The sequence below is a fragment of the Dreissena polymorpha genome, chromosome 2, assembly GCF_020536995.1.
Source record: "Dreissena polymorpha isolate Duluth1 chromosome 2, UMN_Dpol_1.0, whole genome shotgun sequence".
NCBI lineage: Eukaryota > Metazoa > Mollusca > Bivalvia > Myida > Dreissenidae > Dreissena > Dreissena polymorpha.
The window spans coordinates 93,669,659-93,813,837 of NC_068356.1; the positions used below are offsets into that span (position 1 = coordinate 93,669,659).

The following is a 144,179-nucleotide window of genomic DNA, read 5'->3' on the forward strand; positions in this document are numbered from 1 at the left end:
AACAAGCACACAACAGGTCAGGGGATTGACGCATATTCAGACGCAATATTTCATCAAATCTATAAATAGTCACTTAAAAAATGGCAAGGTTTGTGTTAAAGAAATAACTGAAAGCTTTAATCGTAAATATTTACCAGAAAGAGATTGATAAAAACGGAATAAACGGGATTATCGGATAATAAATAGAAACTTGAAAAATAGTAAGTATACAGTAATAGAGTCGGGTTGAAACGGATGTATTGGGGAATCGTTCGAGTCGGGATTTTACTATCTGTGCGGAAAAGTTTTTAAACAATTAAAAATATTTTTAAATGACTGGGGGAATTTTTTGAAGAGTCATAGCGCACCAAATGACGTCTTTTGACGCTGTTTTTCTTTGATTTATAACGCACCACAGAACGTTATTGACACGTAAAATTAAAAAAAAAATCAACGTATGGAGGGGACACCCCTCCGGAACCCATCCCCGATCGGCCCCGTGGCGCCTGAAAAAAATCCTGGGGAAGGCACTGACATTGACCTAGTGACTTTAAACATAACACAAACATTTGACGAAACAATGACACAAATCATTTATTACTATACATCTTAGCATTACTTCAAATATAATCAAAATTATTTGCCCATGCCACGTTATATTCAATCCATGCCTTTTCAGGTAACTGAGTTCATCTTGGTAACTGTTTTCTTATAGGTGACACTTCTGGATCTCAGTGGTTGGTTTTCGGCTTAATTGGAATCACTACATGTACCTCTGGGCTCAATACATGGATCTGAAAAACGGTGTATGATAAAATTATATTTTATTATGCTTAAATAAATAATAGTTGATCCAGGTAACTTACAGAGATGACACTTGTATTTACTAAGCCATTATAGAACTTTGGTATCAAAGGGACTTGTTTTATATTTTCTTAAAGTTTGGAAAGTATACCATCGAATGTTTTCTATGTTGGTGTTTGTTTAGTTTCAACATTTGCTGTTTGCTGTTTTCAAACGTATTTCAGTCACATCATGGTGGTCAGCTTAGCAACTTGCGCATCTCTTTGGGACCTGCTTTGGATAGCTGATTTACCGGTACTAAGTGCACACACTGCTCTACTTAAATGAGTAAATTTCAGAGATTGGGCAGATTGACTGAGATTTTATTACCAATCCACCCTTAAATTCTGTGACTGGGTTGGGGATGGAACCCTCTATCCTCATAATTGTATCAATTGTTTTAATAACTGAGCTTCCCGGCCAGGTGTTTTTAGTGATTGAAGCATGAAAATCAAAGCTCTGAAGTAAAACTATGAGAAGGGTTTTGTTAGATAAAAAGTTTACTACCACATGGATACGAACCAGGGACCTTCATTTAAAAAATGTTATGGTGACACTTTTTCCACAGCGTCACAGAACTTTGTAACAAAAAGGCTAAATCAATATTTCTACTTCAAGACCAGGGACACCTTTACCCCATGGCCATTTGTAAGGTACAGGGAGAAAGATTGTCCTGACTGATGAATGTGCCTTAATCAATCAGTATTCATGGTTTAATTTATAAATACCAAACTGAAAGAATAATAAACCGCAGTGAATACATTATACATAAAAATAACATAGATATGCATTTTCATTACCAAATCTGGACAAATGAATGTTGGTTCTGATACAAGAAAAATTGTTAGCATATCCTACAGTATTGTTACAATTTCTAATTAATTGATATTACCATTTAAACAATTAATCGTCCTCGTCTTCTGGAACGAACATTTCTGTTTCCTCCAAGAATGCAGCAAGCCTCTTGGCTGCGTGCTGTCCCGTGAAGACACCGATAAATATGCAGATCGATACTTTGGGTATGCTTAACGACTTTCTCATAGGAGCGGCAGGAATGGGACCGGGTATGGAGGTTGTAACTGATGACATAGATCGTAACTGCTGAAGCAAAACGGGTGCATTTCCATTTCCTCTGCTTCTAATTTGCATTTTATGAAGCGATCTCGCGAATGTTGACAATTTGCTCGCCATTATTAATTACAGACTACTTCCGGTTGCTATTCATGGCTACACTACACTACAATCAATTTAAAAAAAAAAATCACGTAAAGAAAGTTGATTAATTCTCTCTGTATCTGTATCTGTTCGAATACGTAGAAGGATGGTATGTTTCTACGGGGGAGAAATCTTCAGAAGTTATCTGGGAGGGCTTGCTTAAAGCCCTCGACTGTCTGCATGCGCACCACACTATCGTCCAGGTGGTTCCTAAACACAAGTGTTTCCACGAAAAGTTTTTGTACTGGTTTGTTTGAGCACTTTGAACTTTGAATGCACGAGATTTATTTGTAGTATGTCGGTCTTAAATGTTCGACGATGTGAAGTCGGAGTAAGTCCGAGTAAGTTTTTATTTGACAGTTCTTCGTTGAGGTTTAGATGTCAGGTATACATCTGGGCCCAATGCCGGCACCATACCCCCTGCGATCTTGTAGAGCATCACCAAATGATTGTAGACGCGCCGGTCTTGAAGAGAATTCAGTTTTAAAGAAGTGAGCATATTTGTAACACATCCTTCTTCTTTGGATTTGTAGTTATTCATTATAAAACGAGCACCAAGACGTTAAACTTTTTCGACTTTGTCAATATCCTTTTTAAGAAAGGGGTCCCATATGATTGAACCGTATTCAAGTTGAGATCGAACCAATGCGATAAAATCTGTTTTACGAGATTCTAGGGGACAGTGTTTTAAGTTCCGTCTAAGAAACCCGAGCGTGGAGTTCGCCTTTTTGCAAATGTGTGTTATATGATTCGACCAAGTTAAGTCATTTGATATGAGTAACCCGAGGTATGGATTAGAGTCTACATGTTTTAATATTGTTTTATCCAACTCGTAGAAGTACGAACTTTTACTTTTAACACTTAGAATGTAACACTTTTTTGCATTAAATTTCATACCCCAGGTTGATGCCCAAACTTCTAGTGAAGCTAAATCTTCTTGTAATTTTACATGATCAGATATAAGTTACGTATTTGACGGTATAATAAACAATCATTCGCAAAAAGTCTAACTTGAGATTTTACACTGAGTGGCAAGTCGTTGATATGACATAAATACAAAAACGGACCTAGTACAGTCCCCTGTGGGACGCCCGAATCAACGTGTATGCTTCTAGAGAGCTCACCTTCAACAACAACTTTCATAGATATCTGTCAAAATACCATTTGAGTTTATTTGAAGATGAGGTATCGTCGGAAAAGGTTGAGAATTTAGGTGTTCTTGTACAGAAGTACCATTGTCTATTGTAAACACAGACTGATATTGTGTCAATAAGATTTCTGCTTTTTCGTTGGCATCAGATAATAAGTTACCTTTCATTTTTAACGGTGCCACTCCGATGTCAGAGTTATGCTTGTCCATACCGTCCTGTATAATTTTATTTACATGATCCTATTCTGCTCTTCGGAGGTTTCTTTTGCATTCTTTTTGGTATTGTTCCAAGATCCTGTTTTCTTTGCTTGTTTATAAAGACGAGCTTTCCTTTTCAAAGATTTTTTTAATGTTTCTATTCAGACACGGTATGTTCTTTTGAGATTATGTATATTCGATGGTACATGATTTTCTACACTGTTTTTAATATCATTTTAAAATATAAACCACAATTCTTCAATAATAGTATCACCATTAACTTTGTCAATAATATTTTCTGAAATACACTGGCAATCTTCCTTGATGGCATTCCAATCGGCTTTATTGTATTTAATTTTTTTTCCTGGGTTTAGAGTTAATAAAATGCGGTTCAAATTAATTCAAATTAAAACAATAATTCGACAAGTGTTTTGATGTGCTGTCACTATTCTTTTGAAGTCATAAAAACATAACAAACAAATATCTTTAGTGGCATCGCATTTTACATGCATTTCGTTCAATGCACACTGATCTAAACGATAACAAGACTGTTTAGTACTTAACTTTCTAAAATCTAAATTTTACAAAAAGGTAGGTAAACCCGGGGGGGGGGATTACAACCTATATACGGGTATATAGGGGTGTGCCGATTTTATGGGGTGTGTTTTTCCACTAAAATTATAGATATAGGTATGGTATTGTGCATCTAAGTATAGATGTGGGTATTGAAATTAGAAAATTGCTTGTACATAAATGCATATAGATTCGTAAGTATCAGTATCAAAATGGGTATGATAAATTTCATTCTTGTTTATAAATGGATATCAAAATGTAAATTTCAGAAGCGAGAAAGATGCAGAAACTTGACTGTATCTGTTTGTACAATTTTGACGGACGGGATTGTATGCATATTTGCATTTCCTGTCGAAGAATTCAGTTTGCTGGTTGACGGTAAGACGGTCTCACTATTAGGCTGTACAGATCGCTCAGGTCCAGTTTATCAAAATTCTTGTATTGAAATGGTATCGTAATGGTATTGTATACAAATGGGTCTGCTTTTTCAAAAATCTTGTATATAAATGGGTCTACTTTATCAGAGTTCCGGTATAAAAATGGGTCACAATTCGGAAGTCTCAGTGGGACACCCCTACCCTAAAATTTGGGAAGTAAATCTCCGGGGAGGAAAAATTCTTGCGAATTTCGGTATGATATTAGTGTTAATCGAACAATGGCATATTATAAATTGGATTAGATAAAATGCTATATATTGGTTTATTTCTTGATATGAATAAGTATAATAATAATAATTGCTATTTATTGCACCCAAACCATAAATACAAAGTATGCAATTATATTAACACTTCACTAACGATTTTTTCTACACACTTTAATTAGGAACATTAACAGTTGTACAATCAAAATCCTAGTCTATTATTCTTAACAACGAAAACTTCGAAATAAATTGTTTTAGAAAATAAATAAGAATACGTCTATTTGTTGGATGAACTTTAATGGTCTCTATCAAAAATGATCAAGATCTGAAAAGATAGGAAATAGCAATAGTAGTATAAAACCCTCTATCTCCCCCCAAGTCTTTGGGTAATTATGAGAATTAAAAAACAAAAGACTGATCTAATGATACAAATGCCTTGTACTGTCTTAAGTAATAGATCAATTAAAGTGAATGAAAAAAACAAAAACACTAGTCAAATAGTCCTTAAAGTATTTCTTCACACTAAAAGTAACATTGTGGAAGAAAAAGTCATGGTGAAGGATCATATTCCATGTCATAGTCTTTTTGCCATGAAGGAACACGTCTCAATCGGGTTGAACGTCTAGGGGTATGGAGTACGTCAGGGGCAGCAACATGTTTTTCGACAGCTGGTGGTGGTGTAGGATTATCACTGGCAGTTGGTGACTGGTAGTTCGACTGATTTGGGGATCCATAAGCCAACTGACGTCTGTTTGCCGGGATTGTTGCAGATTTTGGTGTATCACGTGTAGCGACAGGTGTCTGTGCAAGTTCATCTAGATCTGGTGTTCTCGGAATAGCTGGTGTAACATGATCAGGTGGGTTATTAGGGCCCAAAGGTAGAGATGTGTCCTTTAGTTGGGTTGGTGGAGATCTGTTGAGTCCGATGTCCCAATCAATGGTCAGCCTGGACAGTGGTGCATGGACTGGGATGTATTGACGTAGAAATTTACGGTTACGCAGTGTGGCACGTCTGGAGCCTTCAACTCTAACAACATATTGATCATATTGGCGTACCTCTATGACAACGCCGGTTTTATCCCATTTCCGGGGGTAGTTGCTAATTTTGTTTTGAAGCCGAATATGGTCACCGACTGCAAGTGGTGGGAGACGTTTTGTGTGCTCTGTTAGCTTCTCTGCACTTTGCATGTGTCTATTCCGGAGAGCTTCCTCTCTTGCCATTGCCGTGGAACGCCATGTCTCGTGCGGTTTGTACTTGCCATGTGGGATAGGTATGAAGTCCCTTATGTGTCTGCCGAATATACACATAATGTGTCTGCCGAATATACACATAGCTGGGGAGAGTTTTGTATCCCTATCAGGTGTGTTGCGATATTGCAGCATTGCACGTTGGAATTTGTCAGTGTCAATGTCCCCTGATGCACTGGTATTGTCCATTAGAAGGCGTTTGACAGTCTTCACACCAATCTCGGCCCGACAATTGCTATGGGGAAATGCGACAGATGACAAACGATGATGAACACCCCAATCTTTCAGGAATTGTCTCGTAATGGTAACAATGAATTGGGGACCACCATCAGAAGCAAGCTCATCTGGAATCCCATATGTAACAAAGATTCGTCTGAGGCAAGTGATGAGCCCGGTAGCACCTGGATGTGATCTCTCGACAATGGACCAGTTAGAGTACCGATCGACAACTACTAGATAATTATGTCCCTGGTAGGTAAAGTAGTCAGCGCAAAGGCACTGAAATGGATATTCTGGGACAATCGGTGGGATTGGCGGAGGACTCGGGTTTGACGGGGCATTTCGAGTGCAGTGATTGCAACCAGAGCGAAGAGCGGTAATGTCAGGTGTTATGCCGGGCCAAAATACTGATGATTCTGCTCTAGCTATCATTGATGTTACTCCTTGATGTGCAGCATGAAGTGCGTCAAGGGCTTCATTTCTGAGTAATGGAGGGATCACAATTCAGTCCTTATACAGGATAACACCATATGTAACAGAGAGGTCATCTCTAAACTGAAAGAAATCCCTCAGTGCATCAGGCATTTGTGTGCGTGATTCAGGCATACCGTTCTCTATCAGGTCAGCTAGAACAATCATATCGTCGTCGCTCGCTGTCATGATACGAACCCTCTCCCAAGTAACTGACTGTATACTGAGTGCGCCCAAGGTAGATATGGCTGTTGATACACTTTCCTCTTCACCAGTATATGCATGAGTGTCGTTCGTTCTGAGGACAGACAAAAGGGATGGTCTAGATGATGTGCGCGACAAATCGGCATTGACAGTGGCTACGTCGTCAGATAGGATCAGTTGAACAGGTTCGTTGACAGGATGGCGTGATAGACAATCCGTTGCACGATTCTTCACTCCTGGGATGTGAATAATACGGAATCTGTATCGCAGTTTCTTTTCCTTCAGATTTCGTAGGCGTGTATTAGAGATGTCCTCAAGGGCCCTGTCACTAAATATCTTAATTAGAGGTTTATGGTCCACTGCTATGATGAGGTCTGGACAACCAAGTACAAAATACCTCGCGTTCTCTAGTGCATCTGCCACTGCTAGTGCCTCACCTTCTATGGGGGCATATCTTGACTCGGCCGCGTGGGTGAATCTGCTTCCCACAAGAGTGATCTTCCAGCCCATGGGACAGCAGAACGGCTTGATATCTGTCCATGAGCAGTGCTTCTGTAGTAGCCAAAAGTCAATACCCGTTTTGGACCAGTCTGTAGCTAAACAGGTAGTTTTGGCGGGGTCGAATATCGTGACGCCTTTCTCTATCTGGTCCGCAATCACCCGTTTGGATTCCTCAAAGAGCTCGTTCAACTCTTCAGTCCACTCAAAGTGGGTATCTGGTTTGAGTAAGTCTCTAAACGGTCGCATACGGTCAGCCATGCTAAAGGCATACGAAACTTGGTTCACTAGGCCGAACCATGACCGCACATCGGTTAAATTCTTTGGGCAAGGAAACTGAAGGATTGCCATCATGTACCGTTGACTAGGGCGGACATCATTTGAAGAAATTTCAAAGCCGGCAAATTCCACTGTATCAGCACCAAAAACAAACTTCTCTGGATTAAGTATGATGCCGTTTCTTCCGCAAACATCAAGCCAATGGACTGTTCTAAGGAATCTGCCCACAGCAATACGTCGTCAACACATTTGGTCTTATTGGGGATTTCCGCAACAATCTCATCATAACGTCTTGTGTAACCATCACCTGAAGCAATATAGCCTTGTGGTGCAGTCGTGTAGCGGTATCTGCCCCAAGGAGTTATGAATGTGGTCAAATGACGGTCTTCTTCACATATTGGTACACTATGGTACCCATTCCAAGCATCCAAAACGGTCTTCTTTTTGCCAGCTGGAACTGAGCAGGCCTGTAGGAATGGGGAAGGGGTATGGTGGGTCTCACGGGTTGCATGGATATTGAGCGCTTGAAGATCCACAGTACGCCTCGGTTTTTCAGTCTTCTTCGCACAGACGACCATCCTATGGCACCATGTAACAGGGTTTCCAATAGGAACTTTCTCAATAACACCTAATTGCACATCCTGGTCAAGTCCTTCCTTCACAGCATCCCTCCAGTGCAGTGGTACTGGCACTGGGGTATGATGAGCAACAGGTTAAGCATCTGGATCGATCATTAGTTTCATAGGCGGACAGTTCATAAGCGGTAGAGTTTGGTGTTCACATGTATTAAATGTGCTTGATCGATAGTATTCGAGCAGATAGTCCTGCAACATCTCACGAGATCCCTCGGATATTGGGAATGGTAATGTACGGGGCGGTGGAGGAGGAAGTTGTCGAGATGGACAACCACATGGAGCCGCACTATGGTCACGAACATCGGCTGTGCAATGTTGGAATGCAGACTGTACCTGTGGAAAACTATGTGGTATGATTCCAAGGTAAATACACGCCTCCCTACTTAGGAATAACTTGTCCGACGAATCTGTTACATACGTCATTTGCCGGGTTGTAACAGGAAGTCCAGTGGAATCGGTGCTGGAGATGCGAAGCAAGATTGCACCCAGGATCTTGATACCTTCATTATTGGCAGTGTGCATTCGCATAGTAACTGGTAGTAGATCTGATTCTCGTAAACCGAGGCGATGGATAACTTTAAGGCCTGCTAAACAGCTCTGACAACCAGTATCAGCCATGGCAGGGACGGAGGCTGGGGTGGAACGTGCATACATGTCGTCGAGATCAAGTTCAGTATAGTCTTCCAACACAGTGTGAACATTCACATTTATAAATGGCTGTGGCATGGAACTTCGGCGGACCCAAGTGTCTGATAGAATGTCGTACACATGATGCTCGAGAGGTACACTATAATTGCTCACTGTGCACACTTCACTATCGAGGCTTGTGTCCAAACAGTATGGATTGTCAAATAATGTACACAAGGAGTCGAACAGTGCATTCTCATGATCAGTTCCCCTGGATTGACGGGCTCGTGGTGGGCGGTGGGGCCTGTCCTTGCTGCGACACCTGGATTCTGTATGGTGATCACGCTTACATTGTTCGCAATTGTGGCCAAATGCTGGGCATTGAGTACGGCGAATATGTGCTTTACTTTGCTTCCGTGTCCTCGTTTACCACAATATGAGCAAACCTCTAAGTCAGACTGTCCCGATATTTTCTGTGTTTTCTTGTAGGTGCTGGCAACATTGACCGACTCTCGATCTAACAGGCGAGAGGCAGAGCGTTTGCCTGCTTCCTTAGCCTCCACAAACTGAAAAATGTCCTCAAGGCTCATGTCCTGGTTTTTATCACCGAGGAGATCAATTTGGATTTCAGGATCTGCGCGTCCTCTGCTTAACACATCGCGCATAATGGCTTCTGTATAACTAATGTCAATATCACACCCAGGGCATTTGATTAAATACTTGCAAATGTTTGCCTGACCCTGCAACCTAGCGCCGAAACCTCGCACAGTCTCGTCCCGATCTTGGCGCATATTATGTAGCGTGACGCGTGCCACCATCGTATTTTCCTCGCGGACGGCCAGTTTACGAATTACAGCAAGTACCTGAGCCTCTGTTTTATCGGTGAGGCTTCCACTGGCTCTTGTGATGTCCTTACGTAGAGGTTCGTCACAACACTCAAGGAGTTGTATAACTTTGTCTCTACCGGTAACCTTTGTAGCATTGACATAGTCTTTCCAACGGCTTTGAAAATATGACCAATCCTCACATGTACCTGCGGCGGAGATGGTTGGTCGTCTTACGCATTCAATTTTTGCAACAGCTACATGGACAGCTGGTGGTGCAGCAGGATGTGCTGCGCTGTGTGCTGTTATGAGTGCTACTACGATCAGTGGGTCGACATCCGGAGTCTTGTATTCACAACCTGGGAATGGACACTGTACCTCTGGCATGGTTTTAGTATCTTGATCATAAATAAGAATACGTCTATTTGTTGGATGAACTTTAATGGTCTCTATCAACAATGATCAAGATCTGAAAAGATAGGAAATAGCAATAGTAGTATAAAACCCTCTATAAATCATTTTGATAAACAAGTTCACTAATATTACTTTCGTGGCCACAACAGTACAATATACTGTTTTAATTATTTATAAGGAGCAGTAGCGCGAAGTCAGTTATTCTAATTTTGAAAAACAATCAAGTCAATCATCCCGGTCAATCATCTTTCCTATAGCTCAAACCACTGAATCTTATTTTACGAATATTTTAGTGAAATGTGTTTTTTTAAATGGCTGATGTATGTTGACACGAGATTTGTCCTGTTGTGAAACAAAATATATGTTGTAAACAAACAAATACAAACATAAACCATTGTAAACAAAAAACTGATGCACGATTGTTTCAAATTTGCAAAGAATATCTGATAACTGTTCACGTGTTTTTCTCGTGCAAATACCAGAGTACAGTATTAGGTACAGACGAGACGGGATTTTAAACACTCGGAAGCAAAATGGCTGCCTGCAGTTTTTTCGATGAGGACGAGATATGTATTCCAACATCGTCGGGTGGATTTAAGTATGGTTTGGTCGTTGAGACATCCGACGATCTGAGCAGCGACGAGGAAGATGAATTTGACGACAGTATTGTCCGCCAAGGACAGGTTAAGGTGGCCTGGCACCCAAAAGGCGAAGAAACGGTTGTTGACGAGTCGAAGGTGAGAAACCACTAACTTTTAGTTACAGACTACAACTCTGAGCTCTCTTAAGGTTAATGTAGAGGCTTCATTTTGAAAAATGTGGGATCCCTAGCATTGAACTCAAATTTGACTAAAGGAAGAGTGCCACATTGATAATGTATACATATATGCTTTAATGGATGTTTTTCCTTCAAACTGCTACCAATTTTGTACATCAACGTATCATAACATCCACAAAATCAATCAAAATACAAAGCGATTTTAACACTAAAATATACATTATTTTCAAAATCTGAATAATGTTTATTCCACGTATTTCGGCGGAAAATTATATAACTAGTGAATAATATCGACATTGACGAGGGCAAGTTACGCTTAAATAGTAAAATAAGTTTGCATATCTAGAAATATCAAAACTCGAACACATGTCATTTCATCACCATGGGGGCAGCCATTTTTAAATTAATAAAATAGAAACATGCTAAAAACTCACTCATCGCCTAATTGACATTCCAAACGGTTGACGATGACAAATGCATTGGATTGTAATCTTTCCGTTGATGTTTGCAAACTGCACGATCAGACCTCATAAACACTCAAAAGAATAACTATGTAAGAAGCATTTCACCAATGTTTACAATCGTTGTCGAATCACATGTACTTTATTATTGCGCATAAAATAGTATGCTTACAGACTGACAGAAAGATCGATACGTTACTCCGTTCAATTCATCACGGTATACTATTCTATTGATAATATATAATAATACATCACTTTAACAATCTAAAAGTAGAAATAATTCTTTTAAACGGAGTTTTTAATAACGAAAGTGAAAACAACGGAAGTTGGATGGATATTCTGTGAGATGCACTTCGGCTCCAGAAAAACAATACAAATTAACTAAAAAAGACGTGTGGGGGACAATTTTCAGCTGGAAAATATTTGAAATAGGGTAAGTGATGATATCTCTACGTGGTCACTTCTGTTATTTAGTGCGATCTCTTGCTGATTAATGTTAATAGTTGTTTTACTGGTTGGCACCCAACTGTCAAAATAAGTATGTACTATCTCAGGTATGTGTATACACATACCTGGTTTTCTCACCACTGCACGTGGTTTCGACCGATTTGTTTTGCACGTTTTTCTACGGATCACAGCGATGGCCACGCTTTCAAATGGTTAGAAGAAATCGAAATATAAAATCGATCGTTTTGCCAATTTCTTTATATTCCTTTACAATTTTATATGTTGTCTGCAATCTATTTCAATTTGAGATGGTTTAAAATTTGCAATTTGGTTGAGAGGTAAATAACAAAATTGTTGAGTCTTTTAAATAGAATTGTGACTCTTATTATCCACCATACCTGGATTTTTAAAAAGTAGTTACGTTTAAGTTATTTTTAGAACTATGTTTAGGATATTTGTCCAAAAAAGGCAGTTGAATAAAAACTCATTTGTTGTTTTATGACAATAATTTTCTGTTGAAATCTTGACCTTGTATATGTATATAGCTTTGTTTTTATTCAACTTAAGGTAGTGCATATCCTTCCTAACTTTAGATTGAGATTTTGTAAATTAGTGTAAAAAAGTATTGGTTTTAAACCAAAATAAGAATAAAGCACACAAATATTGAATGTCAAAAATGCGTTTATGTTATTCTATCCGTCTTTAGCTTTAAAATGATATATAGTTTGACCATATTGTACCACATTCAATGAAGAAAACCCAAAGCGAAATTTTAATGAATTTTATTCCCCCCATGAACCTTAAGCAAAGTCGGAAGGGCAATGTGTATTGGCAGAATTTTGAATCGTTTCATACGTAACTTTATTTTAGGTTTAGCAAGTCAGAAAATTTTGTTATCTGGTTTGTATTTTCTAGACGAAATACACTACGCAACCCGTGATTTTTGCATACATCTCGCATCACCACTATCAATGCAACTAAACAGATCGCGGTGATTCTGAGCGACAAGAAAATTTGGGTGATGTATCAGCGATTCCACAAACTGTCGCACTATGTATCTCGCTGGAAGGCATTCAGCGCGAATCGCTGCGAACCGCCCTGAGTCACCTTTTTTCGCGATTTGCGTTGACGGTTACACATACATGTACATTGTAAATAACCGTAATAATAAATATTCTGCCCATTGGGAATCAGCAAAAAATGACTTCGCAAACTGGAAATCTGAAATTTGAAATGCGGCAATCCTGTACAAAGATGGCGACTATCACAGCTTCATTGCTTTATCCGTCTGTTTAACCGCTTTTAATTGCTTAGAGGTTAAATGACCATTGACCTTGGACAGCTAATTGGTGTTAATCTGTTGTGTAATGTCAATAAAGGAGTGAAAAACTCGCGAGTCAGTGTTTATTACATGTATTCCCTATTAGAGCAGTACATGTAAGAAAAATAAATGAAATAATCCAGACGATTTATTTACATGCTAACGCAGTGTAACTTTTAACAGATATTCACTTTCATTTTTACCCGTCTTCAAAAAGTCCCCCGGAAGCACGCTTTTTACATGACTGCGTATGACGCAATAAACATTTTTTGTACATGATCGTATTGCATTCAAACTAAATTTAAGTTTGCTGGTCCAATGAAAGCTGTACTCTTTTCACTTGTGAATGAAGTGTTTATGAAATTCTTAAACATATTTATCGTCATAAATGTTTAAGATTATTTTTTCATAAGTGATGTTGTAATTTTATTGGATTATCGGATAAATGTGAACATTAGAAAAGCGGTATGTATAAAGTTATCGATACGATTCCATTTATATGCATGAATTGGCGAATCACCCATGTCACAGATATCCACTGTGATCACAGCCAATCGCCTCAATCACCACAATTGCGACGGCCGAGTGATGAATCTCTGTGATTTTCCACTAAAAAATCAAACTGTCCACCGTGACTCCGCAAATAAGGTAAAAAACACGAGTCGCGTAGTGTATGCTTTTATGTTGGGGTCTTCAATCTAATTCATTAAAAGAAGTTAAACTTCCAACACTAGCACACAGAAGACTTCAAGGGCATATGAATCAGACATTTAAGCCGGTGAAGGGTCTTGACGATTGCCCTGTTGGAATATTTTTTACTACTGCAACGTTCATCAGAAAGGACATTCTTTGAAACTTAAAACCAAGACGGGCACTTTTATTTACACTGAACCAATTCTCCTACAGAGTAATAAATGTATGGAACAGTTTACCCTAATATGTTGTGGATGCGAAAGCCTGAATAGTTTCAAAGAACGCTTGGATAAAAACTGGATTGGCAAGAAAATATGTACTGATCAAAAATGCGCTGTTAAGTATCTTATAACAGTAAACTATTCTAAAAACACACTTATTCGTCACCACATCATACTATATAAAATACACGGGACCAACCCAATGTCACAAAGCTGTTATGTACAAAGTCCGCATGACAGAGGGTTTAAAAATGGCTTTGTCATTACATATGAGCCAGAAAACCATGGGATGGTTTTTTAACCAGGTTTTCCGAAGGAAAAAACTGGTTATTAGATTGGCGAATGCGGGCGGGCTGGCTGGCTGGCTGGCTGGCTGGCTGGCTGGCTGGCGGGCGGGCGGAACAAGCTTGTTCGGGCCATAACTATGTCGTTCATTGTCAGATTTTAAAATCATTTGGCACATTTGTTCACCATCATTGGACGGTGTGTCGCGTGAAATAATTACGTCGATATCTCCAAGGTCAAGGTCACACTTTGAGTTCAAAGGTAAAAAATGGCCATAAATGAGCTTGTCCTGGCCATAACTATGTCATTCATTGTGAGATTTTAAAATCATTTGGCACATTTGTTCACCATCATGGGACGGTGTGTCGCACGAGAGAATCACGTCAATATCTCCAATGTCAAGGTCGCCACGACTAAAAATAGATTTTTTTAAAAAACAAACTTACAAAGGGGGTTAATTTTGTTTGTTCATTTCAAAAGTTCAGTTTGAGTTTTCTCCCTTTATCAGATTTTTTTTTCACAATGAAAACCTGGTTTTGTGACAATTTTGTCCCTTGTATAAATGATAGATTTTAAAAGCAAAACATAAGAAAATGAATCTTGGGGTTTTGCCATTTTGATGAATGTTAACAGAAAGACACCTTTTCAGGACCCAAACAGTGTTAGTTATATTTTATGCTGTCTGTTCAGTGAAGCAGATGCAGTCTGACAAATCTTTTTATAACCAGTGCTATGTTAAAAACGTGTGTTGTATTGGTTTCTGTAAATGACTAAGCAACTTCTATAGTTTCTAGCATTTTGCCCAATTTTGTTAAGCGGCCTTGGCATACTTATTTTGTGAAAAAATTGAGTTGCAAACGGTTCAAAGTTGCAAAAAAATCTAGAAAAGTGGCAGTGGTTTTAAATTTTTAAAAGTCTGGTCGAAATTGTAAAAATATAGTGTTGAACTGTTAAAAATTGAGAAAATTTGACTCACAGTCTTCTTTAAATAGCGTACACGAGGCACACAGTTTTCAAATATGTGAAAAACGGCCGTTCTCTCAGTTGGAACAAAAGCCCTGAGTGACTTCTTCAAAATGTCATGTTACCCTTTTTTCCAACGTCTTACTTACCTTTTATATTTAGGGTTTAATCGTTTGCTATTTTTTTGTTTTCCTGATATAAACTGTGATTTATGCTTTATTTGAATGTTTATACAACTTCAATGCATTTGATTTAAAATATGATGCAAAAGTTAAAAAAAACTCGGATTTCATACATGTTAAGCGTAAATTTTGGCTTTGCTTGGTTTCAGATTATTTTAGTTGATCGCTCGCTGATGCCAGGCGATGTTGTACGCCGTCTTATCAGTGGCAAGGAAAGCCAGAGAGGTTTCGTGCAGAATTGTGGTATTAAATGCCATCTGCAGATACAGGGTACTGACCAGTTTATCTATAATATAGACGCCAAGGACCTACAGCCACAAGAGGTAACTGCTTGTTTCCCAGCTTTAAGGTAGCGCACCTGTAATGATTTCCCGCGATTTCTTCGAAGATTGAAGAGCCTTTTTACCTGTTTACTTATGTCATGGATATCTAATTTAAGAAGGTACTATAAATGTGAAGTTGTCATGGCCGAGTGGTTAAGGCTATAGACTTTAAATCTTTTGGGATCTTCCCGCGCAGGTTAGAATCCTGTCGGCAACACATACTTTTTGCTACGCGTTTTATTTCTTTTCTAACGCACATTCATATACAGGGGTGCAAATAAACTGGACAAAAGCCGAGCGTGAGGGTGGTTTACTGTCTGCAAAACTAAGTTTTCTGTCTTCATAGCTAGTATGGCTATGAAACTTTGAAAATGTCATAGCCAGAGGAAAGTTTTCATAGCCAGAATAGTTAAATTTACAGTGACATTATCATGAAAGGATGACAACAGTCGTTATATATAGATTGCAGGGGGGGGGGGGGGGGGGGGTGTAAGATTGTGAAAAAATCAGTATTCTAGGTTTCAAACTTTTATTCCATCACATCTGACTCTGAGAGTTATTTACAATATTTTGCAATGTTATTTTCATTATTAATCATATGAATGATAAACACTGTTACTGTTATTTCGTTATTTCAAAGCTATTAATAAAGACATTAACCATTTTACTTAATTTATAAAACCCCTCGCACTTTTATTTCATTTATCGGCGTAGATTGCAAGTTCAGTTTACCAAAAGTATTACAACATTTGAAATACGCAAGCCAGACTTTACACTCTATATAACATCTAAGGGAGATCACTGATGATAACTAAGGGAAGTAACCAAGCGTTGTCACTGTAAGAATTTACACCTGAAATGCGTAAATTGATTATTAATTGGTTTATTTGCTTGATTTTTTTCATCGCAATTCAGGCAATCTATTCAATTTTTCTTTCGCCAGAGCCGAGATTTCATCGCATTGGCGATCAGGCGATGGGTTAATTTTGCAGACTGGGTTTTAAAAAAATCAGTATATTTTTTTAAAAAGCATGGAAAGCCTACCTAAAAATGTTTATGTATATATTTCAGTGAAATGATGCTGATTAAGAAAAATAATACATTAGATTATATTTGGAAAGGTGCCCATTGCGGGGTGCACTACCTTCAGATTGAAGCTAAGAGGAGCTTATGCTCGTTTAACTACTTATTTGGGGAGAATTTCTATAATAATAAGTTTACGTGATAACCTCAAAAAGGATTACATCACACACATTGTAAACTGTTTGTAACATTGGTATTCAGGTATGCATCGGAATGTAGATCTTCCATGGCTCAAATTTTAAAATTTCTTTGACAAATACCAAAGAAAATTATGCAGAAACTTCCATTATTGTCTTCTAGCTGTTATGGGGTCATGTTACAAATTGCAAAAAGTTTACCTAAATCAAGTCTTAACTAGAAATGGCGCGGCAGAGGCCGACGCGTATCCCCACGCCGAATGTTTGACCTAGGTGTGCCCCAGGGTTGGTAATGGGGCCATGCATAGCTGAGATTGACCGTATTGTCATAAGAGAAGTTCATCATCAATTAGAAGTGAATTGGTGTAGAAATGAAGAAGTTATAGTAAAAGGCAATTTTGGGTGGGTGTGACATATGTGGGCAGGGCGCCCCAGGGTTGGTAATGGGGCCATGCATAGTTGAGATTGACCGTATTGTCATAAGAGAGGTTCAGTATCAATTTGAAGTGAATCGGTGTAGAAATGAAGAAATTATAGTAAAAGGCAATTTTGGGTGGGTGTGGTCTATGTGGGCGGGGCGCCCCAGGGTTGGTAATGGGGCCATGCATAGTTGAGATTGACTGTATTGTCATAAGAGAAGTTCAATATCAATTTGAAGTGAATCGGTGTAGAAATGAAGAAATTATAGTAAAGGCAATTTTGGGTGGGTGTGGTCTATGTGGGCGGGGCCCCAGGGTTGGTTATGGGAACATGCATAGTTGAGATTGACCCTAATGTCATAAGAGAAGTTCAGTATCAATTTGAAGTGAATCCGTGTAGAAATGAAAAAATTATAGTAAATGGAATTTTTTGGTGGGTGTGGCCTATGTGGGCGGGCGCCCCAGGGTTGGGATTGGGGCCATGCATAGTTGAGATTGACCCTAATGTCATAACAAAAGTTCAGTATCAATTTGAAGTGAATCCGTGTAGAAATGAAAAAATTATAGTAAATGGAAATTTTTGGTAGGTGTGGCCTATGTGGGTGGGGCGCCCCAGGGTTGGGAATGGGGCCATGCATGGTTGAGATTGACTGTATTGTCATAGGTGAGGTCCAGTATCAATTTGAAGTGAATCGGTGTAGAAATAAAGAAGTAAATGTAAAATAACCTAAAAAAATGAGTGATAATTTCTGACGCGGCCCCACCCCAACCCCTATAACTTTTGACCCAGGGGTCAGATCAAAATTCCAAATAGTGCACCGTCGCACATATGCTCATAGCTACCATGTGTGTAAATTTCAAGGTTCTAGTGCTTTTAGTGTAGGAGGAGATAGTGGCCAGGACGGACGGACAGACGGACGGACAGACGGACGGACGGCGGAGATCACCACAATATCCCCACCTTTTTTTCAAAAAGCGTGGGGATAAATACCAGGGCCCTCAATCCATTTTAGGGGAAACTGGTCGCTACCCATAGCAGGGGGAATTTTCGCGGCATTTCCCTTTTTGGGGGATTTTTAACTTACTCTCGAATTATTACATTTGTACATGTTTGCACTATATTCTTTGCTTATTTCATAATTTAGTATGTTTGACAAGATTAAATTAAAAATAGAATTGAGATAAAATAATCATGAGACATCTATCTATAAAAAAAATAAAAAAAATAGGGGGAATTTTTCCCCCAAAAAGGGGAAAAAAGTATACTTTTCAGGGGGGGAATGCGGCCGAATTTCGGCCGTGGATTGGACAGATTGAGGGCCCTGAATACCCAAATGATTGCTAGACTTTTTAATGTTAAGTTATAGAGATACTTTGTTTAGAAATAAAGGATGTTTAAGCAGTAATTTTAATCACACTGTTATGTTTTTGTTTAGAATTTACTGGTTTATGCTTAAAGGGGCCTTTTCACAGATTTTTGCATGTATTGAAGCTTTTATATTGATAAATATAAACATTGAATCTAAAAACTCCAGTAAAAAAATTAAGAATAAAATTAAAAAAAGAAAAAAAAAGTAACCCTCATCAGAGCTTGAACCACTGACCCCTGGAGTCCTGGAGGTAAATGTCTACCACTTAGACCATTCGGCCATCCGTGCTCGTACAATGAAGGATGTATTTAATACTTTATATGAGCAATCCTCGTAGTTTCACAAAATATAACAACAACAACAGAACTCTCCAAATTATTCAATTGTTTCACGTTGCAAAGCTTTATAATTTTCAGGTTTTTAAATTGTCAAAAGATGCATATAATGGCTATTTTTAGAGCATGGTAAATGTTCAGTGTTACTGTTTCCTCACAAATACCATAACTAAAACGAAAATTTGAGAATCTGAAACAATTTTATTTATTTTTTGTCAATTTACCAAAAGGTAAATACCAAGAGTTTGAAATTCATACATACAAAAAATCAAAATTTTGTTCAAACTAAAAGTACATTTACACTAAATATTCTGTGTCATGCATATAGGTCATATTTCCAAAATGATGAGAAAAAGCCCTGCAAACACCATGTATTTATTCATTATGAAAATGTCTATGTTACACTTACAGGCATTTGATGGTCAGTGCCGGGTCACTCTGGACACATGGGTGGGGGATGTTACCTACACAACGGAGCTGGTCACTGTCAAGTTCCCTTGTGGTGCAAGGTATCATAAAGCCATAGCTGTGTTTAAAAACTTTATAGCCCTTGTCTTAGAATATTTTTTTAATTATCATAAATGAAACCAGTAGATAAATCATAACTTAGAATGTTATGGATGTTTTAAGGAATTTATACTTTCATAGTAGAACATTGAACAATTTAGAGAATTTCTTATTTAATTAGTAACACATTATGTTTTAAGATCATAAATAATTACCTGTTATCTCTAGCTAATCCCTTTCCAGGGAGTTAATTATCCGGAAAACTATAAGCGCTGGGAATCATCCACCTCTAATAAAGAAAACCAAGTCAGGTTAAACATAGTACAATGTAACCTAACCGGAAAACAAGAACAACAACTTATCTTTCCTTTCCGGATAACCAGGAGTGCACGCCTATTTTGGCTCAGGACTTTTTCGTCTTTTAATCGTGTTTATTGTCAGAGTTTGAGATATAAATTTTATTTATCTTTTCTGTATATTATTCGGTTTACTTTTTTATACTTCATTGCAGTTTTTGTTATAATTCTGCTTTTGATGGTTATCTTTGTTTATAGTGCTCATGTACATGAGCACGTGCACCACGAGGTTTTCGTTCCATTTCCTTCTATAGGTAATCCACGAGGACTTCGTGCCTTTTTCCTCAATAAATAATTGAGGGCAATAGTACAGCGTTTGTTTATTTACATTGTGGTTTAAATTTAACAATTGTCTTTGTCTGTTGTAGGCTCTTTCTGTTTCTTTTGTTTTCAGAAATGACCTTACAAAAGAGAGGTTCGTGTGGTCACATCAAGGCAAGGTGGGATTCTCACGACACTTGCCTGGCATGTACCGGTTGTACTCTACTTAAAAAAATGTGCGGTGTGCGAATTATGGTCTTACGACATATGGACAAAAGCTGGTCGCTGTCGCACTTCGATCAGCCGCAAACGCCACGAACCTCTAACGGACGTTGATGATCCGGTGACTTAACTGGTCACAGATGACCAGCTGACATTTCAGTCACCGGATACCGGGCACGATGGTGGTGTTGTCTGTCAGTCATCATCTGACCGTATGACTCCCACCATACATACCGGCGACATTGATCGTGGACCTACGGATCGATCAAGGTCTGACCAAATGGCAGCAGCCATTCTACGGTCTTTGGCCGGTGAAATAACCGGTCATGATATGACTGGCCGGTCACCGGTCTGGTCATGATATGACCGGCCGGTCACCGGTCTGGTCCGGTCATGATATGACTGGCCAGTCACTAGTCCGGTCCGGTCATATGACCGGCCGGTCACCGGTCCGGTCATTCATGACCGGTCCGGTCCAGTCACCTTCACCAGTCCGGTCCGGTCTGGTCCGGTCCGGTCACCGGTCAACAGTCAGAGGAAGGCATCGATCTTCATCATCGGATTACTCTTCTTCCAACTCGTCATCGACGAATGAATCTTCGTCATCAAGGAGTAGAAATCGGACACGCTCATCTTCGTCGAGCGATTCTCATCGCAGCTACGCGCGTAAGCGATCACGTCGTTGTTCACGGAGACGCTATTCCAGAAGATACCGGTCTCATCGCAGCCGATCTACATCTCGACATTGCAGCCGATCCAGATGGCGACATCGCAGAAAACGAGCACGTCGACAAACCTCACGTAGACATCGTATCTACCATTCCGATAGGCGATCACCGTCTTATTCCTTTATGGAATCACATGTTTCCTCACCACATGTGTCGGCTCCCATGTTAACAGCCACATGTGTTGGAACTTCAGGAGCGCAGCTAACAACTACTGCTACATTATCAGCACCACAGGTGTCTTCGACCGTATCTAGTCGTGTACCCCCTAATGCTACTCATTCGAATCCTGATGTTCTATGGGTACAGAATGCGTCTGGTCATTTCTCTACACACCTCTGTTCCTGTAGAGAGTGAAGCTGAATCAGATGCGGACATTGATATGGATAAATTTTTGGCTTCCAGTAATCAAATTTACGAGCTGATATTCCAGACTCTGGGTGAAGAGTGGTGTCCACGACCTGTGGGGACTTTCTTCTAATTGGACGATCTCGATCACTGAACAACTCGTTCGTACGTTTGATCCCACCATGGTTACTAAGGCGCGTTCCCGCTTGGATACACGCCTTCCAATTGGTACTACTGTCTTATCTGTTTTTCAATCGTTGGAATCAGTGAATAAAACGATTCCTAAACGAGGAGATATGTGGAAAGTACCGAAGGATTTTGCGGAGTCTAAACTTCAGGAACGTAACTACAAACCACCAGTACCCGATCTGACTTCCGGTTTAGATTGTTCTAAATTACCATTGCAGGATCCAGACATTTATAAGCTGTTGCTTACGATGCCTAGTTCATCTACTTCAGTGTCTGTCCCTTTTTCCATGATAGAACATTGGGAAAGTAGAGAGCGAAGATCGTTAGGTCTATCCAACCAGGTAGACTTAATGCTAGCAACCTTGTTACACTTGGTTTGTGATTGGTCTGATTCTGTTCCGGAAGAACTTCGGGATTTATTGATCCACCTATCACGAACAGCATTATCCCTTTCACATAATACTGCTTCTTCAATGTCTGAGATGTTAAGGATTCGTAGAAATCTTATTCTTTCATCTTTACCTAAAGATTTTCTCTTAGAACCAGGTATGAACTCGCTCAGAACGGCTCCTCTCACCTCAGGTTTCCTTTTTGGTGGAAGGATACAAGAAGCAATCACAGCTGACAAGGATAACCAACTTCATGCTTCTTTAGCTAGAAACAATTCTGGACAACACCAAGGAGCCTTTAAGCAGCCTTCTTTTAGGCCACCAGCAGTTCCAGCACCCAAGAAGGCTAAGAGAAACAATCTTTTCTCTGAAAGACCTGCTGTTAATCCACGGTCGGGTCCTAACAGGCCTTCTTCCTATAACAGACCTTCTTTTTCTAAGAAGTTTTCTGGTAGAGATTCTGGGAAAAAGAACAAACCCAAGCCGGATCAGAGGAATTTCAAACCTTCTGCTTGCAAGGGCGTACCGCCTCCTTATCAGCCCTAGGCCCCTACCCTTTCTACCTCCACAACCTCCGATGCCGGAAATACCAGTCGGGGCCAGACTTTTTCATTTTTCAAACCGATGGATTCAAATTACTTCAGACGCATGGGTTCATTCTCTGGTGACAAAAGGCCTTTACTTTCTCGCGTTCCGATAGAACTGGTATCTCAGCATCCACATATTCAACAGTCCATTCTTGGGCTCTTGGAAAAACAGGCGGATTCTACAGTCGTCTTTTTCTTGTTCAAAAGAAAAATGGTTCCTGGAGACCAGTAATAGATTTAAAAGTGTTAAACATGTACCTTTTCAAACCAACTTTCAAAATGGAGACTCCTTCCTTCATACAGAACTCCATAAAACCCCTGCACTGTGGGGTATCTTTGGATCTGGAAGATGCGTACTTCCATGTTCTTATACATCCCAACTTCCGGAGTTACCTTCGATTCGCCTTTCATGGCCAAGTCTACCAGTTCCGGGCCATGCCATTTGGGTTGGCGACCGCCCCACGAGTTTTTACCAAACTAATGGCTGCAGTCGGAGCTCACCTCCGAGTTCACGGGATTGTTCTTCTTCAGTATTTCGACGACTGGCTCTTACACCAGCTCGATCGTCATTTACTTCTGACCAACCTAGAATTCTCTTGGAAGGAACTCCTCTCTTTAGGACTTCTTCTCAATGCAGACTGCTGCTGCTGCTGCTGCTGCTGCTGCTGCTGCTGCTACTACTACTACTACTACTACTACTACTACTACTGCTACTACTACTACTACTTCTACTACTACTACTACTTCTACTACTAATACTACTACTACTACTACTACTACTCATTCCTTCTCAGGACTTCACTTTCGTGGGAATGAATTTCTTGACACACATCAATTGGGTCAGAGTGTCATGTCAACGTATATCAGACCTTCTGGTAAAGGTCAACTGGGTTTTGTCCCAATCTCATATAACAGCTCAAGGAGGAGGAGTACCACTTCTTCCTCAGCAACCGTCATTACATCTAATCACGGATGCGAGCAAGGAAGGATGGGGTGCTCACCTGGAACCTCTCAGTCTAATAGTTTCAGGGTTGTGGTCTCATCAGGAATCTCACCTTCATATCAACAATCTAGAAATGCGAGCAGTATTTCTAGCTGTATCTCATTTCCAGTCACATCTTCGAGACTCTTGTGTGATGGTGTCAACAGACAACACATCGGTGGTGGCTTACATCCAGGCACAGGGGGGAACACATTCTCAATCCCTGTATTTGGAAACCAAGAAATTACTTGTTTTTTGAAAAACACTCAACATTTTTATTCTGGCCAAATACATACCAGGTCGCCTCAATGCCCTGGCGGATGGGTTGTCTCGCAAACACCAGATACTTCCATCGGAATGGACACTTCATCAAGAAGTGACCAACCAGATCTTTTTCAAGTTCGGTTATCCCCTGGTCGATCTATTTGCGACCAGACACAACTACAGACTACCTCTGTATGTGAGTCCAGTTTACGATCCAGCAGCGTGGGCAATAGATGCGCTTTCGTTCGCTTGGGACCAACTGGAAGCTTACGCCTATCCCCCACCCATTCTAATTCCCCAAATATTGGCGAAAATCAGGGTTAGCTCATGCCGGATACTCCTGATTGCCCCTTGGTGGCCCAGGAGATCTTGGTTCAACGATCTTCTCAGTCTCCTGTACGACTATCCCAGGAAACTTCCTCACAGGTCAGATCTTCTATCTCAAAGCGGCAGACTACATGCGGATCCAGTAATGTTCCACTTACACGTCTGGCGGTTATCAGGCAATCTCTGCAGAAGAAACGTTTCTCTGTCAGGGCTTCAACCCTCGTTGCTTCTGCAAGGAGAAAATCCACCAGAGCAGTCTATGATGCTCGCTGGAAACTCTTCTCTAATTGGTGTATTCGAGGGAAAATTGATCCCCTCAATCCCTCTGCTAGAGGCATAGCGGATTTTCTCATCTATCTTTTTGATGATAAAAAACTTTCTCTTAGCTCTATCAAAGGATACAGATCTATGATTTCGCATACATTGGCTTTTACTAAGTCATCACAAATCTGTGCTGATCCAGCGATTTCGGAACTGATTAGAGCTATGGAACTTTAACGTCCTGTATCTCGAACACTGGCTCCTAAATGGGATTTAGCTTGTGTACTTGGTTTGCTTACTAAGGCTCCCTATGAACCTCTTGATCAGGCTTCTTTACAGTTCCTAACCTGGAAGACAGTTTTTCTTCTTACTATGGCTTCATCCAAACGGAGAAGTGAAATTCATGCTCTTTCTATAGAAGATAACCATCTTCGTTTTGATGCTGTCGATGGATCTGTTACATTATTATGTCAGCCAGGATTTCTTACTAAAAATCAATTTCCATTTATGGCTTTCAAACCCTTCAAAGTTCCAAGTCTTTCTAGAACTTGTGGACATGAAGATGATGATAGACTCATTTGCCCGGTAAGGGCTTTGAAGTTCTACCTTAAGAGAGTAAAGTTTATGCGAGGTTCTCGTAAAAGACTTTTCATTCCATTAAAAGGGGGGGGGGGGGGCGATGTGTCTGCGGCTTCTATTTCCCGTTGGATAGCCTTGACAATTAAGAAAGCTTATTCTTCTCTTTCATCCAGTGATTTATCCCTGTTTAAGATAAGACCGCATGAATTAAGAGCTCTTTTGGCTTCGTGGGCTTATATTAATTATACCCCACTGTCTGAAGTGCTTCAAGCTGCTTTCTGGAGGAATCCTACCACCTTCTCCTCTTTTTATCTTCTTTCTCTTGAGTGCCAACAAGACAATTTGTATATGTTGGGTCCTCTTGTTGTGGCTCAAACTGTAATTTCTTCTATGGCGTAAGTACTCTAGGCCATCCGAGAATTAAGTACGTACAATATGGTACTAACGAAGATAATCTGAGGACATGATCTACGATCTCTGGCTGAAAACCCTAAATATGGGTTCTGCTGTGATGGGAAAAAATATGCGAACCAAAAAATATGCGAACCTTCCGGCCGCAGCTGCAAAATCAGCTAGAGATAACAGGTAATTATTTATGATATTAAAACAAATTTTTAAAGTAAAATTAATTTTAATTATTAAATACTTACCTGTTATCGGTAAGTCTCACCTCCCACCCCGCTCATCAACATTTTATGTTTTTGTAAAGGAAAGATGAGTTGTTGTTCTTGTTTTCCGGTTAGGTTACATTGTACTATGTTTAACCTGACTTGGTTTTCTTTATTAGAGGTGGATGATTCCCAGCGCTTAAAGTTTTCCGGATAATTAACTTCCTGGAAAGGGATTAGCTAGAGATAACAGGTAAGTATTTAATAATTAAAATGAATTTTACTTTAAAAATTTGTTTTGAGTGCACATTTTAGATATACTAAGTAACAAAAATAAGTGCTAAAATGTAATCTTTTAAGATTAAAATTTTTTGTTCATTTATACCAGTGTGAACTTGCGCATGAAAGCATGTATTTTAGCACACAACAAAATGTATCAAGTTTAATTACTTTTTAGCTCACCTGAGCACAGCTGCCACAGCAGGCTCATGGTGAGCTTTTGTGATCACCTTTTGTCCGTCGTCAGTCATCAATGTTTACCGTGTTAACATTCTAGAGGCCACATTTATTGTCCAGTCTTCATCAAACTTGGTCAGAACATGTGTCCCAAAGATATCATGGACGAGTTAAAATATTGATTCAAGTTGGTTGAAAAACATGGCCGCCAGGGAGTGGGTCAGTTTTTCTTATATGGCTATAGTAAAACCTTGTTAACACTTTAAAAGTCACATTTATTGTGCAATCTTTAAGTTAATGAACCTTGGTCAGAACATTTGTTCTTATAATAATTTGTATGAGTGTGAAAATGGTTCCAGCATGTTGAAAAACTTAGTCACATGGGGGCGAGGCTTTTTTTCCTATTATGGCTAAAGTAAAACCATGTTAATACTCTAGAAGTCACATTTTGTGTCCAATCTTCATGAAACTGGGTCAAAAGATGTGTTCAAAAGATATATCAGACTTGATAGAAAATGGTGACAGTTAGTTGATAAATGTGGCCGCCAAATAACATGATGTGAATAAAAATGCAAGCGTTGTGTTATTAACTAAAATATATGGGAACTCAAGCAACAGTGATGTGAATTGGACTTCACAACTTATTTTCCTTGTTAATGGTACGGCATTGTAGGAAAGATACTAAACGGAATTATGTCAACATCAAGTTTTGTAAGTTAATTCCAGCAAAATTATTGTTGTTTTTTTTAATTGATTTTCTTATTTATTTATTAGAGAAAAAGAAGACTTCTAAATTTTGTCAATTATTCTGTCAGATATGTAGACTCTTTTACTGTCCAGACCAATTTTTTTTTAGACAGTCTAACTATTATTAATGTTGAGTCCTTTAAACATTGATATAAACCAAAAGGATTTAATAACTGCAAAGAAAGATACCTCAGGCAAGTCGGCACCTGCTCAAATTAACCCCTGATGTGTTTCTGAAATGTTAAGCAGATGCATAAGTGCCACGCAGTTCCCCAGATAAGTTGCCTATCTGCATCTTTCACCCTATTAAAATGTTAAAAAATGCAACGAAATACAACATCATGCGTATTGAAAACGCAACCAATTTGACTTTTACACAAATTCATTAAATTCAATGCGTATGATACAATAGTTCAATCGAAAATGCTTTGCTCATAATGCTTTGCTCATTTTCAGTATTTTCTCTTTGGAATTATTATCGTAACGCATCGACAGTTTCATTCAGCAAGCGCCTGGATGACAGAGCAGGACAACAGTCAAAAGTTATTCAAACGCTTTGCGGACATATTTTCATATTTAAATGTAGCGTCTGACCAAATTATTTATATGTCTTTTCAATCTGACTTAAGTCTTAATAAGTCGCTCATTGTGCATATATTTGTAAAGCATCTGTTCTTTCAGTTTCTATTATGATGTGAAATAAAAATGTCTAAGAAAGGTAGTAAGACGTCCGCGTTTGTTGCGCCAAAATATCAGTCGATATGTTTGACAGTTTCAAAGATATCAGTTAACATCAGGCTTTTTTTAAGTTTAAAGTTTATTTTATGGACAGTTTCAAGGATTAAAGATGTTAGGAAACATCAGTTTATTAAAAATAATTATGAAAGTTTACAGTTTTATTGAATGAATACAAGTGTGCAGCTTCAACAGAAGTAAAGCAGCAATGGTTTTAAGGTATGCATTTTTAGCTTGGCTGTTTTTTCGCAGAAAACCCGAGGTATTGTCATAGCCAGCTCCTGGTGTCCGTTGTCGTTCTCTGTCTGTTTAAACCTTGACATTTTGTCAAGGTTTTGAACATGTGAATGGCTCTAAAATCAAAGTGCTTCAACTTATAACTTTGAAACTTAATATGTAGCTGCACCGTGATGAGTTCTACATGCCACACCCATTTTTGGGTCACTAGCTCAAAGGTCATGGTCACTGTGACCTCTAAAAAAGAAATACAAAATTTTCTGACAAGCTTTCATTTATTCAAAACTGCACCCGCAGCCGAGCGTGGCACCCGTTATGCGGTGCTCTTGTTAGGCGGAGGGATATTGTTTTGGCGTTGTCCGTCCGTCCTTCCGTCTTTCCGTCCTTCTGTCTTTCCGTCCGTCCGGAGCCATATCTTGGAAGTGCTTTGGCGGATTTCAATGAAACTTGTATATATATGGATAAGAGGATGATGCACGCCAAATGGCATTGTATACCATCTGTAAATAACGGAGTTATGGCCCTTTGTATCTTGAAAAAATGCTTTTTTTGTGTGTCCGGAGCCATATCTTGGAAGTGCTTTGGTGGATTTGATTGAAACTTGGAATGAGTATATATATGGATAAGAGGATGATGCACGCCAAATGGCATTGTACACAATCTGTTTATAACGGAGTTATGGCCCTTTGTATCTTGAAAAAATGCTTTTTTGAGAGTGTCAAATATAATTCTTTTGTGTCCAGAAGCATATTGGCGGCGGATATCAATTCAACGAATTTGCTTGTTATAACTCATTTCACCCTATTGCAAGAATGAAATCACCCTATTTTTCAAAATCAATGGGTGAAAACCTTATTTCCCAAATAATTATCTGGGGCACTGGTCATGTCTATCTTTTGGCAGTGTGAATAGACTGGAAACAAGCTGGAGCTCTGTTTTTTATTTGCACAGATGCCGGAAACATGACTCGGAGATGCATTGGCTGAGGGATGTTGGCGATCAATCAACTGAGGTGAGTGTACACAGGTTGTTTCCTGGCATATCTATGGTATCATTCAACAGACCCATTTCCATTTAGAGAAATTGATGAAAAAAAATCCCAATGTGAAATAAAAAAATCCCAATTTTCAAAATAAAAGATTTTGTTTTTAGAAAGAAGTGTCTTATGATAATTATATCTCAATTTTATTTCAATCACATCTAACAAATTGAAGTATATAGCTATAATTTATATGATTCTGTTCTTCTAATTTCAATTATTATACAGAGTTATAATAAATTAGTTTTTTTTCCAAAATCAGTGGAAAAAATTCTCAATCCGAAATTGCCATTTTTTTTCTCCAAATGGTCTTCATTTTAGCAAGCACTGACTCCTCAGAAACTATCAGCAGAGAAATTCTTGTTCTAATCATCTAGTTTAACTTAAGAACTCAAACTATAAACAAAAAAAGGTTTAAAACTGGAATCATCACCATGAAACTGTCAAAGCAAAGCAGCCATCTGGAGTTAACACACTTTCTTCCAACCGAACACAAATGCCAGGCAAACCGCATTTTTAGCTCGGCTGTTTTCGAAGAAAACCCGAGGTATGTCATAGCCAGCTCGTCGTCCTGCGTCTTGCTGAAACCTTTACATTTTGTTAACCTTTTGAACATTGACTCTAAAATCAAAGTGCTTCCACCTACAACTTTGAAACTTTATATGTAGATTCACCTTGATGAGTTCTACACGCCACACCCATTTTGAGGTCACTAGGTCAAAGGTCAAGGTCACTGACCTCTAAAAAAAAAACAAAAAAAAAACTGACAAGCTTTCATTTATTATCCCCCGCCATAGGCGGAGGAATATTGTTTTGGCGTTGTCTGTCCGTCCATCTGTCCGTCCTTCCGTCCGTCCGGCACTTTTGTGTCCGGAGCCATATCTTGGAAGTGCTTTGGCGGATTTCAATGAAACTTGGTATGAGTATATATATGGATAAGAGGATGATGCACGCCTAATGGCATTGTATATTATCTGTTAATAACAGAATTATGGCCCTTTGTATCTTGGAAAAATGCTTTTTTGTGTCCGGAGCCATATCTTGGAAGTGCTTTGGAGGATTTCATTGAAACTTGGTATGAGTATATGGCCTAATGGCATTGTACACCATTGGATAATAAAGGAGTTATGGCCCTTTGTATCTTAAAAAAATGCTTTTTTGAGTGTCAGATATAACACTTTTGTGTCCAGAAGCATATTGGTGGGGGATATCAATTCAACAAATTTGCTTGTTCAAAACTGCACCTGCAACCGAGCGTTGGCACCCGTTATGCTGTGCTCTTGTAGTATTTAAGAATCCTCTGGGATAGCCTTTAACCAATGAGGATGTGGTCCCATCATTAGGTTTACTTAAACAAATTTAGACTAATGCAAGTCAAAATACAACAGTTGGTGAAGACTCTGGCCATTTGCAAGGGGATGATAGCTTTTCAGCTCACCTGAGCTCCTTGTTGTTATGGTGAGCTTTTGTGATAGCCTTTTGTCTGTCATGCGTTGTCAACATTTATCTTGTTAACAATCTAGGGGCCACACTTATTGTCCAGTTTTCATGAAACATTGTCAGAAGATTTGTCCCAATGATATCTGAATGCGTTTGAAAATGGATCTGATCGGTTGAAAAACATGGCTGCCAGGGGGCGGGCATTTTTCCTTTTATGTCTATAGTAAAACCTTGTTAACACTGTAGACGTCACATTTTGAGTCCAATCTTCATGAAACTTGGTCAAAATATTTTTACCAATGATATCTTGGAAAGGGTAGAAAAGTTTTTTTCAACAGTTGAAAAAATAGCTGCTAGGGGGTGGGGCAGTTTTCCTTATATAGGTAATGCAAAACCTTGTTAACTCTTTAGCCGTTACTTTAGCCAAGTTTGAAAATGGTTTCATTAGCATCTCAAAAGTTGCAGAGAGAAGTTTAGTTCCCTGAAGTCTCAGGTGAGTGACCGTGGGCCTCTGGCCCTCTTGTAAAGTTTGATATGTCCTCTTAGCCTTGAAATTACTGTAGTTTTCAGAGTTTTCATTGCGGTCATACTACACAGGACAGAAGGTTTGTGGCGATCCAGAAGACTTTAGCGATGTTGAGTGGTTGAACATCAGCGGTGTTAGGGGACCCAAGTGTAAGGCCAGACACATGCTGAAGACCCCCTGCACTATTGAATCAGTGAGTACATGTAGACCCCATGCACTATTGAATCAGTGAGTACTTGTAGACCCTCTGCACTATTGAATCAGTGAGTACATGTAGACCCCCAGTACAAATGAATCAGTGAGTACATGTAGACCCCTGCACTATTGAATCCATGACTACATGTAGACCCCTGCACTATTGAATCAGTGAGTACATGTAGACCCCTGCACTATTGAATCAGTGAGTACATGTAGACCCTCTGCACTATTGAATCAGTGACTACATGTAGACCCCTGCACTATTGAATCAGTGAGTACATGTAGACCCCCTGCACTATTGAATCAGTGAGTACATGTAGACCCTCAGTACAAATGAATCAGTGACTACATGTAGACCCTCTGCACTATTGAATCAGTGACTACATGAAGACCCCCCCGCACTATTGAATCAGTGAGTACATGTAGACCCTCTGCACTATTGAATCAGTGACTACATGTAGACCCCTGCACTATTGAATCAGTGACTACATGTAGACCCCTGCACTATTGAATCAGTGAATACATGTAGACCCTCTGTACTATTGAATCAGTGACTACATGTAGACCCCTGCACTATTGAATCAGTGAGAACATGTAGACCCCCCGCACTATTGAATCAGTGAGTACATGTAGACCCTCTGCACTATTGAATCAGTGAGTACATGTAGACCCCCAGTACAAATGAATCAGTGAGTACATGTAGACCCCTGCACTATTGAATCAGTGAGTACATGTAGACCCCCAGTACAAATGAATCAGTGAGTACATGTAGACCCCTGCACTATTGAATCAGTGAGTACATGTAGACCCCCAGTACAAATGAATCAGTGAGTACATGTAGACCCCTGCACTATTGAATCAGTGAGTACATTTAGACCCCCAGTACACATGAATCAGTGAGTACATGTAGACCCCTGCACTATTGAATCCATGACTACATGTAGACCCCTGCACTATTGAATCCATGACTACATGTAGACCCCTGCACTATTGAATCCATGACTACATGTAGACCCCTGCACTATTGAATCAGTGAGTACATGTAGACCCCTGCACTATTGAATCAGTGAGTACATGTAGACCCCCAGTACAAATGAATCAGTGAGTACATGTAGACCCCTGCACTATTGAATCCATGACTACATGTAGACCCCTGCACTATTGAATCAGTGAGTACATGTAGACCCCCAGTACAAATGAATCAGTGAGTACATGTAGACCCCTGCACTATTGAATCCATGACTACATGTAGACCCCCTGCACTATTGAATCAGTGAGTACTTGTAGACCCTCTGCACTATTGAATCAGTTTGTACATGTAGACCCCTGCACTATTGAATCAGTGAGTACATGTAGACACCCCGCACTATTGAATCAGTGAGTACATGTAGACCCCTGCACTATTGAATCAGTGAGTACATGTAGACCCCCAGTACAAATGAATCAGTGAGTACATGTAGACCCCTGCACTATTGAATCCATGACTACATTTAGACCCCTGCACTATTGAATCAGTGAGTACATGTAGACCCCCAGTACAAATGAATCAGTGAGTACATGTAGACCCCTGCACTATTGAATCCATGACTACATGTAGACCCCCTGCACTATTGAATCAGTGAGTACTTGTAGACCCTCTGCACTATTGAATCAGTGAGTACATGTAGACCCCTGCACTATTGAATCAGTGAGTACATGTAGACACCCCGCACTATTGAATCAGTGAGTACATGTAGACCCCTGCACTATTGAATCAGTGAGTACATGTAGACCCCCAGTACAAATGAATCAGTGAGTACATGTAGACCCCTGCACTATTGAATCCATGACTACATTTAGACCCCTGCACTATTGAATCAGTGAGTACATGTAGACCCCTGCACTATTGAATCAGTGAGTACATGAAGACCCCTGCACTATTGAATCCATGACTACATGTAGACCCTCTGCACTATTGAATCAGTGAGTACAAGTAGACCACCAGTACAAATGAATCAGTGAGTACATGTAGACCCCTGCACTATTGAATCCATGACTACATGTAGACCCCTGCACTATTGAATCAGTGAGTACATGTAGACCCCTGCACTATTGAATCAGTGAGTACATGTAGACCCCCAGTACAAATGAATCAGTGAGTACATGTAGACCCCTGCACTATTGAATCCATGACTACATGTAGACCCTCTGCACTATTGAATCAGTGAGTACATGTAGACCCCCAGTACAAATGAATCAGTGAGTACATGTAGACCCCTGCACTATTGAATCCATGACTACATGTAGACCCCTGCACTATTGAATCCATGACTACATGTAGACCCCTGCACTATTGAATCTGTGAGTACATGTAGACACCCCGCACTATTGAATCTGTGAGTACATGTAGACACCCCGCACTATTGAATCTGTGGGTAAATGTAGACCCTCTGCACTATTGAATCAGTGAGTTTATATAGACCCCCTTCACTATTGAATCCTTGAGTTCTCTAAAACTCCAAAAGACTCCCTTCACTATTGAATCGGTGAGTTTTCTCAAGCTCCCCAATATATCTTTGCAGTTAATTTGTAAATAGGAAATAGAAACAATTTTTCTTACTCCATCATGAATTCAGATTAAGAAATTTGGGCTGAAAAAGACTGTATACTGTGAAACCATTATTAATCGTCAGGCATTAATTTTCATAAATTTCGTCAGTCGACCGATCGGCGAATTTAAGATCCTAACGAACAATCATGCTCTATGTTTGAACAAAAACAAACACTAAGTTGAACAATATTTTAAAACTTTACCGTAGACATGAGGCATTAAATTCCAACATAATCCATGCACACATTCACTGCTGTTTCGTAATCAAGATTAATCCGGTTTTGACACATAGGGATGTTGATTACACAAGGTACTTAACTGACACGTTACACTTCTTTAAAACGCGTGTGCAGTACAGCTGTATCGAATGCGTTGACTTCGTTTATGTAGAATGGTAATGAATTAGCGCTAATTGTTTATAACTTTATTACCCATTAGGTGCATTGTGTTTTTAAGGGGTGTTGCATATTAGCCATCACGCAGCGAATGCCGATGAAATACAATAAACCAAATGAAAAGATGACGATGTGTGATCAACATGCGTATTTATCACAAATAAATAAAGATTATTTTAATTGCTGTTTGTTGTTTGAATGTTTTCGTTTAACCACACTTATTACTATTTTATATGTATTAATTTATTTATTTTTAAATTATTGACATTTTTGATTTAGATCTATATACCGGTAGTTTACTTTTTAAGAACAAACACACACATAGAGTTTATAATTTTAATGTTGATATCAGAATAAAAAAGCATTTTATTTGAAAAAAAACCCACTTAACAATCTGGAATCTCTTTTGTATAACACAAACAGTTTTAAAACAGTATCGACAGCATTTTAATAAAATTGTTATCAGTATGGCAATTATAATAATAGAATAAGACTAATTGGCAATTGGCTTCGTTGTTACAAACACTCGTTAACAGTTAACAATGAACGTGTGAAAGGCATATATTATGAGGGTCCATTACTGTCCCTTGATAACAAAAGACTAGTTAATTGGCATGTGACAAACAGGCCCCAAACAGGCCCCACCTCCTGCAGTGATTCTCAAGTGTGTTCCCGCATTCGTACCACGATTTTTCGCAACTGCGATTGATCGCGAATATGTATTACACACAAATCGGATATTGACTGACGCATTTTTTTAAAATTCAAAATCAGAAATCGGCGAATTTATGTGCTGACGAAATCGTCATTTTTATAAAAATGGCGAAATTTTGTGCTGTCGAAAATAAATGGTTTCACAGTATATGTGACTTTAACCTGCACTGGTTCCAAAATTAAATGTTCATACTTTAATTTTAGGTTTAATACCTTAATAATGATTCCTGCACCTTGGATTTGGTAATAACAAAAAAAAATTGAAGATCAATTGCCATATTCTATATAGCATTTAATTAGTTAATCAATATTCAAAACAAAAGAATATCATAAATCTTTCAAATGATTTGGGGAATCAGTTTTGTTGTGGAATGGCTAAATTTTGTAATAATTTATTGCTCAACAAATGGGTAAAAATCTTATGATAATGCTGCGTGCTGCAGGTGGTTACAGACAGTGTCCATGTAGAGTGGTTGTGTAAAGGCTTCACTGAGTCGGGTGTCGGGACAGATACCTTGGACCCGCCGAATGCTATCGTTACGGGGGAAGCTCTGACAAGGTCTTGCTTGTAGTGATTCTTAAGAATGTTTGTGTTTACTGTCAAATCTTTATGTTCAGACAAGGGTTTTATCTGCCAAAATGTCAAGTTTTGTAATTTATACACAATTGAAAACTAGTTTATTTCTTGTTTCACTCTTTATTAAGAAAGACAAGTTTGTAAAGAATATACAAATTTACATGTATTGTGTAAAAAAATGAAATTGATGAATAATAATATTATAATTTCTTGTAGATGTTTGATAATTTTAGTGAATTTTCTTTAACCTCTTTCACCTTTTTTTGTGTGTTTTTTTTAGGCTGAGAAAACTGGATTGTTTTGAATTCTGTCATGTGCAAATAGGCGACAAGGCCTACTATAAAGTGAAGGAAACGGACACAATACTCTTCAAAATCCCTCCAAAGAAGCACATCACCCCGGACATATTGGAAATCGTTGCCAAAGAAAATGTAATAATAATAGGCACCCGTGAGAATGGGCTGATTGTCAAACAACGTGGCTTAAAGAAAAGGGCTTCTCAAGAAACAGGCCAACGTGTTGGTGATAATGCTGAGAATGATGGAAAGGCTATTGATGAAATCAATGGTAAAAACGATGAAGTAGCTGATGATGAGTATGAAGAAGTTGAAAGTGGCGAGGAATCAAGCGAAGATTCGGAACTTGACGGTACCTCTTTGAGGGGCCAGACCGGTCACAACACGTCTGCCACTCGGGGTCGGCGAAGGAACCCCCGGGCACACGGGCACTTGAAGACCCGGTCTCGTAGAATTAAAGCGAAAGACGCAATGAAAATGAAGAAGAAGAAAATGGAGGTGCAGCCAGATGATGTGGTTCCGGTTGAAGTTTGTTACACTTTCTCGCGTTGTGATGTTATGTGGCAGGTGGGTCATGTTTGTTTGTGTGTATGGAAAGTTCTTTCATGTTGTTAATAAAATGTTGAGCTTTGTTTTAACATGTAAGTCATTTTGCTTTCTGTACTTACCAAGTGTGGAAAATCTTTTTACTATGATGTGTAAACAATGAAAAATTCTGTTCAACTTAATAAGCAAAGTCTTTAAATCGAGACTTTGAACAGGTTTCTTGTTCATACAATTTATGAGTGTACAGAAATTAGCTCCATTAAACTGAGATTTGATGGGTTCAGGGATCCTTGTAAAGTCAGATAATGATAAGACCTGTTTTCCAGTATTCTTGTACATAAACATGCAAATACTTATGTATGCATTTTATGTGTCACTTAAATAGTAAATATTTACCAAAGCATGCCTGGCTTAAGCCTTTCCCACTAAGAAGCAAAGTGAAAATGGCTATGTGCAAACAGCATAAAACCAGACCCTTCTGCGAGTAACTCGTTCAGGTTTTATGCCGTTTGCTGCTCATCAGTATCTTATGTTTGGAAATGAAGCCTTAAAAACTTGAATCTAGTTAGAAGGGTCTTACATTAAATATAATATTCTAATGGACTACAAATGCATGAAAATATGTATCTAAGTGGTAAAGGTTTAAGTTTGGCAATATTTTCCACAGGATGGCCATGTAGAGAGTGACATTCCTTCCCCAGAACTCTTTCCTATCCATCACCTGGATGAATTGGAGTTCTTTCCAGGGGACTTTGTGAACAACAACAACTGTAGGTTGCCTTCCTTGGTGTAAAGCAATGTTTATATGGTTAATTTGCCTGTATGTTTCAATTTTATTGCGAATCCGCATCTATGCAGACTCTTGGAGATCTTATAATATTAAAATTGACTGCCTTTGCAAAACTGACTAATCCTGGCTGGGCACCCCATATTCCATGCTTGTAGAAATATTTAGTTTAATCGTATCTAGAATTTTGATGATGATCATGGTGATTGATGTTGATGATGGTGATGACAATGATGAAAATGTTGATGTTGTGTATTTATTATGCCCCCCTTCGAAGAAGAGGGGATATATTGCTTTGCTCATGTCGGTCGGTCGGTCTGTAGGTCGGTCGGTCCGTCCACCAGGTGGTTTTCGGATGATAACTCAAGAACGCTTGGGGCTAGGATCATGAAACTTCATAGGTACATTGATCATGACTCGCAGATGAACCCTATTGATTTTGAGGTCACTAGGTCAAAGGTCAAGGTCACGGTGACCCGAAATAGTAAAATGGTTTTTGAATGATAACTCAAGAATGCATACGCCTAGGATCATGAAACTTCATGGGTAGATTGATCATGACTCGCAGATGACCCCTATTGATTTTGAGGTCACTGGGTCAAAGGTCAAGTCACGGTGACCCGAAATAGTAAAATGGTTTTCGGATGATAACTCAAGAACGCATATGCCTAGGATCATGAAACTTCACAGGTAGATTGATCATGACTCGCAGATGACAACTAGTGATTTAGAGGTCACAAGGTCAAAGGTCAAAGGTCAAGGTCACGGTGACCCGAAATAGTAAAATGATTTTCGGTTGATAACCTCAAGAACGCTTTTGCCTAGGATCATGACACTTCATATGTACATTGAGTGTGACTCACAGATGACCCCTATTGATTTTCAGGTCACTAGGTCAAAGGTCAAGGTCACAGTGACAAAAAATGTATTCACACAATGGCTGCTACTACAACGGACAGCCCATATGGGGGGCATGCATGTTTTACAAACAGCCCTTGTTAAAATTTATTTAACAAATCAGAAACTATTAGGTTATTATGTTGTTACCTTCTGTTAATTATCAAAATGAGCTGTCTTACATACTTTTCTGAATTCATATGAGTCGGGTTCTGAGAAAACGGGGCAAAAAGCATGTGCGTAAAGTGTCGTCCTAGATTAGCCTGTGCAGTGCGCAAAGGCTAATCAGAAACGACATTTCCGCCTAAATTGGATTTTTGCTAAGAAGAGACTTCATTTAAACAAAAAATGTCATAAAAGTGGAAAGTGTCATCCCAGATTAGCCTGTGCGGACTGCACAGGCTAATCTGGGATGACACTTTACGCACATACATTATGCCTAGTTTTCTCAGAACAAGGCTCATAGAATGTTCTCAATCTTGATTTCAGCACATACCTGTACAGACTATGGGGTGGTTGTGAGTGCGAACTACAAAGAGAGGACTGTAATGGTCAAATGGGTGAAACCTTACATACCTGGTGTTACAAACAGGTTATATTTGGACTCTTCTTCCTACCTAAGTAACAAATCGCAACAGACAATTGCACTCACAGGCTCATTTTATTGGCTGCACAATAATTATTTGAAAAAATGGCTTTTTGAAAGGGCTGAAACTTAAGAACGATACAATCGCATAACATTTATGACAAAAATGACATGTTTGTATAGTTTAGTAAATCAAGTGATCTGTCTGCACAAACTCAGAAGAACGAAACCACAAAAGATTATTTAACAAGTTAAATGTGCTCAAATGTTTTCATATTCATTCAGGCGACAAAAGTTGATCATTCCTTTATGAAACATACTGTTTGCCTGTACTGTACAATGCCCGTTTTGCAAATAAGTTTTTTCGAGCGTTACTTAATATTAATTTAGTATCCATCCAACAAATATGTTTCTAATAAAAATTTGCTTATTTCTTCTAAATGTAATGCTAAATGTGGGGACCTTTCTTATTAAATATGGTAGTGCATGGTTACATAACTTCTATATTCATAAGGAACATAATAATGTCCTCCTTTGAAGAAGTGGGGGTATATTGCTTTGCAACCTTCTGTGATTCGGTCGGAAGGTGGGAATTAGGATCAGTAGACCATTTGATTTCTGAACAAATCTTCACAACCCTTTAACCTACGATAAAGCAACATAATTTGATGTAAACTTTCCTGGGGAGGAGGTCAACATGTAACAAGGGTTTTTAACATAAAATTAAATAGGTACAATATTCAGTTTGAGTTCCATCAATACCAATGGTTAAGCAGAATTGCAATTATGATAAAATATTTGCTAATTAGTGGACAATGTTTTCCCTAATTGTTGTGTTCATGATGAAAATGTATAAGTAAATGCATTCATAAACTGAAATGTTTTGCATGGTATTAAAAAACTATTCCATTTGTTTAGCCATATGCAAGTATTGTTTGTTTTACAAACAATTCTTGTTTTATATTCAATTCTTTGGTATTCTTAAAATTATTGTCCCCTACCAGTGAAACACTTTTCTGGATTCTGTGGTAACTTTAAAAGTTCTTCATATTTGTTCATGAAACTAAACATGGAAATATGGCAATATGGAGATTATGCACGTCATTTTGTTCCTACATCAAGAATTTTGGTTGCTATGGCAACAAATACAAAAAAAATACTGACAATTGTGGAGTTTCACCGGTAGGGGACAATACTGCTTGGTAATCTCTTGTTTTTTCTAAGATCATATTTGTCTTGGCCCATTATATTAAATCACACAATGCTGACACAGAGACCAACTTATGTTTACGTATGTGCAAAACTAGACCCAGATTAAGTGTATTATACAATTGTCGTAAAACTGCCTTAGCAACATGGTAATTCATTTTTCAGACCGGAAGAAAGTGATCCAGTCGAATTAAGTGTATTTGACCTGAAGGATCATCCAGATTACAAGTTTCGATGTGGGAACACTGTGATACGGGTTGGGGGCTATCAGGTAAAGAAATATTACAGTTAAGGTAAAGTGATTTGAAACAAAAATTACAAACCAAAAACAATTTTGCATTAAATTTTTAATTGCCTGGTTAGCTCATCTATTTTTTATGCCCCCGGTAGGATGGCATATAGCAGTTGAACTGTCCCTCCGTCTGTCTGTCCGTCCATCCGAAAACATTAACATTGGCCATTACTTTTGCAATATTGAAGATAGCAACTTGATATTTGGCATGCATGTGTATGTCATGAAGCTGCACATTTTGAGTGGTGAAAGGTCAAGGTCATCCTTCAAGGTCAAAAGTCAAAAAATACAATCAAAGGGAAGTAATAAGCTTTAAAAGGGAGATTATTTCTAAACCTGCCAAAGGATGTATTGAAATTTTATTTCAGAGCGGCAAAATAGGGGGCATTGTGTTTCTGACAAACACATATCTTGTTTAAAAAAATTGTGAGCTATTGTCATCACTTTATCGTGGGCGTCTGCGTCGGCGTCCGGTTAAGTTTTGTGTTTAGATCCACTTTTCTTATAAAGTATCAAAGCTATTGCATTCAAACATGGCACACTCACTTACTATCATGAGGGGACTGGGCAGGCAAAGTAAGATAACTCTGGCTGGCATTTTGACAGAATTATGTGCCCTTTTTATACTTAGAAAATTAAAAATTTGGTTAAGTTTTATGTTTAGGTCCACTTTATTCCTAAAGTATCAAAGCTATTGCTTTCATACTTGCAACACTCACTAACTATCAAAAGGGGACTGTGCAGGCAAAGTACTGTAACTATGACTGGCATTTTGACAGAATTATGGCCCCTTTTATACTTAGAAAATTGAAAATTTTGTTAAGTTTTGTATTTAGGTCTACTTTATTCATAAAGTATCAAAGCTATTGCTTTCACACTTGGAACATTCGCTAACTATCATAAGTGGAATGTACAGGACAAGTTGCATAACTCTGATTGGCATTTTGATGGAATTATGGCTCTTTTTTTGACTTTTTTGAACTTTGAATAGTTTGTGTTTAGATCCACTTTACATCTATCAAGGCTATTGCTTTCAAACTTTAAATTCTTTCTAACTATCATGAGGGTACTGTACCTGGCAAGTTGAATTTGACCTTGACCTTTGAATGACCTTGACTCTCAAGGTCAAAGTATTACATTTTGCTAAAATTGCCATAACTTCTTCATTTATGATCACATTTGATTCATACTTTGACAAAGCAACACTTACCTGACATACCACAATGGACTTCACCTAAACCATCCCCGAAGCCCCACCTCAGAACCTTATTTTTCTTTATTTTTGAAAGATCATGTAATAAATGACCACACCCAATACTATACACCCCCTCCCCCCGACCCCCGCCACCCCCCCAAAATTAAATATATTTTTTTAACCATGGTTAAAAAAAACACAAGTATTTATTTTTTATTTAATTTTTGAAAGACTGTCCTAGAATACCCCCCACCAATTGTTTTTTTCTTTTTTTTTCATTTTTGAAAGATAATGTAATAAATGACCACACCCCCACACTAAACACCCCTCTCCACCCCCACCCCTCCCCCTTTTTGATTGAAGTATTGAAATAGGTCCCTTTACCTTTAAAAAGAAAAATAGATGAGCGGTCTACACCCACTAGGCGGTGCTCTTGTTGCTTTTGATACCAAGCAATTAAAAAAACTATAATTAGCTCACGTGAGCACAATGTGCTCATGGTGAGCTTTTGTGATCGCTTTTTGTCTGTCGTGCGTTGTCCGCTGTGCGGCGTCAACATTTGCCTTTTTAACTCTCTAGAGGCCACATTTATTGTCCAATCTTCATGAAATTTGGTCAGCAGATTGGTTTCAGTGATATCTTGGACGAGTTGGAAAATGGTTACCTTTGCTTGAAAAACATGGCTTCCAAGGGGTGGGGCATTTTTCCTTATATGGCTATCTATGGCTATAGTAAAATCTTGTTAACACTCTAGAGGCTACATTTATTGTCTGTTCTTCATAAAACTTGGTCAGAAGATTCATCCCAATAATATCTTGGACGAGTTCGAAAATGATGCCGGTTGGTTGAAAAACATGGCTGCCAGGGGGCTGGGCATTTTTCCTTATATGGCTATAGTAAAACCTTGTTAACACTGTAGAGGCCACATTTATTTTCCGATCTTAATGAAACTTGCTCAGAAGATTTGTGCCACTGATATCTTGGATGAGTTCAAAAATGGTAACCTTTGCTTGAAAAACATGGCTGCCAAAGGGCGGGGCATTTTTCCTTATATGGCTATATAAATATATGGCTATAGTAAAATCTTGTTAAAGCTCCAGAGGCCACATTTATTGTCCTATCTTCATGAAAATTGGTCAGAAGATTCATCCCAATAATATCTTGGACGAGTTCGAAAATGATGCCGGTTTGTTGAAAAACATGGCCGCAAGGGGGCGGGGCAGTTTTCCTTATATGGATATAGTAAAACCTTGTTAACACTCTAGAGGCCACATTTATTGTCCTATCTTCATGAAACATGGTCAGAATATTCATCCCAATAATATCTTGGACGAGTTTGAAAATGATGCCAGTTGGTTGAAAAACATGGCCACCAGGGGGCGGGGCATTTTTCCTTATATGGTTATAGTAAAACCTTGTTAATACTTTAGAGGCCACATTTATTTTCTGATCTTCATGAAACTTGCTCAGAAGATTTGTCCCACTGATATCTTGGATGAGTTCAAAAATGGTAACCTTTGCTTGAAAAACATGGCTGCCAAGGGGCGGGGCATTTTTCAATATATAACTATATATGGTTATAGTAAAATCTTGTTAACACTCTAGAGGTCACATTTATTGTCCTATCTTCATGAAACTTGGTCAAAAGATTCATCCCAATAATATCTTGGAAGAATTTGAAAATGATGCGGTTGGTTGAAAAACATGGCCGGCAGGGGGCGGGGCATTTTTCCTTATATGGCTATAGTAAAACCTTGTTAACACTCCAGAGGCCGCATTTATTTTCCAATCTTTATGAAACTTGCTCAGAAGATTCGTCCCACTGATATCTTGGATGAGTTCAAAAATGGTAACCTTTGCTTGAAAAACATGGCTGCCAAGAGGTGGGGCATTTTTCCGTATATGGCTATATATGGTTATAGTAAATTCTTGTTAACACTCTAGAGGCCACATTTATTGTCCTATCTTCATGAAACTTGGTCAGAAGATTTATCCCAATAATATCTTGGACGAATTTTAAAATGATGCTGGTTGGTTAAAAAACATGGCCGCAACGGGGCGGGGCATTTTTCCTTATATGGCTATAGTAAAACCTTAACACTCTAGAGGCCACATTTATTGTCCAATCTGAATGAAATATGGTCAGAAGATTTGTCTTAATGATATATTGGATGAGTTTAAAAACGGTTACGTTTGCTTGAAAAACATGGCCGCAAAGGGGCGGGGCATTTTTCCTTAAATGGCTGTATAAGGCTATAGTAAAATCTTGTTAGCACTCGAGAGGCCACATTTATAGTCCGATCTTCATGAAACATGGTCAGAAGATTCATACCAATAATATCTTGGATGAGTTCAAAAATGATGCCGGTTGGTTGAAAAACATGGCCACCACGGGGCGGGGCTATTTTCCTTACATGGCTATAGTAAAACCTTGTTAACACTCTAGAGGTCACATTTATTTTCTGATCATCATGAAACTTGGTCAGAAGATTTGTCCCAATGATGTCTTGGATGAGTTTGAAAATGGTTTTGGTTGCTTTAAAAACATGGCCACCAGGGGCGGGGCATTTTTCCTTATATGGCTTTATATGGCTATAGTAAATCCTTGTTAACACTCTAGAGGCCACATTTATTGTCCAATCTTCATTAAATTTGGTCAGAAGATTGGTCTTAATGATATCATAAATGAGTTTGAAAATAATTATGTTTGCTTGAAAAACATGGCTTCCAAGGGGGGGGGGGAGGGGCATTTTTCCTTATATGGCTATAGTCAAATCTTGTTAACACTCTAGAGGCCACATTTACTGTCTGATCTTCATGAAACTTGGTCAGAAGATCCATCCCGATAATATCTTGGACGAGTTAAAAAATGATGCTGATTGGTTGAAAAACATGGCTGCCAGGGGGCAGGCAATTTCCTTATATGGCTTTAGTAACACCTTGTTAACACTGTAGAGGCCACATTTATTTTTTGATCTTCGTGAAACTTGGTCAGAAGATTTGTCCCAATAATATCTTGTTATCTCAGGTGAGCGACTTTAGGCCTTTCAGGCCCTCTTGTTCCCAATTGGAAGATTTCACGACAAAATTTTCCCCAATTTCAGGGTTTTTCGCGCTAATTTTCCCAATTGGTATGGTACAGCTACTTTTCCCATTTTGGCAAGAAAAATCGCAAGGTTGTCTCAAAGCATATAAAGTCACTTAAAAGTTTGCAGAATATGCTATGTAATGGTTTTAAAACAATCAAGTAAACCAATATGAGGTATGTATTCCCTTGATAAAGTGACATTTGTATTAGCAAGTTAATTGGAAACTTCGATTGTATTTTTTCTATCAACATCTCCACCACGTCATGCAAACTTCATAACTCTTGTTTAATAGGTGGTGGATTTATGTCCATTTCTCCATTTTTTTTTAATTCAAAGCTTAAGCTTGGATACTTTCAAAGGTTCTTCATCACTTGTTTTATTTTGTAGGTGCACACAGGTCAACAGCAACAGCAACAGTTCCAGAGGCTAAAAGTGAGTTTATAATTCTGTATTTTACGCTCGTGAAGATACATGAAGAGCCATCAGATTTTGAGCCTTGTTAACTTTGAAAGTATGTTCATGTCATTCTCATAAGTAACTGAAATACAATGATTGCTAGACTAGGAGGAATTCCAGTGGTCTGATCATATTGGTGACCCAAACTGTTTAGTTTTAAACTCCTCTTAGAACTCGGCAAAATTTGCTAAAAATGTTTACTGTTTAATTACCTTAATAATAGGTGATCATTAGGAAAGGAGTTTTGGCTCTGGTCCATGTGGGCTGAATTACAGCTCTTTGTAGTGTATGTCCATTGTAGCATATATAGCGGATGTGTCTGTGGCCAAAGATGTCGGTTTCTCAGACACAGTTCTAGTTTGTCTGCAGCAATTTATTGATCAGCTGATAGTTACCATGGGAACAGCAGGGATCCTATACATACCAGAGTGGAGGTGGGGTAAAAACAAAAAATATAACTATTGATTTTGACAATGACAAAAATCTATTGCTCTTTCATTCACCGAAGTAGAGAATGCACTTTCCTACCTTAACATATTGAAGCAGCAGTTTGGTGACCAGATATACTTCAAAGTTTATTGTACCCCATGCATTATGACCCGCTGGGAGTTATACTTCGCATATATAGTCACTATGTTGTTGAACTTTTGATTGAAATACTTTCACATTTCTCAGATTAAATTGAAACTTGTTATGTGTCTCAATGTAACTGTACATGTACCAGACACAATTTGTATGTGTTAGTTGCAGCATATTTCTGAGTAATGTGCCCATGAACTTAGCCGTATTCACCCAGGTAGAGGATGCCCCTTTCATTTGTGTACAGTTGAAGTAACAGTTGCAGTTTGATACTAAACTAGATCTGAGCCATGATTAGTGTTAACAGGCGTTATACATGTGGGTGGAATGTTGTCCAAGATCAAAGATTATTATATTAGCAGCAGATGCTTATCAGTGACGACACCTGCTTCCCAGATCGAGGCTCATATGCCTCAACCTGTTTCTTTTGTATTCACACAGGTAGAGGATGCGCTGTCCTACCTAGACCAGGTGAAGTTACAGTTTGGTAACCAGTCCCAGGTCTACAATGATTTCCTAGACATCATGAAGGAATTCAAATCACAGACGTAAGTCTTCCACTGTCATGCTTATCATACATTTACTTATGGGGTTTTGACAATGAAAATGCATGAACCAGTTAAACTCTCTAGCTTGTTTGGTTGTACATGATGTGTAATACATTCCAGGATTTATCAAGAAAAAATAGCCATAAATTATATTTGTGTGTCAAAGGGTAGCAAATGCAAGTTGAGGGAACTCTTAATCTCTCAACAAATACTTTCTGAAATTATATTTCCATTGTAAAAAATCTGATGTTATGTTCATGGTTGCTCACTTTCTATCTGTTTGTTTGGATTTTTATGCCCCCCGAAGAAGGGCATATAGTGATTGAACTGTCCGTCCGTCTGTCTGTCCGTCTGTCTGCCACACTTTGCGTTTAGGTTTCGAAAAATGCTTATATCTTCTATATCCCTTCAGAAAGAAATTTCATATTTGGCATGCATGTGTATATGGAGAAGGCCTTTCCATACGCACACAAATTTTGACCCATTTGACCTTGAACTTAGGGTCTGCGTTTAGGTTTTGAAATCTGCATTCAGGTTTGGAAAAATGCTGATAACTTCTATCAAGCGTTTATAGGGGGCATAAGTCATCCTATGGTGACAGCTCTTGTTTTTTTTCTAAAAACAATCTTTGGACCCATCATGAATTTTAGGAGTAATTGACTTATAGGCTTTATTTTAATGTCAGAACACATAAAAAATTGTGCTCCCTTTTCTAGTATTGACACCCTTGGTGTCATCAACAGAGTGTCAAACCTCTTCAAGGGTCACCCAGAGCTTATTGTCGGCTTCAACACGTTCCTCCCACCCGGCTACAAGATTGAGGTACAGGCTAATGAGATCAATGTTCATCAGCCAGAACAACAGACGTCCATATCCATGCTGGATCACATGGCCCAGGCTGCCACTGCGTGTCAACAGCATGTAAGTTCTTGGAGGGGTTTAAAAGACCTTGTAAAGTTGGGAGTCCTGGGTCTAATTTCATAAACATATTTTAGTCAATATTCTGACTCGACTTTATTATTCCCAATTTTTTAGATGAGTTTTACCATCATACTCAATTCAATGTTCATTTGAGCTTTTTTGAGTTTTGAGTCTGACTAAACCGCGAGTTTGATGTTTGATTAGGAATATGTGCATATTATTACAGCTGTGATTAGATAGAAATTGTTCTTGAGTTGATAGACATTCTCAGTAGAGTGGACACTCAAATCTCATGCGTTTAGCAAAAAATAAGAATGTTTATGATACTGAGCCCTGTAATACAGTAACAATTTGAACTTTTTCATGTCATGATTTCTAATTGACAGGACATCTTTCTGACAAAAATTGGTAAAACTCATTAAATTCAGTCAAATAAGGGTGATGTGGTAAGTATTTAAATTAGGCATGGTTTATCAGTGCATCATATCAGGTGATAGCTCTTGACTTAATAAGAGTACAAGATGCTAGTAGCATGTATTACATTTTCTACAAGCACTGTGGATTGCAGACATTATTTAATGCATTATACTTATGAAAAAGTTTACTGTAAACTGTCATTTTTAGCTCATTATTTTTTTTTAATGAGCTTTTTGTCATCACCTGAGCGTCTGTGTCAGCGTCTGGTTAAATAATGTGTGTAGTCCACTTTTCTCATAAAGTATCAAAGCTATTGCATTCAAACTTGGTACACACACTAACTATCATAACTGGGACTGGGAAGGCAAAGTTAGATTACTCTGGCTGGCATTTTGACATAATTATGTGCCCTTTTTATGTCCTCCACCCACTATAGTGAGGGACATATTGTTTTTGCCCTGTGTGTTGGTCTGTACGTTGGTCTGTTGGTCTGTTTGCTCCAACTTAAACATTTGCAATAACTTTTTCAATATTCAAGATAGCAACTTGATATTTGGCATACATGTGTAACTCATGGAGCTGCACATTTGGAGTGGTGAAAGGTCAAGGCCATCCTTCAAGGTCAGAGGTCAAATATATGTGGCCAAAATCGCTCATTTTATGAATGTTTTGGCAATATTGAAGATACCAACTTGATATTTGGCATGCATGTGTATCTCATGGAGCCGCACATTTTGAGTGGTGAAAGGTCAAGGTCATCCTTCAAGGTCAAAGATATAAAAAAAATCAAAGTGGCGCAGAAGGGGACATAGTGTTTTTGACAAACACATTTCTTGTTATACTTAGAAAATTAAAAATTTGGTTCAGTTTTGTGTTTAGGTCCACTTTATTCCTAAAGTATCAATGCTATTGCTTTCATACTTGCAACACTTACTAATTATCATAAGGGGACTCTGCAGGCAAAGTTATGTTACTCTGACTGGCATTTTGACAGAATTATGGTCCCTTTATACTTTTGAAAAATTTGAAAATTTCGTTAAGTTTTGTGTTTTGGTCTACTTTACTCCTAAAATATCATAGCTATTGCTTTCAGACTTGGAACACTCACTAACTATAATAAGGGGACTGTACAGGATAAGTTGCATAGCTCTGGTTGGCATTTTGACGGAATTATGGCCCTTTTTTGACCTATTAACTTTGAATATTTGGTTACATTTTGTGTTAAGATCCACTTTACTTCTTAAGTATCAAGGCTTTCACTTTCAAACTTCAAATATTTTCATACTATCATGAGGGTAATGTACCTGGCAAGTTGACTTTGACCTTTGAATGACCTTGACTCTCAATGTCACATTATTAAATTTTGCTAAAATTGCCATAATTTATTTATGATCAGATTTGATTCATACTATGACAAAACAACACTTACCTGGCATACTACAATAGACTCCACCCAAACCATCCCCCGCGCTCCACCCCAGAATCCCTCCCCCCCCCCCCCCCAAAAAAAAGGTTTTCTTCCATTTTTTATGCCCTTGGATCGGAAGATCGGGGGCATATTGTTTTGGGCCTGTCTGTCATTCATTCATTAATTGTGTGTGTCCCAAAACTTTAACCTTGGTTAAAGTTTTGCAATAACTTCTTTTTTTTTTCTTATTTTGGAAGATAATGTAATAAATGACCACACCCCCACACTATAAACCCCTCTCCACCCCCACCCCTCCCTCATTTTTGATTGAAGTATTGAGATAGGTCCCTTCACATTTACAAAGAAAAATAGATGAGCAGTCTGCATCCGCTAGGCAGTGGTCTTGTTTATGAGTGGCATCTTCTAAAATATTTGTTTCCTAAAAATCATTCTCCGCCGTACTGAAACCTTAACATTTTGTTCTTAAATGAAAATGCTTCCACCTACAACTTTTAAACTTCTTATGTAGATGCACGTTGATAAGTTCTACACGCGACACCCATTTGCGGGTCATTAGGTCAAAAGTCAAGGTCACTGTGACCTCTAAAAAAATATATTCTGACAAGCTTTCATTTATTCTGCACCCCCAGTCGAGCGTTGGCAACCGTTATGCTGTGCTCTTGTTGTTGACACAAATATGCACAAATCTTAATACCAAATCTGAAAAAAATCTGATTTTTTGTGTGCATTTTCATTCAAAAAGAGCTATTGTCATCACCTGTGCGTCAGCGTCGGCATCTGCGTTGGCGTCTGGTTGAAGTTTGTGTTTAGATCCACTTTTCTCATAAAGTATCAAAGCTATTGCATTCAAACATGGCACACTTACTTACTATCATGAGGTGACTGGGCAGGCAAAGTGAGATAACTCTGGCTGGCATTTTGACAGAATTATGTGCCCTTTTTATACTCCACCCCCCACCCCCTCCCCCTTTTTATGCCTCCGGTAGGACAGCATATAGCAGTTGAACTTCGAAGAAGAGGGGGTATATTGTTTTGCACATGTCGGTCGGTCCGTCAGTCTGTCCGTCAGTCTGTCGCTCCGTCGGTCCGTCCGTCCACCAGATGGTTTCCGGATGATAACTCAAGAATGCTTAGGCCTAGGATCATGAAACTTCATAGTTACATTGATCATGACTGACAGATGACCCCTATTGATTTTCAGGTCACTAGGTCAAAGGTCAAGGTCACAGTGACTTGAAATAGTAAAATGGTTTCCGGATGATAACTCAAGAATGCTTAGGCCTAGGATCATGAAACTTCATAGGTACATTGATCATAACTGTCAGATGACCCCTATTGATTTTCAGGTCACTAGGTCAAAGGTCAAGGTCACAGTGACACGGAATAGTAAAATGGTTTCTGGATAACGCAAGAATGCTTACGCCTAGGATAATGAAACTTCATAGGTACATTGATCATTACTGGCAGATGGCCCCTATTGATTTTCAGGTCACTATGTCAAAGGTCAAAGTCACAGTGACTCCAAACAGTAAAAAGGTTTCCGGATGATAATTCAAGAATGCTTACACCTAGGATCATGAAACTTCATAGGTACATTGATCATGACTGGCAGATGACCACTATTAATTTTCAGATCACTATGTCAAAGGTCAAGGTCACAGTGACAAAAAACATATTCACACAATTGCTGCCACTACAACTGACAGCCCATATGGGGAGCATGCATGTTTTACAAACAGCCCTTGTTTTAAAGTATATAAGCTAAAACAAATTTTAAGGTCAAGGTCATCCTTCAAGGTCAAAAGTAAAAAAATACAATCCAAGGGAAGTAATAAGCTATAAAAGGGAGATAATTTCTAAACCTGCCAATGATGTATTAAAATTTTATTTCAAAGCGGCGCAAAAGGGGGCATTGTGTTTCTGACAAACACATCCCTTGTTGATTAAACTATTGAGATAGGTCCCTTTACCTTTAAAAAGAGAACTAGATGAGTTTGCACCCGCTAGGTGGTGCTCTTGTTGAGATATTAAAAAAATTGTGTTTTTCCCATTTCTCAGCAGGCAGGGGAACACTACGAGGCCATAGGTCAGGTGTACAGCGTTCAGCCGGATGGAATGGTCAAGGTCTGGTGGCCTAGCAACCAGTTGACCACCTGCTATCCTCAGGAGCTCTTCATTCCAAACGGGGATTTTGACGATGTATGCTGAACTTAGAAAATTGTTTGACAAACATTATGTTTCATTAACTTTTCATTCTTAGTGCTGTTTACATATAACTGATTGATTTCTTTTGCAAGGCTTACAAAAATATTATATTTGAGCCTTATCTGTATTCAACACTTTAATTGTATACTATTTAATCCATCATAATTGTTTGTGTTTTTTTATGCCCTCTTTCAAAGAAAACGGGGCAGATAGTGATCGGACTGTCCGTCTGTCTGTCTGTCCGTCTCTCTGTCCTTCTGTCTGTCTTTCTGTCACACTTTGCGTATAGGTTTCGAAAAAAGCTCATAACTTCTATGTCCTTTGAGATATAACCTTCATATTTGGTATGCATGTGTAAATGAACAAGGCCTTTCCATACACACAAAAGATTTTACCCCTGAGACCTTTACCTTGAACTTAGGGTCCGCGTTTATGTTTTGAAATCTGCGTTTAGGTTTTGAAAAATGCTCATAACTTCTATGTTCCTTGAGATATAACCTTCATATTTGGTATGCATGTGTATATAAACATGGCCTTTTCATACGCACACAAATTTTGACCCCTGTGACCTTGACCTTGAACTTAGGGTTCGCGTAAAGGTTTCAAAATCTGCGTTTAGGTTTCGAAAAAAGCTCATAACTTCTATCAAGCGTTTATAGGGGGCATAAGTCATCCTATGGTGACAGCTCTCGTTTCTGTATAAATTTTGAAAATGAATACTAGTTTAAAGTTCACATTACCACTTATGTATACATTAAAGCAAACTTTTCTTTTAAAAACTGCGTGTTTCCTGCAATTGGACTGGCAAGTGAAACTTCAACCAATTAACAATTTTCAGGGCCCAGGCGGTTCAGAAGAATCCAGTGAGCTTTCAAGCATGGATGAAGAAGATGAGGATTCTGACGGCAGCTGGGAGACAAAATCGGAGGAATCAGTCTCTGGATCCGAGGAGGAAAATAACGCTTACACAAATGACAGGTAAACAAGTCCAATTTGGGAATCCGAAATGAACAGAACTTTTTTCTTGAAAAAGTTTTCTTGTGGCTTTTATATTAACACAAATTGGCAAAACTTGCTAAACAAAATAATTTTTGCATATTTTGACCTATGGACGACAGTGAGTAATGCAACAGTGCATCAATAAACATGCTGTTTAAGTTACAATTTAGTGCTTTGAATCAGCACTTGCTTATTTCAATAGTACAGCTTTGCTGCATATTTATGAAGAAGTAACACCTGTGTGTACTTCTAACAAAAGTATTCAAAAGACCATTGGACAATTTTAGAATTTTTGGCGAGCATGTGTGTCTTATTTCAAGCCCTGTGCCTTGACCTAAAGTTTCAATTTTTGTAATGAAATATCATCAGAGAAATGATAATAATACTTTCTTGAGACCAATGTGACTTTAATATGTGATGTTTATTTGTTGATTTCAGTGTATGATTGAACTTTTATTTCATGACTTGCCATATAAAACATATTCTGAGACTACACATCAAACCTTACTGACAAAAAGAGAGATAAATCAGATGGTTTAGGTCACATAACTGTTGCAGTTAATTCCCTTTTTAGCTCATCTATTTTTTGAAAAAATTTTATGAGCTATTGTCATCACCTTTGCATCTGCGTCGGCATCCGGTTAAGTTTTGCGTTTAGGTACACTTTTCTCATAAAGTATCAATGCTATTGCATTCAAACTTGGTACACTTACTTACTATCATGAGGGGACTGGGCAGGCAAAGTTAGATAATTCTGGCTTGCATTTTGACAGAATTATGTGCCCTTTTTATACTTAGAAAATTGAAAATTTTGGTTAAGTTTTGTGTTGAGGTCCATTTTATTCCTTAAGTATCAAAGCTATTGCTTTCATACTTGCAACACTTACTAACTATCATAAGGGGACTGTGCAGGCAAAGTAATGTAACTCTGACTGGCATTTTGACAGAATTATGTGCCCTTTTTATACTTAGAAAATTGAAAATTTGGTTAAGTTTTGTGTTTAGGTCCACTTTTTTCCTAAAGTATCATAGCTATTGCTTTAATACTTGCAACACTTACTAACTATCCTAAGGGGACTGTGCAGGCAAAGTTATGTAACTCTGACTGGCATTTTGTCGGAATTATGGGCCCTTTATACTTGAAAATTTGGTTAAGTTTTGTGTTTTGGTCCACTTTACCCCTAAAGTATCATAGATATTGCTTTCATACTTGGAACACTCGCAAATGATCATAAGGGGACAGTAAAGGACAAGTTGCATAACTCTGGTTGTCATTTTTACGGAATTATGGCCCTTTTTTGACTTAGTAACTTTGAATATATGGTTACATTTTGTGTTTAGATCCACTTTACTTCTAAAGTATCAAGGATATTGCTTTTAAACTTTAAATACCTTCATGCTATCATGAGGGTACTGTACCTGGCAAGTTGAATTCGACCTTGACCTTTGAAAGACCTTCACTCTCAAGGTCAAATTATTAAATTTTGCTAAAATTGCCGTAACTTCTTTATTTATGATTAGATTCGATTGATACTTTGACAAAACAACTCTTACCTGACATACCACAATTGACTCCGTCCAAACTATTCTCCCCCCCCCCCCCCAAATCCCCCCTCAATCCCCCCCCCCCATTATTATTTTTTTAATTAAAGATCATTAATAAATGACCACCACACCCTCACACCAAAAAAATAATTTTTATGCCCCCCATAGGGTGGCATATAGCAGTTGAACTGTCCGTCAGTATGTCAGTCAGTCTGTCTGTCCGTCCGAAAAAAACTTTAACATGGGCCATAACTTTTTCACTTTTTAAGATAGCAACTTGATATTTGACATGCATGTGTATCTCATGGAGCTGCACATTTTGAGTGGTGAAAGGTCAAGGTCATCCTTCAAGGTCAAATGTCAAATTTATGGTGTCTGTCTGTCCGAAAACTTTAACATTGGCCATAATTTTTTCAATATTGAAGATAGCAACTTGATATTTGGCATGCATGTGTATCTCATGGAGCTGAACATTTTGAGTGGTGAAAGGTGAAGGTGAAGGTCATCCTTCAAGGTCAAATGTCAAATATATGGTGTCTGTCCGTCCGAAAATTTTAACATTGGCCATAACTTTTTTAATATTGAAGATAGCAACTTGATATTTGGCATGCATGTGAATCTCATGAAGCTGCACATTTTGAGTGGTGGAAGTTCAAGGTCAAGGTCATCCTTCAAGGTCATAAAAAAAATCAAAAAAAATCAAAGCGGCGTTCTCATGAAGCTGCACATTTTGAGTGGTGGAAGTTCAAGGTCATCTTTCAAGGTCAAGGTCATCCTTCAAGGTCAAAGGTCAAAAAACAAATAAAAAATTTAAAAGAGGCATTATCATGAAGCTGCACATTTTGAGTGGTGGAAGTTCAAGGTCAAGATCATTCTTCAAGGTCAAAGGTCAAAAAATAATAATTCAAAGCGACGTTATCATGAAGTTGCACATTTTGAGTGGTGTAGGTTCAAGGTCAAGGTCATCCGTCAAGGTCAAAAAAAAAAAATAAAAAATTTCAAAGCGGCGTTATCATGAAGCTGCACATTTTGAGTGGTGGAAGTTCAAGGTCAAGGTCATCCTTCTAGGTAAAAAAAATAAATATAAAAAATTCAAAGCGGCGTTCTCATGAAGCTGCACATTTTGAGTGGTGGGAGTTCAAGGTCAAGGTCATCCTTCAAGGTCAAAGGTCCAAAAAAATTATAAAAATTTCAAAGCGGCGTTTTAATGAAGCTGCACATTTTGAGTGGTGGAAGTTCAAGGTCAAGGTCATTCTTCAAGGTCAAGGTCATCCTTCAAGGTCAAAGGTCAAAAAGATTATAATTTCAAAGCGGCGTTATCATGAAGCTGCACATTTTGAGTGGTGGAAGTTCAAGGTCAAGGTCATCCTTCAAGGTCAAGGTCATCCTTCAAGGTCAAAGGTCAAAAAAATAATATTTCAAAGCGGCCTGCTCATAAAGCTGCACATTTTGAGTGGTGGAAGGTCAAGGTCATCCTTCAAGGTCAAAGGTAAAAAAAATAAAAAAAATAATTTCAAAGCGGCGCAATAGGGGACATTGTGTTTCTGACAAACACATCTCTTGTTTTTTTCAAACATGGTTAAAAAACACAAATATTTATTTTTATTATTTTATTTTTGAAATACCGTCCAACCATCCCACATAAGAATCCCCCCCCCCCCCCCAAAAAAAAAAAAAAAATTTTTTTTTTCATTTTTTTGCATTTGTGGAAGATAATGTAATAAATAACCACACCCCCACACTATACACCCCTCTCCACTCCACCCCTCCCTCCTTTGTGATTGAAATTGAGATAGGTCCCTACACCTTTAAAAAGAAAAATAGATGAGTGGTCTGCACCCGCAAGGCAGTGCTCTTGTATAGTATTTGTACTTCATGACTAGTGAAATTTTAAGGCACTTGTTTGATGGGACAAGTTGATTTAAAAGTTGATGTAGAGTTCTTATATATATATTGTTGCAAATTTTATATTTAATGAACAATTTATTCTGTATTTTTCCAGACCTCAGATAATCTATGCAATGACTGACACCAAAAAACTAGAATTGGATGTTCTACTTGACCGCGCCAGGTTGGCAGTGACAGGTCTACTCAGCATCTTCCAAAACGTCTCTGGTCCCTTCCTAAACAACTCAGATCAGGTTTTCCAGTATGTGCTCTCGATATTCAAGAAGTGCAGGGACATAGAGAAGATTATGCAAACGAACTTCTTCAATGACGACGAGGTTTCAGATCTGATTTCGAAAGTGAAGGATGAAATAAGGAGACAGAAGGCTTCAAAGCTAGCAAGACAGGTTGCTGACATGTACAAGCATAACACTGGTAATGTTAGTAGTGCTACAGGTGAAACAGGGCAAGGGAATGAGTGTGCCGATAGCATCGGTTATAAAGTGGCAAAAGAGCAAACTGAAGAGTTTGGGAAAAGATCTAGTGCTCGCAATGAAAATGATGAAGCAGCCAAAAAGATTTTGGCGGAAAATGACATTAAAACCAGTACTGCTGATGGAAATACCATACCTGTCAAAGAGAAAGCTGAAGAATGTATAGCTAGGTCTTGTGTAACTGATGAAAATTCAAATGATAAAGAAAAGGTAGAAATTGTTGAACTAGTAAATGGTCAAGTCGAGGGTGCTACAGGGAGCAATGTTGGGGAGATAAATCTCGGTGATCTTGTGAATCTTATTCAGATGATCGTAGAAACATGTGATAACACAGAAGATGACTCAATGGTAAAGGCTATAGTTGAGAACGGGATTGCTGCAATAACTAGTGATCAAAGCCTGATGAAGGCACGTCGGGAAGCCTTGGTTTCAGAGTTAGAGAAACTTGAGCCTCAGAAGCGGGAAAAATTGCAACCTGTGCTAGAACTTTTAAATATGTCAATTATTAATAGCCCTTCTAAGTCAGAAGAAAATATGGCGTGTCCAAATTATGTAAAAGAAGTCAGAAATCTGGCACCAAATCATAGTAATTTATGCATTCAGGTGTGCAACATTTTGAAAAACAGACTGTTGCATATCAAACAGGAGTTATACCGGAGGTGGATCGCATATAAAGGAGGTTGTGATGATAAAGAGCTTGCTAATACACTTTTCGGACAATTTCTCAAGGCCAGTATACGCCAGGCTTTGAAGGACGATAAAATTAACAAGTCTGTGTCAAATGCTGTGGAGCCCAGTACTGCAGAGGAAACTGAAACTGCTGATAGCAGAGCAGATAATTGTGAAGTCGGCAGTGCAGATGAAAGCAAAGATGTTTTGGAAAATTTGCCTTCAGACGTCCTTTCCTCTTGTGAAAAGACTTCAAATGCAGATGCATGTGGTGAGCTTCAAAGTAAGTATGATTTGTTGAATTATTTCTTATTAAAATAAAATGTAATATTTTGCAAGTATTTTGGATTAAGTTGCATTGTACTCACAGGTACTTTTATAACATATTATTATTATATATATCCAGGGCTTTTTTTCTTGATTTGGGGAAAGGGCCTGGGCTTCAATTTTGGGGGAAAAATTATTGACAAAATTGAAAAAGGGGAACAAATGTCCCAAATTAAGCTTGTAATTTGGGAAAAATTGCCTGATTTTAAAGAAATTATCTTAGGGGAAGGGGCCTTTATAAGGCCTTTGAACAGAAGGAAAAAAAGCCCTGATATCATTACACATTTACAATAGTTAGTTTCCCTATGCAGCTCTATGGCTTTAAATTGAGTAATTATAATATTGACAACTTGAAAACGTTTAGTTACCAATTTTAAAGTATTTGGCAGCAAAATATGAAGACTTTACAATGCAAATTATCCCAATTTTAGGGTTTTCCCCTGATTGGGCCAACAAAATCACTGTGATAATATTATTTTCAATTTATTATATACCTTTCTATGATAAAAACAACAAATACTCCTACAACAATGTTTATATTTGACATTAGTATACATTTGTACTTTCACAAACGGAAAAGAAGTTAAATGTGGGGGTAAGTATGGGCATGAATACTACATAATATGACCTAGACTATTCAGTAAGAGTCTTGAGGATGTCAAACAAAAAGAATAAAGATGTTTTCCAGTGTTGCTCAGAATGTTTGGGTTATGCTTGATACATGACACCTAACAGTTGACAATTTTTACAGCTCTTGAATATGAAAAGGGATTTTCCACTGAAATGCAGAATTCATATTGGATGCCTTGTAATTAACTGTAGACACACCCAAACATTTTAGTAAGAATATCTATGGGTATATAATAATGTTTTGATTCCTGCTGAAGGGTTCCTGGTATGCAGTGAGACTCCTATCCAGCACAGGTTCCACTTTGAAACTCCTCAAGCCAGCAAAAGGTTCATCACAGCAGTGAGGAAAGAGGTAATCCTTTCAGAAGTTGCAATTCAAATGTAGCTTTAATAAGTTAACCCTTCGCTAGGAATTAAGGAAGTGGGCTTTCAAGGCATAGTAGATTACGTTTTAAATTAACTTTTGAAGTTCCTGCAGACTAGTAGCAGAAAAATGCTGGTTGTATATTAAAAAGGGGGCAATAACTCTTGTTATATCAAAATTATTTTTACCAAATTATGAAGGTGTGCAAGATCACATTCTGGTTGATATGTATGCAACATGCAGCCTTCTTAGCAGCAATACTCTTTGAGTGACGTTTAACACAAGTTAACAAGTAAAATAATTTTTTTTTAAAGGGCCACTGATCCCATTATATTGAAAATATCAAATCTGAAGTATGAAAATATACAAGTTGACATGCTGTATTTGATATATATATATATACAGTTTTATCCTTATAGCAACAATTCTTTTTGAGTTATATGCTAAAAAAACTGTGAAAGAGATGGCATTAGCATATACATATTCCCAACCCCTCATAATGTAGGGGTATTAAGTTGTGAAATTACGATTTACGAATGTGCAGACTATATGATTTTCACATCTAATGACATGCAATATGTGTAAAAAAGGGGATATTGTATTTTGATTGCAAAGTGATCAAAGTTTTCAATCTTATTTTAGGCTTTGTGATTGTATAGTTTTAGTGTCTATAATATGAACAGTTATACTTAATAATTATATTTAAACTCAAATTATATGATACTAAAAATGCAGAAACAGTAAAGAACTGTTAATGTTACAAAGATGCTAGTATAAGGTAAATGTCATTTTACAAATACGCAGAAGTGGTTGACTATTTAATTGTATTGTAAAGCTTAGAACTTCACTTTCATCATGTGTGCAAGATTTATTTAGATATTCAACTCCCTGTCTCCTATAATTGAGTTATGAACACACGGTTTCCATGTGTGAAGGAAAATGTGCTGAATTTCTCTTAATTACAGTGGAGCTTGTTGGAGCGTGGTTTACCAGAAGGCATCACTGTGAAAGTGTTTGAGGAACGAATGGTATGTTTTCTTCCAGAATTGTTGGCCATCACAATTTACCAAGTCAGATGTGAAAATATGCACTGAAGTCATACTGAAATATGAGCTAAAAAGATAATTATGGTCATACTGAGTAAAAAGAGTAAAGGCATAACTTAAAAACAATTTAGTGGAATTCCATAAACATGAAGTTAATTCTTAGGTTGCATAACAAATTTACCTGCTAATTTTGGCCAGAATTTTTGCCCCATTTTGCTGCTTAAAGATTTATACTTTGTTCCTATTTGACTATTCCTAATTTTCCTTGAATTTTTTCTTGAAATTTTTTTTTTTTTGAAGAAAAGAAGACCTAAATTGGACTAAAATTGACAAATCTCGGACAAAAAGTGACTAAATTTAAATATGTTTTTCATGAATGACAGGTTTATGGTAATCTAAAAGATCAAATAATGTACAAAGCAATTTAGGATTTTTTTTTGTTACTAAGTGAACCATAAACGTGTAACTGCATTTAAAAAATACCCATGTTATCGTAAAATTCAATATGTGATAGGCCCTGTTACCTTTCCTGAAAGGTCAAACAAAAACAAATCATTTCCATCAGTCTCTGGGAAAGTCAGCCAATTCTTAGGCCTCTGGTAACCATAAACTTTGACTATTGCTGGCCCAAATTTTTACTTACTTGACTATCATTTACAAATCAGTATTTGACCTAAATATTAAAAAAATTATTCTTGATATGATTTCTTGACCTTATGCAGTTTACTGATACCATCTTTGTCCTTCTGGTGAAGTTATCTCTCTGTGCCTTACTATCATTTCACTTTGGGACTATCTGAAGAGGTATTTACCTTTTCTTGCTCAGAAGCAGTGTGAAAATGATGATATGCAACCAGTATTAATCCAGAACAGCCTGCAAGTAACTCGCTTTGTTCAGGTTTTATGCTGTTTGCTATATCAGTGTTTAAAATGAAGCTTTCACAATTTAAAAATATTAAGAAGGACTTTCATTTTATTTGATTTTCTAAGAGACTACAAATAAGTCAAAATGTGTATCTAAGTGGTAAAGGGTTAAATAAACCAATGTTCATTTTGTATCCACTGCAGGACTTGCTGTCCGTCTTAGTGGAGGGCCCAGCAGGGACACCATACGAGGATGGACTGTTTGCCTTTGACCTCTACTTGCCGCCCGACTACCCTAGCAGCCCCCCAAAGCTCCACTACTACTCGTTCTGCAGTGAGCGCCTCAACCCCAACCTCTATGAGGACGGTAAAGTGTGCATCAGTCTGCTGGGAACATGGACTGGGAAGGTGTGAAGTTTATTTAACTTGTTTAAAGAGTAGGTATATTAGCGTTTTATCTCTGTCTTTAAGTCTCAATCAAATGTTATAAGTCTGTCGATTGAACGTTTACCACAATTGTTAAGTGATTAAATTGAAATTTTGAACATGTCATCACCATATGAGTTGAAAATGTGCAATTTATTTTATGCTTTCCGAAGGCTTTTAGAGAAATATCATTGAATTAAAACTGATATTTCAGTGTTTCAAACAGGGAAAAATAACAGTGAAAATTATCAATCATTTCACCGGAACTATTTTTAGATAACTTGGTTTCCCCATTGTGACTCCCAATTAAAGGCAATTTTACCAAGGGCTACTACACTGCATTGATCAGGGTTCGACATTAACTTTTTTTACAGCAAGACCATCAGACGAGCTCCTCTTAAAAAGTACTAGCCCGAATCTGATGTCTACTTGACCATAAATGACATAGCAAATAAACACAATTGTGTCATGTAACTGTTTAATTAGGATTTATCAGTAAATAATCAGTGAACACCAGAAAGTTATTTGAATGAATAGAGTAAAACAATAAAATAAAACGAATTTCTCAATTTCATATTTTTGCCTATGTATTTCATGTTGTGGAGACACATTTTGGCTTTTAAGAGCATTAATTAAAAAATTATCAGTTCCTTCTTCAAACCGACCGACTTTTGCGTATGCTTTCCCTGGAATGCAAAACATTTTGTGCCCCCCTTTGAAGAAGAGGGGGTATATTGCTTTGCTCATGTCGGTCTGTCGGTCGGTCCGTCCACCAGGTGGTTGTCAGACGATAACTCAAGAACGCTTGGGCCTAGGATCATGAAACTTCATAGGTACATTGATCATGACTCGCAGATGACCCCTATTGATTTTGAGGTCACTAGGTCAAAGGTCAAGGTCACGGTGACCAGAAATTGTAAAATGGTTTTTGAATGATAACTCAAGAACGCATACGCCTAGGATCATGAAACTTCATGGGTAGATTGATCATGACTTGCAGATGACCCCTATTGATTTTGAGGTCACTAGGTCAAAGGTCAAGGTCACGGTGACCTGAAATAGTAAAATGGTTTCCGGATGATAACTCAAGAACGCATACGCCTAGGATCATGAAACTTCATGGGTAGATTGATCATGACTCGCAGATGACTCCTATTGATTTTGAGGTCACTAGGTCAAAGGTCAAGGTCACGGTGACCCGAAATAGTAAAATGGTTTTCGGATGATAACTCAAGAACGCATACGCCTAGGATCATGAAACTTCATAGGTAGATTGATCATGACTTGCAGATTACCCCTATTGATTTTGAGGTCACAAGGTCAAAGGTCAAGGTCACAGTGACCCGAAATAGTAAAATGATATTCGGATGATAACTCAAGAACGCTTTTGCCTAGGATCATGACACTTAATAGGTACATTGATCGAGACCCGCAGATGACCCCTATTGATTTTCAGGTCACTAGGTCAAAGTGACAGTGACAAAAATCGTATTCACACAATGGCTGCCACTACAACGGACAGCCCATATGGGGGGCATGCATGTTTTACAAACAGCCCTTGTTTGCTTTTGTTTTCTTCGTCAAATTCAAGCCATGGAAACTTGATTTTCCATTTAGGATAAAATTGACGTTTTCGTTTTTCTACATAAGTTCATATTTACATTTCCTGTCAGTTTTACCTTCGGATTCTTCTTTATTTACTGATTTGTCGGTCGAAAATCCAAACGTGAACAAAGTCATTCTTTAAATTATATTATCTCTGCTACGCCAAAATGTTTGCATTGACGATACCGAATTGCCCGCTTTTCGATCGAAGTCGTAAAAACATGCTGTAAAGTTTTATGACACTGCAGAAAATCATTAATATTCATGACAACTTGACCAATGGAAACAAGTAATTTCTGCGGGGAGCTCTCCTTAGCATCTAAAAATAGCGATGAAACATGTGAATGCTCCGCGTTATTTATATACGCCAGTTTTGTTCTGATGTACATGTAAATAACGGATACGAGAGTTTTACATATTAATGTACGACCGGTCGGACAAGCTAGCTCCCAGTTTTACTAGTCCGACCAATGATCTTACTAGACAATGTCTGTCGGACGTGCCTTAGTGTCGAACCCTGTTGATGTTTATTCAAACATATGAATGAGCTTCCTTTTCAAGTACATGCAATAGCATTTTGGGGGGCCCAACAGGGAAATATTTTGTCCGGAATTGCAAAAATACAAAAATAATCATTTCTAAGCATAAAATAAAAAGAAAATTTGTTGGTTTGGTGAAATATCGATTTTAATTTACTTGTGATCATAGAAAAAATATATTTTCACGAGTGGTGCAATATCATTTTTTATGATCACTAGTGAATTAAAATCGATATTCCACCAAATTCACCAAATATCCTCTATACACTTTTTTTTATCTCCATCAATCCACACAGTCCTAACTTATTAGCACTTACCATAGCTGATGATGTAGTGGGGCTGTAGCAGTCACATGCATGACAAAGCTCTTGTTTAAGAAATGAGCCGCATTCTGAGAAAACTGGGCTTAATGCTTGTGCGTAAAGTGTCGTCCCAGATTAGCCTGTGCAATCTGCACAGGCTAATCATGGACGACACTTTCCGCTTTTTTATGACGTTTTTCGTTTTAATGAAGTCTCTTCTTAGTAAAAATCCAATTTAGGCGGAAAGTGTTGTCCCTGATTAGCCTGTGCAGTCTGCACAGGCTAATCTGGGACGACACTTTGCACATGCATTATGCCCAGTTTTCTCAGAACACGACTCAAATTATTGCAGGGTTTGCTAAGGAAACTAAAAGTCCTTGAATTTTATGAGCCCTTAAAAAACCTTCAATATAAAACTTTGATAAAGGTTCAAACAAGTATTTGGATTAGTCAAGATTAGTGCTTGTTATAGATAATGATCACAAAATTGTGATAAAAGTGATTTATTGTTAAACAAAGCCATGAAGCGGTTTTGGTGGGTTTAGGTAGTTGTGGGTTAATTTGGTTCATGATGAAGCCATTTAAAATATTTTGATTTCTTAACTTTGTGTGTTAGATATTGTGTGCAACCTTGCAAGATTGAGCAATGAGCAAATGTTAATGTGTGTAAGGCAATAAGCAGATATGTATGAGTTTTGTGTGCAGGATCGACAACAGCTAGTTAATCAAATTTATGAGTTATTATTAGAAATGGATACATTAAGCTTAATGAACTACTGAACTTAAGAATTCTGTTCATCTTTAACAAGGACATGCAGCCTTCAAGGAATATACTGTGTTTGAATAACGCATCAGTCATATGAAAAGCAAACGCTTTATAGTTAAGACAAAACCTTTAAAAAGAATGGGAAGTCCTTGAATTGTGTTTGTCGAATTCTGTATTAATATTTTATTGTGTGCTCTAAGGTTGGAATATTATGTTCGTTATTGGGCCATATCTGTCAAATGCACTGTTGTCAAGGAGATATTTCTTCCGTGTTTGAATGTGGATTTGTATGATTTTCAGGGCAGTGAATTGTGGACAGAGTCTTCCAATCTTCTGCAGGTGCTAGTTTCCATTCAAGGTATGTGGACGTCATGGCCTTTGGAACTTAAATACATCATTAAAGAAAGATTTAGGATTCAAAAGGAAAAAGCATGCTGCTAAAAGTGCAGGTGGAACCAGATATGGGGAAACAGAGTTGGCCTGTCTGGCTTGTCGACAACATGATCAAACATCCGGCAGTAAAATGCATAATCGCCTGTTTTACGGTCTGGTGTTCTGTAATATTTGTCTATGTCCAGGGCTTTTTTTCTTGATTTGGTTAAAGGGCTTAGCCTTCCATTTAGGGGGGAAAATATTCAGCAAAACTGAAAAAGGAGAAGAAATTTCCCAAAGTGATCTTCAATTTTGGGCAAAATTGCATCATTTTAAAGAAATTCTCTGAGGGGAAGGAGCCTTTCTCATGGGGGAAGGGGCTCATGTAAGGCCCTTGCTAAAGAAGAAAACAAGACCTGCTATATCTAACACAAAAGAATAAAAACAGTATTTTATCCTTTCAGGGTTGATCCTAGTCAAAGAGCCCTACTACAATGAGGCGGGCTACGAGAGACAGCGAGGTACCCAGCAGGCATGTGAGAACAGCCGCATGTACAACGAAATGGCCATTTTGAAACTGGTTCAGGTCGGTTCAGTAAAAGAGGCATACATGTCAGATTTTAATTGTGAACTTAAAGAACTTTCATGGTTTTTAGCTCATCTATTTTTTGAAAAAAAATTATGAGCTATTGTCATCACCTTTGCGTTGGCGTCCGGTTAAGTTTTGCGTTTAGGTCCACTTTTCTCAGAAAGTATTAATGCTATTGCATTCAAACTTGGTACACCTACTTACTATCATGAGGGGACTGGGCAGGCAAAGTTAGATAACTCTGGCGTGCATTTTGACAGAATTATGTGCCCTTTTTATACTTAGAAAATTGAAAATTTTGGTTAAGTTTTGTGTTTAGGTCCATTTTATTCCTTAAGTATCAAAGCTATTGCTTTCATACTTGCAACACTTACTAACTATCATAAGGGGACTGTGCAGGCAAAGTTATGTAACTCTGAATGGCATTTTGGCAGAATTATGTGCCCTTTTTATACTTAGAAAATTAAAATTTTGGTTAAGTTTTGTGTTTAGGTCTTCTTTATTCCTACAGTATCAAAGTTATTGCTTTCATACTTGCAACACTTATTAACTTTCATAAGGGGACTGTGCAGGCAAAGTTATGTAACTCTGACTGGCATTTGGACGGAATTATGGGCCCTTTATACTTAGAAAATTGAAAATTTGGTTAAGTTTTGTGTTTTGATCCACTTTACCCCTAAAGTATCATAGATATTGCTTTCATACTTGGAACACTCGCAAACTATCATAAGGGTACAGTAAAAGGACAAGTTGCATAATTCTGGTTGTCATTTTTACGGAATTATGGCCCTTTTTTGACTTAGTAACTTTGAATATATGGTTAAATTTTGTGTTTTGATCCACTTTACTTCTAAAGTATCAAGGCTATTGCTTTCAAACTTCAAATACTTTCATGCTAACATGAGGTTACTGTACATGGTAAGTTGAATTTTACCTTGACCTTTGAATGACCTTGACTTTCAAGGTTAAATTATTAAATTTTGCTAAAATTGCCATAACTTCTTTATTTATGATTAGATTTGATTGATACTTTGACAAAACTACTCTTACCTGACATACCACAATAGACTCCACCCGAATCCCCCCCCCTAAATTTTTGAATTTTTTTAAATATTTTTTTTTAAAGGTCATCTCACAAATGACCACCACACCCTCACACTATACCCCCCCCCCACCCCACCCCCCAATTTTATTTTTTTTGAAACGGTTAAAAGACACAAATATTTATTTTTATTATTTTATTTTTGAAATACCGTCCAACCATCGCACCCAAGAATCTTCTCCCCCCACCCACCCCCTCCCCACCCCCGAATTTTTTATGCCCCCCTTCGAAGAAGAGGGGGTATATTGCTTTGCTCATGTCGGTCTGTCTGTCGGTCGGTAGGTCGGTCCACCAGGTGGTTGTCAGACGATAACTCAAGAACGCTTGGGCCTAGGATCATGAAATTTCATAGGTACATTGATCATGACTTGCAGATGACCCCTATTGATTTTGAGCTCACTAGGTCAAAGGTCAAGGTCACGGTGACCCGAAATAGTAAAATGGTTTCCGGATGATAACTCAAGAACGCATACGCCTAGGATCATGAAACTTCATGGGTAGATTGATCATGACTTGCAGATGACCCCTATTGATTTTGAGGTCACTAGGTTAATGGTCAAGGTCACGGTGACCCAAAATAGTAAAATGGTTTCCGGATGATAACTCAAGAACGCATATGCCTAGGATCATGAAACTTCATAGGTAGATTGATCATGACTCGCAGATGACCCCTATTGATTTTGAGGTCACTAGGTCAAAGGTCAAGGTCACGGTGACCCGAAATAGTAAAATGATTTTCGGATGATAATTCAAGAACACATATGCCTAGTATCATTAAACTTCATAGGTAGATTGATCATGACTCGCAGATGACCCCTATTGATTTTCAGGTCACTAGGTCAAGGTCACGGTGACCCGAAATAGTAAAATGATTTTCGGATGATAACTCAAGAACGCATATGCCTAGGATCATGAAACTTCATAGGTAGATTGATCATGACTCACAGATGACCCCTATTGATTTTGAGGTCACAAGGTCAAAGGTCAAGGTCACGGTGACCCGAAATAGTAAAATGGTTTTCGGATGATAACTCAAGAACACGTTTGCCTAGGATCATGACACTTCATAGGTACATTGATCATGACTCGCAGATGACCCCTATTGATTTTCAGGTCACTAGGTCAAAGGTCAAGGTCACAGTGACAAAAAACGTATTCACACAATGGCTGCCAGTACAACGGACAGCCCATATGGGGGGCATGCATGTTTTACAAACAGCCCTTGTTTTTTTGTTTTTTTTTGCATTTTGTTTTCGCATTTTTGGAAGATAATGTAATAAATGTCCACACCCCCACACTATACACCCCTCTTCACTCCACCCCTCCCTCCTTTGTGATTGAAATTGAGAGTCCCTTCACCTTTAAAAAGAAAATAGATGAGCGGTCTGCACCCGCAAGGCGGTGCTCTTGTTAGTATGAGCATTAGCTCACACTAAAGTAGAGAGGCAGTTTTGCAAATCAGTCTGCTTTAACTACGCTAGGGACAACAATTGCAGCTAGTAACGATAAACACTACCTGTTTATACTTTACCACTGGTTCACTGTAGCAGACAGCATGTATAAGGTTTAAGAGCTTTTTCAACGATATTGGCCAGTCTCTAGTGTTTATAACAGCTTGTGCGACGACATTTGCCAGTTTATCATTGAAATCTGTACATATTGGCTGCTTTCAGGGAAAACGGGGCTTAATGCTGCATTAAAAGTCTGTCATGTTGGCAAAATTGTTGCTCAATAATTTAAAGAAAATAGATACAGTATTAGAAACACATAACACAGCATGTACATGATTATAGGCTTGTTATTTTTTAGCAAAGAAACAAAATTTTAAAGATGGTTGCCAGTGCAGCAACCAATTGTGAAAAAAGAGACATATTGTTGTTATTTTGTCTAAGTTATCTCTATAAAATAAATATGAGGATAAACAGTGCTCACCGACTCGACCTGTGCTTTAAGACACACTTTTTATAAATTTTAATGGGTTGTGTTCATTTCAAACTTGCGATATAAAAAGCTTTAAGATAATTTTGAAAACTGAAGTGCATCTTAGATTATGCAATAGCGAAAACTTCAGTGCCTTCAGCGCTTTGATTTAAGAATGTCAGGACAAATTGTACAAACTTCTTTAACGCAGAATTGGCCCACAAAGAGATCAGGGCGTCTGACGTGTATGATAGACGAAAGCTAGAGAGATCATTTTAAAGGAGATACAAAAAATTAAGTTTTCAAACTAATAAAGCTAGAGTTACCATTTTTCAAATGATTTTTATGCTCCCTGAAATAAAATTTCGGCGGAGCATATAGTTGCCAGTTTGTCCTTCCTTACGTCACACTTTTGGTACCGTTTCTTATAGCGCCTTCAATACTTTACCAATCTCTTTCATATTTGGCATGTAGGTACCTTGCATGGACCTCTACCTTTTGATGAGGTTCGAGGTCACTGGGTTCAAGGTCAAGGTCACCGAGGTTAATAATAGATTTTCCGTCACGCTTTTGTTACAGTTTCTCATAGTGCCTTTAATACTTTACGGATCTCTTTCATATTTGCAATGTAGGTACCTTGCATGGACCTCTACATTTTGATGAGGTTAGAGGTCACTGGGGTCAAGGTAACTGTGGCTAATAATAGATTTTCTGTCACGCTTTTGTTACAGTTTCTCATAGCACCTTCAATATTTGATCGATCTCTTATATATTTGGGATGTAGGTTCCTTGCATGGACCTCTACCTGTTGATGAGGTTTGAGGTCACTGGAGTCTAGGTCACCGAGGCTAATAATAGATTTTCCGTCACGCTTTTGTTACAGTTTCTCATAGAGCCTTCAATATTTGATCGATCTCTTTTTTATTTGGGATGTAGGTACTTTGCATGGGCCTCTACCTTTTTTGATGAGGTTTGATGATTGGGGTCAAGGTCACTGAGGCTTATAATAGATTTTCTCAAGGTCACACTTTTTTTTCCACACAATTAAGCCATATATCGACAAAGCATCATTGGGGAGCATCCATCAGTTTTACTGATATCCTTGTTTTTCATGTTTTTATAACCTTGTACAGTAGATTGAAGCTGCATGTAATTTGGCCAATGCAAGGAGAAAGTCATTTAAGAAAAGTATGCACAATATTACAGATGGGGGACTAGTTTAAAACAGAATTTTAAAGAAGCGAGTTAAATTGATTAAAGGTACAGGGAATTATTATTCTCTGTCAAAGGCGGAGGGATATAGTATTGGCGTTGTCTGTCCATCAGTCAGTCCATCCGTCAAACTGTCACAATATTTGAGACGCGTTCTGAGAAAACTGGGCGTAATGCATGTGCATTAAGTTGCATCCCAGATTAGCCTGTGCAGTCTGCACAGGCTTATCAGGGACTACTCTTTCCGCTATTATGGTATTTTTCGTTTAAAGGAAGTCTCTTCTACACGAAAATCCAGTTAAGGCGGAAAGTGTTGTCCCTGATTAGCCTGTGCGGACTGCACAGGCTAATCTGGGAGGACACTTTACGCACATGGATAAGGCCCAGTTTTCTCAGAACTCGACTCATTTATTTTTGGTGGGTGATGTCAATTCAACAATTGTGCTTGTTTAAAACATACTCTTGACTTTCAAGAGAAATATGCAATTGATAAAGAAATTGACCAATTGATTAGGATAATGCTTTTGTTGAGCTGACTGATTATGGATTTTTAGCTCGACTATTATATATGAAATATATATAGTGGAGCTATCCTACTCACCCCAGCGTCGGCATTTCCCTTTCCGTGCAAATGTTAGTTTTCATACTGTCCCAATTATTTTCATTGTCCCTTGACATATTGCTTTCATATTTTGCATACTTGTTAACCAACATGACCCCAACCTGTACACAAGAGCAGACAACTCTATCAAGCATTTTGTCATAATTATGGCCCCTTTTCCACTTAGAATATGCAGCAAATGTTAAAGTTTTTGTACTACCCCATTTATTTTCATTGTCCCTTGACATATTGCTTTCATATTTTGCATACTTGTTTACCAACATCACCCCAACCTATAAACAAGAGCAGACAACTCTTATCAAGCATTTTGTCATAATTATTGCCTCTTTTATACTTAGAATATGCATATTATTGATAAATCTATGTTAAAGTTTGCGTACTACCCCAAATATGTCCTATATCCTTTGACATATTGCTTTTATATGTTGCATACTTGTTTACCAACATGACCCCAACCTATAAACAAGAGCAGACCACTGTAACAAGCATTTTGACATAATTATGGCTCCTTTTACACTTAGATAATTGAACATTTTGCTTTAATTGCCATAACTTCTTTGTTTATGATCACATTTTGTTATTACTTTGACAAAACAACACTTACCTGAATACCACAATGGATTCCACCCAAACAATACCCCACGCCCCTACCCAGAATCCCTTCCCCCACCCCCTCCATTTTTTTTTAAACATCATCTAATAAATTACCACACTCCACATTATACCCCCCAACCCCCCAATTTTTTTTTTAAACATCATCTAATAAATAACCCCACCCCACATTATACTCCCCTCTCAGCCCCCCCCCCCCCTACCCCCCTCCAAATTTTTTTTTCCTTTTTTTATTTTTGAAAGATCGTCTAATTAATGACCACACCCCATATTATACCCCCTCTCATCCCTCCCCCCAAAAAAATTTTTTTTTTTTTCCTTTTTTTTATTTTTGAAAGCTCTTGTTAGCTCACCTGATTTCTCAGGTGAGCTTTTGTGACCGGTCTTTGTCCGTCGTCTCTCCGTCCGTCCGTCGTCCACATTTGGTTTGTAAACACTCAAGATGCCACATTTTTTTGTCTGATCTTCATGAAATTTGGTCAGAAGATTTGTCCCAATGATACCTCCATCGAGTTCAAAACTGGATCATGCTGGGTCAAATACTAGGTCATTAGGTAAAAACAAATATGCAAATGGAAGTACTCAATAAGAATTAATCATATGCTCACACTGCAAAAGTAAACAGAAGAAAACCAATCTAATATACTCTAGAGTACTGAATTTTCAAGTTAGCAATGAACAAGGCCTTGTAAAAAAAGGTGAGCGAACTCGGGCCATCTTGGCCCTCTTGTTATTTCAGTGGGACATGCTTAAATAGCATACGTTTGCATGGTTGTTTATTTATCTTAAACTTTTTAACAAACATAATGGTGAAGCAATCTATATTCTGCTTATTAATTATTGAAGAAGGTATTTTGCTTTGAAACAGCAAGTTGAATGATTGGTCTGTAGAGTAAGGCAATTGTTAAATGCTTGCATCTAAAAGCAGGATTAGGCAAAAATTGAAATCCCTTCTAACAAAGGAATATCTTGTGGCTGTTGCATTCTGTGTTGTTGCCTTTTCAGTCCATGACAAAGATGGCAGTTTCTCCCCCCCATGTATTCGTTCAGGAGACCAAATCTCATCTGAAAAACCATGCACAAAGGTTTGTACTTTGCATCTTGTCCATTGACGTTCAGGGCTTTAGTATTTGGGCGTATAAAGCGCTAATCATTAGAATTTGTTAGTTTTCCTCCAGTCTGTTGTACCTAAAATGGTGGAAATTGCAAGTATTTTAAGCTCGGCTGTTTTCGGAGAAAACCTGAGGTATTGTAATAGCCAGCTTGTCGTGTCCGCCGTCCGTGTCAAGGTTTGTAAAGGTTTTTAACATTGGCTCTAAAATCAAAGTCCTTCCACCTTCAACTTTGAAACTTCATATGTACATGCACCTTGATGATTTCTACATGCCACACCCATTTTTGGGTCGCAAGGTCAAAGGTCAAGGTCACTGTGACCTCTAAAGAAATAATCTGACAAGCTTTCGCAGCCGAGCGTGACACCCGTTATGCGGTGCTCTTGTTATGCCTTTGTAAGGGTGGCATATAGGAGTGGGACTGAAGGTCCGCCTGGAATTCAGATTTCCGATGTTTTTTCATGCAATATTTTCAGATATTGGACTGATTTTTTTTATTCAGGTTTACTTATATGACCAATCAATGAAGTTCGAGTTTCGTTCCAGTCAATTGATTTTTAGCCTTGGACAATTTTCTCTCAAATAGCTGCTGTGTGCCTTCAAAGCACAGTAGGGGGCATTGTGTTTCACAAACACAGGTCTTGTTAAACTTGTCAAAGTACCCTGGCAGTTCTTTTACTGTTATTTCATCTTCATTGATTGGTAAAAAACAGCTCAGTCATAATACAGTATTTGAGCTTTTTATGTCCCCGGTAGGGTGGCATATGGCAGTTGAATTGTCCGCCTGTCAGTCTGTAAGTCTGTCAGTCTGTGCGTCCATCTGAAAACTTTAACATTGGCCATAACTTTTGCAATATTGAAGAAAGCAACTTTATATTTGGCATGCCTGTGTATCTCATGAAGCTGCACATTTTGAGTGGTGAAAGTTCAAGGTCAAATCATAAAATACAATCCAAGGGAAGTAATAAGCTTTAAAAGGGAGATCATTTCTAAACCTGCCAAATGATATAAATGTATTGAAATTTTATTTCAAAGCGGCGCAATTTGGGGCATTGTGTTTCTGACAAACACATCTCTTGTTATGTACTTGTATTAGTGTTTTAATTTCAGATGCAGAGCTAATGTATCATCTAAATGAAAATAATAGGTTTACAAATGTAACTTGCTAAGTTTATCAAAAGTAATGATGACAATGTATTGTATGGCCCCTTTGAAGATCACTACATATTGGAATTGCGCTGTCTTTCTATGCAAAGCATTACTTTGACATATATATTGATCAGTTTTGAAATAACCTATGTAAACCTCGTTAAGATGTTACACATGTAACACCCATTGCCCTACCTAAGTAATCAATGTCACATTTATTGGTCAAATTGTGCCACAGCTCGAATATTGCTGTCTTAGATATAACTTAGCCAAAAAATGATGGATTTGAAACAAAGATCAAAGGTCTTTTTGACCATTAAACAATATTCTTTTTTTTAACATCAGTTTAGTTTTGAGACAAAAGTGGAAAGTTGGGGATTGGTTCTGTTTTTAATTTTTGTATCTTTGTAGGATGATTGATCGCGTAGAAGCTTGGATCGTCTGCAGCACGAGTTCAAGGGAGACGGATATCTCAAATCAAGCACCTTTGAGCCTTCACAATGATCAAGGTCAGGAGAAGCTTGCATCTGGAAATGAACCAGGCTTCCCTCTCTTCCCAGCTTCCAGAGGATTTTGTCTTTCAGTGAAAAAGCATTTAGACTCGTTTAAAGATGTGCTCCACAAGCATGTATTTGTGTGATGCAATTTGACAGTCAATGAATATTTAACAAGATAACAGGTGCTTTAAGAAGCAAAACTAGTTTTATTGTGATAAATGTAAAGATGTGTAAAAATCCTATTTCCAAACAGATAGTTTCTTGACTGTCACTTGTTTAATAAAGAAAAATACCAGTAATTTACTTCAACTATGTATGTACCACTATATAACACTTAAGAAAGTTTTTTTGTCATTTTTTACGTTTCAAAACTTTAAAATCAAGTATTGTACAGTGTCATTAATACCAATTTTGGATTTTCATTGTGATCTGACATAAATTTATATATTATTGTTTTCAATGGCACATTTGGTGAAAAAGCTTACGCTTAAGAATTTTGACCAATCCTTGTAAAGTAGTTGTCTTAATTCTTACACATTGGGTTTTCTAGCTCTGCGTGTTGTTTTTTGTTTGCTAAGTACCATACTACATGTACATAAACATTTTGCATTTATATTTACAATCATAACATTACTTGTGTTGTGCAATCTACATGTAAAGCAGGGAGTTTTTTGTTGCTGTGTGTACGTATATGTACATCTTGTTTAAATAATTATTTATTTTCTCTTTCTTACAATTCTTCCTTCTAAAATTCAAGTAATACTGGTTAGATATCTGGTCAACATTAAGTTGGCTCAAGCTATTTATTACGCAAGCAATTAAAGATTGCATACATTTAATCTTACAGAAGCATTTATCATAAAAGCCCACTTTCACTTTATTTTTCAAACATGTCATAACTTGCAATAATGTTTCGTAGCTTTAGTATTAATTCTAATTCTTCATGCATAATTCAACTAAGAATACTGTTATGTACTTTCATTTGAAGACCCATCTCTTTGTATAAATGTAGTAAATTCTTAGCAACCCATAATACTCGTGAGTCAATTAAAAAAATGATTTCTACCGTGTGTAACAACATGTTCTAACAACAGAAATACACTGATAAGCTACGCCTTAGTTTCTTCATTTTATTGACCCATTTCAGGATTGTTTTTTATAAAGCCTTTTGTGGCTATTTGCTTCAATTTTTCCAATGTTCTCTTTGTCGTGTACTTGGCTATTCTTTTATAAATATTAAATAGTGACAGCATGAACTATACTACCAAAATTATCCCAGACAGGACTAAATGAAAGACTATTAATCATCCCTGCATTGGTTTAATCATTACAATAAACACAGTAACAAATATACAAAATCTTTCTCAAATCCAAATGGATACTTGATGCTTTACTTAACAAGTATTAACCCTTTGCATGCTTGGAAATTTGTCTTCTGCTAAAATGTCGTCTGCTTAATTTCTAAAATTAGCATTTTCTTTGATTTTTTTCCAAAGAATACTATCAGAATAGCAAACAGTTTGGATCCTGATGAGACGCCACGTTCTGTGGCGTCTCATCGGGATCCAAACTGTTTGCAAAGGCCTTCAAAATTCGGTTCCCGCACTGAAAGGGTTAACATCAACAATTGCAAAATCTTGATTCCATGTAAAGAAGCTTAGTTGATGAATTAATGTATAGGCATATACTTCAAATGACTGCAAACAGTATCCAAGCAGTAGCAAATAAATCCTGCTAATGTACCTCTTTCCAAGAATTATGACAACTGTTCAAAATTGTATTACAGAATGGTAGTAACCTTGACCTCGATGAAGGTTATGGAAGATATATTTATTGTCAGTGATATCAAGAGCATTATTAAATAAAGTGACCAGCATTGTCCTGTCAATTATTAGAGTTTGGCACTAAGTGATTTGTCCAAAGCTTTGAATACTGATTAGGAAATACTTCATACACTAAGAAATATTAAAGGACATACACTCAGAAATATTAAAGGACAATTATTTAACACTACACCTAAAGCTTTTGCACCAGAGACAGTTCATACACAAGTTGAGTTGAGGTTTAAATCTTCTAATGAAGTGAAGTTGTTGCCGCAGATATGGTTCATACACTATTTAAGCAAGCCTGATTACTAAATCCTGCAATCAAGGCTGGTAATGTGTGAGGAGTTGGATAGTTCATAAAACTGACGAGATGTATCATTCAAAATCTGCTATTGAGGGGGTGGAGGCATCAACCCAGGTGCATGGGGCATGCTTGATCCCATTCCTCCAGACATGGCGGCATTTGGACCCAACAGAATCTGGAACATGATGGTATAAAGCATTCAATTAAAACAGCAAACAGAAGAACTGAACTTGATTCAAGCATTCAATAAGCATGTAGAAAACAGGATTGTATGGCATATTGGTAATTTTTTTACATAGAAACCAACGCCTAGTCTGTTAAAATACAATTCACCATCAGTGGCCACCAACATGTCATCAAGAGGGCCCAGATGGCCTTAAACACTTTATACTGGAGTTCAATGTATATCAATTAATGTAGACTTGACCAGGTGACCTAGTTTATCATCCAAAATTGACCCTAATTCAAGCAATGAGCATGGCCTTAATCTGGTCATGATAAACGTCTTGACAAAGTTTCATCCTGATTTGAGTCATAAAAGTTGCTTCTAGAAGGTAAGATGGGTTTTCTAAGATTTGACTAGTCAACTAGACAGATTGGAGTTTTTTTACCTCCGCGTAAATATTGTCAACATAAACTCTCTGAGCAAATTCAATCAAGAATGAATCATAAATGTGGTCTCAAGTGTTATAACAACTATAGACAAGGACAGACCACAATAGCTCACTAAGTCTATGCTCATTTCATAAAAAGTGAGCTAAGAGAGAACAAGAGATGTGTTTGTCAGAAACACAATGCCCCCTTCTGGGCCGCTTTGAAGCCATATATTTGACCTTGAAGGATGACCTTGACCTTTCACGACTCATGTGTGCAGCTCCATGACATACACATGCATGCCAAATATCAAGTTACTATCTTCAATATTGCAAAAGTAACTAGAAATGGCGCTGCAGAGGCTGACGCGTATCCCCACGCCGCATGTTTGACCCAGGGGGAGCCCCAGGGTTGATAATGGGGCCATGCATAGTTGAGATTGACCATATTGTCATAAGATATGTTCAGTATCACTTTGAAGTAAGTCGGTGTAGAAATGAAAAATTAATAGTAAAAGGCAATTTTGGGTGGGCATGGTCTATGTGGGCGGGGCGCCCCAGGGTTGGTAATGGGGCCGTGCATAGTTGAGATTGACCGCATTGTCATAAGAGATGTTCAGTATCAATTTGAAGTAAATGGGTGTAGAAATGAAGAAGTTAATGTAAAATAACATTAAAAAATGAGTGAAAATCTCTGACCTGGCCCCACCCCAACCCCCATAACTTTTGACCCAGGGGTCAGATCAAAATTCCAAATAGTGCAGGGTCGCACATATGCTCATAGCTACCATGTGTGTAAGTTTCAAGGTTCTAGTGCTTATAGTGTAGGAGGAGATAGTGGCCAGGACGGACGGTGGAGATAACCACAATATCCCCACGCTTTTCAAAAAGCGTGGGGATAATGACCGATGTTAAAGTTTTCAGAGGGCACAAAGACTGACAGACAGTTCAACTGCTATATGCCACCCTATCGGGGGCATAAAAAATGTTTGAATGAATGTGTACTCATATAAGACGGAGAAAGGCCCTAGACTGACTAATCATGAAGAAAGAATGATTTTGAAGCAAATATAATTTATAAATGGATCTATAAAAACAGACCTGTCGCTGCTGTTGTAGCTGCTGTTCTGCCATTGACGCTCTTTCATGCTCAAATAACACTGGCAAAAACATTATAGCAAATATTGAAGTAGCTGTCCAAACTGCGGTACGACTAAATTTGTAACAAGCTTTTGTTGAGTTCCATGTAAACCCAGCCAGAGTCCCACAAGCATTTTGAACAGTTTCTGGGAACATCTCTGTCAATCCCCAAAGTCTTTCTGCTATGCTTTCGTCCACAAAATCCTGCAGAAAATAAAAGCAACTTTTGTATAATTACCATTCTTATCTGTTTAATGATGTTGTGTTTTTTTTTACTTGGAATATTATTTGACCATTATCAATTAATTATCAATAGAAGTAAAAACAGATGTGTCAAAGACCATTCAATTTTCTTAAATTTTTAACAGTTTATTAAAGTGGTATCACCAAATAAGTATAAGAGGAGTTAAGAACAAAAAATGTAAGGTTACATAATAAAATATATGTATAGACGGAGCACATGTGCTATTCTTTATGCTCACCCAATTGTATGACAATAATTAAAATATATAAAAAATGCTGGCATTTTTAACAAAGTTATCAGTCACTGTCCTAGTCGGAAAGCAGTGTTATTATTTTGTGCCAAAGTCCAAATCTCAAAAGGAAAATTTCATATTGAACACACATTTAATCTTAATTACCCCACGTTTTTCAGAGAACCTTGAAACTTACATACATGGTAGCTATGAGCATATGTGCGACAGTGACAGTGACGGAATTTTGATCTGACCCCTGGGTCAAAAGTGATGGGGTTGGGGCGGGGCCAGGTCAGAGATTTTCACTCATTTTTTAATGTTATTTTAAATTAACTTCTTCATTTCTGCACCGATTTACTTCAAATTGATACTGAGCCTCTCTTATGGCGATACGGTCAATCTAAACTATGCATGGCCCCATTACCAACCCTGGGGCGCCCCGGCCACATACGCCACGTCCACCCAAAATTGCCTTTTACTATAATTTCTTCATTTCTAAATGATTCACTTCAAATTGATACTGAACCTCTCTTATAACAATATGGTCAATCTCAGCTATGCATGGCCCCATTACCAACCCTAGGGCACCTGGCCCACATAGGCCACGCCCACCCAAAAGTGCCTTTTACTATTATTTCTTTATTTCTACACTGATATACTTCAAATTGATACTGAACCACTCCTATGACAATACAGTCAATCGCAGCTATGCATGGCCCCATTACCAACCCTGGGGCGCCCCGCCCACATAGGCCACGCCCCCCAAAAATTGCCTTTTACTATAATTTCTTCATTTCTACACCGATTCACTTCAAATTGATACTGAACCTCTTTTAAAACAATACAGTCAATCTCAACTATGCATGGCGCCATTACCAACCCTGGAGCGCCCCGCCCACGTAAGCCACGCCCACCCAAAATTGCCTTTTACTATAATTTCTTCATTTCTACACCTTTAGACTTCAAATTGATACTGATCATCTCTTATGACAATACGGTCAATCTCAACGATGCATGGCCCCATTACCAACCCTGGGGCCCCCCTGGGTCAAACATGTGGCGTGGGGATACGCCATTTCTAGTTTTTAAGTATTTGTTAGCAAAACACAACACCACCAATTTCCCAATTTAACTAAGGCCAAAAAAAAGGTCCATTTTGGGTCGCCTGACTGTGTCTCCCGAATTGGTGCCGACCCTTTTTATTGGGGTCGCCAAAAAATAATAATAAACAAGACTATTGCCAAGCAATATATGTCCCCTATCGGCTCCACCATTGTTGTAAATAAATATTATTTTTTTTAATATCTGTTGCCATAGCAACCAGAATTTTTTACGTAGGAACCAAATTAAATGACGTGCATAATGTCCTCATTGCCATCTATCCATGTTTCAAGTTTCATGAAAAAATATTAAGAACTTTTAAAGTTATGGCAGGATCCAAAAAAAGTGTGACAGACTCACAGACTGACGGACACAAAAATAAAATACAAAATTCGTGTTCATTTTAGTTCATATAAGATGCAATATCAAGCAAACAAAGCATATATATATATATATATATATATATATATATATATATATATATAGACGAGTTAACGCGTGACGTAACAAGCACCTGCAAAAGTTTAGACTCCGCCCACTGGTTGGCAAAAAGAGGTGGAATTCATATAAGCGCATAAAGAGAAGGTTGACATAATCATCGTTTTTATTGATAATCATGAACTGTATCAAATATAATTTTACTATTTATGTCTGAATAAAACATAAGCATGCGTGGAAATTCATTTTTGGAACGATTATATTGTTGTTATTGTTTGTTTTTTCTAAAAACGAGCTCTGGAGTGGAACGTACACTATCTACGAGCTCGGTATGTGTTTACCACAAAAATCTCTACTAAACGCATCTTCACGTCCAGGTTTTTTTCCACTTTTTGGGAAGATAGCCCATGGCTTTGGAATTGGGAATTTTATCGGCATTTTCATGAAATTGGGAAAATAAATTCATTAGCCTTTTTTTCCACATGAAAAGTCCACTGATTAGGGAAATACTAAATTTGATATAGCTCTTTATAATCATTCAAATTAAAAGAACAAAATCATATAATACTTTGTTAGATGTAATTGAATTGAAATTGAGATAAAATACGCATGAGACTTCTTTCTAAAAAAAAATTTATTTTTTTTTTTTTAAATTGGGAATTTTTTGCCACATTTTGGGAAAAAAGTATACTTTTTGGGATTGGGAACATAGCCGAATTTCGGCTATAAAATCGGGCCAAAAAAACCCCTGATTTTAGATACAAAATTTCAGAAATGGAAATTTTTTTAGAATAAATTAAATTTAATCAAAGAACACAAATAAGGATGAAAACAAACATCAAATAGATCGCTCTTTGTTCGCAACATATAGTAACTGATTTTAACCTTAATATATCTGTACAAACTTACCTTCTTACACAACAAATAAATTCATAAATCTAATTGTTTTATTTAATTGAGCACACCAATTTTGACACTTTTGTTTAAGCATTTCTAACCTGGTGTTTAATTGCACCGTTGTTCGTCACAAGCATATTATCTCGTTATGATCGGAGACTGCCCAGACAATTACACAGAAAACATGCCGGTGTCATAAACATAGGAACCTATACTTTAATTGGGTCCCTGCATAGATCACATGTGGCAGACTTTATGATACCTCACTGTCATCTCTTGGCATATTGAGCAGTCATATTGAGCAAGCCAAATATTAAAGCCAAAATACGTAACATTTGCTTTAATAAATAATTTAACATATTAAAAAATGAAGATATTTGTCCGAAACGGATTAACAGGAACATGTGTATTTATATGTAAGCCAGTTTAATCATAATAATACAGTGCTTTATAACTTTAAATTTAAAATATTGTTCAATATTACTGCTACACAATTTATGTATTTAACGCGGGTACCGGCAAATGTAAACTCGGCAATTTAGTGTAAAGATTGTATGTTCTTGCAGTGCACGTAACACCATCATGAAACCAAGCAATCACAATGGATAAACAATATTTGTGTAAAATAAATTAAATAAATATATATCTTTATCATAAAATGCTAGATTGTTACATGTATCACTCCTTATTACTTGTTAAGAGATTTCAATATACATGCAAAGACAGTTCAATTTGCACAAGATGCATGTTTTATTTCCATTTGTATATTAAAATTTATTAATATTGTAATTCAATGGAAACGAAACGAAAATTCATTCTTTGGAAAAGAAAATTACCACAACATTTAACGATTGTAATGTATTCTTTTTTTTATGGCTTTGTTTTATAATTGATTAAATGCGCCTCTTATAATACACTTTCAATCGCTGATGAGCAATAACAATATTCATACCGTTTATAGTTATAATCAAATTAATATATGTTTTATAAGTTCTGAAATATCATTTTTTAAAGTCTTAATATAAAAAAGAATACGGCTAATTTATTGTTTTGTTGTGTGGTAATTGTCAGTATTTAGTCTTCCGACCACGTTTACTCTGAGTCTGATGCTAATAACTAATTTGTATTTTTATAAAGAGGAAATTATATATATGAATATACATTTATTGGTACTAAATATGATATATTTGCACTATTGTTTAAGAGTTATAATGTTATTTTGGATTTTTTATCGTTTAATTAACTTAACAAAAACCCTTTATACATGTTTTACGTTACTGTAACCAGTGTTTTTGCCAACCAGTCAGTGCGCATGCGCGGAAAATCCCGAATGTAAACAATAACAATTAACTCGTCTATATATATATATATATATATACATGTATTTCTTATTATAAGCTTCAGTAGCCTTCCATTCTAGTACCTGAAAGAAAAAAAATCCCTACCTATCGACCCTGTTTTTTTTCCTAGCAGACCAGAAACAGACCTATTTTTTTGTTGGCCTAAAAGAGAAGCGTTTTACCCAACCCAAATGGTCCTCGTCCCATTCCTTAAACGGTGAAAACAATCACTTGGTGTGCACATTTAACAAGTCTGTGTTCAAGGTCATATGATGGGTTAAGCAAAACGTGGTAATACAAAACACGCACAATATCAAACATATTCCGAGCAAAACGGTTATTGGAATAGCATATAAACAAGTGCAAGCATCGACATATAACGGATAGTGGGATATTGATTAATGACTAGTTAAGTTAAACTTTGATTTTAGGTTTTAGTTCATTCGTCAACGACCGATTTTGACATTTGTAAATATAGATTCCACTTATTCTTTTTCAGAGAACATTGCACCGCACCTCTTTATCTTCTTCGTTCGAATGGATTGCTAGCTGTTCTGTCATGTCGTTATTTAAAATTGAAGCGGATTTGAAACTAGATGGCGAAAAATAGGAAATTTTCTTGCGTGTTTCCAATATTTGCAATTAGAGTAGTCTCCCGTATGAAACATACCACGTGTAAAACGCGGCTTTTCTAGGATGTGAACTACCAAACTATTTGACTGTTGTTTTCACATGTGTAGCTCTGAAACTCGTTCTCTTTGCTCGAATGTTACATAAAATTCACATAACACACATTTTAAAGATTATTAATACAATGCCCAATGTTTATTTTTAACATTTGGACATAATCTGTATTTTTCGAATAGAATCTAGTTTTATAATTTTAGAATTAAATGAAATTCAGTTCATATTCCGTACCCGGTGTACATTGCGTATACTCAAGGGTACATTTAAGTAATACCCGAGCCGACAATGACCAATCGAACACTACTTTTAAGTACCACTTGCCACTATAGTCAAGAGCTAGATTATATTAAAATTAGATGTTAGTATTTTGTCAGATTCTAACCAATAATTTGAAGTAGTGAATGAAAAAATGGCGATACACGAGTATACGTTAGAATGAGTACTGGGGTATTAATTTGTGACTTTTACGTTTTTTTAACTGTTAGCAATCTAGTTTGCTTGGCATCGGTGCAGGTAAAATCACGAATCGCTAGAAATTTACTGTACGCTTCTTCGTAGTAGAAACCCCAATAAATTCAAGGCATTACCGGCTTATATATATTTTTCCATACAACTACGCACAATTCTCAAATGTCTTTGGTGGTGGTACAATTCGCAAGATGGTATGTCGATTGATTTCTATCAGATTTAAGCTTGGAATAATAAATAGAGTGTTTGATCATATGAACTAGATTCGATCATTTTCGCCTATAATTGACTTAAATTATATGAAATTAAATTAAGAAACAATTCAATTTTATTATAGTTATGAAATACTTCTGTTTTTAGTATCAAAACATACACTTTCTGTAAACTTTGAACTTTTATGTATTAGTCATGGTCCACATTGGCATGTGCTAACATTCAAATTATACAACATGAAGCATTTTAATGGTAGTCCCAAGGAACCGATATTTACATGACGCACAGATCATTCAATGATTTAGTCTTATCATTAATCTTACACAAAAATGAAGCAAATCAAGAGGCTTTATTGTTGTCGAATGCAAAGAAACCAATAAAAAAAAACATTACGTTTTTTATATAGGTACAATTGGTAAAATTGTTATTGCATCAGTATTCGTAAGTTTTTAAAAGGTTATCTTGTAAGAGGTTTGACATACACCATTTGTAAAAGAAATAACTGATATTGATAAATAACAATAAAGAACATAGTCTAAGTCTACCCAAGACAGGCTTTGTAACAAAAATGACGTATTCGTTGACATCTTAGTATGTTATAAAATCATCCGTTTTCAATAGTCATATTCTACTAACAATTCGTGGTGTGTTACCTTTTTATCACTTACGTCACTGTATACATGAAATACAATGGACGAAGCTGTCTACGACAAAATTCGAGGAGGTTATCGTGTATTTATTGGCGATTTAGGGAATCGCATCGGAAAGTATGAATTGGAGGGCGAATTCAAAGACTTTGGGACTATCACAGACACTTGGGTTGCAAGGTAATACATGTACCCTGCATTTAAAGTATTTCATTGTAAATATTTTTACTTTCGTTTTCGTTTTTGTAGTCCTACCGCAACCCAAATTCGACGACACCTAAATTCGACGATGTTCTATTTGTATTGATTAAATAGATGATTATTGTCTTGGAATCATTTCAAAGTAATACAGCCGATTTTAAAATTATTATTTTGTGCTATTAAACATTTCATTATTTCTTTCATTATTTGCTAAATATTGCTTCAAGTTCAATGTTGTTAAACATATATTTATGTCATAGCAATATTCAATTAATGATAGTTCCTTCTTTTAGAAAAACATGTATGTGCTGCAATGTGCTGAATGCTGTGTACTTTTTCAATAGTAAGAAGCAGAACCTTAGCTGCTATCATTTTCCCACCTCTTGCCCATCCAGGTTAATCAATACAAAGAAATACATGTGAAAATATATAGAATCTTAATAGATTAAGGCAAAACTCAATTGCAAATAAATAAAAGATGCTTTAAAACATCATTGACAAGTTTTGGAAAAAAAACATTGCATTATTTATTTATCAGTCATTTAACTAGCTTTGTTCTGCATAACATCATGCACCTTTGGAGCAGCTCCCTGTACCTTTTGTGATAATTGATCTTTAACTATTAAAGATATTCTTCTCATTATTTTTTCGTGCAGTATAATATTGTTTTATACAAACATTCAGTGCAATTTGGGCTTTACATCGATTATTTTTTATCTCATTAAAAATGTAATCCATTCTATGATATTTGTTTTATATATTGATATGTGTGAACATTCTTATCTAAATACATTTTCAAACTTGAAATGGCGCGGCAGAAGCCGACGCGTATCCCCTCGTCGCATGTTTGACCCAGGGGCGCCCCAGGGTTGGTAATGGGGCCATGCGTAGTTGAGATTGACCATATTGTCATAAGAGAAGTTCAGTATCAATTAGAAGTGAATCGTGTAGAAATTAAGAAGTTATAGTAAAAGGCAAATTTGGGTGGGTGTGGCCTATGTGGGCAGGGCGCCCTTTAATGTTTCAGATCCGTATAGGGAGGGTTAAGATATAGATCCGTAGACGGAGTTTGTTTATATATTTATTAAAACACACACACTCAGAAATGCATACAGTCCAGCGTTATACTAGAGTGTTCACCAGCGAACCCAGGCCACGCGCCACACACGCTGCGCCGCAACGCTGGATGCTGATTGGTGTGGGCGGGGTTATCCGAAGGTCAGCATAATTATGACTGACGGCTGGACATTATATCCCTTCTATCTTCAAATAAAAAATGCATTGTTCAAAATACATAAAATAAATTTAGATTAAAAATGTAGAGTGTCGGGAGAGTGTCCGTTCCTTCCTGTGAAATAAATATAAATGAAACTAATTTAACACGTTGATAGTCTTGTTGGGAAAACAGTCATTAATCCACGAGCTGGCGACTGATCCGAGATAGAAAGTTAATTTCCCTGATGTCGATTTTCTCTGCCAAGGTATGAGAACAGACTTAATGGGTTATAGCAAATCTTAGGCATTTTCAACCAATTATAAAATATAGTTGCAGCAGATTGTTGTTGGCACATTTGTTTCAAAATACCATTACGATTTACAGGGTTTATTATTACCTGTATCACTTTAATTACACACATATGTATGTAAGGCGCCGATTTGATAATATTAATGCAGTTATTAGTCCCCTACCGGTTTCACCGGAGGGGACTTATGGTTTGCGCTCTGTGTGTCCATCAGTCAGTCAGTCAGTCAGTCAGTCAGTCAGTCAGTCAGTCAGTCAGTCAGTCAGTCAGTCAGTCAGTCAGTCAGTCAGTCAGTCTGTCACACTTTTCTGGATCCTAAGATAACTTTAAAAGTTCTTCATATTTTTTCATGAAACTTGAAACATGAATAGATGGCAATAAGGACATTATGCACGTCATTTCATTTTGTTCCTACGTCAAAAATTCTGGTTGCTATGGCAACAAATAATTTTTATATATATATATTTCTGACAATGGTGGAGCCGGTAGGGGACTTATATTGCTTGACAATAGTCTTGTTAAACTTGTATGTATAGTCAGATCTGTATTTAACTGTGCATTATTAATAAATCCATTCATGAATAATACACTAGCGCGCACGTTATTCCCACACATACTGTAGTACCATGCGGCACATTTCGCAGTTTGTTAGTCATTGTCCTATTTTCGACCCCGACCCACACCAATCAGCATCCAGCATTATACTAGAAAGTGTTCAACAGCGAACCCCGGCCACGCGCCACACACGCTGCGTCTGCAACGCTTGATGCTGATTGGTGTGGGCGGGGTTAACCGAAGGTCAGCATATATTATGAATGACGGCTGGACATTACACGCCGCAGGGTTGGTAATGGGGCCATGCATAGTTGAGGTTCACCTTATTGTCATAAGAGCGTTCAGTATCAATTAGAAGTGAATCGGTGTAGAAATGAAGAAATTATAGGAAAATGCAATTTTGTGTGGGTGTGGCTTATGTGGGCGGGGCGCCCCAGGGTTGGTAATGGGGCAATGCATAGTTGAGATTGACCGTATTCTCATAAGAGAAGTTCAGTATCAATTAGAAGTGAATCGGTTTAAAAATGAAGAAGTTATAGTAAAAGGCAATTTTGGGTGAGTGTGGCCTAAGTGGACAGGGCGCCCCAGGATTGGTAATGGGGCCATGCATAGTTGAGATTGACCGTATTGTCATAAGAGAAGTTCAGTATCAATTAGAAGCCAATCGGTGTAAAAATGAAGAAATTATAGTAAAAGGCAATTTTGGGTGGGTGTGGCCTATGTGGGCGGGGCGCCACAGGGTTGGTATTTGGGCCATGTATTGTTGAGATTGACCGTGACATAAGAGAGGTTCAGTATCAATTGGAAGTGAATCGGTGTATAAATGAAGAAATTATAGTAAACGGCAATTTTGGGTGGGCGTGGTCTATGTGGGAGGGGCGCCCCAGGGTTGGTTATGGGGCCATGCATAGTTGAGACTGACCATATTGTCATAATAGATGTTCAGTATCAATTTGAAGTGAATCGGTGTAGAAATGAAGAAGTTAATGTAAAATAACATCAAAATGAGTGAAAATCTCTGACCCGGCCCACCCCAGCCCCCATAATGTGTGACCCAGGGGTCAGATCAAAATTCCAATTAGTGCAGGGTTGCACATATGCGCATAGCTACCATGTGTGTAAGTTTCAAGGTTCTATTGCTTATAGTGAATGAGGAGATAGTGGCCAGGACGGACAGACGGACGGACGGCGGAGATAACCACAATATCCCCACGCTTTTCACAACGCGTGGGGATAAATATATTTTGAATCTGACAAAACATAAAAACAAAGCTCTCTTTTTGTCATTTCAGTAATGAGTTGTTTTTAAAGCTGTTTTGCTATACATTCTTAATTTGCCATGTGACCCATCGAACTTGGCGAGTTTTGAACCCAGGGGCATGATTAGAAAATACATTATATAGGACTACTTTCTGATGTGATATATGCTTTCAGAGATTTTAATCATTTGAACCTTATGATTGTAGAGAAGTATTTTAAGTGAGTTTGCTATGTTTCTATTTAAAAATATTACATATGGGTCGTGATCACTTTTAGCCCCAGGGGTATTATTTTAATACACGTAGTAAAATACCCTTTTTTTGTATAAAATTCCACATATCGAAGCTCTGTGTCTTGCGGATTTAGAGAAGTCAATTTTTAAAGCTATTTTGCTAAGAAAGGATGTATAAACATTTCTATTGTTTTGGATGTGGTCAGTATTGACCTAAGGGGTTGATTTGAACAAATTTGTGACTGCTAGATGATCCATACCAAATATGAAACCCCTCGGCAATGCCGTTTAAGACAAGAAGATTTTAATTGTTCTCCCGATGTATGTATATTTATGCCCCCCTTCGAAGAAGAGGGGGTATATTGCTTTGCTCATGTCGGTCGGTCTGTCGGTCGGTCTGTCGGTCCGTCCACCAGGTGGTTGTCAGACGATAACTCAAGAACGCTTGGGCCTAGGATCATGAATCTTCATAGGTACATTGACCATGGCTCGCAGATGACCCCTATTGATTTTGAGGTCACTAGGTCAAAGGTCAAGGTCACGGTAACCCGAAATAGTAAAATGGTTTTTGAATGATAACTCAAGAACGCATACGCCTAGGATCATGAAACTTCATGGGTAGATTGATCATGACTCGCAGATGACCCCTATTGATTTTGAGGTCACTAGGTCAAAGGTCAAGGTCACGGTGACCCGAAATAGCAAAATGGTTTCCGGATGATAACTCAAGAATGCATACGCCTAGGATCATGAAGCTTCATGGGTAGATTGATCATGACTCGCAGATGACCCCTATTGATTTTGAGGTCACTAGGTCAAAGGTCAAGGTCACGGTGACCCGAAATAGTAAAATGGTTTTCGGATGATAACTCAAGAACGCATATGCCTTGGATCATGAAACTTCACAGGTAGATTGATCATGACACGCAGATGACCCCTTTTGATTTTGAGGTCACAATGTCAAAGGTCAAGGTCACAGTGACCCGAAATAGTAAAATGATTTTCGGATGATAACTCAAGAACGCTTTTGCCTAGGATCATGACACTTCATAGGTACATTGATCGTGACTCACAGATGACACCTATTGATTTTCAGGTCACTAGGTCAAAGGTCAAGGTCACAGTGACAAAAAACGTATTCACACAATGGCTGCCACTACAACGGACAGCCCATATGGGGGGCATGCATGTTTTACAAACAGCCCTTGTTTAAACTCGTGACTCGTGGAACAGGTGCTTGACCTGTTGTAACGCCAGGGACATGGCTTTCACAAAATCGATAGATAACATACAATTTTGAAAATCTGGGTACTTTTTGTTTCATTAAGACTTAAAGTTTTCATGCCGCCACGTAGTGGGCGCCATAAGACATTGTACTTGCTGTCCGTCTGTTCGTATCTTCGTTAGTACGTTCGTATGTATGCCCGTACGTGATAACGCTTGTGTTTTGGAATCCTCCTTAAATAGGCCGGGTTGATCTCGCACAAAATTTGAATTGTAGGCTGCGTCAAGTTTTCGGAGAATTATGACGCTTTGTCTATTGTAATTAGTATATAATATAAAGTAATTTTATGAAATAGAACGTAAGTGATATCCCAGTGGGGTTCGTCAAAACATGCATTGAGGTTAATGAGGTAATGAAAAAAAAATCAAGTTGAACAGGCGGAGGGATAAATGAAATTACGGTATCAAATGGCTCATCATGAGAACGCGGTGCCAAAGTGAGCTTAAATACGTTATACCTTACAATAGTTGCACTTTCTTTGTTTTACTTGTGCATTGGGATAAACTATTTTCAGGAATCCCCCAGGATTTGCCTTTTTAGTGTTCAAGCATGCTGAAGACGCCGAAAAGGCCGTTAGAAAAGTTAATGGACGGTAGGTAACTATTTGATAATTATTTTATATACATTGAAATTAATTTGAAACAACTATAAAAACATAAACGAAATAACACGAACAATTTTAATTAATATGTCATCATGAATTTTTGACAAACTTTTATCATTTGTACATTCAGTTCAAAGAATTTTTTAATGAAATTCATTAAATAATGGAATGAGTTTTTTTCTGCATATATGTCTGAAAATAACGCCCCATTTACATAGACAGCGTTATGCACAAATTGGGCGTACTTTGCAGATAGTTTTGTCCTCGATATAAATCTACAAAAATATAGCTCAATTCATAATTATTATAACAAAACTTAACGCCAAACGCTGTGCTTGTATTGCTGTTACGGTCAAAATGGACTGTTATCCGTAGTTTAAAAAAATAACGTTTCAGTTTCGTTTTTTTATGACATGGCATAGCGGTCATAACGATTTTTTACCATAATTTATCAAGTCAACATGAACGGCAACATTGTTATTTAACAATGGAAATCCGTTTGTCTTTGTTTTAAGACAATATTTTAGTAATAAATTACAGTTATGAATGTTTACTGATTGATTTGCACAAGCAGTGGATTCATCGAAAAACATAATATGATAAAAAATATGTATTGCTTCTCCCAATGTATTATCTTATAAAAATGAAACCGATTTGAATATTTTGTATTATATAATATATTATCCTTGTAAATAATAAGGAACATAATTTTAAATTTTACAAATGAGTTTAGGTTGAAATGCCGGTCGCACCAGTTGTAAGAGTTTTTTAAGCTGTTTGTTAACAGGATTTCGTGTTGGTAATGATTAATCAGTATTGTGGGATTATAACCAAATGTGCCAGCTAAGAGTCAGTTAATCACTTCATTAAGGCACCTCACAGAGTACTGATACGTTCAGTTAGCGATGAGACGAGCACTGGTAAAAAAACTGACCAGTTTTAAAATAGTCTAGTTTGTGCTTTAAATACATGATATTTGAAATAACATATAGTCATATAGGCTACTTGATTCAAATTTGTGTTTCTTGATATAAATATCGTTTTCTTATGATCAATTGCATTTAGCTTCTTCTCTCGCCAACCGTCTTTCAATGCTCTCAGCGTTTTGATTTTGTAGCCGTATCGATGGGCGGCGTATTCGCGTGGAGCATGCTCGCCCATTCGAGGAGCGTCGACGTCTACAGATGGAAGCCGTACGTCAAGAACAACGACGTTCTTCAAGGTCAGTATATTTAGTGCATCTTCTTACACTCTAGCTTTGAGTGTCACTAATTCGTCTGATGCAACAGCTTACATACACTTAATGTATTAATAGCTTTAAACGTTTTATATTATTGAATATCCATGTTCGATCTTAAAGGCCTCCTGATAACACGTTTTTCTGTCATTTTAACTGCGTGTTATTGTTTTATAATTATGATAAAATAATCTTTATTTGGCACTGTCAATTTTTCAAATTGATTGTGTGATCAGCATCCTGAAAAAGTGCTGTTATATATTTTTTCTTCTTATTATTTTTGATGTTAAAACAATGTTGTTCGTTACATACACACAATTATGTGTCTTTGTAAGCAATGTTGAATTCATAATTTGATAGTAAAAAACTAAATATTGAAATGACACAAATATATCTTTAATTAAGAAATAATAACAAGTTGACCTTGAAGGTTCTTTAATGCTCACCTTAAAACGGTCGCTCAGTGCTATGATACAATTTTGACACTCTTGTAACCATTCAATCAGGTGCGATTGCCACTACTCCGACTATTTGATTACAGCATTTCTATAAATCTTATTAGCTAGCGGTGACTTTAAAGCCGTAAAGAAATTGAATTTAATTGTTAAGCAGACGTACGTCAATAAGGTCTTGAGTCAGTTTTAAACCTGGCCATTGGTTGCTGAAATAAAAGACTGAGCGATCCTTTAAAATACATGTAGGTTTATTATATTTATTTGAAAGCATTTTGTGAGTAAAGATATTGAACATCGTATATATGCCCAATTTAGCAAAGGCACATTACATTGACTGCACATTTTGGGCAGAAATATTTGTTTTAGGTAACGTGCATGTTACAACAATATTATTATTACATAAAAATTGACGAAAGCAATATACTTATTGAACAAACAAGTTCATGGGTGAAAGTGTTCCGTATTATTACGGAATTCCGTATTTTTTGGCTTCTCAGAGGTCGTTTTCGTGAATCATGTAAATCCGATGAGATTTTGTTGGGGGGGGGGGGGGGTAGGCAATGTGTCCAGCAATGCCGATAAACAAAATGCGCTCGATTCCAGACGTGATAAATTGGTTTCCCACTGTTCTGTTAACCCATATCTATTTATAGATTTGACGCGGCCATTGCTTCTCTATTAGTCTATCCCCCTGGGCGTATTGCTCTTTCATTTCTCGTGAATCGTTCTATCCCTCTGGGCACTATTCGCCCGAAATAACATGTCTCCCGCAAGACCGCCCGCGCGTGCAGAAGGCAGCATGGCGTCACCTCATTAGAATATTCTGGCGAAACCTGCCGATAATTTACGATTCCTTTGTCTATGAAATGGTTTACCGCATGGAATTACTCGAAGTTAATCGGGAATCTGACTCGGTTTCCAAAAAAGCGATTTGATTGGTTTACGTAAATCGGTCAACCAATAGAAATCGACGTTATGAAACGGTCTTATCTCTCAAAAAAATATGGCGGACAAGTCAAAATAACTACTTCCGAAACCAAAAAAACATGATCAAATCATGTATTTGCTTCCGGGGTTCGACAAAAAAAAGAACTTGAAAGTGATGTGAAAAACAAGTGGCGATGACAATGGCTCCATGAAAGAGACTCTCGTGGAGAGAAATGGGGAGATTGGTTTAACAAACAAACAAAAAATCATTCCGGGTAGCGCATATGATATTGTGATATCTGTTTCAAAACGATCAAGTACCAATCAAATGGGAAAAAGGCGTTTAAGTCTCACGCCGAGAACGTTACGCATGTGAAAAATTACCGGATTTGTAAATTAAATCATTAGTAAATAACTAGATAAGATATAAAAACAAATTACTTAAAAATACAAGACAGAAAATGTATTGCCAAAACATGTTAATTGATCTATATTATACTGTAAATATGTGTACATTGTGTATATAGTTGAGAAAGTTTAGTGTTATCTTAAAGATTTTGCCTATCACATTTGATCTACATGAAATGTTTAAGAAATAGATTGTGATATATTCTAGCCAAACTAACAGTTTTTTTCTGTTTTGAATCACTTAAAAATACAGGTGTCTTTAAGCTTAGGAGAAGTGATTTCTTTGTTTCAAATAAGCTAAAATGCAGGAGCTTCCGGGGGCCAGAGGCCCCCTGGACCCTTAGCCAGGGCCCTTTGCCCTGGACCCACTGGGGGCCCTATCGGCCCCCAGATTTTATTTTCAGTATTTTGGGAATTTCCTACTTTCACCCATGCAAGTTACATATGAAAGTCATTTACAATACCACACCTGAATATACTTATTCATAAAACCAACAATTGTATGTATTTACGGAATACTTATCGTCAAATATGTGTTATAATTTGTAATATTTGTGTGCCAATATTGTCTATTTGCAGTACACTTAGCTTCTTACAATGCTAATTCAATGTTTAAAGAGATTACGGTGTTTCATGTTCAATAGCTATACATTTTATCATCGTTTTTATAAAACTGTTTTTAATTTAGATAATAGAAAACCCTTAATTTTTTTTTGGTTTTAAATTAAAATGGATAGAGGTTCCCAATTATTGTATTGACCTATTTAAGCACTGCTGCCATGTATGTCAATAGTTCAACAAAAGTTAAACAGATTTCGAGGACTATGCATGAAACTTTTGCATTTGGTCTGCATTACAACTCCAGTAGTGTTATGCTACTCCCTTATTATGCATTTTTGAATACTCATGAAAACTAATGTTTTTATCAATAAGTTATTTTGACCTCGTATATGTGACAGTTATATTGTTAAAATGTGCCAAGCCGAGTAAAATTGGAGTCATATGTTGTTGTAAGTTTGAAAAGAGGAATCTATTGAATCTAATTGAACATGCTTGCCTGTAGGCATATTCCAATCGGATGCCCTTCATTTGTATTCTTTGTAATAATATTGAAAAATCAATCGAAACCCTATATTGCTGGCTCGCATATTTATTTTTCAGCATCAATATAAAATAGAAGGCAGCTCAGTCGAAGCTATCTGTAACGTTAATATTGAAATGTGAGCTTAACTTCGATGTCTGATCACGAAAAAAAAGTTGTTCAAAACTATCTTAAATACTTAAGTGAGTTCTTACTCAAAGTTAATGATTAAATAAATGTAAACTATTTCAAGTGCAATACATGTGCATTCTTATTTCTCATTCTTTTTAACGAATTTACAACGGGCATGTTCACTGATTTATAAGTTTGACATTGTGAAATATTCAGCTAAATATTCTGTGAGCGAATTTTATATTGATTAATATTAAACATAAATATAATAATTTAAATGTTGACTTAGATGAAGGCGTCAACTGAATTCTTTGCGGAATCAAATCAATATGATTTTGTTTCAATTATGTTCTGTGGGTTTAAAAAAATTCAACAATAACTGTCCAACACATTATAACGTATATTGTATGATATAATATGTAAAAAGTCCACGTTCCGTAAGTTTTGATAAATTGACTCTCCAGAAAGACTACGCATCAGAAAAATCTGTGAACTTGTCCCTCTAATGATTTGTGTTTTGACTAAATCTCATTTGATTGTTTTATGGGGTCTCAACATTTATTATATATTGAAGTGGTATATCCAATTCAGATTTTAGTATTGACAATCGTTCCAACACTCTATTCAGGGAATGCGTCTTAAACGGAAAACTATCACAATCGAATCAAAACGACACCTCCGGCAAACTTCCATGCAGCCAGTACTCACTACTCAATGTATGCATCGAATCATAGGACAGTCGAACCTCCCTACTTTATCGACTATTGGGAACAAACGGGTTGAGAGAACAGGCTGGTTGCGCTGATGTTTCTCGATAACAAACACGCTTTCGGCAGTTTTCCATTCAAGCATTGCCGCTCAGAGTCAAGACGTAACATTCGAGGCACTAACATGCGCGAGACGTAACTCTTATCTTCTAGGTTTATCACCTGTCCTCTTCAGGATTCTCGCTCAACAGTCGAGGTCTTCCCTCCCTTCTTTGCTACATAACACTTGCTGTTGTAGGAATGAAGTGTATAATGCACTCAACTTCATATTTTGAATGAGTAACTGAAAGAGCCTCAGGTATTTCGTCTGGTTTGTAATTGTAACTCGTTTTATGCTCATATTATGTACAGAACTGCCCTCGAGTGTATGTCCGTAAAAAATGTAATGTCATTTTAGTTTGTGATGTTAAAATAGCATAACTTTTTGATTTGAAAGAAAATTATAACTATTTGTTCACCGGAATAAAACAATAAGCATCAGTCTGAACAAGGTATGGTACCCGCAAATGAGATTAATATACCGATGCAATAGCAGCAATTTACATAGCCATTGCTCAGTCAGCTGCTGATAGACAATTAGTAGACTATATCTTATGGTAAACAAAAACACACAGTGGAACACCCCATGGTTTACCCAGATATTGCATAAACTTGCAACTCCAATGGGCTTATTTGGTTAAGGTCATGTGAGGAGAACAAATGCACATAAGACCGCTGCAAAATGACATGATTTAAAAAAAAGCTGGCCAGTGAGTTCGTTTCTGTTTTGATAATTTTGCAAAGAAACGTGTAATTTGAGATGCAGCTAAGCAATGTTGGTGCAAAATCAATCATATGAATATACGATCTTGAATAGCAACAATGCTGTTTTCATTTATATACTTGGCTAATCAAACGTATTAACTGACATCGCATTGAAAAAGATTAATATATGTATTGAACAATATTCTAGAGCGTTTAAAACTTGAAAACGTCAAATAACTTTAAACCTTTACATCTTAAAATGTATTTAAATAGAAGTCTAACCCTACTCAGCTAAAAGTACAATCATATTTGTATATGCACTTCGATGGTGGTTCTGATACCGAAACGGTTAAGTTTTAATGTTTGCATGGCATTGTATTGTCCACGTTGTTTTCTTGTTTTTCACAATATACCCCTATATACTAACATTAATACTGTTATTGATTTAGCTAAATGGCGAAGAAAATGGATGTGAAGTATACTTATAGAAGTGGGAAGATATATTGGCATGAGGATGTGTTGTTGCTATATTGACGAAACTGGGTTATTTTGCTGATATATAAATAAAACACGACCAATATTAAGACATAAAAACACCAGTTTTTCGAGAGTGTAGAACATAACATAATTGTTGAAATACTGAAAATAGTAACAATACGTAAGTTTACAAGGAAGATTATAAAGAAATTGTTAATATGTTATAGTTGAAACTTGGTTTAAACATGATATACCTAATAGTATATCAAGTAGAAGTGTTGCATAAATGGTGACTTCTTACATTAAATGCATTGAATATTGGATATGAAAACATGCATGCATTTGTACCAATGTCATAATTGTTGTATATATTTATGACATTTTTCTTTACATGTAAAATATCTAAGCGCAGTTTCATATCTCTAGTAAGGAATAAATAAATAGTTGTGGAAAACACACACACTTTTTATGCTCCCCCACACTTTTTGGGGGGAGCATATAGTCGCCGCTTCGTCTGTCCGTGCGTCCGTCCGTGCACAATTTTTGTCCGGGCTATTTCTCAGCAATTAATGACCGGAATTCAATTAAACTTTATAGGAAGCTTCACGACCAAGAGGAGATGTGCATATTATCAGCCGGTTCTGGTCGGATGATTTTTCACAAAGTTATGGCCCGTTGAAATTTTCCATTGACTGTACATATAGTGCAATTCTTGTCCGGGCTATTTCTCAGCAACTAATGACCGGAATTCAATGAAACTTTATGGGAAGCTTCACTACCAAGAGGGCATGTGCATTTTATCAGCGGGTTCTAGTCAGATGATTTTTTCACAGAGTTATGGCCCTTTGAAATGTTTAAGTTGCTAAACCATCCATCGTATTATTTTGTCCAAAGTTATGCCCCTCAAGACGTTTCCTTTTATCTGAATATATAGTGCAATATTGTGACAAAAAACCTTTGGGGAGCATCTATTGTTCATAATAGACACTGCCTGAAACGACCTTTTCAAAGTTGTGTTGTTATGTATGGACTATATGTTATTATGAAACATAACACAACATTGAAACATCATTTTAAGGCGAAACATATTAATGAAAATTAGTCTGTCGTGTTCTGTGTTTCTGTAACAAAACATTAACATTTTAAATAACAAAAAGATGGGCAGGTTTATTATAGAAAAATATTTGTGATACGTGTAATTTATAGTTTTCGTTTTGTGAGCGTAGACCCAACCCACACATAAATTAACTCTCTTCAAAACCCATTTTACTTTTACCATTATCATATATTAATTATCATGATAATTAAAAATGTGATAATGGCTAAAATAGTGTAATCATTATTGTCTGATGAAAAGTCTTAATGTAAACTATATCCATTTTGCTTGTTTGTTGTTATTGTTATCCACAATTATTTTTGTGTAGTAACATGTTTTACTAAGGATAATATCTTTATCATGTGATATATGCCCCTCATGGACATTGTAGGCAAACGTATATCTCGATTCTTTTCTTTGTGATATAAGTTTGAAATTCTGCTTAATGAATCGTTTTCAATAGATATTTAATGTATAAAATAATCTCAGACTGGTAAACATTTTATTTGCAAGTTTCAATTTTTACAGCTTTAACATGGGACGGATTTAAACAGTGTATTGTTTCAAGACTCGTTGAACTTTCCTACAAAAATGCATGATATTTTCATTTACAGGTCACGATCTCCTGTCAGACGAGGACCAACGTCAAACGAAAGACACAGGTCAAAGTCGCGGAACATATTGTACACCAGTAACATTAAATGAACCCACATTGTACCCCAAGTTTAATTAACACGCATTTTTGTAGTTTTGGGATATGGCTTATAGCTTGTTGCTTGTACACAAATTGTACATACATGTAAATATTCAATAAAGAATTTTGCACAGTGATAACATTTTTTTCCCCAGTCATGTAATTAACAATTGACAATATTTACTTAAAAAAGGATTGAAAACATTTGGTATTATTATGTTCTGATGTATGTTTCTCAAACTCTGGTGATTATTGGATTACACTCATCGCACTTGGTCCTGTTTAATACACGACTTGTTTTAATTGATTTGAGTTCAAATTTTAACTACAGGTCAAGCAATGGTAGTCCTCCAAGGCATAGTGACAGAAATAGGTCCAGGTCACAATCTGCTCCCAGAAAATCCAGGTGAGCAGACGGAATCTCAACTTGCAGGACTAAATTGCTGCTTTTCGTTACATTTATTATTATGTACTGGAAGATGTCCTGGTAGAAAGTAAACAATTGCTTTTGGCATTTTGAAGCTCTCTTGTTGTACTAAGCATGATAGTGTGTATGACAAAAAAGTGCAAATGAATTTTCCTGTCTCTTAAACAATTACGAATGATGCAATACAAGATATCATCGTGATTTTTAATTTTGATAGTTCACTAACCACCTTTTATTATTTCATTACATTCAAGAGAAACGACATTCTGAATGGCCAGATAACGTTTAGGTGTGCAAGAATTAAACAAACGAAAATAAATGAACATATAAATGGTTTTCTTCTATATTTGATAATGCAAAGGAACAATTTTTATTCACATGTTTACTGCCATGAAGTTTATTAGCTGCTACAGAATGCAATTCGGAGTAGCTATTGATGTAGGTTTGCATTGAGTTTAAATTGTTCTTCCTTTGTTTGAATACAACGTTTTATTTCCTTATTATTAAATATCCTATACTGGACGGATCTTGTGCTTTATTGCAGTCCATTTATTTACTTAAAATGTCACAGTTTCCGATAAGGAACTTTTCAACTGAAATATTTTTTAAACTTTCGTTTGTATTGAAACTACATGTATACACATGTATAATAGGTTTTAAACTTCCGTTTTTATTGAAACTACACGCAACTAATGTATTGAGTAGGTTTTAAACTTCCGTTTTTATTGTAACTATACACATACATAGCAGAAGTATGAATATATCCTGGACTCACGACTTCACAACCGTCTTAAATAATTCTCGTGTGGAAAATTGTTGTCAAGATGATTTATGCTCAAATGCATTTTTGTGCTATGCCATAGTCTTGCATAGTGTAGATGGGATTCCATGGTTCATTACACAACTATTCAAAGCACCATAGACATGTTTGTACTAAAATTGGTGTGGTATTGGTATAAGAACCAACGACGAAACAGCGTCCTTTTTCGCATATTATTCTTCGTTGGACTGTTTTATGACATGTGCGAACCAATTAAATAAATGTATATCACTTTAACCCGCTTGTACAATAAACTTGCATTAGACTTAAGTACCCGTAAATATGAAATATTCTCGAGATAAAGTAATTGTTCATACATGTTTGTTGTGGTTAGCATCATAGTTAGATTGAATATATGGTTAATAAATCTTATACGCGGGGTTTTTGACGCGATATAGGGTATATCTCCAAAGATTGTCATTCGATTATTTAATCCTTTGCGTTAATGTTTATATGAATCGTCTTTGCAAGATAAACATTGTTTTGAAAAAAACAAACACCAAATTAAACAGCTGTTTAAAAATGTTTTGTACAATACCTTTCCGTTTTGTTTCAGGAAATCCTCTAATTCGAAGCCTCATTCAAGGTTTGTTATAGTATTTTTTATTTCAAGGCCTTTTAAATTAAGAACTTGTACATGCTTGAATAACGTTTCAAATTAAAAATCACCTTGTAAGTGCAAAGAATATTTGAAGAGTTTGTTTTTCATTTTATGTTAGCAGTTTCTGTACATGCATTTACTGTTAATGTAGTTATGAATCGGCACAGTATATCAGTAAGACGTATGTAATTTTGAACCTTGTATTGCTAATTTGTTTTCACTCAGATCGAACAGTCCGCATGAGTCCAGGAGGCGGGACAGTGAAACACATTCCAGGTCTCGAGACGAGCGCTTGAAACCAAAGTCAAAGAGTCCTTCGTCTCAGGATGTTGCTAAGTAAACTATTTACCTGTCTTTTATTTCATGAATATCATGTTTGTAAAATATAACTTATCGAGTAAGATATTATTTGACAATTTCATCGATGGTTGTTGCTTTTATTTTACAAAAAAACACCATTGCTTTTGTTTGTGAACAATTATGCGAGTGATATAAAACTATTATGAAGGCAACACATTGTTTGTAATGCCAACCGTTGTTTCAGGAGAATTAAAAACATTTATTTAGTTATCTTTTACTCTGCATGGTGTGAAGTACGAGGTCGACGTATACGTTCTCAATGATGGTATGCATATATCGCCTTTGTTATTGTGTTCATTTTGTCTGATCTTGACTGGTCATATCCTCCGCTTGTGTATGTGGTAATCATGTGTTTTATTCTGAATACATTTTCAGATCTTTAAGTCCTCAGAAATTAAGGAGACGCAGCGCAGAAAGATTTATCAAGTCTAGTGACAAAGACACACCATCTAGGAGTCCCCCTTTTAGGGTCAATGACAGGTAAATATAGCATAAATAACAATACAGTTTTTACTCTTAATACAAATATGTGTATTGCATGTTGGTATCCTTATGTATTAGATGTTCTTCAATGTACGACTGCCCAATTATTAAGTTGAACATTTTGTAAAGGGTGGACAATTTATGGCCATATTGTAATTATAAGTGGAGACACTTTTATTACTATGCTGACCTAACAAACATTTCTTTTTAAGCAAACCGAGTTTCTTAAGTTTGTATGATCAAAATGGTAGATCTTCTTGTATATATAAGGATGTGAAAGCCCTAACAGGCCCCTGTTTGTTGTTCACTCAAACAATAGTAATCGAATATTCCATGTAGCACATTGTTTTAATGTATCGAGTCAAGGCCTTGTAACACAAGCGATCAATCATTCGTTCATGCGTGTAGATAAATGGCTGATTAACCAGTTCCTATTAAAAATCATGCATAGCCCTGGGGTGCATAGTTCATGATGTATATTTTCTACAGTACGCGCTTTCAGTTTTACTAATCAATCGTTCGATCTTTATGATGCAATTATATGTAGGGATATACGAGCAGCGTGATACCCTACGCTGTTTGAATTGCCCGGAACATTTTAGTAACACCATGACATAACGTTATAACTAGCATCTTCCTATTTGCTGGTACAATCACGGATTCCTTACCTTGCCTGTCCTGGCCAAACGAAGTTGTTATTTTTATTGATTGTTTTCGTTATATGATATCTTGCAATGTCAATAACAAGCATATCAGTTATTTGTACTAGTCAGTACCCTATTCCTTATAATCATTATTATTTGTATGACTGAGTATTCGTGTAATAAAACAGGGTCGAGATTCCATTATTTGTAAAAAACAGGTACCCGTTTCATCAATTAATGTTTTGTTCCTATGATTTTACATTAAGTGTTATATTTCAATCGTAATGTTTTATTAATATCATTCTGAAATTGCACCAGTTCATCTTGCATATTATGTTTTCAGGGACAAGGGTAGCGACAATGAATAGAGACTTTAGATATGGCTTTGATCGGACTTATAGCCCAGGTTATCGTTCAATGAAATGGCAGTGTTTTGTGCATACATCCATTATTGTACGATTGTTATTTTTACACATGTTATATTCATTAGGACATTTTAAAGCTTGAAATCCATTTTCTCTATTGAAGTTTTGTACAGAGTCACTTTTGTGCTTGAAATCTAGCAGTATGGAACATGTTAATTTTGATGTTTACAGTATTTAGTGAGCAATTGTATATAGGTAATTGTATAGAGGTAATTTTTATTTTAGACACAGCAATCTGTGCCATATCTATGTTTGTATGTGTCATATTATACATCCGATATATTTGTATGTGTCATATTATACATCCGATATATTTCTTTTTATACCCCCTCTCGAAGATGGGATATAGTTGTCGTACTGTACGTTAACCGTCTTCATGTCTGTCCGAGAGTGGCCGATGGCAAATACATCATTATTGTCTCGGCAATAACTTTGCCATATATTGATGGATTCTTAAATAATTTGCTTTTTTTAAACAATCATAACACAACGTGTGGCGTGCACGAACCCATACCTCAAAGTTCATGCTCACACATAAAGGTCAAAAATCAACTTCAGCCATAAACAAGCTCAATATTCCTTTCTATACCCATACTTTGTACATGTGTTGATGTTAAATATCTCGGCATAAATGCAAACCGTCAAAAGGCGATGTGCCTGCTGAAACATTCATCTCTCTACCTACAATGTGTTGGCCAGTCTGAGAGTTCTAATGACGACCATATTGAGGTGAAATGTCGTGTGTAACACCTGTCTTCTTTCCTCAAAGTTCAAGGTAACACGTAGAGGTAATGGTCGAGTTTGGTCAGCCTGTCCGGACCGAACATATGTCATTTATGTCATTCATCATGCAATTTAAAAATAACTTACCTTGTGTGACTAGGATGAACTGAGTGTCTCGTGTATTACATGTTTTATTTCCTCAAAGGTTAAGGCCACACGTCTAATTTCGCCATAAACATATGTTTTGAACATTAGTGCAGTTTTGGGATAAAAGTGGCGGCATGCATTCACTTATGTTTCATATCTTATCAGTTGAATGCACATTTACTGTTGTAGTACACATCTTAGCTAAACTTTTTTTTCAAACATGCATGAAATCTTTTTTTTGGTATTTAATTTGAGTTGTTCAAATTTAAGGTATTTTTGTGAGATTCGAAGAAAATCAATTTTATAGACAATTCAGTTGTCGTCATCTGTTACGCGTTACAGTTCAATATTTCTCCGTATTGGAAACGTGTGCAGGCAATAATTTCCGTATTGAACGGTCCAAATTTAATCGAACAATATTGTCAGAGTCTGTTCCAAAAGTGTCCTTTATTAAAAATCGATAGAATGTTATTGATTTAAAAATTATTTTAGACCTGCGCAAACGAAGTTTAATAAAAGGTTACCCATTTAAAACATGTATAAAATAAGGTTAGATATAGTCCCTTAGGGTTTATAGCTCTAGAAAGATTATTTACATGTAACGTTTGACATCGTAATTGTGTTAATATATGACGGGAGTCGGACTTTACGTTATAATGCATAGTGATGTGACTATAGCAAATCAAAGAACTTAATGTGTATGTAATGAAAGGATCAAGTAACAGCTCTGAATACATTTATGTGATGTATTTGTCCTTATTTACAGCTTCCATACAAATACCAGACTTTCAGATGTGCTGGTCTGTTCACTCATCATAATTTATTAACTTACTGTATACGACGCTGTTATAAACATAATTATACCTATGCTTATGTCCATATTGAATATATTTTCATATACTTGTGCCATTTTGTCAAAATAAGTATTTATATTTTCTTTATAAAGGGGGCCATTTTACTTATAAGTTTGTACATGTATTTTGTTTGTTGCATCGTAACTGATCTCTACATATTCATTTTATTGTAAAGATGATGAAACTGTTTTAATAGGCTTCTTTTGGAAATAGAAGAATACCTTTTAACATATATTTTAAATATGAATATTGAGGAACGATTTTAAGTCATCTTAAAACTTATATGCGTTTTATTGGCTATTCAAAATGGCTTGTTTACATTGCGCTGTAAATGTATTATGAAACAGTAAAACATTAAGAAAGTTAGAAAAAGGCTGGCAGCTGATTTCTTTTAAGGTATTTTACGCTATTCAAATACAATCATCAACATTAGCAGTAGTGATTTAATTAATACTTTGTGGAATGTGTTACGGTGTCAACATTTTTTATGCGAGAGATTACAAAAAAATCTTTAAATATACTGACTGAGCTTCTTTGAGGAATTTTTCGCAGATTTTTACATTTCTAATTTATTTTTGCCGATTAGTTATTTTTGAAAAATTGCATTTCTTTCGAGACCTGGAATATTGTTTTTCTTTAAAATGATCCCATACTATGATTTGTGTGGTAAATTGATATTTATTTAAATTCTTGTGTACGCTTCATAATCAAAACCCATTCTAATTTAATTATTTTTTTTCATCAAATTGAAATGTACATTTATATCTGCATGTTTTTACAATACATATGTGTGCACTACTTACACACAGGGATAATGATTTTAATTATTAATATATTTTTGTACATACATTTTGTATTATTAGATACGACTAGTATTAAACCTTATTTACAATATAATATGTTTAACTTTTTGTTATATTAAGTTTTTATTATGAATTCAATCACACACCATGTTACTTATTTGTTTAACAACACTAAAAGACATTACTTAGTATGCTAGAACTTTATAAAATATCTATCTTCTCCTGTTCTATGTATATCTTGCGAAACATCATCAAAAACAGCATATTACATATTATACATGCATTTTTATTCTTTGTTGATTGAATTTTTTAATTTATTTTCTATAACACTAAAGGATTTTTTTGCTGTCAGATGTTTATTATACAGTAACGATCATGCTTTATTATATATATATATGCATTGAGGTTTTGATATGTTGTTGTAAATGATTGACGTAATCACTGGTAGAGATTGTTTTGAATGCACTGCAAGATGAACGTTGTTAAATTAAAGCAAATATTCAGGGAAGTTTTAATGCTTGTTTCCATGTTTAACATTGAAATAGTTTTTTCTGATACACTACAATTTTATTTTGCTACACTTCTAAGAACATGTCATTGTTTATTATGCCCCCTTCGAAGAAGAGGGGGTATAATACTTTGCACATGTCAGTCTGTCGGTCCGTCCACCAGGTGGTTTTCGGATGATAACTCAAGAACGCTTAGGCCTAGGATCAGGGAACTTCATAGGTACATTGATCATGACTAGCACATGACCCCTATTGATTTTCAGGTCACTAGGTCATAGGTCAAGGTCACGGTGACCCGAAATAATAAAATGGTTTCCGGATGATAAATCAAGAACACTTAGGCCTAGGATCATGAAACTTCATAGGTACATTGATCATGACTCGCAGATGACCCCATATTGATTTTCAGGTCACTAGGTCAAAGGTCAAGGTCACGGTGACCTGAAATAGTAAAATGGTTTCCGGATGATAACTCAAGAACGCTTATGCCTAGGATGATGAAACTTCATAGGTACATTGATCATGACTCGCAGATGACCCCTATCGATTTTCTGGTCACTAGGTCGAAGGTCAAAGTCACAGTGACTCGAAATGGTTAAACGGATGGTTTCCGGATGATAGCTCAAGAATGCTTACACCTAGGGTCATGAAACTTCATATGTTCATTGATCATGATTGGCAGATGACCCCTATTGATTTTCAGGTCACTAGGTCAAAGGTCACGGTCACAGTGACTCGAAATAGTTAAATGGTTTCCGGATGATAACTCAAGAATGCTTACACCTTGGATCATGAAACTTCATAGGTTTATTGATCATGATTGGCAGATGACCGCTATAAATTTTCAGGTCACTAGGTCAAAGGTCAAGATCACAGTGACTCGAAACAGTAAAATGGTTTCCTGATGATAACTCAAGAATAATTAGGCCTAGGATCATGAAACGTCATAGGTGCATTGATCATGACTGGCAGATGACCCCTATTGATTTTCAGGTCACTAGGTCAAAGATCAAGGTCACAGTGACAAAAACATATTCACACAATGGCTGCCACTACAACTGACAGCCCATATGGGGGGCATGCATGTTTTACAAATAGCCCTTGTTTTAAAATATAATTTTCGGGCAATACGATACATGATAATTGATTCATTTTTGAATGAGGGTATGTAACGAACAATAAAAATTCTGCCGACACATGCGTGCTGTGGATATTCAATATAATGTGCAAGCAATTATTACATTTTGTTAAAGACTGAGCTAGGAATGTATTTACATGTATTTGTCAACAATTAATTACAATTTGTGAGCTTGAAAGTCGATCATTTAAACAGTTTTGAGATGCATCAATGTGACCAATCAAGCTCTTATATATTTTCATCAGACGAATGATATCCGGTGTTTGTTTTTAAATCATATGTGCTGTTTATATACATGTCATCAGAAGGTTAGAGTATAAATGTGATGTATGACCTTATCTGAGATGACTATGAATGACGACTTCCGAAGCAGTCTTTCTGATTCATACATCATAGTTTTTGTTTCTTTGCTTTTACTTTCCCCCTACATTAGGGATCAAGGCGCTAACATAAAAAACACAAAAACTAAAAAAGTAAAATTTAATGTTAAGGGAACACATATTTGTTGAATTCGTTAAGAGCTGTCATACGCTTATCTATATACATATCCCTTGTATTGCTGTTTCTAATGCTTTAGTCCGTACGTTTTGTCTTAAGATATCTGATTGACATAATTGTGACCTCATATAAAAGATCGATACACAACTAAACTGTCAAGAAAACTGCATAAGTATTGCCTTAAATTTGATGACAATTCTGGCGTGTTATAATTTCGTGTTTTTAGCAAACAATTTTCAATGTTAGCAATGATAATATTGAAAAAACATGCTTTATAAGTTATAGTCAAATCAGTTTTACAAACGACTCTTGATTCTATATTTTCATTTGGTAATCTTTTTATGCTTTCCCAAAAAAAATTTTGGGGGGAGCATATAGTCGCCGCTTCGTCTGTCCGTGTGTCCATCCGTCCGTCTGTGCACAATTTTTGTCCGGGCTATTTCTCAGCAACTAATGATCGGAATTCAATGAAACTTTATGGGAAGCTTCACTACCAAGGGGAGATGTGCATATTATCAGCCGGTTCTGGTCGGATGATTTTTCACAGAGTTATGGCTCTTTGAAATTTTCCATTAACTGTACATATAGTGCAATTCTTGTCCGGGCTTTTTCTCAGCAACTAATGACCGGAATTCAATGAAACTTTATGGGAAGCTTCACTACCAAGAGTAGATGTGCATATTATCAGCGGGTTCTGGTCGAATGATTTTTCACAGACTTATGGCCGTTTGAAACTTTCCATTGTACATATAGTGCAATTCTTGTCCGGGCTATTTCTCAGCAACTAATGACCGGAATTCAATGAAACTTTATGGGAAGCTTCACTACCAAACGGAGATGTGCATATAATCAGCCGGTTCTCGTCGGATGATTTTTCACAGAGTTATTGCCCTTTGAAATTTTCCATTGTACATATAGTGCAATTCTTGTCCGAGCTATTTCTCAGCAACGTATTACGGGAATTCAATAAAAATTTATGGGAAGCTTCGCTACCAACAGGAGATGTGCATATTATCAGCCGGTTATGGTCGGATGATTTTTCACAGAGTTATGGCTCTTTGAAATTTGAAATTTTTAAGTTGCTAAACCATCCATCGTATTATTTTGTCCAAAGTTATGCCCCTCAAGACGTCTCCCTTTATCTGAATATATAGTGCAATATTGTGACAAAAAACTTTGGGGAGCATCACCCGTCTCCGACGGTTTCTTGTTTGTAGAAGCAGTTATTTTGTAAATTCCTAAAAGAGAAGAGTTCTCTTATAATGTATGTCTGGAAACATCGTTATATTGTGTTATAAAAACTGTACATGTTGCATCCTTTCGTGCTTTTATACAGCTCTGTTCTGATTTATGAGAACCAAAATACTCGTTATATTGAATATAGTTTATATTATAAACAGCTCCTGTCAGCAGCTGGTTTGTTGCATCATTTATTTTTTACTGTAAAAAGCATGTTAAAAATTAATATAGTTTTGATGTTACACTTGGTGATCCCTTTTCTGCTATTGTCCCGACATAATTTTGTTTATTATGCATCATTCCCAGTACGTATTCTAAATGTTTACAGTCAAGAAATTAATTGAAGGCCGTCAACGTAATTGTATTTGCAATTAATTCAACAAGTGTATAGTTTATTATTTATATTGCACTGTTTTGTTTGTAACCATGTATGATTTTCGGCTATTAACAATCAAATGATAAAGGGTTTGCAAACGGGTATATGTCTTGTTCGAAGTTTTAATAAATCATGAAGATGACATTTGAAAAAATCATCAGATATAGTGCAAAGCCCATCTGTTGTTCTGTCGACTCGTATTGATATGTTTGATGGTTAGTACATTTGGCCAAGCAATATTTAAAAAATGCGACGGATAGTCAGCCAATTGATCGTATATCACTATGATTGTGTGTATTGCGTATTTAAACATGCCGTAAAAAGGATAAAACAACTGTTCACCCCAATAAAACCACCCGATACGACTCCAGTTAGTCTGTTTAACAGTCCTAAGGTTAACGGAGTTAGCCTGTACGGACAGGCAATGGTATTACCATCATACCATTTGGTATGGGGTTAGCCTGTAGATAACCTGGATAAAAGATCTATAAATAAATAGTTTATTTATAGATAACGAAGGAAAAGGGATTAGGTCACGGTATCTCGATCTTCTCAATTATTTATTGAAAATAATGAAGAAAAACGCCCTTTCAGGTCTTGAACTTAATAAAGATGTGAAATAAGGAATGCAAATATTAATTTAATATAAGAAATTTAGAACATTTTAAGCTTGAATATAATAAATGCTGAAGTGAATCTTGTTACCGCGTGGTTTATTTGTAATCCCTGTGAAATGTACAATAGATTCATAATATTGAAAATAACTATGCATTTGTTGATACATGTAGTTAAAATATATTTAGGTATGCAATAGCATATATAACAACAAACAAGAAGTGTGAACGTAATTTTATTTAATTATTTTTTTAATTGTTAACCCATCTATTTATCTAATTATTAATTAATTCATTCATTTATCCTTCCATCCGTCCGTCCTTCCATCCGTTTGTGTGTTCGTTTGTGCGTTCGTGCGTTTGTTTATTGTTTGTTGGTTAGTCGCTTCGTTCGTTCTTTTGTTCGTTCCTCGGTTCGTTCGTTTGTTTGTTATTTTGTTATTTCGTTCCTTTTTTGGTTTGTTCTTTGGTGAATTCTTTTTTTCGTTCGTTCGTTCAATCATTCATTCGTCCGTTCGTTCATTCATTTATTAATTCATTTATGTTTTATGCTTTTTTGTTTTGTTTTTTGTTTTATTTAATTATTTATTCGTTCATTAATTCATCAATCTTTGCATCCCTTTGTCCGTCCGTTTGTTTTCTCGTTACTTTGTGCGTTTGTGCGTTTGTTCATTGGTTCGTTCGTTTGTTCATAAGTTCGTTCGTCTGTTCTTCCATCAATTTATCAATCCATCCACCCATCCATCGATCGATTGAACCATCCTTCCTTCCGTCCCTCCCTACCCCTCCCTACCCCTCCCTCCCTCCCTCCCTCCCTCCGTCCCTCCCTCCCTCCCTCCCTCCGTCCCTCCGTCCCTCCCTCCCTCCCTCCCTCCCTCCCTCCCTCCCTCCCTCCCTCCCTCCCTCCCTCCCTCCCTCCCTCCCTCCCTCCCTCCCTCCCTCCCTCCCATCCATCCATCCATCCATCCATCCATCCATCCACCCACCCATCCATCCATCCATCCATCCATCCATCCATCCATTTATTCATTCATTAATTTTTGATGTATTTAATAATTTATTTACTTATTTTGTGTTCAACTTTTTAGTTTTTTAGTTAATTAAATATATTTATTTTCTTTTGAAATATATTGATGTAACAAACATACAAAATAAAATAAAATTATAGTGTAAATTGCTAACAATATATATTTAATAGAAAGGCGATTAAACCATCCTGGTCATTCAGTAAGATGCTTGATAAATATTAAAATTGATACGATTATTTGCCATAATTATGTCTATGTGAATGTGTGTACATTCAAAACTGTTCGTATGTAAAAGTCCTCAGGGAAATAACACCATGTGTGCTATTCACAGTATAATACAAGTTTAAACGCTTACAGACGAGAAAAAAAATCAAGGCACGTTATTAAATGACTTACACAGCACATACTACATTTGAAATAAACATGTGCTTGCTTGCAAGACATCTAATTGGGCAGAGATGAAATTATAATCCTTTATAAAATACGATTTTTAGCCTGAACTTATCTGTTGAATTTTAAGTAAGATATTATCTGCCTCCATGGGATGCTTATAAGTTGATTTAATATTTACTTAATTGTATGTGTCGTCCTCAGTTATCTCCAGGTGTCTAGAAAATCACTTCTTCGACTTAGTTGCCATCTATACTCTTCAATTAAAAAGTCAACGTCGCTATTTTCAGACGATTTTTTATATTTCAAAATTGGATTCCAAGTTATTTTGCCTATACTTTCTTAACAAACATGTTACACCAATAAAAAAGCGGAAGTCTACACTGTGTATTAGCAACCTGCTGTGATGATCCCTTTCTTATCGATTTGAGCGTCAAGTTATCTCATATAGATAAGACTTCGGCCGGCTCGCTTATATATTAGTCTAACTTAAATTTTCTGTAGTAAAGTATTGTGGTTAGATTGTCCAATTAAGAAACGCAAGTAGTCATAAATGTGTGATTAGAATGTGTGGAAAGACAACTGTGTCTAAATGAAATACTTAAGTACCATATAGTTCAATCGTTGAGAACAGACGTATGCTACATACATAATATTCCATATAACTGATATATGGACGCATATAACAGTGCTTAATGTAGTTCAAGTTATATGTATATGTACGCACACAAGTGTGCCGTTTGATAACACGTTTACATTCATTTACTTGATACTTCCTATATGGTTTTCTTTCCTGGCAAATACTATATTTAGTGTATGCAAGTGCACGGGAAATGTGATATGCCCCTTTCATTGCTTTATAAATTATATCAGCATGACTTCACACTGTCATACGGAAATATACAATACACTACATAAAACATATGATGTGATTTAAATGCGACTTAAAAATCAGTAATTTAAATATAAACGTTTTATTACAACCTTAATGTTCACGATCGGGATATGCACCGAGCATCTTTAGAAAAAAAGGATATTTCTTGCTACCATTATCGTAGTTTCATAAAAAAAATTAAACACATGTGAAAGAGTCAATTGCTTTGGTTAATTAACAACTATTTTTTATTAATGTAATTTCGAATTAAATCTTTAAACTAAAGACAGTCACACTTAAGATAATCAATATAATTTTAAATATAAATTGAAACAAAGAAAGAGTCAAATAAATAACCCGTGGCATTTGTTTTCGCAGTCTCGTATTGTTAAGCAATATAAATCACAGTTATCACCATTATTAAAGGCGGCTTTATCGCATTAAGGGTCCAATAAACAGGACAATGTACATGTAGCATGACACACCGAAATCACCCTGTCGGCATGAGATGTCATCAAGTACCCAAGGCACCCTTCCTCCTGCTATGTGACGATATCACCAATCGAATTTTGGAACTTCATTAAACATTTATTTTGTTTTAACGTGGCAGCATTAACATACTATGCATTTAATATAATGCAGTACAAATAATACAAAATATATAAAGAAATGAAATAAAAAATAAATAAAACTGATGATGATGATGAGGAGGAGGAGGATGAGAATGATAATGATGATGATGATAATGATGATGATGATAATGATGATGATGGTGCTGCTGATGATGCTAATGCTGCTGCTGCTGCTGATGATGATAATGATGACGAACGCAGAAAAGCTCGAACTCACAAACGAACGAACGATCAAACAAATGGACGGACGCATGATCGAACGAACAAAATAACAAACGAGCGCACGAACGACCGACCGACAGGCCGGCCCGCTCGCTTGCTCACTGACTGATTGACTGACTGACTGATTGACTGAGTGACTGACTGAATGACTGACTGACTGACTGAAAGAAATTACGAACGAACCAATAAACCAATTAACAAGCTCACGTACGCACAAACGGAATGAATAGATAAATAGATAGATAAATAAATAAATAGATGAATAAATAAATAAAGAAAGAATGAAATACATGAACGAATGAATAAACGCATGAATGAACGCATGAATGAATGAATAAATAAATAAATACATACATAAAAATACATTAATACATTAAACTACAAACAAATCCCTAGTGTTTTTTGTTTTCAAAATTATTAATCTATTCACTATCAGTGTGCAATGTATTTAATCTTAAAATGTTCTAAATTCATTGAATGAAATATAAATTTATAACCAAGATTTTCATTCTTTATTGGTTTAAGACCTAAAAATGCGTTTTTCTTTTATTATTTTCAATAAATAATCGAGAAGAGCGAGATACCGTAGCCTTATCCCTTTTCCTTCGTGATTTATAAATAGACTGTATTTATAGATATTTTATCCAAGTTATCTACAGGCTAACCCCATACCAAATGGTATGATGGTAATACCATTGACTGTCCGTACAGGCTAACTCCGTTAACCTAAGGCCTGTTTAACAGACTAACTTGAGTCGTATCGGGTGATAAAATTCGTCCTTCCCGAGTTTTTAAATAGGTAAAAAGAGGCGGCAACGAACATTTAATAGTGGTAACAATTTGAATCAAACACCTCTTGTCGAGTCGGCGTCAAAAATGCGAGTCGGATTTGCCACAAAAGTGCGGCTGTAAAAAATGAAAATGCTTGCTATTTTAGAAGCAATATTGTGTATACATTACATGTTAAACTTTGTTTTCAGTCTAATACAGCTATTCTTGATAGTTTGTACCGTGCACGCGTGTAAGATAGTGTATATTTTGAATGATACATTATGTTTGATGAATCGTAAGGCATTATTTAAGTAGAATCGGGTAATCAACACGAAATATCGACATGTGTCTAATCAAATGTGTCCTATTGAACTCAACGATCGTTTATTTCTTCCTCGATTGTTTACGGAAACACATTTTAATGGAGACATCTTGTAAATAGAGTGGTTTTCGATTAGGTACTAGATTAATATAAATGCTTAGAAACATATTTTGTTGTTGCATTCTTATTTTGCTTAATTGTATATAGAGTAAACATTTGGAAAGCACTAGAACTTAATAATTGCTGCAAACACGTTTTAAAAGATTTGTTTACATATCTCATCGCTCAGGGAATAATGGCCTATTTTCAGCTGCTTTTTAAGTCCATACATTTGAGTTATTTTCCCATAAATCAAATTTGGGTTTACATAGTTAAAAACCACCAATTATCTTGTTCAAACTGGACGGATTTATGTTTATTCGGGTAGTAGATAACAAGCCACACCATACAAACATTTATAGTTTTGAGTGAACGAACGAAATGCGTTCATTTATTATGACAACAGCATTTATTTTGTGCAAATAATGTTCCACCAGCCTTTAATTAAATAGAAAGTTTCAGATGCGATGAGCGTATCGTTTGCAAAGTTAAAGTAATATGTCAGTGCATCCTCTCCGAATACATCCAACAAAGCAGCACGAATAAGCATTTAACCGCACAAATTGCACAACCATGACACGTTTTAGCACTAAAGTGAAACGGTATATTACTTAATTATGTACGTACATGTATTTCGTGTCTGAGGTTACTTACTTGTATGTTTTTAACCGAATTAAGAAAGGCATTCTTCTTTAAAACCACGTAAGATTCCGTACAAATGGAACAGAAACGGTCACTTGTTTAAAAAAATGCGTGTTGAGAAAAAACCATCACATTTCTATTTACAATAATTATAAGAAAATATGCTTGATCATATATCACGCCTGTATTGTGTTAAATTGTAAACAGAACACAGATGGCCGACCCATGGTTACGCCGCTACAATAAGTAACTTGTATTTAATATCAACATAACCTTAATGTAAGCATGGTTTCTAGCGTTCGTGGCGGCATTAACACTCATTGAAACTCTTAGTGCGGGGATACTTTCAGCGGTAATGAAGCTTTTAGGTGCCTTCGCGTTACTTATTGCTGCATGTTCCACATTTGACATCTCTTAGTTCCGCCAAGCAAGACTCTCGCAGTGTTTCATGCATCTCTTTGACTTTGGAACAAGCATAAGTCGACTTTCGTGCCTCAAGCAGTGCCGCAATAACTGCATTTTCGTCGAATTTGATCACACCGTGCAATCGACTAACGCATCGTCTGCGGTTCATCCATCGGCTGCAGAAGTGTATACATGTCGGGTAAAAGCGGAGTGTAAGTATTTCCCTATTCTTTATATTTTACGTATTGAATTGAGCAAATTTGCGTGTGTTCGTTGAGAGCCTAAATAAGAATTACTTTGTGAACGTAATCCTTACCTTCATAGCTGCTTACTTTTAAAGAAATCCGTTAGAATGTGGTCACAAATCAAACAAAATTCACCACTCTTTCTGTCAAACTCTAATTACACAGGATTTAGACCAAAGATAAATATGATAAGATAAACATTTTATTGAAATATTTAATCATTTCTCTTCGGTTATTCCAAATTACAGCATCCCACATGAACACACAACATTTTTATCAACGTTTAAATTCGAGTGGGGTTGGAAAAACGGCTCAAGACAACGGCCGCGGTTACTTATTAGATGGTCATGACATTAAGATTATGCTCAAGCTATCGGCTGAGGCAATGAAAGTGGCATGATGAGATGTGGACGTTACTAATTGACCATATTCGATAGAACTATCAGATATTTTGATTACAAAACAGTTTTAAGAATTTCATTCGTATTTTGAAATAAAATGGGATGGGTGAGTGGATTTCGTTTTAAATAATTCATACTTTGACATTTTTGAAACATGTCGACATGTATACCGGTACACTTCCGCAGCTGATAGATGAACCGCAGACAATGCGTTTGTCGATTGCACGGTGTGTTGATACAAATAGTGGATTATGTAATCGTTACCAATATGGAAAAACATCCAAATGTGCAGCTGCAAACTCCGACTATGTAAATGTGTACAAAAAGGTAAGTGTAATTTAATCAAAGACATACATGTAATGTGCATGAACTTTATTTCATATTCGCGTTGAATGAGTGGGGAATACTAGTGAATGATGACCTGATCATTTGACTTTGGCTTGGTGCCAAGTGTTTTGGAACTATTTTAAAATTACTTAAAAAATATTTATATAAAATTACCGTCAGTCTGAAATTCAACATGTTTACTTATAGAAAATAGAGTACTAAATTAAATGAATATACATAATCAACGATAACGATGCAGAAATAAAATCACTATTTTCCCATCCCAATTACGTTTTTGCACGCAGTGCATGAACTTAACCCATTTATGCCTAGCGTCTAGAAAAAGGCCTTTGCAAACAGCGTAGACCCAGATAAGACGCCGAATGATGTTGCGTCTCACCAGGGTCTGCGCTGTTTGCTTAAAGGAATTTCTATAAGAAATGTTCAAAATATAGAAATAAATATACTAGACATTCTTAATTATTGAAATAAATTGATCCAATTTAGAAGGATGGGAGAGTCCACTAGGCATAAATGGGTTAATTGCGTGCACGGCGGGGTATTAGAAGGGTAACAGTGAATGCTAACCTGACCAAGTAACTTTTGCATGGAACGAAGCTTTTTGAGGACTTTTTTAAAATTACATTTTAATAGTTGGTACATTAACTGATCGTGAGTGTAACATTCTCTTTTTTGTAGATAACTTATTAATTAATTCAGTCAATTAATATAAAGCGACAAAGATACCGAAACGTATATTAATTACGGGAAAATACACGATATGTTCTGACGCTCGATCAAATTTCACGCATTCTATAAAGCCATCGTACACAAGCATTGGATACAATGGACATGTTTTGATTTCGATGTAAGATCGTACAATCATTTTATTTGTTATCACATACAAATTCTATTTTTACTCATGGCAGCACCGGTTTTTCAGAATTAATGCTTTATGTAACCAACCATGAAAATATAATACGATCTTACATTAAAACCAATAAATATCTCTACTTCACTTTGTAACTGGAAAACATTTTAACAATCTTTCTTTATACTTATGTAATTATATTGTTTCTTTTAATAGTTGTCGTCGTATGTCTATAAAATATTTGTCGGGATGTTCGCATCAATGTGTGAAGCTCAGGAATATTGCGTCGGTTTAGGAGGATGTCTCGTTGGGAATAATAGCAACCTGGCTGATCTAAATCATGCTGGTGTAATGGATATGGTGTCCGCCTAGCGACCGGGAGGTCACGGGTTCGATCCCCACCGTGGGAGCGTTCTTTAGATCTCCCGCAAAGTCACCAAGTACTGGTTCTAGGCCCAGGGAACGGACTCGAGAGCGTTTATATAAGCCTTAGGCTTTCGATGCAACCGAGCTAAAGTAAATAGGTTTAAACTAAATCATGCTGTATATAGCCAAACACGTGGTCCAGCGTATTGGATAGGAGCTCGAAAGCTGGATGGCTTGAGGTTGGTTTGGTTGAATGGGGAGAATTTATCCGTCATTTTAAGCATCGAAGATCCGTCCTCCTCATGTGCCCACGTGTAGAGCGGAGATATGCACGATTTTGCATGTAGTGGTGGGAACATAATGCAACATAATCTGTGAAATATGGTGAAATTTAAATTAGCTGACAATGACATAGTTTCATTGTCCATTGGACAGTTTTTTGTATCCAGAGGCACCATGTAGTTGATATTTGTCTAAAAACGTAAACTATTCCTTCAAAAATATCTAAATGACACTTAATTTCTCGTATTTATATGTGAATTGTAACATTTTCTGTTTAAACGGTATGTATATCATTTTGTTTAATTATATTTTAGACGGACGTGATTAATAAATGTTCAATGTCTATGTAGACATGTTGGAAGGTAAAATGCTCCGCAGTGACATACACGTTCCCGCAACGGATAATGTAAGAAACAGAAAACTTATTATAAAACATCGGCTTATCTTGAAAGACATTCAATAGAAATCAAATTAATCGTTCATAAACCCAGCATGTATTTCCGAAGATTATTGGTCAATCAAATTAGTATGCCTCTGCGTATGAGTTGATAGATTAGCTTTCGCTTAATGGCAGTCATGTATGGACTTGTCATCCAATCAGAAAGATCGCACATTGTTAGTTTACTTTCAAAATTTCAAAATAACTTCAGTTTTGTTTATCGAATTCCGAGTTCTCAAATTGTGGTCGTCGTTAGAGTCTTACACCCATCTGTCAATATCCAATTTAAATTTTGATGGCAGTAGTGTTATGGTTAATTATATTTTTGGTGGGTTAAACTTGTATAAACAACTTGAGATTCGGTAAGAGAATATTACTATGCGAAGATCATTCGAACAAACGTGCATTCAATTATCTCCGATACTATATAATATTTTCATATATTGACTAGTAAAATACTATTTAATGAAGAAATTACATAAAAAGCTTTAAAATTTAGATACTGGCCTCGTCTGATTCTCGACTTCAGCACACCAAAGCAATTTAACGCAACTCTTATGATAACTTCGATTAACAAACGAGCTGCTGCAATGCTCTCATACGAGCTGGCATAATGGCATATTAAGTTCACGTCCTAATTTGCTTTATGGAATATTCCTTCTTGAAAGCCTTTATCAGATCGATGTTTCACACAACTTTAATTCCATTGTAAGTTACTTCCTGATTAATCCGCGGAATGTTTTCAATTACCAGCATTTTTTAACTTGTGATTCCATTTTAACTTGTGATTCCATAACGATTTGCAGACGCCATGAGCGTATCGCTTGCAAAAAGAAGAAAATATTTAAAAGCGCATAAACCCTCAAAATCAACCAAAATTTCGTAAAATATTTCGAATCAAACAAGTAAACACATACAACAAATCAAAGTTCCTTTTAGCAATAGCCGAAATTTCAACGCTAGATATGGTCAGGTAACATAGATTCAACAAGATACAAAATGCTCTTTTTTTGCTGGACAATATTTAAAATCACATAAACCCTCAACATCAAGGAATATTTCGAAACAATAAAGTAAACACATACAAAATCAACGTTCCGTATCGCAATTACGGAATTATCAACGCTAGATGTGGCCAGATAACATAGATTTAACAAGATACAAAATGCTCTTTTTTTTGCTGGACAATATGTTCAACACATGTTCATGTACAGGGTTTGTGTTCGTGTGTCGTATGAATAGATATCGTTGCGGGAAATTAAAATGGAATATATTGTGCCACACACAAATAAAAACGAGCTATTTGTATTTTTAGTATTCATGTTACTTTCAATACCCGATACACATAAAACAGCGAAGCACGAGGATGAGCAAACATATAACTAGCATGGCACGTTTTAACACTCGTGTGCAACAACCTATTACTGATTCATGCACAATTTAAGATGTGCATACCACTATTCTAGTTTTTGTCCTTTTATAAAATTATACTTGGGGATATGTATAATTTATATACACGACCACTTGATACGCCACTACAACAGTTATTATATAAACAGTTCCACAACCTTGATTTAATACTTGCGTCTTGGGTGCTTGGCATTTGAAGGTATTGATACTCAAAGTCCGGAGATACTTTCAGCAATAATGATGTTTTTCGTTGCGTTCGCATTACTTGTAACTGCATGCTCCACCTTTGACATTACTCAGTTCCGCCAAACAAAACTCCCACAGTGTTTTATGCAGCTCTTGGACTTCGAAACAACTAAAAGTCGACTTGCGTGCTTTAAGATGTGCCGCAATCGTTGCATATTTGTTGAATTCGATTCAAATAGTGGATTGTGCAATTGGTACCAGTATGGAACGACATCAACCTGCACAGCGGGAAATACCAACTATGTCAAAGTGTATAAAAAGGTATTTGTAATGAAATTAATGGCTTCCGTCTACACAGTACATAAACTTAATATCTTCGGCGGTGAAAGAATGGGTAATAGCAATGAATTCTAATGTAATTTATCATTTTACTTTTTCTTTGATTTTTTTGGATTCATTCGATCATTTGACTTAAAGAAGACAAATAAATAATCTCATTAAATATAATAATCATGATAATTATTATTATATAATAATTATTATTATAAATGATAATTGAACGACAAGGATGTAGAAACGAAAACACCCATAAACATGACAGCGGCAAATTTGCGAGCATGATATAAAATAAAAATGTGTTGATCTCCGTGTAAGAACTTATCATATTTCGTTAGTAGTCAAATACAAATTGAATATTTACTCATGGCAATACCCTTGCTTAACACATGTTTTATGTTATCAATCACGAAAACATAATCCGATCAACACTTACTGAAGAGACACTTAGCATAAGCTTCGAGCTTTTTCTCTCTATTCTGTCAATTTACACTATGCGGTCCTTATGTTTAGCATATTTTGTCGAAAATTGCTAGTATGTTTGTATTGTATTATAAATATATTGCTTCCATACTGTGTATGAATAGCTAAATAATGATTGTTTAAACCAACACTAAAACCAACACATTCATACTATAACGCTTTGCGATTGAGTGAACTTTTAAATAATAATCAACAACAAATATGCCATTTTCTATATTTAATAGGTGTCGTCGTACGTTTATAAAATATCCGGCGAAATGTTCGTGTCATGGTATGAAGCCCAGAGGTATTGCATCAATATAGGTGGCTGTCTCGCTGGAAATAATAGCAACATGGCTGAACTAAATCTGGCTGTATCTAACGAAATAAAGCAAACAAGTGGTCCAGCGTACTGGATAGGGGCTCGAAAGCTGAATGGCTTGGAATGGGTTTGGCTGAATGGGGATACGGTATCCATCCCACCAAATATCGACGAGCCAGAAGCTACCTGCACACATGCGTGGGTTGGACAGTTGCACGATATTGTATGTGGCGGGAAGAATTTATGGCAATATGGTATTTGTGAAGTGTGGTAAGCCTGGCAGTAGCCGATACTTGCCTCGACGTCAGTCCATCGTCCCTTTGATTTTTATTTTCACCCTTTAGATTTGACATATGTCCGCCCGTTAGAGCGTGATTGGAACTAACTCAACTTATCCTCAGGTGTAACTTTATTATTCGCCTATTGACAGCATATATTAAGTTGTTTTAGTATCAATTGACAATTCATATATTGCACTTAATGGCGGACAAAGATAAAACATAATTTGCGTTTACGGTTTGTATAATTGACACATTTGTAGGTTCACTAATATTTATGAAAATTTACGCACATGAGTTTAAGATGGTTCCCTTTCAATCTTGTGTATATGGTCCGCTTCAATACACAAGATTACAACCATAGATAAAACAGACATGCGTCTTGAAACCATACTGAATTTTTAATGTAACCATACTGGGTTTTCAATGTAACCATAATGGCTTTTCAATGAAACCATACTGGCTTTTCACTGTAACCATACTGGCTTTTCAATGTAACCATACTGCCTTTTCAATGTAACCATACTGCCTTTTCAATGTAACCATACTGGCTTTTCACTGTAACAATACTGGCTTTTCAATGTAACCATATTGCCTTTTCAATGTAACCATGCTGGCTTTTCAATGTAACCATACTGGCTTTCCAATGTAACCATACTGCCTTTTCAATGTAACCATACTGGCTTTTCAATGTAACAATACTGGTTTTCCAATGTAACCATACTGCCTTTTCAATGTAACCATACTGGCTTTTCAATCTAACCATACTGGATTTTCAAAGTAACCATACTAAGTATTTGCATGATTTTTTCTATCAATTTTTAGATTTCACAGGCGTAAAATGAGTGTATCTATATGATCGACTTCTTATTAACATATATTGTTTATGTTGTTAAATCCTGATGGTGATAACAACAACAACATGAATGTCATTACATTTCTTATCCATGACTGATACTACTTTTTTTCCGGGAATTACTTTTGTATATCATCCATAGTTTTGTATTTAAGCCAAGCTGTCATTTGCCCCATGCAATACATGGCCATACAACCAACACAACAAAACCCATATGTTTTATTTCTGGTCCTTAATGAGAGCGCTTAAAAATAGCAAACGCATCACGCGTCCAGCCAGATACACAATGAAATGTATTTTTACCGACTGTGGAGCAGGCCCTAGTTATTTAAATAAATCGTTCTTTGTATTAATGTGTCATATTTAATAAAGCATATTAAGTAATTAAATTCACATTTATAATTGTATACGATGTCTCATAACTATTTATCTCGAATAAAGTATGTTTATTCACCTTCTAGTTGAAGCATAACACGACTTTAAAATTATATTCGTTTTGGAAATGAAAACGGCATCAAAACTCAGGAGTAACAAATCGGTACAATATGTTAAAAAAGGCTATCAGAACCACATTTACAACGATGAACGTGTCCCAACAGCCATGTATCATGTATAACAAGGTTCAATGCATGGCTCTGCGATTTGAAGTTAAAATAAACATTGTCAATTTGTTTGTAATTGTTGTGATTTCGATGTTATTAAAATGATTATTGAGATATCTTACTTGTTTTTGATTGACATAAACCAATACAGCTCGCATGCAACAAATAAGAAGTATTGTTTCTCATGTTTGCAAACAATCAATGGCTATACGAAATAATGAAACAATTTCATGTTCGTGTGCATGTCATTAAAGACATTAAACCGTAAATTAAATGTGTTTTATTGTTATTTAAAGTTACTGAGGTACATATTAAATCAAAAGGTTTGGGTTTTTCGACGGCGCATAGTCAACACGTACAAAAATGGGCCGTGCTAGATGAAAATGGGGTTTAATGCATGTGCGTAAAGCGTTATCCCTGATTAGTCTGTGCAGTCCGCACACGTTCAGGGACGACACTTTCCGCATAAACTGGATGTTTGCTAATAGAAGACTTAATTGAAACAGAAAATATGATAAAAGCGGACAGTGTCGTCCCTGATTAACCTGTGCGGACCGCACGGGCTTATCTGGGACGACACTTTACGCACATGCATTGAACCTCCTTTTCACAGAGCACGGCTCAAAAACAATCATCATCACATAAAAATTCACACGCTTTTTCGAAATTGATTAAAATATTGGATTGGGTAATCGATTAACGTATGGAACATTTCATAGCTGGATATACCAGCTTTTAGATGTGTACACAACTGTTTTTGTTATTAAATATATAAAATTCGTATAATAATTACATGAAAAGTTGACTTTAGTATAAAAATGTATATGAATGTTTATTTTTTTTATTAATTGTACGTCTATCATCTATTCATCAAGATGTCCATAGACGAAACCGCCGCATGGAAACACGTATGTAACGGACAACTGTTTGTGGGATGAATCTATTTCGTGTTGTATTAGTAAAGTCTGATAAAAAACTGATACTGTTATTTCCGTTATAGCACTTTTTAATTATTGCCATGCATATGCACTGATCATATTATGGCATTTACTATCCGTCCGTCGGTCAGTCGTCTTGTTAATTAAGTGTTACTTCAAGTTATATTTTATCACACGAGGCTTAGGAACAGAAAAGTACGAGGCTTGCTGAATGCCCAAAATGTCTGGGTTGAGCATGAAAAAACTGTTGCTGCGGAATCTTTTAGTTATGTAGTTTTAATCTTTATGAATCATATTTATATTTTAAAAACCAATTTTATTGATAGCTTCTTATGTTGGTAACATAAGAAGCAATGTAAATGATATTTAAGTGTTTTACTTATTCATATGTAAGCTTATGGATACCAAATAATAAATGGTATCGCTGACACCAACACTTGTAATAAAAGGGCAACAAGCCGAGTTTTTTAATCTTCGTAGTATGAGCAAAATACAGCGAACACTATAAGTTGAAGCATGTCAAATTAATGAATCAGCAAGGATGATACTTATTCTACTATAAGTTCAAGTAATTCACGTCATCAACGATGCCATATCCTCGTTGTGAGTAATTGAGACATTAATATGTTCAAGTTGTATTTCGAATGTTAGCATTGAGTTAACATTTGTCGGCCGTTATCTTATATTTTTTAGCAAGTTATAAACACAATTGATATATGATAGGGCAACTTTTTACGCCCCCGGTAGGGTGGCATATAGCAGTTGAACTGTCCGTCAGTCAGTATGTCAGTATGTCAGTATGTGTGTATGTGTGTATGTGTGTATGTCAGTCTGTCCGTCCGTCCGAAAAAAAACTTTAACATTGGCCATAACTTTTTCACTATTGAACATAGCAACTTGATATTTGGCATGCATGTGTATCTCATGGAGCTGAACATTTTGAGACAGAGTGGTGAAAGGTGAAGATCATCCTTCAACGTCAAATGTCAAATATATGGCGTCTGTCCGTCCGAAAACTTTAACATTGGCCATAACTTTTTCAAAATTGAAGATAGCAACTTGATATTTGGCATGCATGTGTATATCATGAAGTTGCACATTTTGAGTGGTGAAAGTTCAAGGTCAAGGACATCCTTTAAGGTCAAAGGTCTAACAAAAAATTCAAAGCGGCGTTCTCATAAAGCTGCACATTGTGAGTAGTGGAAGTTCATGGTCAAGGTCATCCTTCAAGGTCAAGGTCATCCTTCAAGGTCAAAGGTCAATATTTTTTTCAAAGCGGCGTTCTCATGAAGCTGCACATTTTGAGAGGTGGAAGTTCATGGTCAATGTCATCCTTCAATGTCAAGGTCATCCTTCAAGGTCAAAGGTCATTTAAAAAAAATAATTTCAAAGCAGCGTTATCATTAAGCTGCACATTTAGAGTGGTGGAAGGTCAAGGTCAAGGTCATCCTTCAAGGTCAAGGTCATCCTTCAAGGCCAAAGGTAAATTTTTTTTTTTCAAAGCGGCGATCTCATGAAGATGCAAATTTTGAGTGGTGGAAGTTCAAGGTCAAGGTCATCCTTCAAGGTCAGAGGTGAAAAAAATCAAAGCGGCGCAATAGGGGGCATTGTGTTTCTGACGAACACATTTCTTGTTTTGTAATAATATATGATTTACTGTTATCAAAATAATAATAATAACGTATTTGCAAATATGTATATTACTTACGTTTATTTTGTGTCCGTCGAGATTGAAGAAATCATGCCGCCAAAGTTTAAAAGCATTAAACGATAATGCTATGAGCTGATGTGTTTTCTATCGCCTGGTATAAGATATTGTATGGTCAGTACATGTGGCTAATAAATATATTTGGTTACTGCGACTGATAGCCAACACATTCATTGTACTTTTTATGTATTGAATGTTCAAACAAGCCGTTTAAAAGGAATTTAACTTTGTTTCTTGTCATGTCCTCGATGCGTAGAATTCTATGTTTGAATTCTATGTGGAACCAGTGTAAGCGACGCGAATGAAACCGTGGTCACAATCGGATTTGAAAACGTAACGTCAAACATGTTGGAGCTAAAACGACACTTTTAACCATATTCACGTGCACACTAGTATTTTATTAAACATACGATTGCTCTAGCGCATGGAATTGTTTAAGTTAAATGGCTTAATCCACATAAAATGGTGGCTTTTGTCAAACAAGGTTTACAAATGCTTTACATGTCTCAGAGGAAACAATGTCATAATCAATAATTCGTTTCATCACTTCCTCGATTATTTTCTAAACAAACCTTTATGCAAATATCGTTTCAATAAGGCGTGAACGAAATTTCCGGTTAGGTACGTGATGAATGTAAAGGCTTAGAGACATTAATGCACTTCGATTATATTTTATTTTTATATGTATCTCGAGTAAACATTTTAAGATCTCAATAATATTTGCGTGGACGAATGTGAACTATTGTCAAGTTGCTACAACTTCCTCACAGTCAGAAATCTGGTTTAATACTATTTATCAGCTGAATAAAAAGTAAGCACACAATATCCGGTTTGATATTTACTTGTACCGTAGATAAAAAGCCATACAATGCCAAAATATGGAAATTTTGCAAAGAGTGAAGTATTACATTGGTTCTCTTTTTGTTAAAAAAAAGAGCCTTGGTTTTCAGCTAACAATGTTCTTAGAGCATTTGATTCAATGAAAAGTTACATGTGACATAAGCGTATCACTTGCAAATATAATGTATATATGCCCCCTCTCAAAATACAACCAACAGAGCATCACCAATACACACAACAACAAAAATGGTACCGGAATGTTATGGATTTGATACTTGAAACATTATAATACTGATGCAATTACGCAAATTGTTATTTAGATTCATTACTTGTTACATATATTTAGAAAGACAATCGTTTTCGAAAACACTAAAGGGTCTATACAAATTCAACCCAATCTTTTCATAATTAAAAGGTCGTGTTAACAAGTTAAAACACAATTTCAGTTTAAGTTATTTTAATAAAATGTTCTTGACAATCATATACCACTTTTGGATTTTGTTAAATATGTTAAATGAACTTATATACCTAAGCAATAGCTACGCCATTGCAACAGGTATTATATAACAGCACACCAACCTTAATTAGAGTAGTGTTTCTAGCGTGCATGGCATTAAATCAAAGCCCCGGAAAACGTTCAGCAGTCATGAAGCTGTTCCTTGCTTTCGCATTGATTGTTGCTGCATGTTACACATGTGACATCACGCAGTTTCACCGAGCCAGCATCCCGAAGTGTTTCATGCATCTGGTGGACTCTGGTACAAGCAAGAGTCGACTTGCCTGCCTCCAGATGTGCCGCAGTCGCTGCATCTTTGTCGAATTCGATGCAAATAGTGGGTTGTGTAATCGTTACCAGTATGGGAATACATCACACTGCGCTGCTGGAAATTCCAACTTTGTCAGTGTGTACAAAAAGGTAATTATTTCAAAGTTTGTTGGGACTTTTTAAATTATTTTTTTAACGCAATATATTAATATTTTTATCAGCACTATGAATTTCTACCTGATTACCTTTAGAAAAAAAAATTCAATAAATAATGTTATTGATCGACAATAAAGCAGAAAATTAAGCGTTGTTTACAGCGGTGACCGATATGTTTATGATTATATGACGTAAACTTAAGGACATCAAAATACACGAAAAGTTTTGACGCTCAGTCAAATTTTGTTCACTTAATAACTGTACGTACAAAGGCAAGAATAACTAGAAAATGCATTGATTTTAGTAATACATAGTATCAACATATCATTGCAGTAATCTAAAACTCATCGTTGCTACACCAGTCGTGTAAATACATTTTGGATGATTTTATAATGCCATCTAACATTACCCCCCCCCCCCCCCCCCCCCCCTAAAAATGAATACATAAATTTTGTCAACTGAGTTATTCTTTTTAAAAAGTTATTTAAAATATTATATATTTTTGTATTCACAGTCGTCGCCGTCTGTCCATAAAATATCCAACAGGACGTTCGTATCATGGCCAGAAGCCCAGCAATATTGCATAGATTTAGGGGGATGTCTAGCAGGAAACAATAACAACCTGGCTGAACTCAATCTGGCCATTCGGAATGAAAAAGGAAGCGGAAGTGTTAACCCCCTTTACTGGACCGGTGCTCGAAAGCTGGATGGCCCAGACTGGCTTTGGCTGAATGGAGATATGGTATCTATCCCACCAATCATCGACGACTCAGCCGCCCGATGTTCACACGTGTATATGGGACAGTTGCACGATTTCGCATGTGATAGTTTTATTGCGTCATATTGTATTTGTGAAGTATGGTGAATTTGGCGACAACTGATACATGCATGGACTTCGTGCCATCGGCCATCGGATAGTTAAGTTTTATTAGACGACAATCTAGATTGGAGTTTTGTCCGTCCGTAACAAAACTAACTAGTTTCTCAAAAAGATATGAAACTTGTCAAAAACAATTTGTTAATTACATATGAACTTTAATTTCTACTAGTGGTCAATTTTGAATAAATTAAACAATGGAATATCTTATGAAAAGATACATTTGTACAGATAATTGACAAAGTGAAGTTTTTGCATAATATTGAATTGATACTGTTTATTCAGCCTTTGAACTCCTGTATTGTATTCAATAATGTTTTAGATATCATACGCCATTCAAATTATTAAATGTTTAATGCTATGAAAGTAGAATCAGACGATGTCAACATCGATGAACATGCTTATGTGTCTCTTCTGTTATTTTAGGAAATGTGCAATAAAATACAGCATATAATGTCTTTAAGCACAGCAAATATCTACGTCAATTGTCAAGGCCCAGTAAAGCAATGGTGAACGTTGACACGCTAAAGAAACGATGGGAAGAAAATGATTTCAACGTGACCTTTTGTAAATGTTGCTTTTACAATATCACTTATTATATATATAATACCTGTGTTAATGTAAACTGTTATTGAATTGACCGTGTTTGAAGCTCTTATACTATTTTAACAAAATAATTTAGTTAGTTTTAATTTGATATTTATATTTAATTTATGTTATTTGTTATTCGAAAATCAGCTAAAACTTGTTTTTCTGCTGCTTATCTACAAAATGAACCCCGGATTAAGATAGTTGTTTTAAACTAAAGTCAATAACGTCCAGGATGGCGGGCGCGCAAGGAGGAAGGGGCAGAAGATTTTAACGCCGTCGTTAGAAAATTTATATTTAAGTTTTGTATATTTTTAACATCTTCTTTTTAAATATCGGTTTATCTTCGTGAAAATTAACAAAACATGTTCCATATATAGCCTTCTACCAAACATAACCATATGTCTCCGCTTCACTGCAAAAATGCTAAAAAAAGAAATGTACTAAATAGCAGTTTACAGTAAACGTTTGGCGGACTTGTTTATATTTCCACGCGAAGATTTAATATGCGGTACTTTGAAAACGAATTCAAACGGATTCCTTCTATTGCATTTAATGGCCGATTTAAAAATTGAACGTTTAAGTTTTGTTTGTATGAAGTATTTTCTTATAAATTACTTTACCAATTATGTTTTTTTTAAATTTTACCCACATGTCACTTGAAGCGTTTTTACTTGAGAATTATAGCTATCTCGAGGGAACGACTTAGCTAACTCGTTGCCACGAGTTAGTCAGCCAATCAAATTGTTCCGTTTGGTTGCTAATGGTGATGTTTATATAAAAAGAAGTAATTATCACAGTTAAAGTCCGCTCTTGCCAGCTATATGTATGCGTACAGAATATTTGCACATGTTACGCAAAATTTGAGTGGCTGACTTACTCGTTCAATCGAGATAGCTAAAATTTTCTCTTCTTTTGTTTAATGCACCCCTCCTTTATTTACTGCAATCGCTCTTATGTTAATTGCAATCCTCTTTTATTTAGTTTTACACTTCTCTTTTTTCTATCACGTGGCCTCGAATTAATAACTCGATGCAACGGCATATCTAACTCGTGGCCACGAGTTAGTAAGTCGTGGCCTAGAGTTACTAAGTCTAGACTAAGAGATAGAAAAAAGAGGAGAGCAATTTATAAAAAAGAGGAGTGAATGTCACCTCTATGCCACCGTACCTTTGCTATAATAGAAGCCTCCATTCCATTTTACAAAATACGAGCTTAAGCTTAATATACTGTGTGTGTAAAACAAAATTACAACAAAGCTTTAATGCCGTTTCCGCCTTTTTATCTTGTTAAAAATGGTTGCATGATTTTTCGATGAAATCATTAACTTGAAAGAAAGACGATGGGTGTATCTTAATGATCAACTAACCATTAGTATAAGATTTGTATGGTTTTATCATGATAATTGTACAAACAGAACAAGATTTTTTAAATTTAATTTCTGATTTTTTTCTTGGTACGTTCAAATTTAGTTTTAATTATTCTTAATGTTATCAGACAATACATCCTTGTTATCAACCTCTAGTATTGTATTCAAGCCATATTACCATATTCCCATAATGATAGAGGCTGAATAAGACTTTACCGTCTATTGCAGAAATTTACATTAAAAAACTCCAGGTCAGGCGTACTTGATAGGTAACACATGTGAAATGGCAGATTTGATTAAGTCGCAAAATGCTATCGAACTCAAATTGCAAAGATGAGATACACACACAAGTACTGTAAGGAATAACGGTAAATGCCTGAAAGGCGCTGCGATTTAAAAATGCAATAAACACACCCATTTGTTTGCGAATTGCTGAAGTATTGATGGCATTAAAATTATTAAGCAATCGTCATACTTGATAACAAACACAAACATAAATATGCACTATAAGTGGTAATAATTTGACATGTTTTCCAACAAGAAATTATTGTAACAGAAGAGTGAATATATTTTACAATATCTCATGTCTCTTTCATATAGGTCACTTAAGTGTTAATTAATTAAATTTATCTTATTGTTATTTAATGTAGCTGAGCAGTGTAATAAAGTATAAGGTTAAAAGTATTTATAAGATATGGACGGCTCACACAATAGCCCTTACAAAACATATATAAATATACGGTATATACGAATCACCTGCTTCATGAATGCGATGATTGCTTTCACATATTGTTTGTGGGAAAAACGTATTGCTATAGTTTGTTTATTTGAACTGTGGTAACTTGATACATGGTGACACCTTTACTTCGTCCATAAAATTCTTTTTCCTTACAGGGGCGATGATAACCTCCAAACATTGGGGAGGCGGACGCAAGGTCCCGGCTCTGAAAAGAATAAAATTGTTAATGTAATAAATTTTGAGTGAAATATAAATGACCATTATAAAGCAACAATGCGAGTATTATTTGTATGTTTTTTTCTAAATTTCATTTGTATTTAGATCGACGTTAGGTTCATAATAGGTAAGAACGGTCGCAAATTAAAATTTAATACTTATATACATACCTCATCGTAGTGGAGCCATGTGAACGAATCAAACCAACTTGATTTGGTATGAACGCTGTTCTGGCGTTTTCTTCCCGAATGTACGCTTAGGAAAAGCAAAACTTCGAGGCTGATTAGGAATACTCATTTTGAACATTATTAACAATTACATATATGATATTGTTTCAATGATTTCTACTCAAATTTTTACTGTTATTCTAAGAGAACAAAAATATTTTCAATCAAATTTATGTTTTCACGCGTATATTTACTCAAAATTGTTTTAAGTGGCAGTTACCTTTGAATTAAAGCGATCAATTAAAATTAAAAGAAAAGCCTGTCCTTAATCAAAACACCGACTGTGCAATCACGGAATACAACAACAACAACAACAGTTTATTAAAGAAACAGAGGCCTCCGGCTCTAAATACATATCATGTAATATATAGGAATTGCAAAGTTGTGTCCTAGTGGTATTATTCAGATGTGAATGTAAGTACATGTATCTAGTTTTTTTTCTATAATTCATAGGAACGAAAACATACACTGCAGATTTTCTACATACATATCATGTAATATATAGAAATTACAAAGTTGCGTCATAGTAATATTATACAGATATAAAGTCTCTAGTCTTTTCTAGAATTCATAAGAAAGAAAATATACACTACAGATTTTCTACATATATATCATGTAATATATAGAAATTGCAAAGCTGTGTCATAGTAATATTGTATAGATGTAAAAGTTAATACATGTATGTATATCTAGTATTTTCTAGAATTTATAAGATAGAAAACATACATTGCAAATTTTCTACAAACATATCATGTAATATACAGAATTTAAAACGTTGTGTCATAGTAATATTGTACTGAAGAAAATGTTAATACATGTACCTAGTCTTTTATAGAATTCATAAGATAGAAAATATACACTGCTAATTTCAAAATCATTCGTTGACAATAAGTCATAGAAGTTATTCAAGTCAGTACCAGAGTTATACCAGTTGAACAGAAACTGATTTCTAATACTTGTATACTTAGCACAACAGAAAAATGCATGATATTCACAATCCACATATGTCATATTAATATTAATTTGTGAACAAACATTACACTAGCGATTCTGGAAAGTAATATTCAGATGTCTGCCAGTTTCAACTTGTAGTTTATGGTTTGAACATCTAAATTTAGCATAGGCTTTTTTTGTGTTTGGCTGGAATTTCTATTATCAAATATCGCTCAATATTAAGTAGGGTTTTAAAATGACTATAATGGTTACGACGACTTGAGTTACTCACGGTGTCATGCCAGTTTTGAGTAAAACAGTCAATCAATCTATTTAAAAAACATTGATAAACATATAACAATCACCAATTTCTTGTGATATCCACACATATCCAAAACCGTATGTGAAAAGTATAGATTTTACTTTGGTCGCCCGACAAATTCTCCCAGCATCATCTATGGATTTAAGCATAATACAACATTGCCTAGGGTATCTATCAGATGTCATAGTCAATAGTTTACACCAGTACCTGATACAATTGGTAAAATAAGTAATACATAATGGGAGTCTTCTACATTCCCCTAAAACCATGCAAGTATTGGTAGTTTTACGAACATGTAATAATTTTTTACAAAACATATTATGGACAAATTCAATAGCTGGGCTGTACTCATAACCCCATATCTGGGAACCGTAACATAATATTGGCTTTACCATAGTGTCAAATATTTTAAATAAATCCTTTGCAGGAAAAAACCAAATGGTTTCTGATAATTTCGTTTTGCAAATAGTGCCTTTTGCGTTTGGGAAGCTAGTTTATCATGGGCCGAGCTCCAGCTTAACTTTGGAGTCAACAATAACCCCATGCACTTGTATACAGGAGTAACGTTAAGTTGTTGTCCGCGGAAGAACCAAGATTCATATCTCTGGAGGGGACCACCATTGCGAAATACAGTAATTTCGGTCTTATCCAGATTAATTTCCATACCAGTATCAGTACAAATCTGATCAACAATGTTAATTTGTTGTTGTAACTTAATGGCGGTCTCAGCACAGTTGGCGACATCGTCTGCAAACATTAGACATAACATATCTGGAATATCATTAGTGATGAAAATACCAGTTTCACATTTAATCCTTAAAAGTAGTGAAGATAACTCATCTATAAATAGCGCAAAAATAGTCGAACTCGATTTGTCTCCCTGCCTGGTTCCAATATTACAGGGAAACGCATCTGTAACATCTTTTGAGACTTTTACACAAGAAGTCAAGCATGAATACATAGATTTAAGAACTCTAAGGAACTTTCCAAAAAACACCTTTCTTTTCTAACGATGAAAATAGTTTGACATGGTTAACTTTATCAAAGGCTTTACGGAAGTCAACGAACAAACAATAGAATCGACCACCCCGTTTGGAAAGATATTTTTGGACCATCGCCTGTAAAAAAAAGACTTTATCAACTGCCGAATATCCTATGCGGAAACCTGCTTGAGATTCATCAATCTTATTATTTTCCTCTGCCCAGTTATACAATCTCTTATTAATTACTCCAGAGAATATTCGTAATAGATATACCACGATAGTTACCAGGTTTATTACTTACTTATGAATCGGTGTAATGATACTTTGACCCACGACTCGGGAAAGTTACCAGTGTCTAATATTTTATTAAACGCAACAACATTATTGGAGAAATATCCGTTTGTAAAATTCAGATGGAATTCCGTCCAGACCACAACTTTTACCATTTATTAATTTGGATATTGATCATTCAAATTCTTGAAATGTGAAAGGATCATTAAGTGAATTCGCCGTATCATCAGAATAAGCATGGTCATTTCCAACAGTGGAATCAACAACAATAGAGTTTTCATTGAATAAAAGGCCACTGAAATATTGTAACCATTCTATTTTTGAGATACTAGAGACAATTGATTTGGCTGGTTTACTTTTCTTTAAAAGTTTCCAAAACATTGTATGATTATTACTACAATTAACTAGTTCTTGGCGGTTTAACCTTTGATATTCGTATACTTTTGACCTACAGTGATTCTTAAAATTATTTCGTTTATCTCTAAACAATCTGAGATCTGACTGTAAATTGGAGCTACGAAAGTTACGAAGAGCGATGTATTTTACCGACTTTAAATAGTCGCACTCGTCATCCCACCAAGATGGTTGTGGTGAAAAATACCGAAAATTAACCAACATACATTTACCGGCATCCTGACATATAGCTGTAATCAGATCTACCGCAGAATTAACATAAGAATCTATGGTATCAAGCAAAGTGTTATACCGACTCTGTAATAAGCCCCTTAACGTTAGTACGAACTCGTCACATAATGAATAACGCCATCGAAATTTCTTCCATGTGTTAAGTGGATAATCATTAATATTATTTACAGTACTATTTGACCTGTATGGAAATTCAAATACACAAGAAACCGGAAAAAGATCCGAATCATCCCTGTCTATAACTTTGAAGTCTTTAATGTATTGAAAAAGTAATGATGAAGCAATCATATAATCAACGACACTTGTGCCATCATTTAAAAACATGTAAATTCACCACATCTATCACCAGGGAAGCGGCCATTGACTATATGTATGTCAATATGTAACATAGATTTACCAGAGATTTACCATAATTATTACCACGTATATTATCCTTATTATTGCGTGGGATATCAAATGTGCTTCCATCATAGTCTATACATGTATTACCAAAAAAATAAAAGAGATCATCGAACGGAATATAATCCAAAAACTCTTTTCATCTGGAATTCAAATCACCTGCAATGTACAACAATGCTTGTTGATAATCATAAGTTATAGTTTCTAAATTATCATACATTTGAGATATGCCATTTTTTCATCTTGATCATTATAGTAGAATGATCCTTCAGGAGATACATACGTAAAGAACATTATAATATCCTCACAATCATACAAGGTAGAGTATTCACAGTACAAAATAACACAGTTTTCAAATTGTTCAAAAATTCGTCGAATAGGTACTTGCTTATGTAATTTACTACTTATATAGACACTAATTCCCCCACTATTTCTGATAGCATTATTTTTCATCTTTCTCACAAAGTCGTAATGAACATACGATTTTATAAAGTCATTAAAATCCCCAACATATTTAGCCCAAGTTTCACAAATATGTATTATATCAAATGAATTTAAAAACTTAGTGACCTCGGCATTTTCAAAATATTTGTTTAATCCTCATATGTTCCATGAAATAACCGTAACGCTAGAATGTTTATAATCAGTGTTCGTATTAGGACCTTGACCTAGTCCGTATTCGGAGAGAGAGTCATCGGAATGCCTGTTCGCTTCGTGATTTGGCGTAGCTCCATTGATTGGCTGAGCGTTACCATGTGACCGGTCGTCATCGTGTTCATTGTTCTCGCGTTGAGATCCGACCAATCGCTGCTCATCATCGGTGCGTTTTTCTCACCCCCTTGTTGCGGGAATGCACGTGGTCTAGAGCGCTTCCTAACGTAAACAATTTGGTCTGTGTTATCATCGTATCTATAGATAGTGTCATTTACAAACAACTTGTCGTATCGAATAGATGTGTAATGCCCATTGTTGCGTTCACGTACCATGCGTTCCCCGAGTATTCTTCTATGTCGTTTTACACGGTTTGTGTAGTCTTGTTGTACAGAGTACTTAGGGTTTGTGTCCGATTTTAGTTCACTCGAGACTTTAGTCATAATTGATTGACAGTCTTTGAAGCGCAAAAACGAGCTATAATTGTACATGCATTGCTGTCATTCGATTTAATCCGGTGAGCACGGTCAATGTCGATTTGGTCCGCTTCGTCTCCAAAGTTCAAGGTTGTTTTTTCTCAGTTACACTCCATTGCTCGTTAATATTGCCACTGATGCCATCAAATCTCAAATTGTTTCTAAGCGACTGACTTTCGTACTGGTCTAGTTTGCTTTTCATTTGAGATATTTCATGATGAAGAGAAATATTGTCTTGTTTTAGTTTTTCATTGTGAGACTTCAACTCATTCACAGTTGACAAAACTGAGTCTAATTTCGAGTTAATATTGCCGATTTCCGAAAATGTAATATTTTGTTGAGTCAAGTCTTGCTTCATAATTCTTAAAAAGTCAAACATACCTTCCGTACTCTGATTGTGATCAAATGTGGTAGTAGCTGCATTAGATGTAACATGATCATGTGCCCATGCCGCTCGAGCTGGAGGGTCACGTTGACACTGGGAATCCGAAATCTGGGTCTGTTAATGACCATGGACAGGAGAAGCATGCTAGTTTGGCTGTCTATGTTGAATTTGCGGCGTGGTAAAGGTAGATATTGACATATGGCGTGTCACGACACCCTGGTTCCAATGGGCGGCGCCCGTCCCCGGCCTGGTGGACTGAGGGGTCGTTGTTGGATTCTAATGTTGGACTCCGCGATCGAAAACCCTGTTTTGCGATGATGTTGTTTTACGTGAACCGTCAGATTTTGGGGGTCCCGGGTTGCTCTCGACATCTCCGCAAATAAGCAGCAACGCCATAAAGCACGTGGTTATCCGAAAGGCGAGTTTAAAATTACTCCCAACATGCACAAACAACACGTTATGCTTAAAAACTGACTTCTTCGGTTGTGAAAAACATCCTTTTTTGACCCTCCACTGGTCAATGCTAATCCCCATTGTTATTTTCTCACTTAAATTAATATAATTTTTCCAATTTTTGACGGGCATAGAAACACTCAGCCATCTTATCAGGGGTTACACGCCACGAATAGAACAATAAAACAATTATCGCAATGACATTTACCCGGGCCCCTGGTTTATGACACCTAACAAGGGATATTGACACATCACTATTTACAACCTCGAAGCAGACGGAGAGGGGACACATGGCTTCTGCACTGACGGCGTGTGATTACAAAAATACTGGTTTTGGGGCGGCGATTTTTATGGATTTTACGTTTTATTTATATAACGATGAGTAGCCGAAATATAAGGGAGGCGGCCGCCTTCCCTGCCTCCCCAGTACCTACGCCCCTGCCTTACGATAGCAATGCCTATGCAATATATTATTTACTTACGTATTATAAGATGAAAAAAGAGTTTCACCTGTGCATCCGACCGTAAAAATGAATAATGAGCTAACTTAAAAATATAGCAATATCTTTTGATTACATATACTTAACTTTCAATCGAAAATGCAAGGAATATGTCCGAAGTGTTCTGCCTAGCGTTCTCGTAATACTATGATTCTTAAAATTGAACACACAACAACATTAGATTTTGTTATGGATGGCTAAACCAGTGCATTTTGAATTACAGCACACCATTTCTTTGATACGGGTTTTCACTCAAAGCATAATTTTTATATCGGTCGCATTACCCTACCCAAATCAGATTGAAATTTATCCCATTTTCACCGCGACATTGACGGTATAACACGTTGTGGAATATACTTGCTTGTATTCAACACTGTGGAATATACCTGTCGCGTGCACGGACTACTTTTTAAATGACGTCATGCGATATGCGCTAAAATTAGGTCGATATTGTTTGGTTCATTGATCGAATTTTAAGGTCACCCATTAAAAGAAAATGTGCATATTTTGCAGAAAAAAATATATATGACATACTGGTCATGTACGTAATTCCGGCCACTTTTGGGACTATTTAAGAAAAATCTTTAGTGTTAGGCAACTGGTTGAAACTAAACTTCACATATATAATCCTGGGTTCAAAACTCACCTAGCATGAACATTTAAATAGAATGAGATCGGTGAATGTTACTTAATGAACAGAAAATGATGACATGTAAACTATCCATTTTCGTAGGTTAAATGTACCTAAAAAATCGACCACTTTTCGGTTTGATCTGCAGATAAAATTACAAAGCAATATCTTATGACAAATGTCCTCAATTTCAGAGTATTAATCAATGTTTATACTATTAATATTTTTGACTTGAAATTTAAAATAAATGCGAAATTATTATACCATTTACTCCCCCTACCTTTTTTTTTTTTTTTTTTTTACCTCTTTTAATAAATATGAACAATGGGGAAACTGCTATTTCATTAAAAAATATTTGTTTTTAATGTGTTTAATAAAATTTTTCAAACATAGCTAAAAAAGTAAACACATTTTGTTTGAAAAGTTGACTTCAGTGTTGATTATTAGTAAACGCTTATATATAATATTTAAACATGTAATCTAGCAATATTCTTATAAAGGGAGGTAATTCATGTATTAAAAATGTATATTTAGGTTCTGATTTGTATGTTTTGAATATAAGTTTTTGTACAATAAATTGGTAAAACTTTGATTAAAGTTTATTAGATAAAATAAAAATAATTTTATCAAATATATTTGTTTCTTATATGATTATAATTGTTGCAACATATGATGACATCACTTTCCCCATGAGCCAAATATTTCCTGCTATATTTGTGACATTTTAACACAAAAGTTTACGGTGATATGGTTCTTACATTTGCAAAATATTGCGAGTGGGGATGGTTTTCATGTTGATTTTTCTAAATAAAAACAAAATATGTGCGTAAAGATCATGAAAATGATTTTACACAGGTGGCCGATTTTTTACGTACAGGCCGGAATTACGTACATGACCAGTATTCACCAAAAGAAATGTTGAAATAAAATATAAAATTACACGATTTTTGTTTTGTTATTTTTTTATTTATATTTACTTTACCACTGAATGATTTTTCATAAGAAACAAAGTCGACAAAACTTGAGCTTCAAAATTATACGACATTATTTAGTGTAATGTGCATTGTTTATAACCAAAGCATATACTTTTGACATTTAACTTAAATATTAAGAATGTACAACAAGCCATACACATATCGCACAGTTCATAAATAATCTGCTACGTTTGCTTTCCTATTTAATTCACGTTAGGCATAGAACTGTGTAAAGTATAAGATGGTAAAAATAGCACCACACTGGAATTGGGAACGTCCCATTTTTTACACGGGTATTTTCTACTCATTTATCTGTTGTGTACTGGAATGTTTTCCATTCTTTGTGTATTTATATATTAAATTATTTTCTCGTACAATAAGTGTATTTACCATAGATAAATAAAACATTGTGCAAGTTTAAACATAATTATGTTTGTATGCAGAAATCTGCAAATGCAACCGAGTTTACCAACGGCTATTATTATATAAACTGCTCCGGTTCATTTGAACAGCAGAAATGTAGAGTAAATGACGTAGCGTGTGACGAAGAAGAAAGTTTATCGCGTTCATAAACTCATTTGAATAAAGTGATAGAATGGCATAAGGGTCTTTATTTAACTATGCTAAAATAATTATTAATGACCCTAGATGCAAAATCGTCAATTATAGAGTTAAATGGATTATTAGATGGATTTTAAAGGATAACTAAAGGTAAGATACTAGTTCTTACGTGTTTTGATTTTTGTTTGTACTTTTGTCGTTCCCTGTTCTCGGGGAAATGATTTTAACATAGGCGCCATTGATGCATCGGATCACACACGGCATACCCATAACATTATATAAAAAACACGTTCTGCGCGTCCTTAAATTCATCGTCCGAAGTCGGAAAACGTATTGCCCTGTATATTTTGTCAAATAAAGTGTCAGTCGCTGCAATTGTCTGTTTACTCGTCAAAATTGTCAAGGTCTTCGATAGCTAAAGAAACTTCAGCGTACAGTTTATTTAGTATTGACAGACCTGTACAAAGTCGCGCCAGTCAAAAATCATAAAAAGCGACATTTAAAGTTATGGTAGCCAGAACTAGGTCGTCGATGGTGTACATGTATGTTGACATCGACAGCATTTTGTCAGGAGCAATCGCCGCCATATTGGATTTTGATCATTTTCTTTCGAAAATAAAATAAATTATAGTAAAGTAAAATCTTCTTTTCGCGGTCGTAATGTGTTAAAATTCGCATACTGCGTAAAATAGAATATAGGCATATGGTGATATTTTTACTTGTTTTACAGTTTGTGTGTGAATTTTTTAAAGACTATTTTGCGTACCAGAACAAATACATGTATATCACTACGCATGGTTACATTTGTTAGATTTTAAGCGCTTTTATGACTGAATTAAAATTATTGTTAAGGTTATTATATCTATTTATGTTAAATGTCACGTTGAAAAAATCAAATGGGATAAATAGAATACTAGGATTAGCGTTGAATACAGAGAAGTTTATGTTGCTCGGCTCGAACACCGAAAGCGCTCGCCAAGGCTCGCGCTTCCGGCGTTCTAAGCCTCGCAACATAAACTTCTCTGTATTCAACGCTAACCTAGTATTCTCTATATATCACACAAGGCTCGTCAATAGCAAAGTGCGATATTTTCTGCCGTAGGCGCTTATATTTTGAAAGTTACATCTCCTCTAAATTGTGTGACCCCCCATGTTTTTTGGTCATTTTGGTTTTCTATGTAGTTTTCAATCATTTTGCTTAATGTGATTTTAATTAATAAAATCGATATTGTATTTATATTATATTGATATCGTATTAGACCATTTGTTTGTATTTACTCAATTACTTGAAATTAATAAGAATTATCATCAGAACCAATGCATTTTTTAGATTTTTTACATGTGTGAATGCCCTCTCATAGCCTTATTATACTGTGAAATTTAGAAGTAAACGATTTAAACAAAACCTTGTAAGACATCATACACCATACACTGGGTGGCATTACGATCGTTGTTTCAATTGTATTCTTTATTTGGTCAATGTGAACTTACGTGATCCTTTGTCGATTTTCACGTAAACGCGCATTAGATAACGCGGCCATGCGAAATGCTTTTCATATCTCGCAGTGCAATCCTCGTGGTGTATTTTCTACAATAGCAAAATGCAGCTATGGTTTGTGCGAATGTCAATGATATTCCTTTCGAAAGGCGATATAACTATTTAAATTGTGGTATACTCATAAGAATCGTATTGTAAATTTGTAAATATTATGCAAATTAAGCGTTATTTTCCATACATGTCACTCACCAAAGAAATGCATAAAACTGCTAAAAACTGCTATTCAGTTCTTTAAAAAATCCGTAAAGAATTACTTTGTGGATAATTATGATTTTTCTTATTTTGGATTTATTTCAGCATATTGGTATGTTTTTAAATATCAAATAATGCTACAGAACATTTGATCAGCACTCTACTTTGCATAAATTTTAATATGATTTATATCGATTAAACGTATAACTCGTAAGTTGTCATTATATTTGCATTAAGTGAACTTGGTTTAGTTCTTTTGCAAGATAAACATTGTAAAATTTATTTTTTTAAATCCCTATTGCGTAATTATGCGTGTATTTATACAATTCAGACACCATGCATCGCAGCTTAGTCATTATAGAGCAACCAATAACAGTATAGAATGTTTTACCAATTATTCCTTAATAATAATACTCATATTGAGTATATATAAACATAAGCAACAATACATCAAGTGTGGAAATTTTCTCTTCGTTAACAGATGTAATAAATATGAATTGCTTGTGTGTACAAACTTTACTATCGATTCATCAATTATAATTATCCCATGGGTGTATCCAATCATTTTCAAACATAAAATACAACGAATCATTCTCAGCTTTGATACTGAAAACAGTGCACCGTATCATAATTTGCTTAGTATAAGCTTAAAAAATATCAACATATTTGTCTTCAATAGTCTTCACTTTTTATATTAGAACAAAATGCAGTATATACCTTTGTAAAACTCATTATCATTTCTTATTCAAACTTGTTTCAATATTATGCATTAGTTATATATTCTTATTGTTATTTATGATACTTCCTTAAATTGTGTGAGGTACTTTTAATCACTAAATTTACTTAAAATGTAAAGGAGACCCTTCGTAGCCTGACTGAGAATTGAAAATCCGTCCTATTAATAATAAGAACTTTGGGTAGACCCGAATAAGGTTCAATTAACGCATTTGTTGGTAAACGTGCTTCTTTAAAGTAGGACTCGTATAGAATGTCAATATGTTCGGATCATTCCAATTATGTGAATTCGCCTTAACAAGTTTGTCGCGAATTAACAAAAATACAATCGAATAAACAAGTAGCCTCCGTAACATTAAATATACAATACATGTTGAGGGCTACCGAAGTTTCGTCAGCAGCTTTTAATAGCTAGTGTGCTTAAGGTTCAATTCAGTCACTTGGGATATGGACATCAAAGTCCATAATAAAAAATACGCTGCCTTGAATGTCGAGCAATATCTACGTCTATATATGTCTATGTAAGTCAATGGTTCAAGTGGAGAAATGCTGAACTATGGATTGCTGGATTCTTAAAAATGGGCTAGAAGAAAATGGTGAGAATGTCAACCTGTACTTATTTTAAAGCATGACTTATATAAAACAGTGACCGTTTCCGTTCTTAATTTGATCGTGATTAGAATTACACTTATCGCGAAATACAATATCGGAAATCTGAAATCCGAAATGGACGTTCAAAATGATGTTATGATTTATACAGCTATATAATACGGGTATTTATAAAAGTCGTGAATAATTTTAACAAACAAATCGCTAACATAATGCCTCTATATTTATAAACATCTAATAAGGAACCTGTTTAATGGAGGTTGTCCACTTGTCCAAAATTAACAGAATTTATTATATTTTTAAACGAATTATATACATGAGATAAGGGAATATCAATAGATTCTATAAAATATTAATTAAAAGGTTGTTACTTACAAAAGCTTTATAGACGAACGAATACATTAGTAATTTACGTAATATTTCGCATTAACTGTTTAAGACTACTAAAGTAGAATAAGAAGATTTCAATATGTGAACATGCGTATGTGCCTCTTCAGTTAATTTAGGGACTACACTTTTTTAAAGCCAGACCAATATCTACGTCAAGTGTAAGGCACGGGTCAAGAAAAGCAATTATGAAAGATGGAATGTTGAATGCTAATGAAAGGATGAGAAAATAATAGTGAGATGGTGACCTTGTGTTAAGTTTTATTTTACACTATGACTTATAAAATACCTATGTGGCTGTATAAAACAGTGATTCAATGGGCAGTGTTTTGACTGAGTTCCGAATATCAACAATTGCTACGATGGGGCACAAATTAGTAAACGTTGGTCTGCCTCCCCCCCTCATTTCTTTACATAGCACTAAGTATTCATAAAGAGTAAATTAAACAAAGACATTTCCTGGTATGTATACACATTTAAAGTATGCATTTATGGTAATAAGCAAATAGTACGTGCATATTTAGATGAAATAAGGCATAGCAATACAATAATTGGTACATGTACACAATTAATTTTCCAGTATGTATACATATTTAAAAGTATGTATAAATTGTAATAAGCAAATAGTAACTTCATTTTCATACAAAGAAAGGCATAGAAAAACAATAATAGGTACATGCAACTATGATATATGACATATATGCCCTACAATCAATTTGTAATTACAAATTGGTTCTTTGAGTTTAAAATATATTAAGTACAAATTTATAAAGATGTACAGTAATCATTGAATTTAAATACTAAGATTGTTCTACAATGGTATTAAACAATTCCCGCTGACTGTCAAAGGATTCTGAATTAGTTTTTGAAATTGGTATTTTTCTAAAGTCACATATTTGTACTTTATCTTTTTCTTGGCTCCGGTATTGCCCTCATTCACTCATTTGTATAAGTAAAGCTTAATAAACAAAATAACATTGTTTATGGCTCTAGCTGTCTTTGTTAAATACCCAAAGGATAAAACCTCTTTTACCCATGAAATGAAACCATTGACCTGGTAGAATATTATAAATCAATGCTTACGATATCTAACATTCCCATAATACATGTTTTAAATTGTTTTCACTTTCCTCATGGATCATCAGTAATGTTCATTTTGTTTATAAAAAATATCATATGAATTATAATGTATCGAAACAACTGTACCCAGGGAATAGATCGTTCGCAAGTAACTGGTACTGCGTAAGTGAGAAATTTTTAAACTAATGTTCAAAATGGTGGCGAACTATTGAACGCCTTCACTGTCTTATAATACCAAAACGTGTGATATTACGTCAATCTGACTGTGCATGAATGCCTGTAACCATTATATAAATGCATAATTACATTATATAAATACATAATTTGAACATAGATAGATATCTCATTGATATATAAAGATATAATTTTCTTATATACAGATTAATCATTAATATATAAAGATATAATGTTCTTATATAGAGATATCAAAGTACTGAAAGTACTGGTTTGACGATGCTTTTGAATAGGATGGATATATAGAAGATATTTGTTGGATTCGGTGGCATATCGATTTTCCCAGAAAAAATGCGAAAAATATCGATATTTTCACTGTTATTTTTCACTGTTTAAAAAAGTGACATACCAGTTTATTTCACTGATATTTCTGTATAAATCACCGGAAAGCATAACATAAATAAGCATCCATTTAAGTTAATCTACATCACCGCAATTGTGAAATTTTTATTGCTTGTCATTTATCCGCAGGCCAATAGTTAATGGTTGTGGTGCAATCGTTTTCGTTCTTGGACACTGCATCCCTTTAATCAGTTCAATGGCATTTATTTACCTAAATATCTCATATTTGAACTTAAAATTCTTTTGGGAGAAATGGTCCAGACAACTGGATAAAACAGCATCAATATGCTAACCCATTAATTTTTCGAGGAACATAATTGAGAATTCCTGTGCTAGCCCCCAATCACAGTATGTTGGGGTATAATAATTATCAAACTTTGTTTTTCTTCTCAAAAGATTGTCGTAGATTACAAATTGATGAATATATCATCCAAGACTACAAGTTTTAGAAAGCCATTGTTTTCATTTATTTTTATTGATAAACAAGGTTTTGTAACAATTTATACTATACATAGATAGCTTTAACAGCACAATGTGGCTCACCTGAAACTGATTATTTCCCAGTGGTGTTAACTAATTTTTCATGAAGATCTAGAAAAAAAGGCATTGTGAGTATGAACAAACTATTTGCGTCTATCCGATCTACTTGAGTCTTGTTACCAAGATCCTACTTTTATTTATTTGAACATTATGATCAACTGCCATGAAGATCAGGTAAAAAATGTAAGTTTCAACATGGATTTTAATGATTTTAGTTATTGATCAACTGCTTGGAAGCACATGACCCACTTTGGAACGTGACCTGTTAATCACTGAGACTAGACCTTGTGACCTAAATGTTAATTATGCTACGTTCATGCTTGACTTTGAAATCATTTAAAATAATGTTCTAACCAATTTACAAGTGGATCAGAGAGAGAATGTGACCACTAAAGTTTTAACAGACCTTTTCTTATATTTGACCTAGTTCCCTAATTTTTGATAAGATATGAAAACAAAAATGACATAGAGGTGACTAGTTTCATAAGAATCTGGCAAAGAGGTGACACCCAAATTATCTTATGTGTTCACAATAAACTTTGGATGAACTACAACAAAGAGTGATAACAAAAGCTCACCTTGTCACATCATAACAAGTGAGCAAAATAACCAAAACTATGACATCATATAATTGCTCAGTTACTTCTAATAACAATAAAATGTTACTTTTGAAACAAATACAATACCTTCCCTTTCTTACTACAGGCTGTTCTAAAACAATATAGACCTGTATCGCTCACCCAAAACTCCTTCTATAGTGTCAAAAACTTGTGTATGATTTGACTAAGTTGTAACCTAGCTTTAGCTTGCCAGGACCAACTTGCAAATTCAGCTTTTGATTTGATTAAGATCATTGTAAGCAATTTTCATGAAAATCAGGAAGATAATGTGACCTGTAGAAAGGTAAAGGAAGTTTTCTATATTTTAACCTAATGACCTAGTTTTTGACAAACTACCAACTTTCAAACTGAAACTTTATATCATCGAGATAACATTCAATTCTGTCCAATTTTCATGAAGATCTGGAATAAAATGTGACCTCTGGAGTGTTCACTAACCTTTTCTGTGATTTGGTTTGTTGACCGAGTTCGGACCACATATGACCTACTTTCAAACTTAACCTAGAATTGACACAGATGAACATTTACCAACATAAGACAAACAAGGGCTGTTTGTAAAACATGCATGCCCCCCATATGGGCTGTCAGTTGTAGTGGTAGCCATTGTGTGAATACATTTTTTGTAACTGTGACCTTGACATTTGACCTAGTAACCAAAAAATCAATAGGGATTATCTGCCAGTCATGATCAATTTACCTATGAAGTTTCATGATCCTAGGCCTTGCTTTTCTTGAGTTATCATCAGGAAACCTTTTTACTGTTATGAGTTACTGTGACCTTGACCTTTGACCAAGTGATATGAAAATCAATAAGGGTTATAAACCAGTCATGATCAATGTACCTATAAAGTTTAATGGTCCTAGGCGTAAGCATTTTTGAGATATCATCTGCAAACTATTTTACTGCTTTGAGTCACTTTGACCTTGACCTTTGACCTAGTGACCTAAACATCAATAGGGGTAATCTGCAAGTCATGATCAATGTACCTATAAATCTTCATGATCCTAGACGTAAGCATTCTTGAGTTATCATCCGGAAATCATTAAACTGTTTTGACTCACTGTGACCTTGACCTATAGCCTAATGACCTGAACATCAATAGGGGTCATCTGCGAGTCATGATCAATGTACCTATGAAGTTTCATGATCCTAGGCATAAACGTTCTTGAGTTATCATCCTGAAACCATTTTACTATTTCGGGTCACCGTGACCTTGACCTTTGACATAGTGACCTGAAATTAAATAGGGATCATCTGCGAGTCATGATTAATGTATTTGTGAAGTTTCATGATCCTAGGCATAAGCGTTCTTGAGTTATCATCCGGATACCATTTAACTATTTCGGATCACCGTGACATTGACTTTTGACCTGTTGACCTCAAATGGGGTCATAATTTATGCGAGTCATGATCAATGTATCTATGAAATTTCATGATCCTAGGCATAAGCGTTCTGAGTTACCATCCGGAAACCATTTTACTATTTCGGGTCACCGTGAACTTGACCTTTGACCTAGTGACCTGAAAATCAATAGGGTTTATCTGCGAGTCATGATCAATGAACCTATGAAGTTTCATGATCCTAGGCATAAGCGTTCTTGAGTTATCATCCGGAAACCA

The 144,179-nt window shown here is 36.2% G+C and overlaps 3 protein-coding genes and 2 long non-coding RNA genes across 7 annotated transcripts; 3 read left to right on the plus strand and 2 right to left on the minus strand.

The window, feature by feature from the left end:
* Positions 1–554: 554 nt before the first annotated feature.
* Positions 555–2,054, minus strand: LOC127868092 (uncharacterized). Its single transcript, XR_008043883.1, has 2 exons — positions 1,715–2,054; positions 555–773 (listed from the first exon to the last, which is right to left on the minus strand). It is a non-coding gene; the product is annotated as an uncharacterized LOC127868092 (long non-coding RNA).
* Positions 2,055–10,518: 8,464 nt separating this feature from the next.
* On the plus strand, positions 10,519–73,508 carry LOC127868093 ((E3-independent) E2 ubiquitin-conjugating enzyme-like). 2 transcript variants are annotated; one of them, XM_052409687.1, is made up of 23 exons: positions 10,519–10,754; positions 15,518–15,691; positions 19,447–19,544; positions 28,767–28,827; positions 30,858–31,013; positions 35,161–35,276; positions 35,575–36,157; positions 36,804–36,906; positions 38,310–38,412; positions 39,781–39,886; positions 44,579–44,623; positions 45,668–45,774; positions 46,491–46,695; positions 50,600–50,740; positions 51,585–51,724; positions 55,293–56,623; positions 57,555–57,649; positions 58,627–58,689; positions 59,776–59,979; positions 63,510–63,567; positions 64,046–64,167; positions 70,644–70,723; positions 72,311–73,508. In XM_052409687.1, the coding sequence occupies exons 1-23, from the start codon at positions 10,551–10,553 to the stop codon at positions 72,537–72,539; spliced, it is 4,524 nt and encodes a 1,507-aa protein (XP_052265647.1). In that variant the 5' UTR covers positions 10,519–10,550; the 3' UTR covers positions 72,540–73,508. The 2 variants fall into 2 exon arrangements, with proteins under 2 accessions (XP_052265647.1, XP_052265648.1); XM_052409688.1 differs by having other exon boundaries at positions 50,603–50,740.
* LOC127868096 (uncharacterized) lies at positions 65,757–66,272 on the plus strand. The gene is made up of 3 exons (XR_008043885.1): positions 65,757–65,769; positions 65,915–65,972; positions 66,111–66,272. It is a non-coding gene; the product is annotated as an uncharacterized LOC127868096 (long non-coding RNA).
* Positions 73,509–73,702: 194 nt separating the features above from the next.
* Positions 73,703–81,195, minus strand: LOC127868095 (mitochondrial import receptor subunit TOM22 homolog). The gene is made up of 3 exons (XM_052409691.1): positions 81,028–81,195; positions 76,221–76,463; positions 73,703–74,701 (listed from the first exon to the last, which is right to left on the minus strand). Exons 1-3 carry the CDS (start codon positions 81,070–81,072, stop codon positions 74,612–74,614), a joined length of 378 nt encoding a protein of 125 aa, XP_052265651.1. The 5' UTR covers positions 81,073–81,195; the 3' UTR covers positions 73,703–74,611.
* A 1,351-nt stretch (positions 81,196–82,546) lies between these two features.
* On the plus strand, positions 82,547–106,353 carry LOC127868094 (serine/arginine-rich splicing factor 3-like). 2 transcript variants are annotated; one of them, XM_052409689.1, is made up of 9 exons: positions 82,547–82,706; positions 88,097–88,174; positions 89,304–89,408; positions 96,125–96,193; positions 96,536–96,610; positions 98,008–98,037; positions 98,278–98,388; positions 98,788–98,892; positions 99,883–106,353. In XM_052409689.1, the coding sequence occupies exons 1-9, from the start codon at positions 82,570–82,572 to the stop codon at positions 99,905–99,907; spliced, it is 735 nt and encodes a 244-aa protein (XP_052265649.1). In that variant the 5' UTR covers positions 82,547–82,569; the 3' UTR covers positions 99,908–106,353. The 2 variants fall into 2 exon arrangements, with proteins under 2 accessions (XP_052265649.1, XP_052265650.1); XM_052409690.1 differs by having other exon boundaries at positions 96,125–96,172.
* The last annotated feature ends 37,826 nt before the right edge of the window (positions 106,354–144,179 follow it).

Bases quoted from the DNA above. Each gene is read 5' to 3' on its own strand.
- LOC127868093 (XM_052409687.1), top strand. From the start codon at position 10,551: ATGGCTGCCTGCAGTTTTTTCGATGAGGACGAGATATGTATTCCAACA. The intron at 36,158-36,803 runs GTGGGTCATGTT...TATTTTCCACAG, and splicing joins GTTGTGATGTTATGTGGCAG to GATGGCCATGTAGAGAGTGA. The intron at 58,690-59,775 runs GTATGTTTTCTT...TATCCACTGCAG, and splicing joins AAGTGTTTGAGGAACGAATG to GACTTGCTGTCCGTCTTAGT.
- LOC127868095 (XM_052409691.1), bottom strand. From the start codon at position 81,072: ATGACAGAACAGCTAGCAATCCATTCGAACGAAGAAGATAAAGAG. The intron at 76,464-81,027 runs GTGCGGTGCAAT...TATTTTCTGCAG, and splicing joins CGAACGAAGAAGATAAAGAG to GATTTTGTGGACGAAAGCAT. The intron at 74,702-76,220 runs GTCTGTTTTTAT...ATCATGTTCCAG, and splicing joins AGCTACAACAGCAGCGACAG to ATTCTGTTGGGTCCAAATGC.
- LOC127868094 (XM_052409689.1), top strand. From the start codon at position 82,570: ATGGACGAAGCTGTCTACGACAAAATTCGAGGAGGTTATCGTGTATTT. The intron at 96,194-96,535 runs GTACACCAGTAA...TTTTAACTACAG, and splicing joins TCAAAGTCGCGGAACATATT to GTCAAGCAATGGTAGTCCTC. The intron at 98,038-98,277 runs GTTTGTTATAGT...GTTTTCACTCAG, and splicing joins AATTCGAAGCCTCATTCAAG to ATCGAACAGTCCGCATGAGT.